The sequence below is a fragment of the Lepidothrix coronata genome, unplaced genomic scaffold, assembly GCF_001604755.1.
Source record: "Lepidothrix coronata isolate B3197 unplaced genomic scaffold, Lepidothrix_coronata-1.0 Scaffold34, whole genome shotgun sequence".
Taxonomy (NCBI): Eukaryota; Metazoa; Chordata; class Aves; order Passeriformes; family Pipridae; genus Lepidothrix; species Lepidothrix coronata.
Genome location: NW_016690214.1, coordinates 2,541,779 through 2,685,957, shown reverse-complemented (window position 1 = coordinate 2,685,957; position 144,179 = coordinate 2,541,779). Strand labels below are relative to the sequence as shown.

The following is a 144,179-nucleotide window of genomic DNA, read 5'->3' as shown; positions in this document are numbered from 1 at the left end:
GCTCTCACAGATTCACTCTGAAGCTGCTGAGCCTCTTAACATCTTCAAAACCTCTTTTCTCCTCTGGGGTCACAAAGGAGGCTGCATTTCCTGGAAGGCAGCTTTGAGAGGCTTGAGACTCCAGGGAAGTCGTGACATTAGCAAAGGTTCTGCCACAACTACTTGTAAAACCAGGAGACTGAGCTCTTTTGTAGCGCTTTCATCCTCCTTTAAGGCACTTGTCCTCATTTCTGAGCTGGCCACTGCAGCAAGGAGCCATCCCACCAGTGATGCTGAGCTCCACAGGCAGCTTTTGTGATCCCTTTTTTCCATATTGACCCTTCAGGCAAGTTCTCCAAAGGCAACATCATCTCAGGGGCCTTCTACTGACAGTGTCAAGCTGGCAGCAGCTGGACTGGGCAATGCACAGTGAGATGGGGAGCGTGGCATGTCAAGTCAAAGTTTCACCTTCCATCCAAACCCCACTCCCTGCCGGCCCTGGGAAAAGCTCCCAAGCTGGAGTGGAAAACCCTCCAACTTTAGACTAGAAGTCATTATGGCCATGAAAGCATTTCACCATCTTAAGAGTCAGTCTGGGTTTTTCTGGCAGGTAACCTATTTATTGAGGGCATTGGAAATTTGGCCAAAAGTGTGTGTGTGTGTGTGTGTGGCCTGAAAAGTCATTTTGCATCAATAAGTCACACACCAGCAAGAGCCCTTTTCCCTGCAGCTCTAATGAGTTCAGCCCCTGCACAGCCAAAGACTGTCACACACCAAAACCCAACCAGAATAACGTGGCTGGGGAGAAAATGAGACATTCTCATCACCCTCGTTATTAAACAGAGACCTGTGAAGGGTTACTTGCATATTATGGCAAACTTCAATTGAAATGGGCCATTACTTGCCTCATTAATATTTCAAGTGTGTTTGAACGCTCTATGGCAAAAATATATTACATGGAAACGAATTCAGGTAGAAGGAAAAAAACCCCACAAAACAAATTTCATTAAATAATGAACATGCATTACACTAACTCATCCTGAGATTCAGCCCAAGAGCGTCACAGATAAAAAAAATCCTGGTGTTCTACTTATAAATAAGGCAAAATTATCTATTCATTTAGGAAAAAGTAATCATGCTCAGTTAGACACACCAGACAAGCATATGAAAAAAAAAAAAAGGCTTTGAAGCTGCTCCTGATAGCAAGCCTTGACAGCTTGGCAAGAAAACTCTGCCATCCATATTTTTTATTATTTTTTAAAGTATACGTTAGAAAGTCCATTAAAGAAGTGGCATGAATTGGTAATTTTTTGTTGCATAACAGTTTTGAATCTGTGAGAGAACAGTAATGCAATACAGCTCTTTTTGCCAGCGCCCATGCATCTCATTTCAAAACAATTCCCAGCTGAAGGTGTTCCTTGTAAATTGGATATTAGCAGGGAACAGGGTAGAAGATACACCCCTACTGCTGTTCTGTTTGTCTCTAGCTGGAGCATGGCCTACTAATTTTATAAAAAGTTACAATATAGGAAATTATCTTTCATTTGACAGTTTGGAACTACCAATACTTAGTCTGATTTGGGTAGGGGAGGCTTGTTACTTAACTTGATTTGTTCATAATGTCAGTGAGTGTTATCAGTGATCAAGCATTCAAGAAATTAGGGTTTTGGTCAAAAACCTCCACCACAGATAGGATCCAGCTCTACCTGAGGCTCAAGGCTTTCATCTGAATTTGGACAAAGACTTAGATAAACAAACAAAGTATCCTGGTATGGAGAGAAAGCACAACCAGAGTTTTCCATCATCACCCGGAAGCACGAAATTCCCTGTTCTGGGAAGCGGCAGCTGAGCCAAACCCTCCTGAAAATTGCATTTACTCCAAGATGTGATTTTTCAGTGAGTGACCAAGAGTTCAATCCTGTCCCAGAGCAGAGGTGAAGCAGCAGCTCCCTCCACATGTAAAGTCTGAAGAGACTTTTGGAAGCTGGGGAATAGTTTGTTGGGACATCAATTCTTTTACTATCTGTTCTTGTTAAAGCCACTATTAATGGGTGATGAGCTTCAAGCTGCAGCCTGATGATTAGGTGAAAACTGGAAATCCCAACTGTAACACAAGCTTTGCTGCAGGGGAAGGTGGATCTGGGAATTAGCAGTGTGGTTTATCCACTCAGGAATTTACACCTGACTAGAGAATTCTCTGATTGAGAGCTGGAGGAACTCATTAATATTTGTGCTTTTTTTTAATCCAAGTATTCCTCACCAGGACCATAATTATTTTCTCTGGCCTATCTCCCCACACTTCTCCTGCTTAGGGTGCAACATCTCATCATCTTTATCCATACATGATCCTGATATAGATGCACATATATATATACATATATATATATATATACACACACATCTCAGGAGAGCTTTAAAAAAAAAAAAAGAAAAAAAAAGGACAGGAACATAAAAATATGACTTTCAAAGCCAACATGCTTAACACCAAAAAACCCTCTCCCCTCCCATCAGGCCCATGACACCCTCCAGGACAACCTGGACCTTACAGGGACTTCTACCTTCGCTCAAGTCCTTTCATTTTCCCAGGCAAGAAGCCTCTCCTGAGGCTCAAACTGCAGCCCCAGCAGGTTCTTCAGCACTGCTGGGCATAGCAGGGGACCTCTGCTGATGCCTGCAGAGGCTCCTGAGACAATCAGGTTTTAGAATGAAATGAATTTCAGCTGGAAAGCAGCAAGGCCAGAGCAGAGAGAAGGATCTTTCCTGAGCTGTTGCCCTCCTCCACCCAGCAAGGCAGGACACCCTCCACAGGTGCCTCAGTGCTCACTGCAGGGCTTTTATAGCCCCACACTTCCCACCTCTTTAGCACAAATTAAAGGGGCTAAAACCTGCTGGAGCCTGAGAGTAAACCTGCTGTGCAGGTGCATTGCAAAACCAAACCAAATCAGCAGCTTCCTTCTGCCTGTGTTGTTCCTTCCATGGGTCATGTCAGCATTAGTTCCATTGCTCTGTTCTCAGGTGTCTATTAAGTGCTGGCTACACCTCATAAGAAAACCTCAAACACTGAGAAAAATGTCATAAATTGAAAAGTTTTATTAAGTCCCTATTTGCCCTGTTCTTTACTATGTCTGTAGCTTAAACACTAAAAGCCAACAAATAACCAATATATGGTTTTTCAACAGTAATTCTTGTTGGTTGCCAAGAGGATGGTGCCAGGCTGTTTTCAGTGGTGCCCAGGGACAGGATGAGGAGCAATAGCCATGAACTAAAACACAAGAAGCTCCGCTCCAACATGAGGAAGAACTTCTTTCCATTGGGGGTGGCAGAGCCCTGGAACAGCTCCCAGGGAGGTCAGGTTTGGAGACATTCCAAACCCACCTGGATGCGTTCCTGTGTCACTCAGGTGACCCTGCCTGGGCAGGGGGGTTGGACTGGATGATCTTCCAACCCCAACAAATCAGTGAAGTTCACAGGTTTTATCAAACCCAGCCCTGTTTCCCAGGTTAGCACAGCTGTGGGTGAGGTGCTGCTTTTCCAGCAGTGCCATAACAGACCCTGCGCCAGGCACCTGTAACCCCAAGAGCTCACTGCTCACCACGAGGCTGCTGCCCTGGGCACGGGGTGCGTGTGCCACCATCACACCGGGCACCCAGGAATTAAATGCTCTTAAACTTCTGAGCGATATCGCAGCCACTTCTCCAGGCGCTCCAAGCAAACTCGTCTGCCACCTTCTGTCCCTGAAAGGGTATAACTTTCGTGGAAGAGCATATTCCCATTTTTCCGTGGGCAGGTCTGGCAGGTGGGGAGCGGTGAGAGGAGTTTTTGCAGTTCGGGGCCGATCTCCACTCCCACATCCCTCTGTGCCAGAGCCTTGGGCGCAGCCACAGCCTGGAAACTTTGTTAGCAGGAAAAGCACTGGCATTTCAAGGCTGATTTCCAAACAGAAGGAGACAGATAAATGATGGGTGCCAGGGCCATGGCTTCCAGCACGTGTACTGAGAGGCATCTCCCCCAGGTACTTTGGACGGTGATTGGAATTTCCTTCCCGAGAAAGCCCGGGCTGGCTCTGCATTCCAGCGATGCACAGTGACAGCTGCACGAGGCCATACAGCTCCAGACTCGGCTGCCTTTGGCCATATTGATGAATCACAATGTTTACTTAGTGATGGACTTGCTTAACCAGGCAGGAATAACCCCGGGTAGCCAGGGAAGCTGTGCTACCTTTGCCGATGGGATGCAGCCCAGAGAGCAGCTCGGCACAGCTCCACGTGCCTTCCCGGGAAGATGCAGGAAGGCAAAACCCAAAGTGGCATTTTGTCTGTCCCCAGACTTGTGACTGAAGGGAAAATTGAAAAAAAAAATAAAAATTAAATCAAGAACAATGAACGCTCGACAATTGTGGCAAATTGGGTTGGAAGTCTCAATGCTCCTCAATTACTGTGCACAAATGCTAATTGCAATAGTTCCTTTCTGCGGCTCCGTCAGCACAAATCCCAGAACCCGAGATAGTCTTTCTTTTTCTTCAAGCCATCTGTCATGCTAATTCTCTTATTGCTGAGAGTTGAGGCTTGTGGGGTTTTTTTGGTTTTTTTTGTTTTTTTTTCCTTTAGCACCATTACAAAGAGAGGATGCTGTTTCTCCCAAAGGCAGCTCCAGGCTCCTCCATGGATGCACAGAGAACAGCAGCTTTCCCCATGGCCTGAGATCTGTGTGCTTCCAAGTGCTGCAGGGGGTTATTGATGTTCAGGGAACCAGGTGCCCTCCTGCAGCACTGACCTGCACACCTCGAAATTGCTCTGAAGAGCAGTTGCAAATAAGATCCTCAGCTGATGCTGCTTCTTCTGGGGGATTGATTTATCCTGATACCCATGATTGCATCTCAAGGTGCATTTAATGATTCATTCCCTTTAATAATGCAAGCAGATATTGAGGAGGTCTTTGGCTTCCTCAGATGGGCTCTTTTAATAATAAAACCACTTTCATTTGTTTTCTTTTCAAAATAATAACAGATAAACCCAGGGGGATCCTTGGTCTCTGCACATCCTTAGTTTATAAGGAATTTTTTGAGCTCTCTCCTCCTGCCACCCTCTGGTCCTCAGTGAGCTGCTGTGGGATGCAGGAGGATCTGCTGTTACACATGATGGACATTTTCTGACCCATCTCCCCTCCTCCAGCCTTTGACAGGTAACTTGGCCAGGTCATTTCTTCATCCCTCTCTCTGGGCTGTTCATGGTTAACAGGAACAACCCACCTTTATCTGCAGAGCTGCAGCCTGGCTGATGCAAGGCAACTCTTATTAGAGCAGCATTTACCAAGGGGTCAATTCTGTCCATACTGAGGCATTCAATTCTTATCAGCAAAAATCCATGTGCTATGTGGAGTGGTATCCCCGAGGTAGCTGCAGAGGCCATGCAAATCAAAGCGCAGCTGCCAGAAATCACACCAAAGAGGTGTTTATTGACACAACTCTTTGCTAGAATAAAAACTGTTCCATTATTATATGATAAAGTTCTTGTCCTGGAGCTATGGACCTAGAGAAGGGCAGGATATTCCTCGTGGAAGGCTCTTTCTCCTTTGGAGCATCTGTTTCCATTCTGCTTTGCCATATCCAACAGTGTAAACACTGAGCATCCTCAACATCTAAGCAAAGGCAGGAGTGTGATACCTTTCTTTGAATGTCATAAACGCAGCACTTCCATGGAGTAGAAAGTCTGGGTACACCGAAATCTTCAATAATCCCATGTGACAACATGTGGCAACTGCAGTCAGCATGGCAGCCAGTCTTTCCTGCCACACCTGGTACCCAGAGACACCAATGAGCTGAAAACACAGAACAAAACCAATTATCCAGCTCCAAGATGCTCCCCATGGGGGCAGGAGGGGGGGAAGCCATGCCAGAGTGGGTGAGACCCCCACCAGTGGGTTCCTAGGCTTGCAGGAAAGTTCTTACCTGGATATTTGCTGCTATGGCTTTGACGTGGTTCTGCAGAAAGTTCCTGATTCCTTTTTTGTGCCACCAGCAGAGCAGGACTGGGTGCTGCCCCTCTTCCCTCCTCTGCTCCAGGCTGGCTTAAGTGGCTCCTTTGCTTCTGTGCTTTCTGCTTCCTTTTTCCAAGCCCATACTCTTGGTTGGCTTTGTCTGCTCCAAGGTGCTGCATCTCCCCCATCACAGCACTAAAGTGGCACTTCAGGGGTCCTTCATTCTGCCCTCTCATGTTGTGCTCCCTTTCACAGCCTGTGTGCTAAGAATGCATAAAGCTTTCAGCATTCTTTTTGTACCATTCCTTCCTAAGAAAACCTGTTCCATGAGATCCGTCTGCAATGCTCCGTGCCCGTAACATTCCATGACCGGTCAGTCCTGGCACAGAGACCTGTCAGTCTCTCTCTCTGCACCTTTTGAACCTCTGAGCTGTTCCAGTTTGATGGAGGATCCAAGCTGGAACAACCCAAGACTGCCACAAAGTCACTGCAAACAGATGAATGAAAGAGGATGAAGCTGCTAATGCCCTTCCTGGAGGAGGAGGATGCGGGAATGCAACTCCACCAGATATCAAAGAACACACTCAGGGGCTCATCAGAGAATCCACCCGCAGGTCCATCAGAAACCAGGTCCATCAGTCACCAGCTGAGTGACTTTACACTCCTTTGCCCACATTAATTATTCCTTTTTTCCCTTAAACAGTATTTTTTTAAATACATATGTATGTATATACTTAATATATATTAAAATATACCTCTTTTTAATCAAAGCCTACCCCAGTGTTTGTTTTCTCATTTTTTGTTGTTGTTGGGAGGTTTTTTAGTTTGTTTGTTTGTTTTTTTTTAATATTTTTGCTCTGTCAAAATCCGGACAGCCTATGGGAGTTACACCTGAGTGAAGACTCTGAGCTCTGCTTTTACTTTTTGAAATAAAAACCAAACCCCAAACTTTCCACAGGAGCAGCATCATTTCCAGAGGGCAGCCCCCGCCTCGTTGCCTCTCCAGGAAGAATTTCAGCTGCGTTTCCAGCAGACTGTGTTCCCAAAAATGAACAGTGGGGCTCAGGGTCATTGAGAAGCTTTTATAGGATCACTGGAGATGGAAAAATAAGCAATTTTTGGGAGACTCCCAGCCTTCCCGGCTGCTGTTTCGCTGTAGGAGCAGGAGAGGGTGCTGCGAAACCAGCGGCGGGGGCTGCGGTGCGGCGGCGGGGAGCGGGATCCCCCCTGTGTCCCCCAGACCCCTCCAGCCCCAGTGTCCCCCCGGCTCCAGACCCCTCCAGCCCCTAAAAAGCCATTTTCTCCTAAGTGGAAGAAAAAAAAAATAAATTAAATATTAAAAAGTCCCTCTGGAGCTCAGCGTTTCAGCATCCCAATGATGAGCAGTTCAGGGTGGAAACTGCTCCACACGCTCCTGCTGCAAGATTTGTAAGCTAAAAAAAAAAAAAGAAAAAAAGAAAAAAGAAACAGGAAAAGAACAGGAAAATGTTCACAAATCCACATTTTAAATCCTCTAGTTTCCAGCTCTTCTGTCTCAAGGATTAATGATGAACTTGTGTCTTTCATGAAGGAAGAATGGGGGGGGGATTCTCCAATGGCTATTATTTGATGTTATTCAAAGCATTTAATATTATTCAAATTATTCCTATTTATTATAATTGTCATGGTTCTTGTTGTTGTTTTGCAAGTGAAAAAACAAATGTAATGGATTTTCAGTGCTGAAAACTGGGAGGGAGCACTGGGGTCATGCTGAGATCCTGTTTCCTCCATGGAGCCCAGCTGGGCAGGCAGGAGACCCTGTGTCCTGAATCTGCAGGACAAGCAGGTTTTATCCCAGCTTTCACTGCAGCTCCTTGCACAGAACCTGCCTGGAGTAAAGTTTCTTTACACCATTAATGGCCCAGTGATGGCTGTAGAGGAGGTGCTGACCTGAGCCCACACACCCCTCTTTGGGACCTCCAGGACACCACCTTCCCACCTTCCTTCTCAAACAACAGCCAGCTGGACCCAAGTCCTTTTTTTTTTGGCTCTTATTAAAAATGAAGCACCAGAACAAATAGGAAAATAGGGTAGAAAACCCCAACCTGCTCATTTTTTTCTTCTGCCTCTGTTTCAGGCTCTAATTTTTTTTTTGGTGGTGCAGGCCCCTAAGTGGTGGTGGGCCTGACATCCCTCTTAGGGCAGTTTCTTTAAGCAGCTCCAATTTCTGTTGCAGGGTAACACACAGCCCTGCACTGGGGAGGGAGCAAAAAGGAGCTCAGTGCTCATCACCACGCACACAAAATCGACATTAAACCTCCAAAAGACCATCATTAATTATCTGTGTGCATACTAAGGGCATGCAAAGGTCCCAAAGTACCAATATGCCAATCAAGAATATGGTTTCTGTTTTATAAATAGGAATACTGAGAGAGAGGTGTGTTTTCCCACGGGCTGCAGGCCCACACGTGCCACGGGTCACAGCACGGGGTGGTACCTGTGGGGCGACCTCTCAGCCCCAGAAGCAGCTCTGATTTGCCCCCAAATATTTTCCAGGACCAGATGACAACGTGGATGTTGCAGCTGAACACACTCCAGGTGCCCACCAGGAGAGGAGCTAATGGCTTTGCTGTTGTACTTCAATGCCTTGTACTCTCCTCTCGTGCAAAGCCATTCCCAGCTTGCTCAAGAGCCTTTGGAGCACGATAATTGGCTTGGAAAAAATGCAAATATACCAGAACTGACTGGGAGGGGGGTGGGAGTGGGGAAGAAAAAGCCCCCAGGAGCGCGGAGGTGGCAAGTGTTATAATCTCAGCCTGTCATCGGTTTAACGTTATTAAACAGCCTCTTAAAATAGCAGCCATAATTATTCCTATATGGAGCTCAATCTGGAGAGCTTAAAGCGCTTTCACTCCTCTCCTGCTTCACTTTCCTGCTCCAAAACAGGTGGTTTGGGGTCCCACCCCATGGCAGAAGGCAGGAGGGATCTGCCCCATCATCAGCAAGGCTTTGCCTGAGGAAGCCCAGGCATCAGCCCTAACCCAGTTTCACCAGGCTCAGCTCTGTTGACATGAACATAGTTTTCGTTGCATTTTTAATTGTAAAAATGTATTTACATGAATAAAATACAGCTCAGCTGGGGATATGACCTACTTTTTATGGGAAGATAAAACAACTGTAGGTTTGTGTTTTTATTTCATGTATTTCAGCTGTTCCCAGTCAGACAGAGCTGCTGAAGCAGATCAATAGGAAACCCACAGCCACCAGGATGCTTTTTTCTGTAAATAATCCCATTCTGATTGAGATGAAGGGGAGCTGCTGCATTTCTGTGATGAAGCCTTTAACCTTCAGATCAGTAGAGCAGTTTTGACAGTACATAATTTATATGGAAATAAATAATTTGATGGGGATTTCAGATGTATGTGTTCTGCACTGCTGGAGAGACGTCTGTTTATCTAAATTATGAGCAATAATACTAAATAATATATAATCCTATTGTCCTGGACAAACAGGGGTCATTCTGAAGTTTGTTAAGCCCAGCAGGAACTGGGGATGCTCTGTCAAGAAACAGACCCTGTAATTTCTGCTAAAATAAAGCACAGTTTGCTTTTCAAGGATAAACAAGAGCTTTCACTCGGATGTTTGAGCTTATTTAGCATTGAAACAAGACAGCTTTAAAAGCCATATAATTTCAGTGTCAGATGTTGGCTGGGCACTATGCAGCCTCTGCAAGGGCCACGGATTCTTTTCTTATCCCTTCACTTCAGCAGCCTTTGATGAGCTGAGCTGGAGGCAGATTAAACCAGCATTAAGGCCTACAGAGCACCCAATTATGCTGAACCTGAATACCAGAGATTTACTTATTAAATATAAAGAAATGAGCAGGATCTGACCTGCACCGACATGACAGACACGGCTGCTCCTTGCACTTGTGTGTGACACCGACCGTGTCCCCTTTCCCACAGAGGTGAAACCACCACACTCCCCCCCAGAGCAGCTGAGTGACACTTTGGTATTTATTCAAATTAGCTGTTATTAATTAAATAACACCTTTCAGCTTCCTTGGCAGCTCTTCCCCTGCGGTTGCAGCGGGATGCTGGCACGTGTCAGGATGCCAGACAGATGCGAGAACCTCGGGGTTATGTTTCTGTGAACACACACCTCATTAAAGATGTTATCACTAGAGGAAAATAATAAACTTATGGTCACGTCTCTGTACTATCTCCTCTTTTGTGCCTTCCACTTCCCCTATCACTAAAACCCACTCCCAGGTGTTATTAAACAAAGACAGCTCTTGTTCAGCAGAGCTTCGCTCGGGCTTAATTTTGCTTCTGAGACGGATCCTGTGGAGTCCAAGGGATTTTGGCACGTGCCTACATACTTTGTTGATTAGCAGCAAAGCTGAATCTCGGGCCTGGGGATTTGTCCACATGCAGATTTAGAGGTGCTAGTTGGGATGAGCTGGGGTAATAGTGACTTTGTTCCAAAATGAGCTGTTCAGGCAGTACCCACTGTGCCGGCTGTCGCAGCCCTTTGGGCAGACGGAGCTGCATCAGCCTCAGTTGAAGGAACTGCAAACCTGAACGAGCCCAAACCATTGAACATCTTCTCTGCACCCCTGTCACACCTGGCTTGCCTCTAAGAAAAATGAATTCACACTGCCCTAACACTGAAGATTAAAAGCAGCTGCATGTCAGCACAGCCAGAAGATTTATCCAGAGCCCATGACAAAAACGATGGGTTACTGGGGAATAACCTTGGCTGCTGGTGCTGTGTATTTTCAAGGCATATTAATCACTATTTGTGTGTGAATACTTCTCCTTTCATTGGAAATGGAGAGAGTGGTGAGGCTTGGGGAGTTCTGCAGTGGTTTGATTAAAAATGCTGGACAGAGCCTGCAGAACACATGGTACAAACTGCTCAAGACTTGAAAACATCCAGTTAGAGTCAATGTATTCCTCAAATCCAGCCCTTGGGGTAGAATCTGGCAACACAGTCGAGTGGGGCTAATTTTTCTGGTTGAAATGGTGCTTTCCTGGGTTGCAAATTGTAATAATAATAATAATAATAAAAGCAGAATCTTTCTTCTACAAAGTTGACTAGAAGATTGATTTGACCAGAGGGTCAAAGATGAAGTGGTGTGAAAAGAAGAAGGGTTAAATCTGGGGAACTGACTTGCAATTAAAGACACACGGGGTGATCACTGCAGCCATTTCCTGCCTGTTATGACCACTGCCCACTGAGGACACTGCAACCCAAAATCTGAGGTATATAAAACCCCACATGAAGATAAAGCAAAGAGGCAGCTCTTCCCTCTCTACATTCCACTGTATCCATGGGAACAGGGTGGGATTTGACATCCACACAATCACTACAGACAGAAACCCTGTGGTGCAGGGGGGAAAGGTCAGTGGAGCACCCTGGCCGTGGTGGGGCATGTGAGGTGGCACCCATGGAGCAGCCAGGGTGCTGGGGACACCCTGCTCCCTGCCCAGGAATCACAGCTTTCCTGTGTCCAGGACAGCTGTGGTGCAGCCAGTCTGCAGAAAGAAAGTTAAAGAGCTGATGTGGTTCTTGGGGAGAGCTGGTGGAACAAGGGGTGCTGCAGTGGGGTGAAGGACACCCCACCAGGAGCCCCAAAACTGGATGAGAAAAATGCTGTTTTTTCTAGTTAGGTTTGACTGTAAATTTGGGGAAAAAATTAGGAAGGGAACAAATAAATCTCATAAGGAAGAAGAAGAAAATAAATATCTCTCAGCTACTTCTCATTAGTGGAGGAATATTTACTCAGGTGAATATTTTGCCTGTTCACACAGCATCCCCAGCACAGACACACCAGCTCTGCACAGCTAACAAGGTATCAGCAGGGAGAAATAAGACTATTTAATTTCTTAGCACACCTTGAATAGCCCATGGGGCCAGCTCACATTTGGGAAAATGAATACACAGCCTTGACAAATAGTATTAATAATGCAAAGAAGGACTCGAGAGCAGAGCACCGTGAGCTGCAGACACCATGCCCGAGTCAGCTCCTTACCCTGCCACACTGGCATGTGGCTGAAACATTAATAAACCCTGGAGCCCTAATAAAATACCTTTGGGTCCTGTCTGCTTGAAGCTAAGAGCATGGGTCTTCAACCCTGTGTCCAGATGATGCAACACTGAGGCTCATCTGGGACTTCCCCAGGTATAAGGATTTGGTCTCCCCCTGCCTACCTGACCAACAGCTCCATGCCACCCTCCTGGGCAAGAGCAGGACCAGGTTGCCCCAAAACACCTGCCCAAACCTCATGTCACCTCAGCAGAAGCTTCACCAGCAGCCAGAACAGCTCAGCAGGGCTCTCGGTCTGCACCTCTGCTCAGAGGGGTTACTGCCACACGGGGTCTTGTGCCTCACCTGAACCTTTGCAGAGACTCCTTGTGCCCACTGCCATCACAACAGCACGGGGAGCAGCACTGGAGGACAGTTCATCGATATCTGTATATAAATTTATATAAAAATCATATTTTTTCTGCTGGGCAAGAAAGAGCTCTGGAGCCTCAATCTGTTCCAGCAGCAGCTGAGGGAGAGCAAGACCCAACACAGCCTTGTTACTCCTGGCTACTTAATTACTGCTCGTGATTGGTCTCTAATGAACCTCCTGCATCCATACCTCATGATTCATTAAGGGTTTTCAGGACACTACTGAGGGGCAAATGGAGCTTGTTCCCACCAGGGCCCCATCACACCATGGGAGTGACACCGTGTGAGAGTGAACAGGCACAGTCACGGGGCGGGAGGGGGATGCTGGCAGAGAGGAAGATACACAGACCACAAAATGCCTCTCTGGGCTTACAGAAGGGGGATTTGATTTAAAAACCCCGCAGAGGGGAAGTGTGGCTCCTGGGAGTTCCCTGAGAAAATCTCAGAGCACCCATCTTCCCAACCAGCCTTCCCTGGGCCAGGGGTTGTCTCACCTCCCATGTGCCACTCCTGCAGTTCCCATTCATCCCTCCCCGTGCCATGAACTCCACACAGCACCCAGGCTGCAGGGTGGATGTGTGTGTGTGTGGGAGGCTGATGGCAGGGACAGAAAAAGCTTCAGCCCACTGCAGCCCTGAGCAGCATCTGGAGCAGGGAACTGCTCCTGGATCAGGCTTTTAACCCTTAATCCCAGTAACTCATTCTAATGCTCTAGTACAAGGAGACACAGCCACATGCACAAAGAGTCTGACACTAGTTAGTCATTCATGCAAAACAAGACTTTTTTTTGCCTCTAAGTGCAAAGCATCCTCTGTGCAGTGTCAGACAAGCAGTCACCTTCCCACGGGTCTGGGAGCAGCTTCGTTCATCCCACCGGGTGAATTTAAGGACTTCAGTCTTAAGGGTAAAACCTCTAATTTAATTGGCTGCTTATCCTCAAACTCTGCTTTTTATTTATTGCAATCAAAGCAACAGACACAGAGGGAACACAGCGAGAGGCCGTCGCTGAAATGGGTGAGACTGAAGGAGGGGACTGAGCAATGTCCCTCAGGGAGGAAGGATGTGGGGTAACAGAGATTAATGTGGGCTGAAACCATGCCAGGTGACTGGAAGAGGTAATTAAATGCTGAGTAGGTGTCCTAAGGGGGTGCTACATGTATTTACTGGTGTCACTGGGCTCACAGCTCGCCCCGCTGCCTCGCCCACACCACTGCACCAGAGGCTCTGGAGAAGTTTCTCCACAGTCCATGAAGGTGTGGTAACATTAAAAATGCTCAGAGCCATAGTGAGAGCTGCTGCCACACTTTTGGAGGGATAGAAAAGCACCTGGAGGCACAACCATTGCTGCCTGTGCTTTACTAAACACCACCTTATCCTACCAAACCCCAGCATTTACTGGACCAACAGCAAACACTTACTTTGACAGATTCCTTTTGGCAGTCCTGTCCTTTTTGTGCTCACTGGGTGAATGTGTGAACTCCCAGGCTCACAAATGCAGCCACATGATGACAATCTCTCCAATGAATGAAAATAATTACTTTTCTAATTCTCCCCTAGACTCTGCTAAACCTTCTGGGGCCTTGAGGAAGCCATGAAGTTTTTTTTTTTTAATTTCTTCTGCTTATGTAGGCAATCATTTTCATTTATAAAATGAATAATTCCCTATTTAATCAGTACCAAAGAAAATTCCACTTGGGGACGGGCACATCTCCTGATGCTGCACAGGATTAACCCACAAAATGACTCCACAGTGTGAGGGAACAGTGGGACAGCCCTTGTGCCTCTGAGCATCAGCGACTTTGGGGATCCTTTGAAGATCTCCCTTCCAAGAAGGACTGAGAATATAAGATCCATCAAGGGTGAGATGCAAAGGCAACTGCCTTTGAGCCACCAGAAAACACTGGTGTCAAGCCCAGCAAACTAGATCAGGCTCTAGGAAATGCAAAATCATTGCTTGTGAACTCCAGTGCTTTCTTGGAGCCAAATTCACACTGAACACGGGGATCCTGATGGAAAACTGGTGGTTTATCTGGCTGAGGACCAGCAAACTTTGCTGCTGGATGATGGGGCTGGATTGTGCTTCAGTGCTTGAACCAGCAGCAAAACCTGTCATGTAGCACTTCCAAACGGGTGTTTCAGTGAGAACACAGATGCTTGAGGGTAATACAAAAACTGAGGGTAAATAGAACTGTGTCTACAAAATGATACCCTGGTTTTAAAACTTAGCAAATTAGGAGTCAGAGACATTATATATACACTAGATATATGTTACTTATCTGAAGGAACTGGAGAGAAATAATCTTGTTCAAGAGCTGTCTGGAAATACAGCTGCAATGAAGTCCTGTGGAATGGGCATTGGAATCCATACAAATAGTGTTGCTGCAGCAGGACTTGGCCCCTACTTTGGAGGAGCTTATAAATAATAACTATTAAACAGCAAATAATAAAATATTAATATTAAATAATAATAACAAGGTGCAACATTCACTCCCCAGTGTGCTACAAATGAGATTAAAAGTGTGTATATTCTATTTCTTTTAATTACAGTAAGACAAAAAACAAGCTCGAATATACCAAGAGTCCTCGGACGGTTTCGTTTTGCAGAAATGAAATTTTCCCGAGAGGTTGAAGATAACAAGAACAGAAATAAAGTTTGGACAAAGCTCTTTCTCTTGCACGGAGACAGGATGGGACTCACACAGGAGAGCACGAGGGAGCACAGCCTGCTCCTTCCCTGCCCTGCTTTCCATCAGGGTGATGCTCTCCCCTGGCAGGTGGCTGAGGCCAAAATGCCAAAGCATGAGACGAAGTTTCAAAACTTAAAAATCTCAAAATAAGTTTCATACACACACACAAAAAGCAGCTAAAATACCATTTTCTTGCCAAAATGAAATATAAGCCAACTACTTTGCTGCAGTGGACTTGTGCCATAAGTTTCAGCTGCATCACTTTACACTGGTTTGGGATCTTGCCTTTCACTGCAACAACTTTTGGCCATAATTCCCCCTAAATCCTGCATCTAATGTTTCCTGTGGGAAGGGTTTAGGTTGTTTTCCACTCGATGCTGCACTGAAATTCTCCCATTTGCTCTTCAGATCTCCTGCCTATGGGATGGCAGAGGAAATTTGGGTGCTAGAGCCACCCCACCAGGGTGCCTCCAGTCTAATAGGGGATATTTAAGCAACAGTTTACAAGTGGCCATAGAGGAACAACCTGCTTGTGTCCAAGCCTGCTGAGGTATTGTCCAGAAGGATAGCTGTAATTTCCCATTACAGCCTGGTTGGAAGTGATATCCAGCACTGAGAGATATCAATCAGTAAATATTCAATCAAGACAAAATTTCTATTTTTCTAATGCTGGTTATTTCTTGGAAAGTTACACCAATCTTTTATGCCTGCTGGCACTTAGGCCAGTAAATATATAATTAAATGATACAGTCAAATGCACAAACTTTTGCAGCCTACTTACCTACACCAAAAAAATACACCTTTTTTTTTTTCTTAGTTCTACTCTATTTTCTTTTTCCTGCTCTGGAGTCCAGCCCTGGATTTATCCCCCCAGGCAGAACTGCTGTTTGCTCAGTGGGACGAGCTGAGAGAAGAGGACTTTGGAGGGATCTTTAGTTACGCGGGGAGGAATAAAACAACCCAAAAAAAAAAACCCAAAGAAAGGAAAACATCCCAATTCTCTAGGTTACACTATTGGTTATATAACCGATCTCCCTGGTTATATTTACGCTCCTATAAATAGAGAAGTGGCCTCAAAGAGTGGCCTAAAAAAACGACAGACAGGAGTCGGGACGCGGCGACCATCGGGGACGTCGGGGCTCAGCACGGGGACGAGGACATCTGGTCATAGTCGGGGCACTTGAGCAGGGCTGGGTAGTTACTGTTCATCTGCAGGGACGCCTCACTGGAGATGTCCGAGGGGCTCCGGCCCCGCGCCCACGCGTCCGGGTGCAGGAACTGCCCCGAGTAGTCGGAGCAGTTGCTCAGGCGGGGCCGGTAGAAGCCGGGGTGGGGTCGGTAGATGTCCTCGGCCGTGTAGCGCTTCATGAACAGGTACACGGACATCACCCCGGCGCTCTGTGGGAGAGAGACACGGCCTGATGCCCACCCTGCTCCTGGCTGCCTCCTCCACCATCCCCCAAATATAAATCGCCTTTTTTTCGCTCTGCTGCTGATGCACAAAGGCACCTGAGGGCTGTCACTTCACTGCCCTCTGCCTGGGATCCATGCACTAAATAATGCAGCACAACCACGTCTCCTGCTCTGCATTTCCTGCTTGGCATCAAATCGTCATCAAGTGCCCCATCAGCGCGCCAGGCTTGGGTCTGTCCCCACCCTGTCTCCCTTCACAGTATATTTTACCCCTCTGCCCTCACAGCCCTGCCTTAAACCCCACCCCGGTCCTCTTTTTTCCAACAGCCTCAATGTGCCCACCCCTGAGAACGGGACACGCTCGTTACAGGGATGTGAGAGCTGTGGGTACCTCTGTGAGAAGGAATGAGATGGCAGAGAAGGCAAAGGACCACCCGTATTTGTAATTGAAGAACGTTTCCGAGTCCTTGGTCCTGTTGAGCATCTCGTCATTAATGCTGGAGATGTAGAGGACCAGCCCCACCACCAGCGACAGACCTGCAGAAGGACAGTGGGAAACAGGGATGAAGTGCTGAAGAAACACCTTCCCTAAGACCTGACTTGTGGGGGAAAGTAAAAAACTGTGCTTGGAATTACTGGGGAAAGGAGCTGCCCTCCCTCCTGCTGTGCTAACCCAGGGCACTCCTCTCATTTCAGTCAAAGCATTACCTGCTCTGGCAAGTCTGTGTGCACTGGGGAGGAGGCAGCTGGCTCTGGTAGGAGCTGACTTCAAAGCTCAGCTGTCACAGCTATTTGTTTAACACTCACACAGCACCATGAATAAAACATTCCCTTTTCTCATGTAGAAACATCCCAACTGAGCAGTCTGAAGTTTCTGATCTCTCCTGTGACTGATGTGCCACGAGAAGCATCCTCTCCCCCAGCACCTGCTCCTGCACGTGGTGGAGACTTTTCCCCACATTTCCACAAATGAGTTTTGCACTGGATGGTTTTTCATCCCACAAAAGCAGATCAGGCTGCAGGGCTGAGCTGCAGGGGAGCCCCTGTGGGTGATGACTCCATCAAGGAGCCACCACAGCGGGTCAGGAGACCACCAGCAGCTACCAAAGCAAACGTGTCCGTGCTCAAGGGTTGTCAGGAGCAAACCTGGTAGCAAAACTCACCCGACAGGATGAAGAAAATCCCCGAGACAAAGGCGAGGATGGTCCTGTGGGGCCGAATGTGGCCGATGTTGCTCAGGATGAAGCCAATGAACATGAAGAACAGGCTGACCAGAGGGAAGGGGGTGGCAGAGCGGATCATCTCTGTCAGGAGAGGAGCAGAGGGAAGTGAGAACAGGTTAATCCTCCCCATATAGTGTGAGAAATGGGCTGGGTGAGATGGCTCCAGCCCTGCTGCTCTGACCATACTGTGTCTGGGGTTTTTCCCTCTTTGCTAATGCACTGAGTAAAAACATAGAATTACGGAATCATAGAACAATTTGGGTTGGAAGGGATCTTACGTTTCCTGCCAAGGTCAGGACACCTTCCACTATCCCAGGTTGCTCCAAGCCCCATCCAGCCTGGCCTTGAACACTCCCAGGGATGGGGCAGCCACAGCTTCTCTGGGCAACCTGTGCCGGGTCCTCACCACCATGGTGGTGACTCTGCCAATATCTGTGTTTCTGAGGGTTTCTTTGTGAAGTGTTGCATGGGAAAAAAACATCAGAACCTGCATTTTTCTCTAGCTTCACCCCATAAGTGTTTGCAGAACAATCCTATTTATTAAATCCAAAATGACTGCAGAATTCATCGTGAGAGCTTTGACACTCCATCCTTAATTCATCCCACTATATAATGTGTAAAATTGACTGCTAGGGAATAAATACAGCTGCAAATTATGGAGAGGAGACTAAAAAGCCAAACACTTCGATAAACATTAGTGTTGAATAGCCAGTGACAGGAAATTATACAGCTTAGAGCCTCTGTGAGCACCCTGCCATTAGAAAGGGATGTCCCCAGAACCTTAGGAGCACACTGGGTGATTCACATAGTCACAAAATGTAGTTGTGTTTACAACTTTGAGTTTCTTTGGCAAAGACACAAAGGGGATTTCTTGGGGGAGTCACAAGTGACCCCTTGGTGCTTTGCAGGGAGAGACCCCACAGAACCACTTACTCAGGACGTTGACTGTGGACTCAGACGTCAGCTGGATGTTCATGGGCATGACGTATTCGATGGTGAAGCACCGGCCACGCTCCTCACCTGCAGCAGACACAGACAAGTCACTCCTGCATTGTGCTTGTCTGTCTGTTTTTTTTGGGGGGGAGAGCAGCTTTAAATTGAATTTCCGTGCATGCATAAAAACAAATTTGCTTTTTAGTGCTGCTCCATCTTGAGTGTCTGTGGTTGGGGTGGAAAAAAGACACCTCTTAAATACCATTTCCTTGTATGCACAAAGGTGAACCCCAAAGCCAAAGGCTTTAAAGTCACTCCAGGGGTGGTATCAGAGCTCCTCACGCCTCCCCTGACTTTTTCCAAGCAGCAGTTGAAACTTTGTGACATTTCAGGCTGGTCACTTTGAGATTCCCATTCCCTCAGGTTTTATTCAACTCTGCTCCTGCAGCCAAGCTGCTCCATCACACTTGGCAGGGACAGAGGGAATGGTCCAGCTGACCTGAATCTAAATTCTGCAGGGACCAAATGGAAAGTTTTGAGCTGCTGCCCAAGGCCACAGCACTGGGACGGGGGGGGGCCCTGGCATGGCAGCATCAAACCCACCCAAAACCTGTGTTGAAAGGCACATTTATCCATCAGGCTGTTAAAAGTTGGGCATGGGCCAGAGTTTGGAAGCAAAGATGGACAGAGCTTCTAAAGATCCCATGTTTCCTGGCTGTTTCCCATGGGATGACACGGACAACAAACACTATAAATACATTAATATTTATCGATTTATATATGTATAAATAGACATAACATATATAGTTATATACCTGTTTATATGCTATAAGACATATAAACATATAAATATAAAACATATAAATAGCAGGGCATGTTTTTTTGGGGGGTGAGAACGTACCTGCCAGAAAGCAGACCCTCCAGAGCCCCGAGTGCAGTGACAGCTTGATCTCGGCCGTCTGGTTCTGGGGCTGGACGATGCCCTCCTCCAGGTAGAGCCAGTAGTCCGTGCTGACAGAGATGCCCAGGAGGCCGAGGCCGCAGACGGCGAACACGCTGCTGAGCAGGGTCAGCGCCCTCCTGCTGCAGGCGCTCATGCCCAACAGCATCGGGGGCTGGGGCGGGGAGAGCGGGCGGATCCGTCAGCACGAGCTGGGGGACGGAGGTGTCAAAGCTTTGCCCTGGATTGCCTTGGGGAGGATGAGCTGAAACGAGCCATTAAAACAATCACTGACAGATGGCAGAGTTTGAACCAGATGCCACCCGACTGCTGCCCCGCGCTGGCCCAGGGCTCGGGGGGTGCTGAGCGCCAGGGTGGGAGAGGCTCGGGATGGGCTGGGTGGGAGCAGCTCCTTGGCTCCTGTTTGATTTGCTGCAGGTGAATTCCTGCTTCTCCAGCCCAACCTGGCACTCATCTCCCCAGGGATGTGGCTCAACCCCAGTATCTTATCTACCCGCAGAGCCTTATCAAGTGCTCGCACGAGGGGAGGCAGCATGAGCTGTATCTCCTGGGCACAGGAGCCTGCTGAGGGTCATGGACACCGAGATAATGGATCAGCAAAGGTGCTTACAGCTGCTGGACCAACCTCCCCTCCTGAGCAGCTCCCACCACCATCACACTCCCCCCAGTAATGCCACTCTTTCTCTTCCAGGGCACATTTATCCATCGGGGAATCAGGATGCTGATTCTGCAACGACCATGCTATGCTGAATGACATCATCAAACACCTTGAAGCAGAGTGCCATGACACAATAACTTGTCTTTCTTTGTTGTTTATTGTTCTTAATGGATCAGAGCTGGGGCCAAACCCAGCTTGTGCTTTTTGGAGAGGCAGGGAAAGGAACCAGAAAGCTGCAGCCAGGCCCTGGGCGAACATTAAAGGAAAAACTTTCCTCATCCCCATGTTGCTTATGTATTGAATCTTTTTTTTCCTTTTTTTTTTTAATTTTATTGCATTCTTGCCAAGTCAGGGAATTTATTAGTTCTCATGGTGCCCTGCAGACTGATAAAATATCACCAGAAATCAGAGTTCGTCGTGCAGTGGAGGAAAAAGTGCAATTAATATGGGGGGGGAAAAGCCACAGCAATGAAAGATTAAAGGAATAAGAGCGAGAAGGAAAAAGATACACGCCAGAGATGGTCTTCTGGGGAGTGGGAAGGAGGCAGATAGTGCTATTGACTGCTTTTAGAAAGGCAGGATGAATCACACGTAAGTGCCGTGTCATGTATATTTTCCAAGGCACATTTTGCTGTTGTTCAGCACAGCAAACAATATGGAAAAAACATATAAACCCAGCTAGACAACAAAAGCTACCAGATTTAGCAGCAGGAAGCATATTCCTTGGACTGCCTTTAAAACTGCACCAGCCTTGCTTTGGCTCCATCAAGCCCATGTTTGCCATCACGGTGCACGGCAGATTTCTCTCTTTGGAGAGAAATCCTGTTCCTGTTATCGCTGTGGTGAAGGTGGTGGGTTTAGTGATTAAATCAGGAGACACAAATCCTGCCTGGACTGGGAGATGACGACTCGCTGTTCCGACACGGCCGGGTGAGCAGGCTGGAGGAGGGTGTTTTTTCCTAGTGCCTCTGATGTAAACATATTAATACTTGCTTATAGTGACTCTCAGAGATGCCAAAAGTCCTCACAGCTTGTACTTTTACACCCAAAGCCTTCCAAGATAATGTTCTGCCACAGCTCCCTCATGGTTAATACAAGCAGATGATGCTGAGAGTGGTTTCTTGCTGCTTGGGTGCTCTCAGGGAACATCCAATATTCCATATCTTATCCTCTTGCAGTGCCCTTCCCCAGCACATCTGTCTCACAAATCCAGAGCACCAAGACCCCCAACACCCCGTCCTGGGCAGGGCTTGCAGCAAATCTCATACAAGATCAACATGAAGGAAACTTTTAGTTACTGTGGAGCCCAAAGAATGGCATTTACTGAGCAGATGCAATATCCAAGGCCTGTCTGCCCCTCCAGCTCACTGCTCTGGGCAGCAATAAGAGAGAAAAGCTGCTGGAAGAATACCAAATCCTTGAGTGAAACAGAGAAAGGGAGAGAAAGACTTTAATTATTGCATCTGACCTCAAATCCAAAGCAGACAAGTACATCTTGGTAGGAAGCAGATGTACTTGCACCCTCAAGCGCTGCAACAGCCCTGACAATTCTCTTCCATATGAAATTATGGATTTGGCTCTTCCTACGTTCACACTGTGCCTCTCCCCAGAAGGTTCCAACCTACAGGAAGGGGATTGCTGTCTCCAGACAGCCCAGTTCACACTCCTGCAAGCTTTCCCTCCACCTTTGGCTTTGCTAACCAGCCTCATTTTTAATGTTCTTCTTTAATGTTTCCCTCAGCTCAAAAAAGGCAGGATGTGTTCCCAGGAGGAACATCTCCCTGCTAAGGGAGTGAGGAGCAAAGTACAGAGGAGATGATCAGACTTTCTTTTCTCTGAAGAATTAGGAGGCAGCAGCTAAAGAGGAAAGTGGTGGCTATCAGGCAGAGAAGCACATCAGAAGAACATTTCCCAGGGAATATGCCATTTCCCATCTCTATAGATTCCCATTTGGTCCTGCAATCAACTATCCAAAACTCAGATCCTCTGGCTCATCCATTCATCTCCCTAACTCAGCCAGAGCCATATTTTCTAGTTGCTGCCTCAAAATGAACAGCATTTACTACAGGGTGTCTCATCCCTCTTGGCATTTTGGTGCCAAAATGGTAAAAGGAACTGGAATCTATTCTTGGCTCGTGTATCATCAACAACCATCCTCCCTGCGCATTTCTCGTTAATAACGAGCCAAAAATCATAGTAGGGAGTATGTGAAGGTCCAGATAAAGCCACTCAGAGGGAAATAACTGAGTATTTCCTGTGATTTGTTGTCCATCAACATCAGACACTGGAAAATAGACCTGCTTGGTATCATATACTGGTCTTTGGGGTGATGTGAGCAGCAGGGAGAGGGGTTGGGCGTCAGAGTTGCGCCTCTCAATTGCCTCATTCCTTTTCTCCCTCACACTCCAATTTCCATGTAATCAGGGAAGCATTAGAGACTGATCCCTGTTCCTGCCTTGCTGGCACAGAGGATGGAACCCAATGTGATGGGGGACAGGGGGCAGGGATGGTGCAGAGCATCTGCTCAAAACAAGCCTCCCCCCGTGTCCAGCACCTGGAGAATTAGCAGGGCTCCCAGGGGAAAGATTTTTCAAGGACATGAACAGGAACTGGCTTGATTTTCAGCAAGGATTTAGTTCCCAGTGACCTTTATCAATTGTGTTATGCTTCCTACGGCTGAAAAGGTGATGCTGTTTGATTTCCAGCAGTAGCTGTATTTTAAATTAAATGAATAGAGCCCCAAAGATTTCCAAGAAATGGGACTTTAGAACTGTTCCTGCTCCTTCGATCACGCTGTGCCCTCTGGTAGTAGTCCAGGGAACAATAAAGGCAGTCTGCAATGTAATCTGCAGTCCTTGTAATGAATTTCTTCTTGTCTTGGAGCCACAGCTTCTGATGGAAACTACACATGGCCCTTGCTGGGACTGAACCCTTTGGGAAATGAAATGAATATTGGCATTGTTCCTAACACAGTTCACCCAGATCTAGGAGTTAGTCCTTACCTATTTCTCCACAGTGACAGAAAGAAAATATCCTGGGCAGGTTTCTGAGCCCACAACTCCGTGACCTCACACTGAGCACTGCTCTGGGCTATAGGGATGGGCTGAGAAAAATAAATATATCACTGGTCAACTGCCTGGACAGGATGGGATGTATCAATAAATCACTGCTCCGAGTTCAGTGGAAAACCGCAGCTCTCTCCTGCTCTGGGTAAAGGCAGAAAGAGCAGGGCCAAGCCAGGCCAAGGAGGCAGCTATTGATTTTTATGTGGTTAGAGCATCATTTCCAATTTCCTGACATTTGTGATGAGGGGAGGCACTGCCAAGGTTATTGGAGCAGACGGGAGGGAAGGTTTTGTTTGTGGAGGGTGCTGGAATCCAGGACAAGCCTGGCAACCTGCCTCTGTGCCTGGTCCATGCTGCAAACCCAGGGCTGAGGGAAATCAGAGGTTAAGCCATGGACCTGGAGTAGTGGGAGAGGCTGAACAGAACATAAAGGAGAAGGAAGGAAGCTTGTGAAAGTGGAGTAGGAAACCCACTGAGTGAGCAGTGGATGTACAAAGAACATCAGGGACCTGGGTAAGAGCCATCAAATGCAGGAGAGCGTGAGCTGTGATGGAGCTGAACTGAAAGGACCAGCTCCCACTAAGCTGCAACAAGAAAATTGGGCTGGCTAAAAATAAAGGGCCTTCAAGCAGTGTGATCCCTTCCTCAGGACACGACACAGGCCATGGATGTGGGCAAAAAAAAAAATAGGTCAAGGAGAGTGGCTCTTTCAGAACAAAACTTTTCAGAGTTGGCAGTGCTCAGGCAGGACCGTGCTGAGGCCACCACTGCATTGTCATCCTCCTTCAGACAGCACAGCTTCCTCAACTTCACCCTGGCCACCTCATGGGCAAATTCAGAAAAGCCTAATTTGGTCATTAGGTGGAATAGAATGATCCCACTGACCTCAAGGAGCACCTAAAGGGTGCAAATGCTTCGGTCCCAAAACAGTGTGTGCAGCCCAAGGCCAGGTGAGCTGATGCTCTGTTGGTTGGCAGAGTGTTGGACCTGTGTGAGGAGCACATGGTGAGCTGGCTTTAGCCACAGCTGAGGAGAGGAAGAGGAGGAGATGGTGAGGGCAGTGCCCACTGCTCCACCTGCGGATGCAGGAGAAACAGCTCTACAAACCAGACCTGCAAAAATTGTGTGACTGGGAAAGATAGTTTTGGTTTTGGAATTATAGCTTGGGAAGTGACAGTTCCTCCTGAAGCTTGGAAAAGGTGTACTGCAAGCAGGAGGGAAGCACAGGACTGCTCTGGTTCCACATAACAGCTGAAGGAGAGCAAGGATGGCTGCAGGGAAAAGCAGTGTCTCCTGCACTGGTACACTGAGAGGCAAATGGCCAAAGGGGATGTGGTTGGAGCTGGTCCATAGGGTTCCCAGGAGCCCTGCCCTGAGCTGCTGGCACCCAGCACCTCCACTGGCACAGGGGAAAACAGAAATACACTGGACAGCTTTACAGACCTGCATTAGTGTCCTATAAAAACGTCAGCTCGATTTCTGAGAGAGAAATTATGTATCGGAAAAATTAAGTGCAGAAATAAATCTCCTCCATGTGGAGGAGGTTTAGCCTGATGCTCAGAAATGAAGCAGCCCACCTCGTGGCAGTTTGAACGAGGGCTGGTAACTTGTGACCACGAGCAGCCATAAACTTCAGAAGGATCAATAGTGGGCTTGAAAGCCTCCCCTGAGCTGAGAGCAGCAGCTCCAGCGACGGCTCCGCACGCGGCACTGCCACTACCCGCGGAGAGCGCGGGATCGATGGGCACTCCGGGCTCTCCAGAGAGGGTTTGAGAGCAAATAAATGAATAAAAAGAAGGCTGGTGATGAGTTATTTGAATGTAGATTGAGCCACAGCAATCATAAACCCATTAATTTTGTGCTTGTCATCACACACACAAGGAACACCTGAGCAGCAATCAGAGGGAGCCATGTGTGACCCCACACATTGCAGTGTTCACCACTAACTGATTTTATTAATGAGATTACTTGGGATTTTTCCTCTTAAACTTGACTTCCATAATTTTTCTGAGCACTTCTCTTTTCTCTAGCGCTTCCTGTGCTTCATTTCTTGCTTGAGTTATTTTTTTACAGTTTGGCCAAGAAATCCTTCCATGGCAGTGCAAGAGTGAAGGAAATATGTACTGTATCTACTATCTACTGTATAGAAAGTACTGTCAATTTTCTGCTGAACCCACATCTTGCTTAGTGAACCCTCAAGGCCGACCCAAGGCTGCTCTTCCCTCTCTTTCTTTATCCCAACCTTTTTGCTGTGGACTGCTCAAAACCTGCCCTTTTGCCTGGGCCAGGTTTGCAGAGATAATTGTTACTGATAACTGAGCCTACCTCAGCTCCAGCACCAAATATAAGGAGATCAAATGATATTCCCAAGGGCAAAGGAACAGCAAGAGAGATTTATTTCCCACCCCAGCCCTCAAACCAGACCCTTTCCTGAACGGGCCACCTCTGCCATGCTGCTGCACTCCTGGCTCTGCTCCAGCTCTTTCACACTAATGGCTTTGGATGATGCCAGAAACTTTCAACAAATAAAATCATCGACCCAACAGCCCTGATGGTCCTGGCTCACAGGCTGCTGGCACTGTCTGTGTGTGTACAGCTGGTCTCATTTACATGGCCTTTCTGAATCCACAAATATCCCCTCCCCAAACCTCTTATACAGCCCATCCCACCCACATGTCTCCTTTCTCCTTGGTGTTTTAGGCTCTTACCTCTTTTAACCCCAGCTGAAGCAATGCTTTGGTGAGTGGAAAACCTGGGATGAGGCTGAAGGTGGGAAGTTCAGTTCTGGCGGATCGACTGCAAGGAAACGTCACAGCAAGGAGGGTCCTTGATGGAGGCTTCTGCTGCTGGATGGTCTGGGAGGAGCTGGGAGTGGGGTGGCTTTGGAAACAAGCAGAGGAGAAATCCCGGACCTCAAGAGAGGGCACAGCCTCAGCTCTCCACCTCTGACTGACTCCCACGAGGGCTGCAGGGTGCTGGCACACAGGGACAGGCAGGTGGCAGGCAGGTCTCTGCACCACTGCAGCTCCTACCCTGGGGTTTTGCAGAAAAATGTTACACAAAGTACATTTCTCAAGAGGGAAATAGGAGCTAAAACCCTGAGCTTGCAGTATTGCCCACGCACCCAGGCCCAGTTCTCCAGGTCTGAACTATATATATCTGTTCAAGGTTTCCATCCCTAACAATAGCTGAGCCCTGTCCTTTGCAGAGCCCTTCCCAATGTCCTCTCTCCCTATCAAATCTGACACAGTATTCTCCTACTCACAGTGTGTCAGAGTGCTCACAGTCAGGGACCCGACTCAAACTGCTGGTTTCAATACCCTACAAAGAGCTACAAAAGCAGAATAAAAGGGGGAAATATCTAGTGCTGCAAAGCAAAGCAGCTGGGGGCTGTGCTGCAGAAACCTCTCTGCTGTGTGCTGTGGGAGCGGGGCCTGCCCATTAACCTCTGCCTGTGGTACATTATGGCTTTGATTTAGATCCTGAATACATGAACTCCAGTAACCCAACGATCCAGTGACCCTCATCTGGCTGCAGGGTAGTGCTTCCCTCGGCTGGTGCAGCCTGAGCACACCCAGGAGCAGGGTCAAGGGACAGCAGCTGGCTCAGCTGTGGATATCCCCCTCACACCAGCACCAAGGTTGGGCTGCTCTGGTGGGATGTTAAAGCTTTAACAGTTGGTTTTTGTTCACTTCCAAGTGTCATTTATGATGGCACGAAGTCCTACAATAGTCTTGTAGATTAAAAAGGGGAGAATAAGCCTCTTCCTTGCACATGGCAGCTTTTTCAAGGTCTCTGCGTCCTTCCAGCAGCAAGGCAGGTAATGGCATGATTGAAGATCCCAGGCAAGAGATCTGTAAGGTATTGATGTTGTTTTAAACTGAAGTGGGTGTGAGCAGAACACACTCATTCAGTGTAAGCCTTGCAGGAGTCGTGTATTACGAACACCAGCACATGAAAGGTCTCCAGGCTGTAAACTTTTACTGCTGCAGAAGGTCTAAGAAAAGCCTCAGGTACAGCCCAGGTGCAGGAGCTGTGGCCGCTCAGCAGAGAGGGGCCAACACCCCCAGTTCCTTCTTTTCCCCTTAACGATCGGTGCATGACAGCTCGAGCTAAATTAAGCAAGCTGGGAGATAAAAATAGCAGCAGGAGCTAATTAAAACTCTTCCAATCCCCCGTGTCAGGGGTACCTGAGCCAGGGAGGAGAGGCAGCAGCAGCTCTTCCCCTGCTGCAGCTCTCCTCGCCAGCACTGGCAGCTGGAGGGGTTTTATGAACATTTTCAGTGTGATGAATGAGAGAAAGTGAGAAATCCCCGAAGCAAAGCTGGGCTCTCTGAATGCTGAGGGCAGCAGACAAGTGGCACGCTGGCCAAGCTGCTCATGCTGGCCATGGCTGCTGAGACCTGCGTCCCCTCAGTGTGATTAAAGATGATTGATAGCATGGAGCAGTGCCTTGTTAGCCAGGAGATTGCATTCCCCTTCCTTGCTTGGAAACCAGCTTTACCACAGAGCCTCTGAGCACGGAAACGAGGGTGTAAAGAAAGAGGAGAAGGACCGGGTCATCCACACCTCAGGCAAACAACTTCAGAATCCAAGTGCCACTCGTGACTGCCATTAAACCCAGTCACCAAACACAGCAGCTGCTCCATCCAGTCTGGGACACAGCTCCCTGGAAGCTGTCAGTGATGTCTGTGTGCACAGCTCTCCAGGTCTGACACTGAGCAGCCACTGAAGTTTGGTTCCGTCTTCACATAGGAAAGGTCTTTGCTTTGTGCAGCTTGTTAGGTGAGGAATATTCATGTACATAGCAAGTATTTATACATCACTGGAAGTATTAAACTTTCTACCACCCAGATTTTAGCAGGATTTGTCACCATCCCAGGACTTAGGGGTAAATGCCCCAGCAGACAGGGTAGGAAAAACCACGCATGACATGGAGCAGCCTGAGAACAGGCACAGGCATCATGACCCGCTCAGGAGGCCACGGGCTGCCTGTCCTGCTCAGCACAGGCAAGTGCAGCCACATCCTGGGAAAGTCTGGAGGAACAGGCAGGGAATGGACTTGCTCTCACTCTACTCCATCCTTCCCCCACGCCAGCACCTATTACCAGGTGAAACCTGCCCTGGCTGTGTGTACCCGGTGTTTACCCACACTCCTCTCCCATTCCCGCTGTCCCTTTGTACCACCAGGTTCTGGTTCCCGTGGCACACACCCAGCAGCACCTCTCCTGCCACCTACATACAACCTGAAATTCCCAGCCAGAGCTGCTGCAGAGAAAAGGAACATCTGCTGCAACCAAGCATTCCATGTCTCCTGTGAAGGAGCCAGGGCTGCCCACCTGTAGGGCTTCAAGGGTGAGCCAGGTCCTGTCCTGGCAGACCTGAGGATGCTCTCTGTGGATGGGGATGTCACCAAACAGCACTGGATGGGCACTGAGTGGGAAAACGAATTATCTCCACATTGTTCTGGGTCAGGGGATGTTGTCTGCTGTGCTGCTCCAATAACCCCCCCAGTGCAGCCCAGAGCACCACTCTAATGAGGATTTTCACTGAAGAGCAATGACACCTCCCTCATAATAGAGGAAAAGCTGCAAGTCCTTTCTTCCACAGGGACCAAAGATAAACTCCATTCATCTGTAACAGCCCATTTTCTGAGCCTAATGATGGTATATGTGTTGTCCTTTGACAAATTCCCAGTAAATATTTTACTATAAATGTCAGATACTCTACAACAATATCAGTGTGACTGACTCTAAACCATCTTTCTAGAACACACCCAGAAAAAACCCCCACCTTTAATTTCAGTGAGATTTAGACTCCCAGATAACTTTTGACATAGACTCCATCATCTAGTTTTTTTAAAAATGCCACCTTCAAGCCAGGGGTTTAAATCTTCCCAGATGACTTAGGAAACGCTCCCAGTGTTTGCTCCAGCCTTGTGCAGTTCACAGCTTACTGATACCATTGAAGCCTCTGCAGGCTTGTGCATTATTTTCTCTTTTGTATTTTATATTCCCTCCCCTCTCCATAAATAAAGCTGAAGCTGCAAATGCTGCGGTATGGATGCTGCCAGGTGGGAATTCATTCAGCTCAATGAATATATTCAACAGCTACAAGATACAGCAAGGGATCAGAGAAAGCCACACACAGAAGCATTTCTGTGCCCTGGATGCCACATGGGGCAGCCTGAGGGGAAGGTGTGATGGCACAGGGAAGGGCTGCTGGGAGCCAGTCTCCTGCCCTTTGGCTTTTTACTTGACAGACTGAAATGGTGCCCCTAAAACCCAGCAGATGAACCTCTGAAGGGAGGAGAAACACAAGGCACTTGTGAAACCAAAGGGCAGCAAGCGATGGGAACACGGGAATGCTCCTCCAGCAAAGCTGCCAGGCTGGGTCACGCCACCAGCACCTGCTGCTGCTGCACGAAACTCGGCAGGAACACTCCTTTTTAGCTGATCCGCTCCTTTGCAGTGCTCTTGCTGAAGAAGTGCTGCCTTCAGTGAGTGCAACACCCTTGCTGCCCTTTCCACAGGCTCACCTGCACCTTGCAGGCACCTAAAAGCTCTGAGGAGGCCTCCTCTCCCCCACAGAGGCTTTGGGGGATTCGAGGGACACGGTGGGGACAGCGGTGCCACAGGTCAGACCCACTCCCTGGACACCCCGAGGAGCTTCCCGCTGTTCCTGCCTGGGAGACCCAACCCTAAAAGCTGCAAAAAGCATCGTGCATCAGGGGCTGATGGAGTTTTATGGAATGCCAAGCAATTAATCAACATCCAAAGGACGTGTCAGAGCCTCCCTTCTCGCTGCTGCCGTGGCTGAGACACCACATTTCACATTTCACCACCTTCCACAGGGTATGAATAAGTGGCACATGCAGAAGTGAGGACAGGCTCCATGTCCCCATTCCCTGTTCATACGGTAACACATGATCCAGCTTTTTTTTTTTAAAATTTTTTTTTTTTTTTAATCCCTCTACTTTACTTCAGTTAACAACCAGGTCAGGTTTTTTCTCAGATAGGCTCGTTCAAATTCACACTCCCCTCTCCAAGGGGTTTGCTACACTGGAAAAACATTCATAGGCTGACTTCCAGCGGATTTTACATTCCCTGTGAAAAATATACAGGCGTTCCTCAGCAAAACGTTCCAAACTCGCCGCCGAGGAGGGGGATGCTCACAGTGCCCAAGAGATGGCCCCTGTTGGAGCAGCCCGATGGGGAAAAGCCCAGGGATGAAGAGCCAGGATTTTCCGGCTTCCTCGTGCTCAGGTCCTTCCGTCGGGAATCCGGCGAAGCCAAACCCCTCCGCCCGAGCGGTGCCGGTGCCCGGGCAGGGCACACGGGCACCTCACCCGGGTCTCTCCGTCCCTCCCTGCCGGGGCTCGCAGCGCTCCCGGTACCCGGGGCCGCGCCGGGGCTGCGGCGGATGCTGCCCGGGGCGGTGCCCCCGCCGCCTCTCCCGGCCGGTTCCCACTCCAAGGGGAATATGGAAAACACAGGCAACACCTGCCCTGAGCCCTGCGGCTCCGCACCCTGGCGGCGCCTCCCAGATCCCCCTTCCCTCGGCTTTAAACTTTCAGGGTTTTACATCGAATTCGGACCCCCCGCCTCCCCTCCAAGCTGACCCCAGGACTATTTGCCCCCGTTCCAGGGGCAGCCTGGCCCGGACACGGGAAGGAGCCCGAACCTTGCCCTCCCCATCCCAGCCTGGCACTCACCGGCCCCGCGGGACGTGCCCGGCGGCCCCGGGGATGCTCCGCTCGCTCCGCGCCGCGCCGGGAGAGCCCGGGGAGGAGAGGGCATCACATGGCGCCGGCGGGGCCAGCCCACCTCTCCCTCCCGTCTGCCCCCGTTCCCTCCCTCCTTTCATCCCTCCTTCCCTTTCTCCATCCTCCCTTCTTCCCTCCCCCTTCCCTCCCTCCCTCTTTCTCTATCCACCTCTCCTTCCTCTCCCCCCTCCCCACTTCCCTCTATTAATCCTTTCCCTTTTCCTCCCTCCTTTTTCACCCTTTCCGTTTATTCCCCCCCTTTCCCTCTATTGCCCCTTCTTTTCCTCTGGTCCTCTCCTTTCCATCCATCTGACTCCAGTCCCTCAGGCTGGTGGCTCCACTTCACCACCGGGGCAGGGGGGGGGAACCAGCTTTGCTCCTGCCCCTCCGTGCATCCTGCCTTCCGTGCAGCTCCCACCCCCCCTGCACCCCGCACCTGGAAAACGCGGCTCCCAGCACTGGGTGGGCTGCACTTCCCGGGACGTACCTCCTTTGGGAGCTTGGGTAGGGAAAACTGGCTCCAGTGTCAAATCCACAGCTAAGGACACAGAACACAACGGGGAGGATTGGAGGGCAGCAAGCCAGTGTGCTGGAGAAAGCCAGCTTGGCAAGACTGGGACCAAAGCAGGGACAGAGCCAGGGCTAAAGGAGAGAGGGACACAGGGAAAGATGCTGTGGGCTCTGGAAACCACGGCCAGACTGAGTGATTCAGCCAAAACACATAGAAAAAGAGTGGCAGAGCCAAGAACAAGGATGCAGCTCCATCAAGGTGTCCAGCAATGGGACACTTCTTTGGATACAGAGAGAAGGACAAGAGAAGGGTCACACGCCATGCGGTAACTCCGGCTACGTGAGCTGCCAGCCCTGGCAGTGGAGCCAGGGGCAGCTCACGGACACCAGCACAGCACCTGGAGCTTGGAATTGCAGGGCAATTTCTTCAGGGAGAGCTCATTCCATGCAGGGGCTTTGCACACATGCTGGGGTCGCCAGTTCCCGGTGTTCTGGCTGAAACGTGCTGCATCTTTGCAGAGGCGTCCCCAGTGTAGCACAACACGAGTGCCCTAAATAGAACAACTCAAAATAAAGTGCGAGCTGAGATGCGGAGGAGGTGTTGTTGGGTGGCTTGTTTGGAATCAATGGAGCCCCGTGCTCGGGCTTCTTGAGCTCCCTTTGAGTCGCAGAAATTATAAAAGCCCACAGAGGTGTGTAAGTTTTGATTTTTCCAATTGGAACGTGGTGTAGCCCAATTTAGGCAAGTTCCAGCGGGATCCAGGCTGGTAGAAACCTGCCTCCCAGCAGGACCCCAGCTGGCAGCCAGAGCACACTGGTTATTTGTCTTTGAGGGACTGCAGCTCACATGTATTCTTTCATGCAAAGTTACAGTGATATTTAAATTATAGTGAATTCAGCACGTTTTCCTGGGCTCTCATTCACATTTGAGGAAGAGCTGAAGGCAGCAAATCCATCAGGGTTTTGACAGCAAGGACAAAGCAGGGATTTGGTCAGCAGAATGGATTCTGCACTAAAGAAGGAAGTCAAAGGGGTGATGCTCTCCAGGACCCCCAGCCCCAGGGAGGAGGAGGCTTCCCTGGGATGGAGCTCAGGAGCAGGGAATTACCAATAAAGTCACAAAGCTACAGGAGGCAGGTTAGACCTTGATGTTCACCATGGACTGTCAGGGTACATTACTTTAACGCAGTAATTGGCTGTTCATCATTTTTCTTTATATTGTTAAAAAATTCCCACCAAACAACCCAAAGCAGGGCTTCATTTTCCTCTAGACAGTCAATGTGCTGTGTTGCTGCCTGAGCTCTGGGCAGGATTGTTTGACTGCAACATGAATAAAGCTGCAGCACATCCAGTGACATAATTAACCATTACAGTGTGAGAGGCCCCCAGCAGCCATGCATATAATCAATTAGAAATACACATTTCCAGCTTGGGTTTCTTCCCCTCCCCTTTGCTTCTATGCAAATGCACTCGGGCTAAAACACTCCGACGGATTTTCTGCTGCTGCTCATCTCAAACAGCAACTTCTGCCCTGGCAAAGCACGTGCACGATGCCAACACTCACACCAGGAGCATTTCCCACAGGCATTCTGGGGCCAGGAGGGAAGAGAGCACTGGTGATGCCTCCCAAAACCACAGCTAAGCTCTCCTACCTCGTTAGCAGCTGTCCAGAATTCCGTCCCCATAACATGTATCTCTCTGATGATGGCAAACAACGGTAAAGATGAAGTGGAAACCTCTTCTCCCAGCCAGGAGCCTGGCATGGCTGTCCCAGGCAGGACAATTAGCACTTTGCATCTTCTCAGCATCATCCAAAACTTGGGTTAGGAGTTTGCCAAACCCTGCAACATCTGTTTTGGTTTATTGTTTCACATAACACCATCTCAGAACATCACTTTGCCTTCCCTGCTTTTCACTGTTCCTGTTAAATTCTCTCCTCCCTGAGAGGGAGGATCCTCCTCCACAGCCACATGTGGGCAAATGAAGCCAGGTGGGATTTTGCCCATCTCAGGATGTCACAGAGCTGTGCTGGTCCCTGCAGGGCTGGAGCCTGACCCAGCCACAGCAGCTCTGCCAGCCCTCAGCGTGGCAGCCTGAAGCTCCACGGACACCTGAGCAGAAGCTTTTAGGCTGCACCCAAGGTCCAATCTTATTAGTGAGGAGGGATTTGAACTTCATCAGTGGCTCAGACCAGAAGTGATTTATTACAGCAGCTCTCCCTGGGCTGTCAGTGGTTGCAGTGAGGGGTGGTGGGCCTGTCTCCTTTCAGCTACAAGTGTTTGATTCCTGCAGGTGACATCTGCAGGGAATCTTTTCCCTGGTCTTTTCTCTTCCAGCAGAAGTCACCTTGAAGGAACTCAGGTTGTTATACAATAAAAGGCCTGGTCCTGTCAGCTCGGGCCATGAACTGGTGGGAAACCTCATGTTTGCCTCCCCTCCCACTCCCTCAAACTTGCTCCACATGGAATTACTCAGACAGCAAATCCACCTGAGGGCAGCCACCCCTTGAGCCCATGTGTGGCTCTGATCTGGCATCAGACAAGGGTTGTGGACCAACTCTATCTGTACATCAGGCTGTGAGAAGCATTTTGGGCACAGGAAGGGAAGGTCTGCACCAGGAATTGTTGTGTTTGCCCGAGGAAGGAGAGTGAGCAGGTAAATGCAAGGAGTTGGCGATGGGGGGGCTGGAGCTGCTGTGACTTGTGTGGGAGGTGACGGATGCTCCCTGCCAGCTGCCTCAGCACTTGCTATTTTTTGTCATTTTGTGGGCAGCAGGGCTGGGGGGAGGCTTGGGGAGACGCTGGAGCACAACAGGGATGTGCAGCAGCCCCGGCACAACCCCACTGTGCAGCTTCCAGAGGTTGGGAACCACTTGCCAGAGAGACTTTTGAGATTTCAGTTTTTCATGAGAGGGTGTTTGTGGGGTGTTTCACACTGGATGGCAAAACTGGCATCAGCAGCCTTGATTTGGGATCCACAACTGTGGCAACCACGGCTCCTGTTCAGGTGGGACGCAACCTTGGGATGGACTGCTGTGGCAGGAGTCAGCACAACCTCTGCTCCTTATCCCAGCAGCAACATTATTATCTTAGTTTTCAAACAGTGAAATCAGAAAAAAAAGGGAAAACTCACGGCACCAAAGAACACCAGCCGCTCTCCGGGAAGGGCTTTCACATCCTGCTTGCACCATGACTAAATTAAAGGAATTAACTCCGTGGGCTGTTGGAGCTGAAGCTCCATTTGCTGTTCCCCCTGCACATCCCTCTGCCTGGAGCCTCTGCTTGGGAGGAAGCGCAAGGAGAGGTGCAACATTATTTTTATCTCAGCACCCACACGCTGTGAAAAGCCTAAAAAACCCGGTGCGGAGCCTTTCGCAGCCTCCCCGAGCAGCTCTGACTCACAGAACCACAAAGGCACACGTGTGGACGGAAGTTACCCACTTTAGTGAAGAGAAAATACCCTCTGGAATCGTGTGGGTCTAAACTGAGCTAATAAAAGATGAGGATGTGCCAGTCCAGGTGCAGCCTTTAGTCCTTGTGGTGTTCCGTGGGCGCCACATCCCCAGCTGGGCTGGGTATCTCAGCATTCCCACTCTGGAAGGAAAGAGGTCTGAGAGGGCATGAAGTGCCCACATCCCAGCCCTTCAACAGGACAAGCTGGAAGAGATCCTGGCAGCACATTTGCTCTCACAACTGGTGTTTTCTGTCATCTCCAAAAGGAGTGAAGGTTCCACCACCACAGGTTCCCCCTGGCAGCTTTCTCTGGGACTGGACCCGGTCTGTGGGACTGGACCCATCCAGGTTCCCCAGAGAAGCCCCACTGGAGCCTCCCAGGCTGGCTGGAAAGCAGGTGCTTACAGGATGAGGGCTGGCTCTGGCCACAGCAATCTGATTTCAAAGATCATGTTTGGGAAAGCAGTTTAGATGGCATTAATTATTAAAGCCTCATAAGGCTTCTATTAAGGGTAATAGTTTTAAATGTGATTTATGTAGCCCTGAAATTCATTACCAGTCTTTTAATGATGTTAGCGTCAATCAGGCATGAGAATGCTAAATGACTTATCCCAAAATGACCAGGAACTGATCCGAGGAGTTTTGGGATGCTCTCACCGCTGGCCTTTCTCTCCTTCTGCCCTTGCACTCCTTGCTGGTTGCTTTTTATAACTCCTTCTGATGGATTTTTTCCTAAAATCACACCTAATCAGTGTCCCAGACATGGTTACACTTGTAGGAGAAGCAAATGAATCCTGTTCAAAGAATGTTTCTGGAGGTGTCGCTGAAAATGTTGAAGCTTTAATGAGGTTTTATATAAATTGTTGCAGAGTGTTTTATATGGATTAGGAAGTCTCCCTGTTACAGGCATTGAGTTTTAGTAAGTGTTCTGAACAGAGGAGCGAGGTAAGAGGTGATGGATCAGGTCCTCAAACAGGAAAAATAGGAAAGATAGCACAGATGTGGAGCAAACACTCTCTCACACTCACACACACGGGAAATTCATTCCCAGCACGTGAAGAGATGGGTGATTTTTGCCAGCCTTGATGGGCAAGAATAAGATCTAAAATACTTCTAAGCAAACTTTCCACTGTGGGGTTGTTGCTTTTTCCTCACCCAGGTATTGTGCATTAAATTGGTTTTGGAATTTTTCCTCTCCTTCATCAGTCTGTGCAACATCTCCTGGGGTAGGATGTCAGGCACTGACTCAGGGACCAGTAATGAGCACTAGAAGTGGCAGCTGGTGCCTGACACTGTCACCCTGGCAGCAAATGCGACAAGTCCCCTGAGAAGGAGACAGTACTGACTCATTTCCCGTGAGATCTGCCTCATTCCATGCTCCTTCTTTAGGAAAAGCAGGGAAAAAAAAGCAAAAAATAAATTTTAGCAGGTAACTCTGTGGGTCCAGCCCTGCCACTGACTGTTCTCCCAGACAGATCCCTATTTCTTTGGGTGTAGCATCACTTTGGAAAGGTGACAAGTGACAGATGCAGTTGGGGAAAACATCCTTTTGAGGACAACCCATCCACCCTTGGCAACAGCTGCCCTGATTTGGGCCCCTGATTGATTTGCCTTTGCTTTACCATGGCTCCCCAGGGAGCAGGTGGGATTATAATTACCTTGTGGTAATTAATGCAGTCATCATTTTATAGCTACCCGAGCATTTCTCACAGGAGATGGTTTTATTTGCAGCTCACGTGCCAGCTCTGTAAAAGTATTCTGAGATTTCTCAATCAAATACCCAAAGCTCTAAAGAGAATTTGGGGTTGGGGGAGGCAGCCACAGGTACTTGCTGTGATTTATTGGGTGCTGGATGCTGGAAACATTCCTGGTGGAGATACTCTCACGTATGGGATGCAACAGGCATGGCGAGATTCAACCTCTCCTGCAGCCTTTAACTCTTAATTTTTTCCCAAGCACCACCAGCCTAATCTTGCCTAGTTAGAAATAAAAATGCACAGTTGTACACATTGTCCCCTTCCTCCCCACCCAGTCAGAGTGTTGAGCCTCACACTTGAGCAGCCAAGTCCCCACGCAGCCTCTCACCGCCCCGCTGTTCCCGCTGACTCAGCCCGGTGGGAGCTGGGTTACTCTCCCTTCCCAGGGGACCACCACCGTGGGAGGGTGCAGACTGTGGCCATGGGGTGGCCAGGGGCTCTCCCACCACTGTGGGTCCATCTCCACCCACCCACGCTCTGCCAGACTTGGCTTTCCCCAAGGATAAGTCTGGAGCGTGTTTAGAGATTCACTTCTAACGAGCTCTCACCCAAAAGCCACCATCCCGATAGTGCTGGTGGCCCAGCCACAACTAGGGATGAATCCCAACCAGCCAAGGTGACAGGGATGCAGATCTGGCAGCTTGGAGAGCTCAGGACCCCCTTCCTCTTGCCCTGGAGGCACAGACTCTCCGTGTGTCACCCCAACCTCCCCCTTCTGCTGTGCAGAAATATCCCAACCCCTGAGGAGAGACGTGTTCATGGGGCTCAGAAGCTGAGGAGCACGGACCTGCTGCCTCTGGAAAAACCCCAGGAATTTCAGCCATTCCTTTGGGCAAACCCAGCCAGACTTCTGCAAATTAAACTAACCTAATTACTGAATTGGCATGAGATTCAACCCATGTGAGAGCAGGCAGAAGAAGGAGTTGCCTGTCAAGTTGTCACAATATTTGTACGTGGCTTTCAAAGTTTGAGAATAAAATGATGTCAGTCTAAACAAGGGAAGTGAGTGTGGGGTGAACGTGGCTGGTGGGACTGGGAAGTCGTGTCCTCTCCCCCAGGAGTGCCCAGATAGGTATTTCAGGACAAAGGTGGGTCCCTGAGCATCATTAATCACTGAAACAACCCCCCTTCCCCTCTGCAGCCTCCGTGGAGTCAATTTTGAAAGGGAATTCCATCAAAGGAGACCAAACTCTCACAAAAGTAATGATCAGTATTTTTATTCGTACACACTTGTTTGGAAACTACAATTAATATTTAACAAAAGCATTTCATGCAAACAAAGATTGAAGATATTGCGAATTATGAAAAGAAAAAAAAAGATGCTGTAATTTGTACATCAGTCTTGCCCACTACACTTCCTATGGTATTTTTTTTTTAATCTTTTGAAAGATCAATGGCCTCTCCAAGTTTTCTGGTATCATCTTGCAAATAAATGATATGAAAATAAATAATGTTCTCCTCTGTATAAATACAACATTAGGGTCTTAAAATAATATTAAAAATATGAATGATTTCAAGGCAGGATTACTCCTTGTTTAAAAAAAGGGAACATTAAAGTAACATACAGTCATTTGAAAAGTTTCAGGTGTTCTCTGTATTGTGCAAAACCAAAGACTGTTGGGGAATGCACATTTTAAAAAGAGCCAACGAGCTTCATTTTGTTGAAATTAATTTTTTTACATTCATTTTGATAACATGGGAGAGAATAAACGAAAGGCCTGGTGGGGAACGAGCCATTGATTAAATTTGTTACCATTGCAACAAAACTTTTTTCTGCTCCAAGGCCAACAGCAATGGACACAAACATATAATATAATTCATATTTTTGGTGATTTTGGGTTCTTGGCCCCAGCCAAGCTCTGGAAGGACAGAGACCTTGGCAGTGTTGCCTCATGGGGTTCAAATAGAAGGAAAGTAAATCCAAGTAATTCTTAGGAGAAAAGCTTATATAAATATCAGAAACATCATTTTCCTTTCTATTAAAATGTTCCTGTCAGTAATGATTATAAAATTAATGTAACATCAGCTGTGGACTGTCCAATGAGTCCTGAGTGAGAAATGAGCTCTAATGGCATCAGGCTGAGCATTATCAATGCTGTTGCTACTCATCCTGTTTAGAATCATTAATAGACTTTTAATTTATTTATTTAGGTCAAGTGACATCAGTGGGAGAAAAAAAAAACCAGCTTCTGGAGAAGTTTTCTTTTAAATTTGACCTACTGTGTCACAGACAAGGAAAAGAAAAACACAAAGACATAAATACAACACAGAAATACATTAAAATATCAACAGAAAGTATCAACCTGTCGTGGACGGACCAGGAGTCGTATAAACATTACTAGAAAACAGCTGTGCTGACCTTATTTATCCACAGGGAATCTCACCTTCCAATGATCAGTTCTGGTAAGACTTCCATTAACACGGAATTTTTAAATTGCACATAAAAATCTCAATAACTGGAAGAGAGGTGAGTGCAGCTGACCCACACAGTCAGCATCACTCCCCCTCCACACCCTGACTCCAGGTACAAAAGCTGGACTCCAGATTCGGTAAGAAATGTTATCAGATCGGATTTTATTCCTCTCCAAACGGCTTCAGCAGAGTTACTAAAGTTCTATAAAAAAGTAGAAACAGCATGGTATAGCCAGCAGTACCATGTGAATCCAAGAAGCTGATTTTAATAGTAAAAATGATAATAATACTTACACAACTCTTTTCAGGTTACAAGTGTATTAGAAAGATTGGCTAAGAAGTCCTCACACCTCCCTGTGAGGTAAGTAAGTATTATTACCCCCATTTTACAGCTGAGGTAACTGAGGCAGAGAGGTCCATAAGTGGCCTCTCCCTCTCAAGGTTTTCCTGGGACCAGGAGGGCTGTAGTGCACGGTGATTATTCATGATAAGGCTGTTTAATTACCAATTGTTACTGGCACAGTGAGGAAATCATGCACGTTTATGGAGTCGAGTCTTATTTAATCTTCAACTGAACTATTTCAGATCCCATCTATGAGTGCAGAGCTGAGAGGAAAAAGTGCTTTTTAGCTTGTCTGCTTATGGACTACTGGGCAGCTCAGTGCCTCCCCACAGGCAGAACAGAGGGGACACAGAGCCTGGAGCCCACACTCACGTCTGCAAAGAGACAAAAACCTATGTACAATAACTTATCCTAACGACTACAAGAACTGAAAATCACATTAAATATTTCCAGAAGTTCCCTGGCAGGTCCAAAAGCCCACTGTAAACTCAATACTGTAAATATGCTCTTTCTACGCATCTCAAAGCTTTATTATTGGATTGTTATTATTAATATTATTTCCAAGGATGTGTTTTGCTCAATAAGGAGGCTCTTCCCCCTCTGCTCCCTGCATGTGTCTCCTATGGCATTTTACTGGGATTGCATCCGGATGCACCGGCTGAGGAAAGACTTTGCAAGTGGTACCACTCAATCCTTGGACATGTCACCTTTCCAGCTGGAAGACAAGTTCCTCTCTCACTTGAGTTATTAATTTAATAGAAGCCCAGCACTATTCAATTGAATTCACCTCCAAAGACAGGATGGATTTCAAAGGCCAACAGTGTTCAGATATGATGGGTTTCTGTTAAACTAACAGCTCATCTCCAGAAGAACTTTCTTCAGTTTGTAAAGGGAAATTCAATTGTACTTCTGGAAAGAATGAAGGATCACAAAGCTAAGTTGCATTTCTGCTCTAAACTGCATTAAGAAGGAGTATTTTATTAAGGAGTATTTTATTATGGAGTGTGCTCTCTCCTTCTCATGGATGTGCCATCCTTGCTGAGAACACCAGGACTGGCCAGTGGGTGAAGTGGTTATCCTGGAAACCCACCACCCTGCTCAAGTGGCTCAAAGGTGCACAAAACCACCCAGATGCCTGAATAATGCAGAAATTTGCCTAGGAGCCAGTTAAGTCCCATTTGATCCCTGAAAACCCCTTGGAAGTTTTACATGGCAGACCTGTGCCTCCCTTAGCAGGAACGGGGCTGCCCTAGAACCCCTTGGGACTCAAGCTGTGGGATGGAAACACAGCTCCCAAAACTTCTACCCAAGCTTCAGTGCAGTATAATTCTCAGTTTTCCTTTTAGGAATCTTTGTGGCAACGTGGGTGTTGGGATTACAGTTGCTATCGAACACAAGTGAAAGAAAAGCAGCTCTAATGCCTCTCCCTCTGTTGATACATGTTCTCTAGAAACCCAAATCTTGTGAAAAATATTATATAAATAACATCTGTCTTTAAAAAGATACGAAAAGGCTTGCAGGATACTTAAGGTTTTCCTTGCCATTATAAATGTCTGGATTCTGAGCAGCCACTGGGAGTTCTCGGGACAGGGCCGGTCTGAGCACGAGCGCTCACGTGTGAGGGCACTGGGCAGAGCAATGAGGGGTAACAAACACTCAGTCCCTGCTTTATCCAACCCTGCCTTGCTCCTGCAGGATCCAGGAGTTCACAGGACCTTTTCCTAAGTGTTACAGACACCTACAGAAGACGGTGAGAGTTGTTGAAAACCCGGGGGCTTGAGGTAATGACGTTGAAGAGGAATTTCTGCTTCTACATCAGAAAAACTGGGGAACAAATCCAAGTGCTGAAGAGACTGGTTATGGGAAGCAGCCAGAAAATGAGCAGCTCTGTCCCAGTGTTGGACCAGCTCCGTGTCCTGGTGTGAACAGCACTGACTGTCACAGCTGTACCGGGAACAACCGCCCGCAGTGGGACTTCCCTGGACAACTCATCAGGAAAACAGACCTGTGGGAACATGTGCCCATGGGATCTCCTGCCTGCTTTCTGACTTGGTTCAGCTCTGCCCCTGTTCTGCTTTTCTTACGCCCCAAACCTGTGTGCTGGCATTTCTCCCAGTATTTTCCTTTTTCAAAAGTGTCTTTTCCACATTCTTAAAACACTCACAATGCCGCCTCACGGCAGACTGACTTAGCTGAGAGCCCCTTCTTCATTCAAATCTGAGACACTCAGTAACCTGTTATCTTAATTCAATCTATTATCTTCTACAGCATGATACTCTGATTTTCCTAAACTACATCAGGCTCATAATATTCAGAAAAAAATAAAAACTCATGAATGCTGCACTAGGCCACGTGCTTTGTGGTGAATACCATCCTTTCTGAACTATATAATACACAAAGAAGAAAATGAACTCCCAGTCTTGGCTGAGAACATGTTTGACACAGAATGGCTTAAAAACTTTGCTCCTGAAGTGCGTGAAAAATTTGGAGTCCTGTTTATTTAGGCAACAATCTGAGTTCCTGACAGTTGGCCAACACCCCTCACGAGCCGTGTGTTTTCCCACACCTTGGGATGTCACCAAAGCCTGATCGCTCCGAGATTCTCCTGGTTAGAGCCGGGGCTGCAAAAGGACTACGACTGGGCAGCAGCTGGACTTCTGGAGTGCTGGAAATCGCCCATCCCAGCACCAGAAACAGCTTCTGAAGGCCCCAGGGGTGCCCAGACAACCCACAGGTGCCGTTCACATCCAACCGTGTTTCCCTCCACAGCTGTCCCCCTCTCCACAGGTCACCCCTGCAGGGCCAACCCACCCCCCTTGGCTGCCACTTGGCAGGACTGGATCTTTCTGACAGAATCTTTGGCACAGGTTCCATGTTTTATTGTCACAAAAGATGGATTAGAAAGTAGATTCCCCCTCCCACCCTCCCCCGTTACATATTCTAGTATAAATTTAAGTCTTTTATGGCAAATATCTTACTTTTTGAATATGTTTACATGCTGGAAAAATCGTAACCAGTCTGCATGCAGCAACAGAGACATCATGCTTCTGGCATCATCATGCACATCTGACAGACAAAAAGTGCCTATGGCTGCTAAGGGGAACAAGGCAGAAGGGAAAAAAAAATAAGGGGAATGCACCAAATACTATTTTACATGCTGTAACAAAACCAAAATATGCACAAAACGTATTTACTGATATTTGAATTAATATCTTCTGGTAAAGTTGTAAGAGGAAATATCAAAATTTTTTCTCTAAGTGATAGGAGAGGAGAAGATTGCATTAATTACAGTGTTCATCATTGCAAATAAAGTCTATTTCCTTCTCTGCAAGTAATAAGCAGATGTGAAATGAAAGCCTAATTGAACCTCGTATAAAACCTGCAGGTAGCAATTATCATTTAAAAGTATATCTACTTTTAAAAAAAGAGATTATACCCTAAGCCAGTAACAATATCCAAAACCTAAAGTAAAAATCAAAACAATAGCAAGAAAACATTTAGCTAAATCTAAATGTGTCATTCAGAACAAGAACTTTCACAAATAAAGCACGAGTTGTTTTATAAAAGTTTTATAATACTCTTTATGCTTGATATGATTATGTCAATAATATAGATCTGCTTATTATTAACCCTTATTATTAAGAGTTATTACTAAACATGCAAAATTCATTGCATGAAGCATATGTAAAAGGTATTAAATTCCATTCTATCAGTAAAACAAGTTTTAGGTGCTGCTTCTTTCAGGCTTGATTATTCTACAGCCCAAAGTTTTCTGAATTAAAACTGATTATTTTAAGACTTAACTCTCACTTGATTTTCATGAGTTATTCTGAAGAAATCAGGAAGTCACTCGGGGCTGCATTTTTTTGTTAATTTAGTACACATAATCCTTTCAATTTACTGCCCTACACTGCAGACTATAAATAAACACATGTAAATAAGATTTAGGAGGAATTACAGTTTTGTTTTACATTCCAGGTTAATGAACTTCATAGTAAAATATTGGTATTAGAACCAGTTAACAGTAAACTCGAGGAGCGGTGTAAATTAAACCAACTGAACAAACAATGGCACCCTGGATCACAGAATAATCTCATGGAGATTAAAATTCACAAAAGTATTATTAAAATTATTACTATTATCAATATCATTATTATTATTATTAAAGACAAAATTTCACCCTTGAGTTTATCACATGCTACTTAGCACAAGTCCCTAGAGATGTGGCCACCACTGGAGCGCTTTTGTTTGTGATCTTACGGGATCGGCTCACGAAGCCTCAGGGTCTGATTTGATTTTATTCCCCCCTCCCACCCACCCACCCGTTCCCAGCTTTCTTTTTCTGCCATATTTTCCAAACAACCCCTTTCAGCACTGTTTTTGCAATGCCTCTCCTCCCCGGTGCTGTCGCTCCGTCCCTCGTGCTGCTCGTGTCCCCGAAGTCCCCGGGAACTGCAGGAGGAACAGTCCCACCTCCAGCATCTGCACCCAAGGACTAAACATTCCAGGTGGTTTTTTTAAATTCAGACCACGTGTTAGATTTTTTTCCCTAACACAACAGAGTGGAAAAGGGAGCAAAAGGACAGTGGGAAGTTACAAAATATATAACGTACCAAAAAATGGGTAAGTTTAGACAAGTCAGTGGTGACTTCTAGAAGAGTAAGAGGGCACCGTACACTAATTTATGTCCCATTAAGACAACAACGCCGTTGCAAAGCCCAAATCCTGACTAAGTGGCCCTTCCCTCGCCCTACACTCTCGAACCCTACAATTTCCAGGCCCAAATGGAATCAACAAGGCAAAAGCCTAAAAATTGTAGGGTTGCGGGCTGTTCCCCACGGCGGGATTTGTTCCTGCTCTGCTGTTTCATGCTACATTTTCCACCAGGGGGTGCACGAACTGGGGGTTGACGTAAGAGAACCCTTCGAAATCCGTTTGGTCTATGTTGGCAATGACCAGCTGATCCGGGGGCGTCAACACCGGCTGTCCTCGCGTGAAGAACTTATCGAAGTTTTCGGCCCCTTTGCCACACTGCAAGGAAAGAGAAAAACAGGGAAAAAGGCTCAAAAAAAACCCCCCAGCAAAACATTGGTAGTCCCAGCGTTTTGTCAGGACACGTGCGAGGCTTTCCCTCCTTTCTTATGAGCGGTTAAGGGAAAATTTTCCTTTCGGATATTTCAGCAAAAAAATCCACACAAACGGAGAAGTTTTAACGGGTGAGTTCTGATGAAAAGCAGCCAAGAAAGGTTTCCAGCCATCAGCATGAGGTGATGAGATAATGAGGTTTAAATATTCAGACTTACTGGGATACAGAAAGAAAAAGAAAATATTTTTATGGGCAGAAGGAGATACTTTCTCTGTCAAGTCATTTAATTCTTCTTAAGACCTTTATGATACATAATTAAATTTTTGTGTTAGTCTCTGTTTCCTTTACGATCTGCAAAAAGCTTAATGCAATTTATTTATATGCTTTGACTCTTCATTGTACAGCCTATAAACTCTTGTTGATCCATAAAGGACAGCACAGCCTCAGTCCTGGGGATGGTGGGAGGGAGCTGGGCAGGGAGCACATCCTGGGACGGGTCCTCATTACAAAATGTGCTATCACAGGTTTTTTTCCTTTTTTTTTTGTCTTAAGAGACAGTTGTCTCGCAAAGCCCAGCCAAAAAGGGGGGTTATATATAGCTCCAGGCTGAGCACAACTCCTTCAGAACAGAAACCAAAAGAAATTAGGTTTGCAGAGAGGACAGTTGGGAGGAATGCAGAAAACACTCGATAGGCTGGGAAGTATGAGTACAGGCGTGTTAAAAAGGATGAAGGTGGTACCAGAACAAAATTTAGCTTGTGTGCAAGAAAAAGATGCATCTTTGAGGAAAGTCAGGCATTGAATAATGTGGAGATGTCTGAAGGAAACTGCTAAATCTGCTCATCTTAAAACTACTGTAACAGATCTTTGAACAAAGTGTGGTTGTATGATGAAGGCACTGAACGTTTCTTCCTGTTGTCACTGACCTTTCCCTCCCTATCCATTCTTACAATATCCCTACAATCATGTGGATTTAGAGGGTAACACTACATTATTATCTTCAGACTCAGAGGATAAATTAGAAAGGGCAGAATAGGGCCTGTACAATAGACCAACATTAAACATTGATTTTTTTTTTCTGAATGAATGCAACATGGATTAATCTGTGCATTTAAGGGAGAAGCCAACTGGAAAGGGGCCTGGATTCAGGGGTGAGATGTTTGGCTGTCTTGGAAACTGCCCAGTCACAGTTTCCAACCTTCTTGCAGAGCACCTGGCAGGTGCTGGACCTGGACCTGCCACCTGAGCCGAGCTCAGAACTTCTGCCTGGGGCTCAAGGTGGTTTGTATTTCAGATGACAAGCACGTGCCTGGAAATCAGTGCTCACAGAGGACACTGGCTCAGCCTTGCAAAAACACAAGCACAGGAACACTGCCCCGGGTTCAAGGCTTTTTCCACATAGGGGTGGGTACCCTGGTGCCCACTGAGGCCAGTGCATTTTGGCACAGAATCCCTGGAGAACAAGAATGGAAACAGCTGAACTTTAACAAGGGGAAAACTCTGAATCACTGGCATGAAAGTTGATGTATCCCCAAATTAAGTTAAATTTATTCAGAGGCACAACACTCAGCTCAGAGCAGCCACAAAAGGGCTATTTATACAGGGAAGGCTTTTGCTAAAAAGATGATCTGCAGATAAGCATCATCCTGCCACAAAATGATGCTCTTTTTTCTTTTTTTTTTTTTTTTAAATTTTTTTTCCTCTTCTTTTTTCAGCAAGTGGAAAGTATTCAAACAACTTGCATATTGAAACCAAACTTCCTGACTCCATTAGGCCTCTCACTATTGCTTGTATTAGTAGAGGCTAAGAAATAAATCATGTGAAATATGGGTATATCTGGGGAGCAAATATAGTAATTTATCAATAAATTTGCACCTTCAATTACATTTTTGTCCTCACAATAAAGAGCAGCATTGCTATTGTGAACATTAATGCAGCATTAAAGCAGAACTGCAGAAATTCTAAAACTCCTAACCTTAAAAATACAAGTAAAATTGGTCCTTCTTGCCAAATAATCAGCCTATGCCTACAGCCTGTGAAATGTCAGTCTGGAAGTGAACACATTATTTAAAACCAACCAACTGCTGACCCAAAATCTGCAGCTCCATGTTCAACTAAGAGCCGTGCCTGGGTGAGGAGGCAGCAGGATTATTCCTGGAGAAGATGCACCTACAAAGGTTTTCTGAAAAAAACCCACGCCAAACAAAGCCTATAAATACATCCCTATCTTCAAACAGATTAAGGGCTGTGTGTTTTTTGCTTTCTAAAATGAATATCCATTCCTGGAGGCATTGAAATGTGTAGGGACATGGTTTAGTGGTGGGCTTGGCAGTGCCAACTCCAGCAGTGGGAACTGTTGGATTTGATGATCTTAAAGGTCTTTTCCAACCTAAACGATTCTATAATTCCATGACACTGATACAAATAGAATCAGCAACTGCAATAAATGAGTTTTACATAGGGTATGTAAATACCAGACTTGGATTTTAAATTATTTTTATCTGGGAGAGTAAAGGCTCCATGTGAATCTGCCTTGGTGCATTTTAAAAGCAGCCTGTATGAACAAACCAGGTCAGGATACCCACAGGGATGGAGCACAGCTGCTCCAAAGAGGAGCCAGGATCTGCCACAAAGTGTGCTGTGATGGAACCAGACCATCCTTCAAGCTTTTAGTACCTTCATGCTGGTGATACTTTTAACTTCAAGGAGAGTCTAAGCACTCATACCCTGAGCTAATAAAAGCTTGGAGCTGTGAAGGTAGATTTGCTTTATGATCAGCTTTAAGTCTGACTTGAGAAGCATGTAATCAAAATCCTCCATAAAATACCTCTAAAGAGCAGCTTCCCTTTGCACAGCCAGCTCTGGGGACCAGCTGGGCAGGACTGGCAGCACCACACATGTTCTTTTGTTCTTTACTTATTTACACCCTTCCCTGCGTGCAAAATCCACACCATATAAAAAAGGGTATTTTCCCTAGCACAAAACACCCTTCTCAGCTGCAACTCTCCTCCTGGTGATATGAAAAAGTCATTTGTATGAAGGAAGTGAAGAATAATTCTGCCACTGGGTATTGGCATCCCTCTGTTCATTAATTTGTGGTACCTCACTAGTGTGCCTGTATTAGCAAATAAATCAGTGTACAGACCCTACACCTGAAATGCCAGAGCCAGCCAGGCCTCTCAGCTGAAATAAAAAAGGGATAGAGAAGAAAGATTCAATGTTAGGACATAACAATTTACAGCTGTTCCTTAAAGCTTGTATTCTTGTGTGCTCTTTGCCTGTCAATAAACCAATACATGCTGAAAGAAATTCTGTCTCAACAAGCCCAGCTCTCCCCATTCTATTAAGCAAACAGCTCTGAGGGTAAGGACATCTTTCCACTTGCTTGGATTTCTAAAATATTGCTATGGATACACGTGTGCAAACCAGTAACAAACATGAAAAGTAAATCAGGGATTACTTTGCAAACCGAGCGGACGTTGCAGGATGGGGATACAACCCCCTGTGCTGTGCAGGCTGTGGAGGAAATTCACCCCTGCAATTCAGATCCCTTGAATCACTGGCTTCAGACGTTGTTCAGAGGAGACAGCCATGAGCCATGTTTATCACCAGCCTCACACATCAGCCACTGATGTGAATATGCCAATTTTCCCCGTTTTCGGCACCTCCCGCAGTGCGTGGCCGTCCAGGCAGGACTCAAACCACCGAGAGACATTTTTGCAAAGGAACAAATAACGCTGGGTTACACCACAAGGTGCCAAATCACGAGCAGACTTACAGACTGGCCTGCCATAATCAAATTGCCTTATTTGAGCAGTGTCCCAGATCTGCACCACCAGCCAGGCAGCATTAATGTCACCCCACGGGGAAGTCGGAGTGCAGGCGAGGGAAGGACTTGGCATCTCACTCACCACTTTAGGTTTGAAAGGTGGCTGAATCTCTCTGTTTTCCAATTTTTCCCAGTCAATCCTCCTGAAGAAAGCATGTTCCCTGATGTCTCTTTCACCTTCAAGGCCACAGCCAAGGCGTTTTGCAGGATGTTTTGTCATCAGCTGTCGGGAAGAAAACAGCAAATGATTCAATTTAACGCTGGAATGGAAGTGAGACAGACTTTCCCCTGGTTGTGATGCTCTCACTCCTCTCCCGAAGATACACATTACTAATGAAATTGTTTTGGAAAGGTAAAATTCAGTTTTTGAAGATGAATTTTCCTGTTTGTTCCCTGGAGACAGCACATCAGCAACAAAATCAGGGGCTGCGTTGGAGAACTTTTCCCCACTTGGCACTGGTTGCCACCAGAGGTGCAGGTGATGCCCAGGACATGCTGCCATCCCTGCTCACAACTCCTGAATTTCACCTTTGGTCTTTCAGTCTTATAAATCTCCAGAACAGCCTCTGCCTTATCTCAACAATCAATTAAACATAATAAATTCCAACACACTAAAGCTGTATGAAGTACAACCTCCCCACTCCCATTTCATTTCTCTGGCCTTGTTCAAGACATCTCATTACAGGGCCTCCAATTCCTTGGCACCCAGCTGCCAGTATCAAATCTGTGTTTCCTCCCTTGCATTCTTAATGACATCCTGGTCAATACTATACCCACTTGCAGAGATTAGGCAGACTTGGGGAAAAGAAACAACCCAAAACCCACCAGCACGGCGTGCTCAGAAAATGTAATGTGCTCCCTAATTAACAAGCTCCTCAGCATCTCCTCAGTTGGTGTGTACATTAGGAATTGTGCAATGTAGCCTCAACTCTCAGTTTCAGTGTTGTGGGGACGTTTTAAAGCTGTGCTACAAATTATATATGATTAATGTGCTGCTGGGAGTGATACCTCCACACATCTTTTTAAAAGCTCAGCTGTAGTGCTTTAGTCTCCTTCCAAATGTTGAGTTGATCTGATTCCAATTTTAAACCTAAAATAAAAGTGACTCCAAAGCAGATTTGGGAAGGGGCTGTGCACTGGGCTGGAATCACAGCCTTCTTCAAGCCTAACAGCAGCTTTCCCATTTTTGCTACCTTTTCCAAACCCCTTGCTTTAACAGTAAGGGGATAAAAGAAAACGTGAATATTGATTCTGGTAGTTTTAATTCTTTCCAAAGTTCCTGCATTTACCAAGCCCAACAAGCTCTACATCAGTGGAATGGATGTCAAGCAGACAAATCGATCCCAAGAGCACAGTGGGCATGTTTGTCTTGCCCACTGGTGCCCAGTCCTGGGATTGCTGAGCTCCCACTGACTGCAAGGCTCAGAAGCTTTGCTCACTGAAACCTGGGATTAATTTGTCAGTTCAATACAGATGATGAACACATCAGTGTCACAGAGATTTGACCTTAAACCTCGTGGCAACAGGGCAGTTTTAGCTTTCTGCTCTCTCTGGGTGTGAGCACCCAGAACAGCAGCAAGCAGGGGAGCTGAAAATGGGGTCATTACATCAAATTCAGGCTTTGCTGTTTGAAAATGTGATTGTCACGACAAGGCAATAATCTGCATGTACTTCACAAAAATATATGGTGTTTATTTTTTGCTACCCAGCATGTCTACACTGGGATAAGCTCCAAAATTAGCGTGGTCTTTCCTTTTACCTTGTTGCTCTAAACATCTTTCCTTTTCTGTGATGATTTTCCTTAAGGGATTGATATCCAGCTCATGTATAATACCTCCTAAATGGTTGCAAAGGATATACCAATTTAACTGATTAACTGATACTAAAGGCAGTGGTGTTTTATCAGTGTAAATCAGACCTCAAATAACGATTACAAACAGTGGGTTGGAAAAGCTGCAGACTGATGGTTCTCTGGAGAATCACATGGAGTCAAAGGAAAGTCAAACAAACTGTTTTTTCCTGAGCTAATCCCCTGAAGCAAAATGTCTTCTTTTCCTCAAAATTTACAATCTAAGGCCAATTTTAGGCCGCACAAGCCACCACTGGGTCAGGATTTCCCCATGGTTTCCTCCCATTTATGCTAAAGATTTTCACATAAGCTCATCTTTACCTACATTTAAAAATGAGTGTTAGTAACTCTTTTGCTCTGCTCCTGTCATTAGGCATCCTGGGCTGAGGACTCTCTGGAGGATCTGGGATCCAGCCAAGCTGAGAAATCTTCTCACCCTGCAAAATTGGGGCTGTGCTGCTGCGGGTCGAGAGGCAAAGTGGGTGGAGATGCTTCACACCATCATCCTGTTAATAAATTCTGCTTTGGGTTTGGCAGCTACTGATTCTGACATTTGTTCTTGCCATAAAACAAGCAGGAACAGCGGGAAGAGCCGAACCCTTATCAGTGACACCAAGTGACAAGAGAGCTGAGCACTGCCTGACAGAAGTTGTCCTCAAAAATACTACAGTGCCATGTCAAAGCCAGACAGATCCAGCTATTCACAAGGATTGCCAAAAAGGAACTTAATGGTAAAGAAGCATTTATCTCACCCCCTTGCAGATGGAGACAGCTTCTTTGGACAGTGATTTGGGATAGGACACGTTATGCTCCATTATGGACTGGAAAAGTTCATCTTCGTCTTCCCCATCAAATGGAGGCTGTTGAAAACAAATCACAGGTGAGTTCCTTACTGGGATTTGCTCTTTTTAAAAAAAAATTCTCCACTTTTTATGAAATGGCATGACAATACTGTGCCCAAAGAGATCAGTACACAGCAGTGGTCCTTGTCCAGGAGCACACACCAAACTCCCAGCCATCTGCACCCTGGGTATCTTCTGATCCAGAAGTTTAGTGTTCATCAGTCTCAGGTTGAAATCCAGGAAAAACATTCATTTTTGCCCCCACAGGTTAATGAAATGTATGCAGGACTATCTTCATGATCAGCTTTAATCAGTTTTTAAAGCTGCTCTGCACCAGGGAGGCAAAATACTTTAAAGGGTGAAGTTTGGAGATTGAACTTTCAATTACCCTGTGCTAAGGTACATCCATTCCTCACTTACTTCTGAATTCGAGTTTGTTTTATGTCATGGCTGTAGACTCTGCTTCTGCGACTATCACAAGAAAGGGCTGCATTATATTTTAAAACAGAGGTGTTAGGGAAGTGCCCATGGGTGACTCCCCAGGATATGGGCACCGTGCAAGACCCAACCAATGGTAAATCCCATTTTCTCCAAAGCATTCAGATTCCCTGTATTTGCAGTGCAGCCTGTAAAGTATTAACACCTGCAATTGCCACACATTAAAACTTTTAAAATGTCACTGGAATTTAGTAGAGAAACTATTAAAGGCATTTGTTAAAAACATCTGTATTAAGCTCAGGAAACGCCTGCTTTTAGCTTAACACTCACTGAAAGCCAATTGCAGAAATCTTTTCCAACTCAAGACTAATAGAATTCCTTGAAGTTGGTACTTATCTGCCATTTACTGCAGCACAGTGTTGCTTTCCTACCCCAGTGCCTCAGAGAGCAGCCTCTCATTAACTGTGCAGAAGGAGGGCTCTGTAACTGAGCACATTTCCAAGAGGCCAAACCCACACTTACCCCCAGGACATACAACACAAAAACTGTATTCTCGGGATTTAACTGCAATGCAGAGCCTATACACACTCTTATTATGCTTCCCCGTGGTTTCAAACTACTAAATGATATTTCTTCCACTTGACATGCGTTTTCCTGCTCAAGTGTCTCCCTTTCAATCCTGAAGATGGCTATTTATAACATTATTGCAGTACAAAGGAGCCGTATTCAAAGGCAGAGCTTGATTATGTGGGCACAATATAAAGAGCTTAAAGCCTAAATACATTCTCAGTTGAGTCAGTCAAGAGTACAAGGAGATAATAGCAGTATGAAAGGCTTCAGTCTTATCCTCTAATGGTCTAACCCTTTAGGGAGCCTTGGAACAGAGCAGCCTTGGAGATGCAGGAGGAGGTCACAGTGAGCACGGGAGGGTAAATCTTACCTGTCCAGCCAACATCTCATAGAGCAGCACACCATAAGCCCACCAATCCACGGACTTCCCATAGGGCTGGTAAGCAATAATCTGTATAATCACAAAAAAAAAAAACCAAAGGAAAAACCCCTGTGTTAACTAACCCCCAGTCCTGTAGCATATTAGATAAATAGTGACATGCAGAGAAGAACATATTTNTTTTTTCAGCAAGTGGAAAGTATTCAAACAACTTGCATATTGAAACCAAACTTCCTGACTCCATTAGGCCTCTCACTATTGCTTGTATTAGTAGAGGCTAAGAAATAAATCATGTGAAATATGGGTATATCTGGGGAGCAAATATAGTAATTTATCAATAAATTTGCACCTTCAATTACATTTTTGTCCTCACAATAAAGAGCAGCATTGCTATTGTGAACATTAATGCAGCATTAAAGCAGAACTGCAGAAATTCTAAAACTCCTAACCTTAAAAATACAAGTAAAATTGGTCCTTCTTGCCAAATAATCAGCCTATGCCTACAGCCTGTGAAATGTCAGTCTGGAAGTGAACACATTATTTAAAACCAACCAACTGCTGACCCAAAATCTGCAGCTCCATGTTCAACTAAGAGCCGTGCCTGGGTGAGGAGGCAGCAGGATTATTCCTGGAGAAGATGCACCTACAAAGGTTTTCTGAAAAAAACCCACGCCAAACAAAGCCTATAAATACATCCCTATCTTCAAACAGATTAAGGGCTGTGTGTTTTTTGCTTTCTAAAATGAATATCCATTCCTGGAGGCATTGAAATGTGTAGGGACATGGTTTAGTGGTGGGCTTGGCAGTGCCAACTCCAGCAGTGGGAACTGTTGGATTTGATGATCTTAAAGGTCTTTTCCAACCTAAACGATTCTATAATTCCATGACACTGATACAAATAGAATCAGCAACTGCAATAAATGAGTTTTACATAGGGTATGTAAATACCAGACTTGGATTTTAAATTATTTTTATCTGGGAGAGTAAAGGCTCCATGTGAATCTGCCTTGGTGCATTTTAAAAGCAGCCTGTATGAACAAACCAGGTCAGGATACCCACAGGGATGGAGCACAGCTGCTCCAAAGAGGAGCCAGGATCTGCCACAAAGTGTGCTGTGATGGAACCAGACCATCCTTCAAGCTTTTAGTACCTTCATGCTGGTGATACTTTTAACTTCAAGGAGAGTCTAAGCACTCATACCCTGAGCTAATAAAAGCTTGGAGCTGTGAAGGTAGATTTGCTTTATGATCAGCTTTAAGTCTGACTTGAGAAGCATGTAATCAAAATCCTCCATAAAATACCTCTAAAGAGCAGCTTCCCTTTGCACAGCCAGCTCTGGGGACCAGCTGGGCAGGACTGGCAGCACCACACATGTTCTTTTGTTCTTTACTTATTTACACCCTTCCCTGCGTGCAAAATCCACACCATATAAAAAAGGGTATTTTCCCTAGCACAAAACACCCTTCTCAGCTGCAACTCTCCTCCTGGTGATATGAAAAAGTCATTTGTATGAAGGAAGTGAAGAATAATTCTGCCACTGGGTATTGGCATCCCTCTGTTCATTAATTTGTGGTACCTCACTAGTGTGCCTGTATTAGCAAATAAATCAGTGTACAGACCCTACACCTGAAATGCCAGAGCCAGCCAGGCCTCTCAGCTGAAATAAAAAAGGGATAGAGAAGAAAGATTCAATGTTAGGACATAACAATTTACAGCTGTTCCTTAAAGCTTGTATTCTTGTGTGCTCTTTGCCTGTCAATAAACCAATACATGCTGAAAGAAATTCTGTCTCAACAAGCCCAGCTCTCCCCATTCTATTAAGCAAACAGCTCTGAGGGTAAGGACATCTTTCCACTTGCTTGGATTTCTAAAATATTGCTATGGATACACGTGTGCAAACCAGTAACAAACATGAAAAGTAAATCAGGGATTACTTTGCAAACCGAGCGGACGTTGCAGGATGGGGATACAACCCCCTGTGCTGTGCAGGCTGTGGAGGAAATTCACCCCTGCAATTCAGATCCCTTGAATCACTGGCTTCAGACGTTGTTCAGAGGAGACAGCCATGAGCCATGTTTATCACCAGCCTCACACATCAGCCACTGATGTGAATATGCCAATTTTCCCCGTTTTCGGCACCTCCCGCAGTGCGTGGCCGTCCAGGCAGGACTCAAACCACCGAGAGACATTTTTGCAAAGGAACAAATAACGCTGGGTTACACCACAAGGTGCCAAATCACGAGCAGACTTACAGACTGGCCTGCCATAATCAAATTGCCTTATTTGAGCAGTGTCCCAGATCTGCACCACCAGCCAGGCAGCATTAATGTCACCCCACGGGGAAGTCGGAGTGCAGGCGAGGGAAGGACTTGGCATCTCACTCACCACTTTAGGTTTGAAAGGTGGCTGAATCTCTCTGTTTTCCAATTTTTCCCAGTCAATCCTCCTGAAGAAAGCATGTTCCCTGATGTCTCTTTCACCTTCAAGGCCACAGCCAAGGCGTTTTGCAGGATGTTTTGTCATCAGCTGTCGGGAAGAAAACAGCAAATGATTCAATTTAACGCTGGAATGGAAGTGAGACAGACTTTCCCCTGGTTGTGATGCTCTCACTCCTCTCCCGAAGATACACATTACTAATGAAATTGTTTTGGAAAGGTAAAATTCAGTTTTTGAAGATGAATTTTCCTGTTTGTTCCCTGGAGACAGCACATCAGCAACAAAATCAGGGGCTGCGTTGGAGAACTTTTCCCCACTTGGCACTGGTTGCCACCAGAGGTGCAGGTGATGCCCAGGACATGCTGCCATCCCTGCTCACAACTCCTGAATTTCACCTTTGGTCTTTCAGTCTTATAAATCTCCAGAACAGCCTCTGCCTTATCTCAACAATCAATTAAACATAATAAATTCCAACACACTAAAGCTGTATGAAGTACAACCTCCCCACTCCCATTTCATTTCTCTGGCCTTGTTCAAGACATCTCATTACAGGGCCTCCAATTCCTTGGCACCCAGCTGCCAGTATCAAATCTGTGTTTCCTCCCTTGCATTCTTAATGACATCCTGGTCAATACTATACCCACTTGCAGAGATTAGGCAGACTTGGGGAAAAGAAACAACCCAAAACCCACCAGCACGGCGTGCTCAGAAAATGTAATGTGCTCCCTAATTAACAAGCTCCTCAGCATCTCCTCAGTTGGTGTGTACATTAGGAATTGTGCAATGTAGCCTCAACTCTCAGTTTCAGTGTTGTGGGGACGTTTTAAAGCTGTGCTACAAATTATATATGATTAATGTGCTGCTGGGAGTGATACCTCCACACATCTTTTTAAAAGCTCAGCTGTACTGCTTTAGTCTCCTTCCAAATGTTGAGTTGATCTGATTCCAATTTTAAACCTAAAATAAAAGTGACTCCAAAGCAGATTTGGGAAGGGGCTGTGCACTGGGCTGGAATCACAGCCTTCTTCAAGCCTAACAGCAGCTTTCCCATTTTTGCTACCTTTTCCAAACCCCTTGCTTTAACAGTAAGGGGATAAAAGAAAACGTGAATATTGATTCTGGTAGTTTTAATTCTTTCCAAAGTTCCTGCATTTACCAAGCCCAACAAGCTCTACATCAGTGGAATGGATGTCAAGCAGACAAATCGATCCCAAGAGCACAGTGGGCATGTTTGTCTTGCCCACTGGTGCCCAGTCCTGGGATTGCTGAGCTCATATTGACTTCTTAGCTCAGGAATAATGCTCACTGAAACCTGGGATTAATTTGTCAGTTCAATACAGATGATGAACACATCAGTGTCACAGAGATTTGACCTTAAACCTCGTGGCAACAGGGCAGTTTTAGCTTTCTGCTCTCTCTGGGTGTGAGCACCCAGAACAGCAGCAAGCAGGGGAGCTGAAAATGGGGTCATTACATCAAATTCAGGCTTTGCTGTTTGAAAATGTGATTGTCACGACAAGGCAATAATCTGCATGTACTTCACAAAAATATATGGTGTTTATTTTTTGCTACCCAGCATGTCTACACTGGGATAAGCTCCAAAATTAGCGTGGTCTTTCCTTTTACCTTGTTGCTCTAAACATCTTTCCTTTTCTGTGATGATTTTCCTTAAGGGATTGATATCCAGCTCATGTATAATACCTCCTAAATGGTTGCAAAGGATATACCAATTTAACTGATTAACTGATACTAAAGGCAGTGGTGTTTTATCAGTGTAAATCAGACCTCAAATAACGATTACAAACAGTGGGTTGGAAAAGCTGCAGACTGATGGTTCTCTGGAGAATCACATGGAGTCAAAGGAAAGTCAAACAAACTGTTTTTTCCTGAGCTAATCCCCTGAAGCAAAATGTCTTCTTTTCCTCAAAATTTACAATCTAAGGCCAATTTTAGGCCGCACAAGCCACCACTGGGTCAGGATTTCCCCATGGTTTCCTCCCATTTATGCTAAAGATTTTCACATAAGCTCATCTTTACCTACATTTAAAAATGAGTGTTAGTAACTCTTTTGCTCTGCTCCTGTCATTAGGCATCCTGGGCTGAGGACTCTCTGGAGGATCTGGGATCCAGCCAAGCTGAGAAATCTTCTCACCCTGCAAAATTGGGGCTGTGCTGCTGCGGGTCGAGAGGCAAAGTGGGTGGAGATGCTTCACACCATCATCCTGTTAATAAATTCTGCTTTGGGTTTGGCAGCTACTGATTCTGACATTTGTTCTTGCCATAAAACAAGCAGGAACAGCGGGAAGAGCCGAACCCTTATCAGTGACACCAAGTGACAAGAGAGCTGAGCACTGCCTGACAGAAGTTGTCCTCAAAAATACTACAGTGCCATGTCAAAGCCAGACAGATCCAGCTATTCACAAGGATTGCCAAAAAGGAACTTAATGGTAAAGAAGCATTTATCTCACCCCCTTGCAGATGGAGACAGCTTCTTTGGACAGTGATTTGGGATAGGACACGTTATGCTCCATTATGGACTGGAAAAGTTCATCTTCGTCTTCCCCATCAAATGGAGGCTGTTGAAAACAAATCACAGGTGAGTTCCTTACTGGGATTTGCTCTTTTTAAAAAAAAATTCTCCACTTTTTATGAAATGGCATGACAATACTGTGCCCAAAGAGATCAGTACACAGCAGTGGTCCTTGTCCAGGAGCACACACCAAACTCCCAGCCATCTGCACCCTGGGTATCTTCTGATCCAGAAGTTTAGTGTTCATCAGTCTCAGGTTGAAATCCAGGAAAAACATTCATTTTTGCCCCCACAGGTTAATGAAATGTATGCAGGACTATCTTCATGATCAGCTTTAATCAGTTTTTAAAGCTGCTCTGCACCAGGGAGGCAAAATACTTTAAAGGGTGAAGTTTGGAGATTGAACTTTCAATTACCCTGTGCTAAGGTACATCCATTCCTCACTTACTTCTGAATTCGAGTTTGTTTTATGTCATGGCTGTAGACTCTGCTTCTGCGACTATCACAAGAAAGGGCTGCATTATATTTTAAAACAGAGGTGTTAGGGAAGTGCCCATGGGTGACTCCCCAGGATATGGGCACCGTGCAAGACCCAACCAATGGTAAATCCCATTTTCTCCAAAGCATTCAGATTCCCTGTATTTGCAGTGCAGCCTGTAAAGTATTAACACCTGCAATTGCCACACATTAAAACTTTTAAAATGTCACTGGAATTTAGTAGAGAAACTATTAAAGGCATTTGTTAAAAACATCTGTATTAAGCTCAGGAAATGCCTGCTTTTAGCTTAACACTCACTGAAAGCCAATTGCAGAAATCTTTTCCAACTCAAGACTAATAGAATTCCTTGAAGTTGGTACTTATCTGCCATTTACTGCAGCACAGTGTTGCTTTCCTACCCCAGTGCCTCAGAGAGCAGCCTCTCATTAACTGTGCAGAAGGAGGGCTCTGTAACTGAGCACATTTCCAAGAGGCCAAACCCACACTTACCCCCAGGACATACAACACAAAAACTGTATTCTCGGGATTTAACTGCAATGCAGAGCCTATACACACTCTTATTATGCTTCCCCGTGGTTTCAAACTACTAAATGATATTTCTTCCACTTGACATGCGTTTTCCTGCTCAAGTGTCTCCCTTTCAATCCTGAAGATGGCTATTTATAACATTATTGCAGTACAAAGGAGCCGTATTCAAAGGCAGAGCTTGATTATGTGGGCACAATATAAAGAGCTTAAAGCCTAAATACATTCTCAGTTGAGTCAGTCAAGAGTACAAGGAGATAATAGCAGTATGAAAGGCTTCAGTCTTATCCTCTAATGGTCTAACCCTTTAGGGAGCCTTGGAACAGAGCAGCCTTGGAGATGCAGGAGGAGGTCACAGTGAGCACGGGAGGGTAAATCTTACCTGTCCAGCCAACATCTCATAGAGCAGCACACCATAAGCCCACCAATCCACGGACTTCCCATAGGGCTGGTAAGCAATAATCTGTATAATCACAAAAAAAAAAAAAACCAAAGGAAAAACCCCTGTGTTAACTAACCCCCAGTCCTGTAGCATATTAGATAAATAGTGACATGCAGAGAAGAACATATTTCCTTGAAAAAGGCCAGCAAGCCAATCCTGTAATCCTCACTCCAGCCAATCACTGGTTTCAGTGGGAGTTGGATTGTTTTGCAAATATTAGTCTAAACCCACCCTCACCTTTGATACCCTGATATCTTGGCAAATGTGGCTCTCAGGAGTCCTTGGGATGTGCGTTTGAGGGCAAAAGAGGAAGTACAGCAGCACGACGTACTAGACAAGGCAAAAACGTTATCCATCCATGTCTGTCATAGCTTGAAATCATGAGAATCACTTAATTTATGTACTATCAATAATTAAGCCCTTCTTTTCAATATTTCTATTTTTGTTCTGCTGTAAAAGGAGTCAAAATTTAGGAAAAGAGCAGACCCCTAAAGAGCTCAGTGATGTTTTCCCAAGCCTCATGATTGTGATTGTTAGGACGAAGCCAGGTACCAGCTACCTCAAAAAGAAAGGGGTTCCTGCTGTTCAGACTAATGGAAATGTCAAGTATTGTTCACATTTGACTCATGGAGAAGCACAAACTGAGTTCTGACACAAGGAAAGACTGTGGGTGCCAACAGCACCCAGGGCCCCTCCTGCATCATCATCTTTAATTGAGGCCTCTTCAGATGTCAGCCTTCATTTATTTAAGAGCTGGGTTTGGGAATGGGATAGAGGAGTTTGAGGGTGCAGATGTTCTCTCAAATCTCCTTCTAAGTAACTGTGAAGGGATATTGTGAATTGGGAAGGCAAGCAGGATGTCCCAACCACTGTCCATCCCTACCAGGGAAGGCAGCAGTGGAGCCTTCGACCCTCCACCACCAGAGTAAGCAGGGAACTGAGGCAGTCACTGCTCCAGAGGGGCCTGCATTTATTTTCCTGTTTGCATGTGGTTTTATTCCTTGTGAGACAAATTGCTAAGCCCAGTACACATCACATATTGTAAATTTTTTACTTATCTGAAAGAGAAGTTGAACTGGCAAGTTTTGTAGTTTCTCAGGAAAATAGTGAGTCACCAGTGCAATAAAGCAGCACTGCCTGGCTACTAAATAAAATTATAGTCTCTGTGTGAATATATGTTCTTCCCTGAGATACAGCAGCACATGAATTAAAAATTACTGCAATGTTTCTAACCAAAAGGTTTCAAAATCAATTGTATTTTGGAATGTATTAGACAATCACAGATAATACCCAGATTCTCATCTGGAAGGTCCTACATAAAGGCAAATCTATATTACTTGTCTCTTAGTGGTAATATGGACTTAAAAATATATATTTGGGACGTTCATTTCATACTGTATTAGTTGACACACTTGGTTACTCTCCCTTTCATTTCCATCACCAGTAAGTCCCAGAGGCCCACTGGAATCAGTGTTGCCTCTTGAAAGACCAAACAGTTTCAAACTTTTATCCAGGAAAAACACTGGCCTTTTACACACAGCAAATGATACACTATTTCATCTTCAATCCTTCTCTGACAATCTCTCTTTGCCTTATGGCAAAGAGCATTTTATCAAAAAAAAAAGAGGTATTTTTCAGGTCATTAATTCCTAAGGGCAGAACATTTTGTACAACAAGCGTGCTCCATGTAAGTGGTTTTGAGAGGAACAGTTTATTTCAATTAGCAAATGAGAAAAAAAAATGGATCCACAGCAGTGAGAAAGAAAATGCTGCTACACTGCCAAGATTCTGTACCTGGCAGCCAGGTCTGTCCAGGAGCCCACAGTCTACTTCTCCTCCTATTGTGGAGGAGTTTGATGAGTTTATTGAGGGGAGAAAATGGTTTAAATACAGCAAAGCAATGTCATACAATGAAAGATGAACCGAAGCACTGACTCAGTGACGCTGGTTGTTTATGCAGCAAGAGGTGAGTCAAGGCTGGGCTCTTCCCTAAATAGAATTTCCAGCAGCAAAGCAACCTGCCCCAATGAGATCTGCCTTTGGGAGAGAAGAGCTGGCAGAACCATCAAGAGAGGCAGAATTAACATGAGAAAAGCTCCTCCATTAAACCTAAGGTAGGGTCAGAATCACTGCAATTTTCCTGCTGTTTGGTGCCACATGTCAACATCTGACAACCAGAGCTGGCAATGCCTCCCTCACCTGGACCAGTGATGGAAGAGGGGCAACTGAGACATAAATACAGACACCAACACTGGAAAGGTGCCACTGCAACTACAACAAGAACAGTCCTTTCATTGAACCTACCACCAGGTAGGAAAAGGTGGCCCTGTCAAATCTGCTGCTGGACACCGGAAGATTTTTTTCCTTTAATCCTAATTAAATACACCCAGTTTGAATGACCAGCTCAATCCTTGTAAGGCTGTGGCACAAGGGAAGCACAGCAAAGCAATCTGCCACGTTCATTCACCAACCTGTGGTTATCCTCATCCTACTGGGAGCTATTCCCAGCATTAATTGGAAGTGCAAACGAGAGGAAAGAACGCTCACTTCAAGGAAGGAATGACATGTGGGAGGAAGCAGATGAGCTTTCAATGTACAGTCAAACATGCACTGGTACAAAGTCAGCAAGTTCTAAATGTTGTATTTTCAGTAGTTCCCTCCTCCTCATCCAGAATTCATCCTGTATTACCTACCAGCTGCTGCACTCAGAGCCATCCCTGCCTGCCTTGCAGCTGCTGCCAAAATAATTCTATCTGCATGGACAAATTTTGGTATCTTTTAGAGCAAATTGGGGTATATTAACATGACCTCCTGTCTCACCACAGTGTGCAGGGCAGACTCACAGAGCAGTGAGGGAGTTCCTGTGCCTAGAAATGAAGAGCTGTCCCCTCCTCCAGCTAGGATCTCTGCTTTTCACTGGCCAGGGAGGAGTGAAAAGCTGGTAGGACCCTTCCCCCCAGCTCCTTCTCCATCATTAATTTAAGTTACTGCCTTTTCCATCTCCTTTTCCATTCCAAATGTCCCATTTTAACTACCTATTGCTGCATTTTAAGAGCTCTGCCTTTCCAGGTTCTGTGGATTTGAGCGCTCAGGAAGAGCTCAGGAATTTCTCTCATCAAGCAAAATTGGCAGAAGAATGTTGCTTTTTTTTTCCTTTTTTTTTTTTTCCCCCCCATTTTGCCTCCGAGGAAGGCACAGTTAAGAGCAGGACACAGAGATTAATACCAGCAATTTGTAGGAATGTTTAGATCATTGCAGCTTGCAGCTAGTAGCCAGTTGGGATGAAAAGATTATATCCCAGAGGCAAGAGAAAATCTTTTGTGAACACATCTGATGTCTGCAGGAGAAGCTAAAACTCAGTTATTAAAAGAAATAAATATTACTAGCACAGGAAACAGTCACACACACGCTTTCCAAACCTCTGTAATACCTATTTGCCTCCCACAATCCTGGCAAATTCAAGGTTACAGCTGAAGGTTTTGAGGCTGTTGGATGGAGGAAAAGGGAAATGGAGTTTCTAATTTAAATTCTTCTGAAATTCAAAACTCATCACTCTGGCTGCTGCAGGGATGCTGATGGTGGGGTTCTGTGCTGGCAGAATCCCTTCCCACTAATCCTCTTGACATCCATCTCCTCCTGTCTCTCTTGACTGGTCAAGGCAACACAAAGTACTAATTGATTTCACAGCTATTTCCCCACTCTGACCATAAATATTTGAGTTCAGCACATCAAGAAATATTCTGTACAAGATAACCACTTTCTGCCTGACAGAAGCTGTCAGGCCTGGGATCCCACCAGTTTAACCTCTGCACATTCCTTAATGTGCATGGGATAAGAAAATGAATATTAATTCCAGTCTGTTTTCCAGCTAAGTAACAACAAATGGTAACTTTCCCAATCATAAAAAAGGGAAACGTTATTTTAGAGTACACCAAGCTGTGCAAAGTCTCTTTGCTGAACGAAGCACTTTATTTTCCATCCAGAGATGGGCCGTGTGACACCAGCTGAGACGTCCCTGTAGGGTCCTTCCAGCTGTGTAATCCCTGAACTGTGTGTGGGTAGTTCATGTAGAGGGAGTGTGGGGCTCCTTCAGACCCTGTTATTGTCACACCATTATTTCCCAAATGCTGATGGAAAGAGTTAATTCTCTGTGTTTGAGTACAACCCACTCACAGGACTCTCCTCCAGACACCTTCAACAGTTTATTTAGATTTAGCTCATTTATCTGCACCCAGCAGGGAATGGGATCGTGCAAATGCATCTTCATTAAAATCTATTATAAATTGATAAATTTTAGCCCATGGAAACATGCTGAAACACCCCTGCAAGCAAAACATGAACCTTCCTTTGAAGTTTACCACAGACCTAGTTAACAATCTGCCAGTCACAATAATGCCTTCAGAATCAAAAGAAAATCAGTCAATTCAATAAAATAAAATCAAATCTGTTTGTAAGATGATAGAAAGACTATTTTCCTCCCAATTACTGGATGTTTTGGTGAAAGGTTTATTTCTTTATATGGAATTTCCAAATAAAATAAAGTAATTCACTCCAGCACTGACTCATATTGAGCATTTTGGTGTTGACAAAATGTTCTTTGGTATCAACTGGCACAAGACAATTGCCACAGAAAGGACACTCTAATTTGGTATATTGGCTTCCTTTTCATTTTGACAGAGGAAAATGAAATATTCTGGTTGTTCTGATATCCTGCTGCAAGTAACAGCAAATGGTGAAAAAACAAGGCTCTATAATACCCAATATTTCACTCTGAAAATCATGAATTAGCAACCGGGAAAAAAACAAACTATTTTTCATTCCAATTTCACAGAGATGACAAAATTCACCTTAGACACTAATTTACTTGTCCATGTATAAATCTACCCTATTCCAACAAACACAATTACAGCCAGAAATGTTCCAGCCAGAGCTGCCTCTTGCTCAGTACCCACTGAACAACTGAGTATCTTGGATCAGGATCCAGCCTCTTGCATCAAATTTGCTGCCAAACAAATCAAGACTCCTGAAAGCTCAGTATGCACAAATACCAGATTTTAATATTCATATATTTGAATTATATCCAAATCACCACATGTGCTTGTTTTTAATGTTTTATACCTAAAGCATTGAAATACAAATCATATCCAGACTAAAAATCTCAAATCCAAACTCATATTTATCACAGGCTTCAAAGCACAACTGTGCTTCTCAGGATCAGATTTTCATTTTAGACCCACTGCAGTTGGTTCATGCTTGACTGTCGCTTTCAGTGGCTTGAACTGGTATTCCCAAATCATGGAAAACTCAAGGCAAATTATGGATTTATTATGTCAACTCCGTTCAAGCCCTGATCTTACAGCTTTGGTCAGGCCTTCAATGACTGGAGTTTTACAGAGGTCAGTGAGAAGCTTCAAGACCTCAAGAGTCCCTTCCCAAAACTCACTGAGTGGTTTGTGATTTCCTGAAAATGCCAAACAGTGCTTTAAATAAATGCATTTTGGCAGCTTTGAGAACTTATGGAGAAATACATTAAAGAAGCAAAATTTGCTCCCAGTGAAGTATTTGCTGACCTCAGCAACAACCTCAGCACCATCCAGGAAGTTTCTATGACTTTACAAATTGCAAAGTTTAGTTTAATAACATTTCCAGCCTACAAATTTAAAATCACAAGGTGCTGAGCCTGTCTTTTTTTAGTATGAACCAAAGCTGAAGCACTGATCTCATCAAAAGTTTTTCAACCAACTAGATTTTTGGAATAGCGAAGTCTTATTGACAATATTGCATCAATTAATAAAGATATTCAATATACCTGCAGAAGGATAATGGTACCATCCACAGAGAATCCAGAGTTCCAGCTATCCAAACCCATGGTGTACAATTTGTGTAGGGACAATTTCCATTTGAGAGACTAAAAGGTTCTTGAAATGGTCAATATTTACCTCTGGTGCAATGTAGTCTGGAGTGCCACAGAAGGTCCTGGTTGTTACTCCATCTAACATATGTTCTTTGCACATTCCAAAATCAGCAATTTTAATGTGTCCTTCTGAATCCAACATCACATTATCTAATTTCAGATCTCTATGAAGAATCACAGCAATTTAATGTTAATGCTTAGGATTAACAAAGTATCAGAAAGCTCAGGTAAAACCGGGGGCTTTGGTTTCCTCCTCACCAGCACCAACACAGCAAAAAGAGCCCCACACTGATGGCTTTTTATACAGTGTTTTAAAAATACACTGGAACTTTAAAGAAACTGATTCATTCAGGTTTTTAAAAATAGTTCAGAATTTCTTGTGTCAGATTATACTCACCTATAAATAATCCCTCTGTTGTGGAGAAAGAATAACCCAATGGAGATCTCGGCTGCATAGAACCTGTGTGGGAAAAAAAAAAACCACAACAGATTTCTTACTGCCTCGTGATTTCCTTCAGACAAAATCATTTGGATGTGCATCATGGTAAATAATGATAGCATTATAGCATATGAAATACATAATTTATAGCGTGTATATATGTAAAAGTATAAAAATATGTATTACGGGCAGATACTATAAAAGACATCTCACTTCGACTGGACCTTAACAGACACATTTTGAGTGTTTGACGATAAAATAATGCAGAATTTTTAAAAAAATAATATTGAAAATGTCTCCCTAGACAACAAAAAATGGTGTAGCTGGAGCACAGCATTTTTTTTTTTGGACCGATCTGACTCTGCTGCAAAGATCCTTATCTCTAATCACATATTGATGAATTCAGGATGCAGCTCAATGTACATTGCAATTCATATGGCATGAAATAATTTGCAGAAATAGTATTCCTTTACACAGGCTGTTAATGGATTAATTACATGAAGCTAATTAAAACGATTACCATATAAAATATAATTGCCGAGTGCAGTTAAAAGATATATAATATTGATGGCTGCTTGAAGCTGGTTGCTGTGGAAATTATATGCAAGAGGATTATTTAAAGATGAGATTAATTTTTAGGCTTAGCATAAGGGAGAGGAAGGCTGAGCTCTGCAACACTTGATCAGAGGTGTTGGTGAACACGTGTGCTGAAGATGCTGCACAGGCAGAAGCTGTCAGAAAGCACCACAGATTTTGTTAAGTGTTGGCAAGTTACATTAGCTGGGAGTCAAAGATGATCTGACACCATCTAGTTTTTCTTCAGGGAGTTGTTAAAATATTTTTCTGATTCTGAAATACTTATATTTAGAAGGCCTCTCATTTAAATGAGCCCTGGTTGCTTAAATCGAGATGAGAAGTTATTTTAACTGAATTCTTAAAACAGTTGGTCACCCTTGCTTTTAAAGTTTCTTTGGTAAATGATTCAAGGAACGCTAATAAGTGATGAGGAGATGTTATAAGCATGACTAACGTGGTACTGCTGGATCTATTCACACTTGAATGTGCTATAGATCATTATCAGCTGCTCAGTGATGTGCCAGATGTACAATTACCTAAAAGGGATCATGTACATAAACAACTTCTAATAATTTATTAACTCCTTACAAATATATCACAGAAATTCTTATAAGCTATAAATTGCATTTATCTTGTATAAACTTATTTATATTGCAGTGCTGAGTCTATTTGTGCTGCCTTTCCTTATAACACTAATTCAGACTGAAATGTTCCACTCACCTTTTTATTAATATTTGCTTTTAAAAACAACACCAGAATGCCAAGTAACAGCTTTAATTTCCTGCTGCCTGGCTTAAATTCTTGTCACTTTTCAAGTAGTGTGCTTTTGTTTGTGCTCTGTTTTGGAATAAAGGCACAGATACCTTTGGCCTATGTGTGCAAACATTTTTAACATGAACTTCAGCTTTTGGGCCTTAAAAGCACAATCAGAGAAGGCCAGCTTAGACTTCCTACTGAGCCTGGGAAGAGGAAGAAACCAAGTCCTCTTAGAGTATAAGATAATGAGGATGACATGATTTAAATATATGAATGTGAACACTCACACTGCTTGTGGCTCCTTAAATTTTCCTACTTGCTGGATGTGATACATGAGATCCCCACCATTCACATACTCCATGACAAAATACAGCCGGTCCTGGGACAAAGCAGTAAAGACACAGAGAAATACATTAGAGGAAATATATTAGATATTCATTGATCAGCAGAAAAAAAAAAAGTAACTGGTATGTTATTATAAAGCTTTTAGGATTATTAGGACTGGTTGTACATTCCTGCAAAATCGATAGATCGATAAATGGAAGTGGAAAGTTTTGTAAAACCTGCAGGAGTAAATGACTGAGGAGATCTGACAAGATTTGTCAATTTTAGTGGTGCACTTTTACATATTATTTGTCTACAATGGTCACATGAATTACACAAACATAGCTCTGTTTGAAAAATCAGTCTCTAATAAAAAACAAACAAACAAAATCAAAAGTAGTTGAAAATTCCTGCTCTGAGGCCATTTCTAAACCTTCTTAATAAGTTTTCCTTTGGAAGATGGGAGGTGTTAAAAAATATAGATTTTTTATTATTAAAAAGGTGATGGTTTCTTGTGATTATGTCTGCAAATTGGTTGCATTCAGGCCATTTTCTGCTCAGGGATTTGTAGACATTAAACAGAGTTTGAAAGTGCCTTTAACACCACAGACAATTGTGCTGTGAAAGCTGAGGGGATCTGGCTTTTTCACAGAATCCCAGAATCATTTAGGTTGGGAAATATCTCAAATCCTTAAAAGTATTTAGGAACCTTTGGGAAGGTGGGCTTAAGGCTCTGACTTAGAAACCACACAGGATGAAATTTAGGAATTATCACCCTGGTCGGCTGGAATGACTCAGAGGAAAAATCTTTAAACCTAATTTTTATATTTCAAATACAAGGGGTAATTACATGTGGTATTCCTTTCCTGTTTTCTACGCTATGATGTATAGGTTGGATGATAATAAATGTCATTGAAGTGCTAAAATCCACGATCATTTAGTCTGGAAAACACAGGGTGGGAAGAGAGAGCTCACGTACAACTGTCTGGAAACAGGAGTGAAGCTGTGTCAGGAACGGGGGTTTATCCTGCAGTGCCAGGACTCGTTTCTCAACCATTGTACATTCAACATCATCATCCTGGATCACCACATCTTTCTTCAGGATTTTGATTGCATACAGCTCCTCTGTCCCCTTCCTGTCTGCCAGCATCACCTGCACCGAGAGAAACAACGGGCTCAGAATCGTCCAAGCCAAGCCCCAAGATTTGTAGGGATGGCAATCCAGCTTTTCCTTTTATTGGTATGGACTAATCTGATCAAAACTCCAAAATTATGGTCACTACTCACCCGCTGCAACGAGCTGTACCATCATTTCAGGCACAGCCTGTGCCAAAACCCTCTGGTTGATCACAGGCACGTTGCTGAAGGGCTGATAAAATGTTAAGTCCCAGGGGACTTCTTCAGTAAAGGGCACTTTATCACAGAAGTGGTGTTCAAACAGACAGAAAAATAGCAGCCTGTTCCTTCAACTAATGGATTTCAAATATATACTATACACACTATTCCTGGTTTTTCCCCAATGTCCAGCCTTACCAATGTTGGTGACTTCCAGAACTGGCACAGTGACCTGGGTAGTAAAGCCAGAAAAGTAAACTTGATTTCCTTGAACCTGCCAAGAAGTGAGGATCTAAAAGTCAGCAACTGTTTCTCACATCTTGCCCAACAGTCTTTTATAATTTATTTTTACTTTTTCAAGAAAATTGCCAGTCAGGACTGAAGCCCTCTAGTCCTTAGGGAACCACCATGCTCCCTGTTAAGAGATCCTCCCTCAAAAATGCACATCCTTTTGACTCTGGCTTTTGCTTCTCAGGGAATTATTCATTCATTCCTCCTCAAGGTAAAAAGAAAAAACACAACAAAAAAAGAAAAAGGAACGGGAGTGGAATAATTATAAAGAATTCCTACCTTCCCAAAGCTCCCCTTTCCAAGAACCATGAGGAAGTTGAAATCTGTCAGCTTGACCCTGTCCAGATTGTTGGATGGCACACTTGAGCTCTTGTCTTCTGTTGAAGTAATGACTTTGTTACCAGCTGGCCCAAGTTTGGCTTTCTGAAGAACATACACACACATACACACACAGAAACAGGGAAGTAAGAAGAAGAACAGCCCAGTTTTCCTGGCGGGAGGGATCGCTGGGTGCAGGTTACAATTGGACCATGGCTGAGGTGGCATTCCCAGGAGAGAGGCTGCATAACAAAATGTGCACAGACACATCTTCAAAGACCCATCCCAACAACACTTCTGGCACTCTTGAGGGGGTTAAAGTAGGAAACTGTTCATGGATAACCAGATAAAGCAGATGTACTTATCTGGTTAAAAGAGCAAAACCAAAGCAAAGCCCAAAAACAAAGGGAAAAGAGATCACTTATTTTCATGCCAAAAGCAGCTTATCTGGTGCTTTTGTTTTGAAATACAAATAAAATAAAAAAAAAAGCTTTCCAAAAATACCATGCTATAATCTACACAGGGTATTTTAGGACTTAAACAATCTCTTCAATACATTCTCTTTTCAAATGTAATTCTTCAAGTCACTGCATAGCAAGAGTTAGGAAAATTTAGACATGCATTAAGAAAAATAACCTACATTAAAAATAACACAATGCATGAGAATTAATGCAGATGAACATGGCCACTGTCAAACCAGCAATACAATCAACTTTGATTTTCAATCAAGGGTTGATCTGGAAAAGGGAGGAAAGGGAATATTACATACAAGGGCTCTGCCTTGCTCAGACAGTCTGGTTTACAAAAGGTTGAACAATCTCAGTATTTCACATAAGACACCATGTAATTGCTCAAGTTGCATTTCAAATCTCGAAGTTAATAGAAGAGAAAAACGTAAGACTCACCAAAAGATAATGCAGGCTAAAAGATAATATCCCTTTTTTTTTTTTTTTTATCAAAATAATCCCATATACCAGCAGAAGCAAAGCCAAGAAGGTTTAATAATGCTTTGGGATATAAGTGCTTTCCCCATCTGTCTGTTGTTGGTCTGGTTAAGAACCTCTAACAGGGTTAATTTACTCTGTGCCATCGATGTGTGTTTGATATTTCAGGGTAACTACTTTTCTCACTGTGCTGCAAAAGGACAGTATTTGTATATTATCACTGGTTTACAGATAAAGAAAATTACAGAAATTAAAGTTTATTCAAAACCACACAATATATCACTCTAAAAGCCTGGCCTGGCAAACACCTTTGGCAGCCTCACTGGAAAGTGGAAGTTACAAACTTTGCCCTCCCCAGACAAGTTTAAAACCATAAGATTGAAGGGGATGACTCAATTCATGGACTGCAGCTCTCTACTCCTGCAGGCAGTAATGTCAAATGATCATCTGACAAAAAAAACATGTCACTGGAAAACCATATTCAGCTTGGATGACTCTTCCTGCAACTTTATGAGCACAGAAAATCTTATACCCTGCTACAGGAATAGGAATTTTGGAAGTTCAGATCTCTTTATTAAAAAAATTGTATTACAGCTTAGAATGTGGATTTTTTTTCCCGCCAATGTTATTATTTGTTTGCGTGAAAGCAGCACCTGGAGATGCTGATGAGCATCATGTGCTGTGCAAATGTTCAGGAAGAGCCAGTCCTGGGTGTCAGCCTAAATCCCTGAGTCTGCAAGGGATGATCCCATGGCAGATCCAGCTGCTGGGACAAATCCAGGGGCTGTGATGGAGCACTTTGGCAGGACAGAGGCCACAATACAAGATTAAGCCATAAACAAACAAGTTTAAAAAAAAAGAAAAATCCCAATATCTTTTCTTTGTACAAGATGAAGACATGGTTCAAAGCAGCAGCTTTGCTGGCCATGACTTTGTGATGCTCTGGCACGTGGGATCTCAGATAAAGATCTTGCTTTTGTGATACAAAAAGCAATTTCAATATCCGCCTTTTCACCAGGTACTGGAGATCCAAATCAGGCCTTGAATGGATAACAACCAGCTTTATGTCTCCTACTTTAAACCCACTGGGCAGGTCATTGGCAGCTTGTTCAAAAAATACAGAATTTGAAACAACAAATCACATTTTGTTCCAAGGCCATTTGCTTTCTCGGGTACAAACCTGCCGTGCAGGCAGGGAGTGCTCTCGGCAGCGCTGCAATCCCGGGCACCACGTGTTTCCAGCACACTTCCCAAAGGAAAGCATGGCAGGTTCACCAGCAGGCTCCTGTGCCTGCTGCTGGCCCCAGAGCTGGAGGCACTGAACTCACTTTTTTGGGATGGAGTTGTCAGGATCTGAAGGCAGGATCTTAAAATAATATTCAAGAACCCAGCCAAGGCCTCTCTGTATCTTTGCAAGGCAACACTTGAGATTCAACGAGCAACAGAGACATGCTCCTCTCACTTCTTTTAATCCTTTTTTAAATTAGATGTCACCCTCAATTTGACAATTTCTTTTTCCATATGGTGGATTTTTGAGGAGAACTCGGGATTCCTGCTGTTTGGTCAGGGGGGCTCTGTGCTGCCTGGTCCAGGCAGAAGGTCAGCACAGGCAGGAGCTGCTGGACTGTGCTGAGCTGTGAGTGACCCGTGGCAAGGGAAGGAGATGATCCTGTTTATCACACTGCACAAGCACTGGTGGGTGTAAAGAGAGAATCCTGCTGCAAACCTTGTGTAAGGAAGCCTGGGAACATGGAATGCCATGAAATGCTGGAGAACAACCAGGCTGACTCAATGAAAACACACGCCCCAGAGTGGGACTGCCTAATTAAATGACCTTGTTAAATGGTCACATCCTTATCAAAGGTCCTTATTCCCCTTCAGCCCGGCCACTGACCAGTTGCTTATGAGCATGCAAAATAGTTTTTCACATTTAGAATATGAATTCCTTTTACTGCTTTTTGGCTCAAGGTCCTAGTGAAAACACAGTGGGAATTTCCACACATTTCACTGAGCTCCACAATGAGCTTTGTATCTGAAACATCTTGACTATTGCAGAGGGAAAATGCCATGCAGCCAACACACTCTTCCAGATTGCCAGAGCAAAACCAGTTTTGCAGCTACAGAAGGGACATAAACTCAAATGATTCATAAAAGCTTATTGGAAAAGAGCAATGATATTTTGCCTTTCCTATCATGACTAAAATTGAAAATCGCAGAATCCTGCTTGAATCCCCCTTGAATCCCCCCCCCCTTATTTTTTATGGATATTAAAACTTGCTGAAGTTGAAGATGGCATCTCAGGCCCTGGATTAATTTTCAATTTACATTCCAACTGCTTGGCTTATTATTATCTTGGACAAACCCACAATATTGTTACAATGAAGCCAGCTTGCAGCAAACCAACCAGGAAAACAGAATGTTAAAGAGAAATTAGTCTGCACTGGGAGCAGAAAAGTTAATCTAAAAAGAAAACAAGACATGCACATCATCTTACTTCCTCTGGTTTGGACGCACCTTATCTCGGCCAGTTCTTTTACCCTGAAACCACAGGTGAGAAATAACGTATATATTCAGCCCAAATTCACTTCTCCACGGAGTGTTACAGATATTACAGTGTGTTACATTGGAGAGTCTCTTGGAATTTGGCATGTGCTTTTTGGAAAAGATATCTCAGGTTTTGCAGTAAAAATGCTTTCAATTTATATTTAATCTAAGAGTAACAATTATACACTTAATTAAATATGAAAAAAAATCTTTCCCAAACTTAATGAGAAGTGTGATGCAAAGAAGAAACAGAAGTGATTTAGGGAATAGGAATTCATCATTGCAGTGAATTTTTAATCACAATATATATTCTCATTGACTCTTTCCATAACTTTCTTTCTGATTTCTCACTGTGAAGGAACTCTAATAAACAATAAATCTGAACATTGGCTCTTCTGCCCTCCAGTTACATCTATATTAGAGAATCTTACGAATTACGAGCAAAAAGAGACCAAATTGTTAATTTTCCACATTAGCCAACAAACAATAAAACTTGTGAAGAATTTAAAAGAATATACACAATTCACTTTCCTACCCTGGGTCTCTGTGGTGTAATGAGCTACCTGACATGATGTTACTGCTTTAACACCTTGTATCACCCACCTGCACCACTTCTCCCCTGCTGCTGTTTGCAACACTCAGCTCGGTGAGATTGGATTTGTTCCCACAAGGAAAACGAACACCAGGAGCCAAACCTGCCCAAACTTGCAGCCACCCCCTGCCATCCCCCAAGCACAGCTCCAGGAGGGAGAAACCCACATCATCTCCCAGGAAGAGATAATCAAGCCAACAGGCTCTGTGTGCCGCTCACTAGGGGAGGTGTTTCTCGGTTGTCAGGGCAACTCGCTCTCAGAGAGTTCCCAGATGCCGACAGGATCATCCCTGGGACCAAATTTCCGAGAGGAGAAAGCGATAAATGAAAAGATATTTAACAGCAGTGCTGAATTCTCATCACGTGTGCAGAGGTGCAGCCACACCCAGCCCATCCCTCTGGGATTTGCTCCACTGACACCTGCCCAGGAGGGAAATCCAGAGCTTTGCTCCCCCAGCAGCAGAGTCGTCTGGAGACTCCCAGCTGTGCTCCACATGGGTACCAGCATCCCCTCCCCATCTTCAGAGCAGGTTCCACCCACCAGCCACTGCTCTGCCCCTGCAGTTGCATTCAGCTGGGAATAGTGAATGAATGATGGAGGAACAGAGCACAGAACTGCCCAGTCTCTGTTCCAAAACTCCCAGCTTTGACTGCTCGAGGGCCAGCATTCCAAGGACTGACTGCACAGGCTTTATCTTAGATGGTTTGGGTTGGAAGGGACTTTAAAGCTCATCTCATTCCACCCCCTGCCATGGGCAGGGACACCTTCCACTAGCCCAGGTTGCTCCAAGCCCCGTCCAACCTGGCCTTGGACACTTCCAGGGATGGGGCAGCCACAGCTTCTCTGGGTAAGCTATGTTACATCCCAAGAACTGAGATCTATGGAGCAGCCACGTCCCCTTGCTGTGATTTAATCCCTCTGCAAAATTTGAACAAAACCCCTGCTCCTCACACTGCAACAAGTTCTCATCAGTTCTTTGCTAGACCCCAACATGCTCTTCAAATGTCACTGGGTGATGGAAGCAGCCATCTCATTCTATCCCACCTTGAGCCAAGGTTTCTGCTCTTAATTCTTAAATGAACCCAAAGCCATTGCAGAGCAGCAGGTGACACTCTGCAAATCACTTCTAGAAATGGTAAAGTGAATAATGAGAAGCAGGGAAGGAACATTCCAGTTTCACTATTCCAGCCCAGGAAGCTGCAAGTGTGAAATTAATGCTCAGTTCTGCCTGTCACTACCTGGACACTGCACAAGAAGCATCAGAGCAGCTCAGAACTCAAACAAACCATAGAAGATGTCACTGACAGAACCAGCAAAGCTCATACCAGGGATGGAAAAACTGAAATAACAATTTATCCAAGTCCCAAGGGAGGACCCATTCAGGTTTCCAGTCATGTACAGTCAGTGGGGATTTTGATCAGTGGATTGAGGCGTTAGCAAGCCTTTAATAAAGTAAATAAATCCAATAAATCTCAAGTAAAAATCTGTAGGAAAACCCCTCCCATTCAGGGAAATTCTCTCTGTCATTGTGGCAGCTTGTTTCTTACATTATTGCATTTCCAATTCCATGTAATTATAGATGCTATGATGGACTATCAATTTCCTAGTTTATACAACTTAATTATTATCAGGATGCTGAGAATCTGAAACGAGCAGAGTCCATTTCTAAGCCCCAGCCAAGACCTAATACTTCATCAGACCGAAGTTTAATCTTAATACCATAACCTAATGCCAGCTTATAAATCATTAGCAGGGAGTTGTGTAGTCATGGAAACAACACAGAACAGAGAAAGTTAGAGCCTAAATTCCAGCTGATGGAGCAGCCCAGCAGCTCTGAGCAGAGAGGGGCTGGAACCAGCGTTATCTTGGTCCAACCCGAGCTCGTGTCCTCACTGTTCAAGCCAACAGAGGGAAGGAACTTCCTTGGCCAATTTTTTTCCTACTAAACCTGTGCTGAGCAATCTTGGGAGTTGCTTTTGCACTAAATTTTCCGTAAAACAGAACATGGACACAGTGTCTGGCTCTTGTGTTTCTCTCCCTGGCGTTACAAGTTCTCGCGAGGGCGGCGGCTTTTCCCATCACACGGTGCACTCTCATCCCTGTCACAACCAAATTAACTGATGAACTAAATCACAGAAATTAATGTATATACACATATTTATCCATATAAAAAGGAGCAGGAGGCTGGAGATGCCCACACAAGACATGGCAGTACACAAGACCCTCAGCAGGGATAGGTGATACCAGGGACACCATCAAGGATCCACGAGGTTTTCAGCCACGGATTCCTTGGTGGATTTACACTCCAGCAAGACTTCTCTGCAGCAAGGACAACACTGAGGAGATGTAAATAAGCAGAAAGCTGCTCATCTGCACTATTAGATTTTTCATGGTGGTCATGTCACTGTGGTGAGCTAAGACCTAATCAGTAAAAAGTGCAACCTATAAAAATGAAAATGCATTTTTGCTTCATTAGCTAAACTAGTTACTGAAAAAAATAGCTAGCAAAAAATTCCTATCATTCCCACTGCTAGGAAAAAGGCATGAAGGCAAAGGGGATGTTTCATAAAAATATAAATGGGGAGGGTGATAAAACTCTACCTGGGAGTTAAATATGGACTATTTTATGTCTTTAATTTACTTTTCTCCTCATTTCCTCTCCTGTTTCCCTTAAACTTGTGTCATATTTACCCTTTTGGTTAATAACAGTAAATTTATTGAAATTATTTGCCTGAAAAAATGAATGTTATCAAAACAGCTTTTAATTTACTGAGTTTATATATTTCTAAATATACACATACAAAACGTGGATGATTTCCTTCCTTTCAGGCCTTTTGCTGGAGCCAGCTCAGCTCTGGGAGCTTTTCTCTGTTCTTTGCTGACCTCTTGTGGTTTCTAGCTCTGAGGAGAAATTGTTACTTCATGACATTCAACATTGTTACTTCAGATAAAGGCAAAAAGAGAATCTGAAAGGACAAGACAACAGTTTAATACACCACTGAGCATCCCAACAGACTTTGTTTGGGGGGGTTTATAATCAATTTTCCAATTGATTCAGTATTTTTTTAAACTTTTTGGTGTCGCTGGATAGAAGTTAAAACTATATGAAATACTTGAATAGGTGATTTCAAAAAAATTCCCGAATTTGCCAAGCAAAAAATTGGGGTAAACATATCCCTTAGAAAATGTAGACAACTAATTCGAATGACTATGAAAGACAGTCACTGGAAAAAGGATATATCTATCCTAAGATAGGAATTTGAGGGGATATTGCCCTGGACAATGAATAGATCTGCCTGTGAGCCGTGAAATCTTGAGAGGGAAGAGTTTCCAGTCCCCATTTGGCACTGTCAACATGTTTAATCTGTTTAATAATCCTGTGGCCACCTGAGTCCACTCTGTTTTCTGCCTTTATTGCCAAACACGCTCTGCCCTGCAACAGAGCGGTGCCTAACGAGGAGAAATGTAATTAAAGAGGCTGCCTAGGAATAATATTCAAGAATTCTTGCAGAAGTATCCTGTGGTAGTGCTAATAAAAACCCCAAACAGCAAATAGGATGCTACAACAGCAAATCCCTAAGTGTCAAAAAAGGAATTGCTTTTATATATGCTCCTTCATTTTTTAATTATGCAAATTACTGCTAGTTTTCAATCTTGAGTGTGGAATTTGCTTTTAAGCATAAAACTCATCTCAATATGGGCAAAGAATAATAAAATTCTGTTCTATAATAATTTTTAAGGACTTTCTACCTAATCCTAGAGCAAATCCCTGCAATCAACCCCCCCCAGGCATGCAAAGCTGCAGACCAGGACTGATTTTAAAGCCTTGGGAATTGTGTATCCAGATCTTAAGGTGCTATGAAACCATTTATCACACACAAACACACACACCCAAAAAGATGAAGGTGTTTTCTGCACACGATGTTGAGAAATAATCTATTTAAATATACACTTTGCAGCGGAACAACAGCAGGATAAATGTGTGATCCTTCCCAGCATCTGATTATTCCATAACCAAGTTTTTCCGTGCTGCCTGACCTCGCTCTCAGCAGCCCCAGCTCTGCTATGACGTTATAAAATCAGTTTTGCACGTTTTACAAGTTTCTAGCTCAGAACTGCAGTGTTATCCTGGGGAACACAGCCTTCCTCCTTCAGCTGCTCCTGCTGCTTCCTTTCAATTCTGATCCTGTGCACTTGGGCACACAAGCTCCCAGCAGCCCCACATAAAGGGATTACCTCCAGCATCATTCCCAATCATTCCCAGAGCCCTGTGATGGTCCCGCAGGAGGCAGTGACGCCTCTGAACTGAGGTCAGCACTGCCAAGTCACTGCCAGCCCCAAGGAGAGGAGAGATTTGGGATGATCATAGAATCATAGAATCAGCTGGGTTGGAAGGGACCTCCAAGATCATCAAGTCCAGCCCTTGATCCAACATCACTGTGGTTCCCAGCCCATGGCACTGATGCCACATCCAGTCTGTCCTTAAAAACCTCCAGGGACAGAGAATCCACCACTTCCCTGGGCAGCCCATTCCAATGGCTGATTACTCTCTCTGTAAAGAAATTCTTCCTAATATCCAACCTAAACCTCCCCTGGCACAGCTGAAGACCCAGCCCTCTTGTCTTACTGATGGTTGCCTGGGAAAAGAGACCAAACCCTACCTGGCTCCCCCCTCCTGTCAGGGAGTTGCGGAGAGTGAGGAGGTCTCCCCTGAGCCTCCTCTTCCCCAGGCTGAACAGCCCCAGCTCCCTCAGCCTCTTCTTGTAGTGATTCAGTGAGAAAAGACACATCACAAACAAGGAAGCTTTTTTTCCTCCACCCCCTCCATGAAAAAACCTGAATTCTTGAGCGTCCCCATCAGAACAGAGAGCCAGCTTGCTCTGTTGGAATTCATGTTTATAATTCACCAGCACTAAACATGAATTTTTGGGAAGCAGCAGCTGTAGGAAACTCCTCAGCCCTTTCTTTTGGGTGCTTTCCTGTGGTGGAAACATGAATGGACAAGGACTTCTGTCAGTTTATATCAGTGCACTTCAAGGCCCGGTTTTTACAAATGAAGTGACAAAACTTCATATTTATTCCAAATGCATTTTCTCCTTTAAAAACACACTTAAACAGAGAAAATTCCAACTTCCCAGCATGAAACAAGTTTCACCAATGAAACCCCCATGCAGTTTTATTCTCAAATAAGAAAAGGTATAAAGGATTGAGGAAGGACAGTCCTCTTCTGCACAGGCCTTTCTGAGATGGAGATATCAGATAAAGAATCAAGGTTAAGAAAAAGTGTTACTGATTGCATGACAAATGATTATTGCATTAGGAAATATTTGGCAGTGACAAATGGTCTTATTTTTGGATTTTTCTGGTTCAGTATTAGAATATTTGTTAAAATCATGCATTAATAATATAAACAATTCTTCAAACATAACATTTGTTTTTTAAATTAAGTATTTTAAGCTTCGAGCTGTAACATGTAAACTGCTCTAGGTCAACTTCAGCTGTAAAAATACTATTTGAAGATGACAATGGCTTCAATAATCTTAGATTAAAACAGTTACAGCTCAGGAGCTTCAAATTTTAATTCAAATTGTAACTTAACCAATGTATAAAACTTCAAGTGTGATTTGTGTCAGTGACCTTTGTCGTAATAAAGCAAGATAATTTCTCAGAGATACATGCAAATATAAAGTCCACACATGTATGTTCTCAATGCTGAGATGTAACTTTTATGGCAATAACAGAGTGATGTGGTGATTAGTGAAAAAAGCAAAATGGGAAGTTAACAGGTGAATTGGTATCTCAGGTATCAGAGCATCTGTGCACATGATAATATAATAATCTCTTATGATATAGCATACTCCAAATAACATAGAGCAATAGATGTAGTATGTTATACCATAAACCATGCATGCTGTAGTATGCAAATTTATCTATTTAAATATACAGTGACCACGAGCATTATTTGATCTGTGAAAGTCATTTAAAGTTCCATGAATGTCTTTCAAATTAAAGATGCACCATTTTCCATTTTCCATGAGAAGGTGGCATTCATTTAACTCATTCCTTCAAAAAGAAAGGCACACTGCATCTGCTCAGGTTGGATGACTGCTTTTTGGTAGTAAAATCTTAATCTGGGGAGTATTTTGTGACAAATCCATTTTTTTTTTAAAGAAAACCTTTAGCTGGGAGAAAAACAAGTGCATCCTTAAAACATGCTGAGGATGAAACTGAACTTAATAAACTTCAAACATCAGTCAAGAGGGTTGTGTGAAGAGAAAGGTGCAGGAGAACACCAAAACTACCTTGAAGAAGTGGATATTTACATGACAGTCCTGGAAGAGACAGGAAAGGGAGAAACACTGCCTGGTTAGTAAGGGCTGGCACAGCAAAGCAACCACAATTAGTAGCAGGATAAACAAATACAGACACAGCAGCGGGAATACAAAATGGACACATCTGTTAAGCACAGAAAAACCACACAAAAAAAAATAAATCGGTGTTAATTACCCTGCCAGGGAGGAGCAGGGACAAGCACAGTGAGGGACAGGTCCTCACACAGCTGCTCCTCAGCTTTGGGCACATCCTCCCCCCTCATGCACGGGACATTCCTTGGGGAAACACTCCAGGTGTGTCCAGCTGTGGGGAGCCTGGGCTTCACCAGCTGGTGAGCTCTGACAGGGCCACAGCACTAAAGGGTTTCTTGATTTTTTTTTTTTTTGCCTTGTTCTGCAACACACATTTAACCTTTACAAAAGGGATAAGGAAATCCCTCCCACCGATATGATTTTTTACATATATTCTTCACCTGAAATCACAACACGCTGCCTGAGAAAAGCCTTAGGGAAATCAGAGGCTGATCCGAACAGAGAGCAGAGATTTATGCCATCTAGTTAAGAAATGTCAAGTTTTCTAGTTTGAGCTCTGGTGAGTGGATGGGAAACCTCCAGATAACTGCATATGGGAATTCCCCATGCCAAACTATAGTACAGAACAGATGGAGTCATCTAACAGCATCTCTATAATGCTGCAAACTATTCTCTAATGATTAAATATGCACAATTTAAAAATAGGAATGAGTGCCATGGCCAAAAAAAGCAGCTCTTCTTTTTATATCTCTATATGCATAATGAGAGTGGATTGATGTGCCAGTGATATTTTGGCTGGTCATGATTTCAGTGTAGCTTAGTGTCTGTTTCCTGAAAAGTAAATTTAATCTTGTAGTTCACAATTTGAAGTGTCAGCAACATTATTTCCCTTTTTCATGTCACCTTCCCTGACCTGCCTGAAGTTACAGTTATTGCTTCAAAATGGGAGTTATATTGGTTAGATACAGATTGGAAGAGATCATATCTTTTATTTATTAAAAAAAAAGAGCAAAGTAACTGTAGTATAAGAGCTCTGGGGCAAAAACATTGCCATCCTTCAAAAACTTCAAAGAAATGTTTCCTTCACAGCCCTTATAATACTTTACAGAGAGACCTGGAGAACTTAACCCACAAATTAACAAAATCATAAGCTCCTCTACAGTTTGGTTTATTTTGTTTTGTTGGTTTTTTTTTTTAATGAAAAATTAGTTAATTTAATTAGAAAACTCATTGGGTTCTTCAGAAGCTACTGAAACAGTTCCTGGAGTCTTCTGCTATGGCCCTGGCTGTGCAACTGCAACATTTTCACCCAGCCTCCAGCTCAGAATCAAGACAGCTCTAGGATGTTCTGGCCACTGATTAAAGGAAAGAAAGAAAATGTCCTTTTGACCTAAAGTTGCTGTGAATATCAGGAAAATGTCAGATTAATCAAGACAGTCCTGGCCTTCTCCTTTCTAATAAAGCAGCCAGAAACTGCTTTAAAAACTAAAACTAAAGGGAGTGTTGAAGATCTAAGAAATGCAGGACCTGCAGTGAAACAACTGAAATGATGTATTGGTGTTGAGAAAGGAAATGATAAATAAATGAAAGAGGTTTCTTTAGCATTAGACTATAACAGCAACAGAACTCATCAGAAAGCTTTAATTGTGCCTTGAAATCTGGGGACATTTTCAGGTTCTGTTTAACACCAGCTGTGCAGCCACAAAGAGAGGCCTGGTGGTGTAAATCCATGGGAGCTCTGTATGCACAAATCCAGACTGGGAGAGGGCACTGCTTTGCAAATTCACGTCTGCACAAGGATTAACACACAAGTTTAGTCAAACAAAGCGCTGCTCTGCATCCTGGAGGAGCTCAGCAGCAGAAATATCTGCAGTTCCTGAGTCACTGGAGAGCTCCTGGGTATTTATAACCGAGCCCGATGGCCAAGCTCCACATCCTCCCTGTTCTTATATTTCAAATGATAAGGCACTTTAAAAGACATTTTCTTTAGGATCATCCTAATAGTTATGTTTAGAAGCACTGAGATGTCACCCAAATGTCACCACTGACTGAGCACTTCCAGTGCTCAGATTCGAAATCCACCCTGTTCTGGACTCTGCTCCCTCACCTTACATTGCAGGCTGGAAAAGGACACAACAGGTCCAGCTTCTGTACAGCCTCCACCAGCATTTCCATGGGTCAAGGTAGTTGAAATCTTGAGCACAAACACCACTCAGAGGTGGCCTGGGTGGTGGATGTGCATTTGTGTCCCCAGGGAAGCACCATCAGAATGGTCCCACATGGATCCCCCCAGTGGGAACAGCAGCCTCTCTCAGAAACCAAGGGAACAATTTCGTTCCTCTGAAACCCACCCAGAGCTACACTAGAGGAAGTAATTAGAACAAAAGAAGATGTCTGATATGTGAAGATTACGCACCAGGAGGACCATTGCACGTCTTCCCCAAAGAGGCTTTAAAATGAAGATTTTAGGAGCGGCAACAACGTGCTCGGATCACTCCGATTCCCAAAGCAGTGACTCACACTGCTCCCATCACTCAAGACACCTTGTGCTCAGTAAATGTGTCCACGTGTCAGGATTACAGCTGCTCTGGCCTTTGTTTAATTTAAAAAAAATCATTTGAATGGACCATAACTGCTTTATTTTTAATAACATTTCCCGTGTTGGTGATGTGAAAAGAAAGGAACAGAGAGAATAACTCACCAGCCTACTTTTAAACCAGTATTATTCTATTATTATTCTATCAAGAAGTGCTTTACTAAGCAGGAAAAGAAAAAAAAGGCTTGACCAAACTGAAATAACTTTCTACAATAGAAGTTATACAATTCACACATTTCTTTTCCTCTAATACAAAAAAAACCCCAAGGAATGATGCTCTAAACAGCAAAAGCATCTTACTGCCCAAACCACAACCTGGTAGAAAAAAATACCATAAGGTTGCATTATTTCAATATCCTGCTTTTTTCTTTGCCTAGTAAAATACTGCAAGAAGAAAATAAGTATCTAACAAAGAGTAGATGCTGCAGTCGGAAGATTTGCTAGTTTGGGTCCATGGAGCCACCTGGGACTGTTGGGAGTTCCCATGGCAACCTCAGCACGGACAATTATGGAGCAGCTACAATTATTCTGAGGGAGTTGCATTTTGAGATGGCCACAAATAATCCCATTCCAGAGAGAAAATTCACAACCAAAGGTTAAAACCAACTGAAAAATAGTGACAGATTTTCTCCTGCCTCCACTTCCTACAGGAGTATATTTTTATCTCCAAATATTAATAATGATGTATCACGTATAAATCACTGAGGACAGATTTGATAACTGCTAAATGAGCAGATAATGGATTTGTAAGTTCTAGTGAGAGGTGAGATCCAGAAAATACGTAGATTGAATAAAATTTGTTGTGTAGAAAACACTGCACTGCATCCCTGCATAACACACCTCACTTTCTATATAATGCACAAGTTCATACAGATAACACATTGTACATAATAAGAAAAATCCTGGCAATAAAATCAAAAAGGTAAAAAAGCACTATCCTCTTCGACTCTTTCTTTTCCAAATTTGGTCCCATTTGTTGGATAGGGCAGAAGTTGGGTGTTAATTTTTCAGCTGATTCAGAGGTGGCAGAATGGGCAATGAGGAAACTTCTCATGACAAACAGGTTTCTTCTGTTCATTTACAGATGTAAGCAAAGAGAATTTTTGAATCTATTATTATTTATTTATAATCTTGCATGGCTATTTTATGGTAGATTTACACTGAATAAATGACTTAAAGAATCTGTGCCAGAAGGTCCAGCAAGCGAAGCAGCATATCCATGAGATTTGTGTGGCTAATAACCACATTTAAATAAGAAGTCTGGGTGGTTACAGTGATATGTTAAGAAGGATGTGATGGGATTGTGTAAAGAGTTTGAAACCAGTGAGAGCTTGAGGCCAAGTCTCAAGGCTGTCTGTTGAAATCTAGATGCAGGCAGATATTTTTAAAATTCTGATTTAAATGGGAGGTTGTAGCGATTGAAGCATGGACACCCTTGCTGGTCACAATCGTTTATTATTTATTTCAAGCCTCTGTTTATAGAGGAATTAGTTTCATTTCTGCTCTGTGAGCAAAGCAAAGCATCTTCAACCTATCAACAAGCAATACTCGGCCCTATAAATGCACATAAAATGCACAGTATGCACATTTCTACCCATCAACAACTAATGCCCATCTTTACACCTATCAGCTTCCAACACGCTTTCTTCTTTTCTTCAATCATCTTCATCTGGGTCACACGACCTTTGGCTCCAGGCACATTGCAGACACTTCCTCTCACCTTCTGCCACATTTTCTTCCGTTCTGGCAACGTCCTCTGCTTCGGTAACCCTTTAAGTTCTGCTCTGGTCCACGATCCTCCACATCTCACTGAATCTACATGAGTTAGTAAGGCACTTGTTGCTAAGCTGGTAGCATTAGCTTCCTTTGCAAGCCAGCAGCCAAGTTTATTTAGAGAGGTTAAAGCATGTGCCTGCTATAAGGCTAGAAAAGAATCTTTGCAGTTGGTTCCAGAACTGAACATTTGAGTCACAATTTGTGGAAAATTGGCTTATTGATCTTTTGCCTCTGCTGAGTGGAGTTCTGTTCAAGGGTAGTTTATTAGGGTGAAATAGTGTTAGTTGCCCAAAAGCACAGGGACCCCTCACCGCTTTTCCAGGATTGCTCTTCCATACTCGTTGCCCAAAAATCAAGAATAAATCAGGTAACCTTATTGGCTTATTGCCAGGGACAAACCCTGGCTAAGTGTTTCATTACACCATAAAGAAGCACTTGCATAAATCCCTATGGGAGAGATGTGAAGCTCGGGTTGATTCGCGCGAGGACCTGTGAAAAAATTAAGATAGAAACATGTTGTAGCGTGTAAAGTTCCCAAGATCCCTAATCCTTGTGGCTCAAGGAGCATGGTTGGGAAATCGTTCATTCTGTACAGTTGATTCTGGTACCACGTGAATCTCAGCCCTTTGTTGGCTTGACACCAGTGCTTTGGCTGCTTGATTTTGGGTTTGCTACAGTTACCTCGTCCCATTTGGTCGTACAGTGATTCCCAACAGGGTGTGTTGCTGTTAAAACCATTTTCAAGAGACATTTCCAATCATGAGGAACCAACACATAAGAAGTACTTAACACTTCTAAAAAGGAGTACACACGGGGTGAGGAGATACTGCTTTCTCTTACTAGCTACTGTAAATCCTTTATCATCTCATAAGACAGGTTATGATATGTAGGAGGTTGTTGTCGATATATAACAGGACAGGCAGTTACAAATTCCCAGTCACCCGCTGCTAAAGCCTTTTCTCTGCGTTCGTCCCATTTGTTTCCATAAATATTTCTGTGCCCATTCTGGGTTTTAATGAAAGGAGATAATTTTTGTTCCGGTTTGTCTAATCCCGGATCAGAAGAGTCGTCGGAGTCAATGTCAGATTCCTCTTTCGGGAGGGTGGAAAGGCACGTTTGTGGGAGTTTGGGCAGCTTGCAGCCGCTTTTCTCCTCAAAGGGTTACTCTGCACTCTTAGTTTTGTCCTCTGTCACAGGAGGAGCAGGGGGGTTAGAGTCCAGAGCTGCAACAGCTTCTGTCTCTTTTTGAGCTGCTTTTAAAGTAGCCATCAGCATACCCCATGTAGTTAGTTAAGTGTTTGCAAGCTGCAGAGTCCCCAAGTCCAGCTTGCTCACAGAGCATACATCAACTCGTTGCCAAGTTTCTATTTGGAAAGTCCCATCTCTTGGAAAATCAGGTAGGTGTAAAAAAATCCAGTCTAAAAGTGTCATTAATTTATGTCCGGACACTTCTCGGTTTTGCTTTCGCATAAGGCAATGAAAAGCATCCAAGCTTTGTTTCTGTTCCTGGGATATTTTCCCCCCATCTTTCCCAGCTGCTCACCTGCCTTGCTCTCCTGCTTGCAGTTGGGAGATCGCTATGGATGAACGTCTTCTTTCCTGAAGTTTTGCTGAAAAGTCCCTGGGACCTCCTGATGGCCCTCCTAAGAATGTGGGGAGGGGTGTTGAGTTTTTTTTTTTCTTCTCTCCTCAGAAACGGTGGCATTTATTTCACTTTTGCCTTAACTCAGGCAAGGCGTGTGTTGGAAAGGCTCCGAGGTCGTTTTGTTCTCAGCCTGGTCATCGGGCTTTTTTCTGGCCCTGGCTTGCCTGTGCCCTGTTCTGCCCCCAGCCTGGATCTGCTCGGATTTCCTCGGAGAGGCTTGACCCATCTGCAGAGGAACTGTTTGGGGACGAGGTCGCCCTTTCCCTCCTCCGCTCCCGTGTTTGGCAGCGGTTTGTGCCCATCGATGCAAAGGGGGAAATCCCGGCCACAGTCAGCCACAGACAGCGTGAGTTTTCGCGAGAAGAACCCCTTTTCCCCCTTTTCTTTTTCCCCTTCTCGTTGTGTGTGTGGGAATCTCCATTTTTCGGCTCCTCCGGTGCACCGGGGCCCTCACGCAGCGACCGCCAGAGCTCAACACACCCCCTGCCCACCGTGGTTAAAATTGTGCCAAAAAGCAGAAAGTACCAAATTGCTTCCTTTTGAAGGGGATTTTTAGGTACAGGATTATTGTTTGGTTGGGTTTTTTGTGTTCTTTTGTTGTTCTGCCAATACACATATATATCCTTTAATAAAGGGCTGTTATTTTTTTTTTCTTTCTCCAGACTTCCTCGATTGAAACCTCTTAGTTTCAGATTTACAGGTGCTTAGAGGGAGGAGTTTGGTCTTCCTCATAACTCATCCTCCTTAGCAAAACACTTCAGTCTCATTAAACTGAGACATCTATCTATAATTTTAATGTTCCTGACAAACTCACTCCCCCAGCAAAATGGCAGTCAAGATCTGCGATCCTCTTCCTGCAAGGCTTCAATGCTGATTTTAGAACAGTGGCAATATTTATTTAGATGATGTCATTAAATCCCAAATAGCAGCATATTTCTCAGTGCTATCTACTTGTTCCTTAGTACAGGGCACCTAAAATAAAATGCCTATGTAAGCCAGAATATAAATGATAACAGAAGTAAGATAAAAGATGATTGGAGTCAGCACCACTTATGTGCCACACCAGAATAGCTAATAAGTTAAATACCACCATTCAGACATCTGTGCTGCTAATTTTTAGAAGCCATCACAGTGATGCCCCTTGAAAACAAGTAAGAATTTTTCTTGGAGGGTCCTGCTTCCCTCTGCCCCTTCTCAGGGTGGTAAATTTTACAAGAGGGCAAATGGGTGAACCTGAATCCTTTTGCCATGTAACACTGCATTATCCCAGCCTCGGTCTCCTCATAATTACAGAGTTTGTTCACACTCATTTATCATCACTATGGTTTAAAACTGTTCATTGTGCACCTTGGGAAATCACATTCCTGGAGACACCATGTTCACTGAAGACCTATTCCCTTCCCTTGATTAATTCAGTCACTCAAACAGCAACAACCAGGCTACTCCCAGAACAGGGAGAGCCTCAAATACACAGTGCTGAGGCTGAACTAATTAGACTTTGAGACAGACTAATTATTTCTGAGGCAGAGCTGCCCCTATGTGAAGCTGCTGTTTCTGGGACCAGGTCCAGTAGCTTTACCCGATGCAACCTCTCAGGATTTCTCCTCCACTTCATTGCAGGACACAGATAAACCCTGACTGTTTCTCCTGCAACCAATGTATTTACTGTAGCATGAAGAAAAAAGCCTAAGAGGTTGTAAATTCAATATGCAAACACATTGCATATAATATCTGACCTTTTTAAGTGGACAATTTTAGTGACTTGTCTTCGTGCTGTCTCTGACCTGAGAAAAACCAAGTAGATTTCTATACCTGTATCACCAATATTTAAACACCAGTTCCAGGCTCTGTATAATGCACAGGGGCATGGAAGGGGTGGACAGAATTACTTTTGAAGCTATTCTTCATAGGGAGGATAAAAAATAAATATGATCTTGAACAGCAAATGACCTAGTGCAGCAAAATAAAATCACACCGGGTCAGATCACAATTGTGATCCTTTCCAGAAAGGAAAATGGAATGGAGATTGAAATACTTCTCAAATGTATAACAAAAATCATAGTTCATGCTGCAGACAGGAATATGGGAGCTGATCCAAATGCGTTCACAAGAAATTGCTGCACCTTTTCTTTTTCTTCCTTGAAAGTTGCACATGTGCTGTTTTTCCTCACTTTCTCGGGTTAACCCATCTTTTATAATAACAATGGAGAATTCTGCCTGATGGTGAACATAAAAAATTGCCATTTCAGGTTGAAAGGAGCAGGCGTGTTTGTTTATGCACAACAGGTACATTAATCACGTTCTGGATAAACAGCCTGGCTGGGGCTGGAAATGTCCAACCAGGAAAAGGGAACCAACAGTGCAGGTTGGGATATTTCAAATTCATTACTGTGTGAGCAGCTGGAAGAGCAGCCAAGGGAGATGAGCTGAATCCAGCACAGCCATCAGCAAACCCCCTCCCTCCCCAGGCTGTACCTGCCCTGTTCCTGGGGTTTGTGGTCAGCAAATACTTAGCTGAAGTCTCAGCTGTAGTTGTCACAAGAGGCTGAGTTGCTGGCTGAGTGTGATCATTAAGGAATTACTCCTTTGTATGGTACAATGAGACTGTGCTTGTGGCTACCAACCCCTCCAGTTGGCACCACAGAAGGCAGGACACTGTGGAAAGCATTGCTTTTCTCTGGATTCTCTTTTCTACACACAACCACCAATACCTCTGGTCCTTAAAAACATCCTCACCCACGCTACAGAGATCAGAATTTCACATGAAAAACTTCTGCAAAGATTATGAGACTCTAAATTATCAGCAATAATTACAAGCCTTTTGTTAAAACACAAGAACTTACAGTGTTAAACATTCTAAATATGTGGTTTCTGAGAATTTCATTTGTCAAATAACGCAGATACCAGTGATACTGGCTGGAAGATTTTGCAGCAAGTATTAGAAGATATTGAAATTATTACACACGCTTGACAAAACATATTTTAAAATACCAACTTAGAAGTGTCATAGCACAGAAGCTGAACTGTCAGAAAAATGATGCCACCACTGAATTAAACCATTTGGCCCAATCTTCAAGGAAACCAAAGTCACACAGTGCTGACACAGGAACAGAAGCAGTAGCACTCAACCATATGTATGTTTTAACGGGCTTTCTTTTTTGGAATAAAGTGAAAAATTTCGTAATAAAGTGAAAAATAAGTGCAATATACAGCTTTTAGCCCTCACCTCAAACTTCTGCCGGAGCTCTGCATTTCCATCTTCATCAGCATCTGGAATTGGAACATTGTAATATTCACCTTCTTCTTGATTCAGCAGCTTGTACCTGAGGAACATTTGAGAAAAAAAAAGTGACTTTCCAGTTTTATTCCTGTTAGATTTGAAGCCTGATTTAGTGTGATTATATGATTTTTTTTGTGTGTGTGGTTTGTATCAGTGTCACAGGCAGGTAAAGAACTGACCTCAAGGACCTAAAGCAAACTCAGAAATAAGACATATTTAACATGAAATCAAACCTTTAATCCCAAATTACGTGGCAAGGCAGTTTAATGGACAAGGAGATTCTTCCCACCCATCCTGTGATATGATGGGAGACATCAACCCTGGAGAACCTCTGTCTCCAGTGCTTCCACAGCCCTAAAGAGCTGTCTTTGAAGGAATGTCCTTTTTCAGGAGATGTGGTGAGTTCTACCCCTTGCTTGGTAGGTAATGAGACGGCATTTTATGAAATCAGTTTCCATGCACTTTGAATTTGCAGAGCTATATATAACATGATACACTTAGTAATGAATACATCGTATTTGAGATAAAAATAAAATTCCTATCACAAGACTATGTACACAGAGCTGAGTTTGCAGCAGCTCCTGGCTCCAGTAGAAGTTTCATGAACACCACAAAAGAAAAGCAATCCTTTCATTATCCTCCTTAGATAAATATATATATATAGCCTGTATTTCCTAGGTTTAGTTGCACTTTCAGTGAATTTATAGCCTGAAACTCAGTGAAAAACTCAAAAAAAAAAAAAAAAGGTAGATCGTGTTGAAGAAAAAGACTGATTTAAAACTTTTGGTGATATATTCTCTCCTTCTCCCTTGTCTGAAACTCTTACCATCCACTGGCTGGCATTTTCATAAGCTCTGACACCCCAAATGAAAGAGATCCCATGAAATCATTCCTGGTTGTTCGATCCCAGTCCCAGACCTCGACGGACAACCGGCGATCTTTGTCTGAAGGCTTTAATTTACTAAAAGGGAGAGAAATAGAGCAGTTTCCAATGCAACACTGAACAAACAATTCAAACCAGGCAAAGATCCTGCATGAAATGGTGTTAAACTCACAATGTGAAGGACTCATTCCAGTCCGGATTCAGAGTAGAACGGATGGTTTTTGTTTTTTGTTTGCTTTCATTCTTAGGGTCTGGGATGAGCTTCAGTTTAACATAAGGATCTGAGAGTCCATTTGGATCCATGGGAATGAGGTTTTTTGCTTCTCTCACTGTCAATATAAAAAAAAAAAACAGCTTGTTTGTACAGGATTAGACATCGCTCATAAAACGCAATAACATGTCAAAGCAGAGTTATTGAAAGATGCTGACAAATAAATAAGACGTGAAAGCCACTTGTCAGACTTGGCATGGAAGAAACTCCTTGCTGTAAAGTGAGGTTGTACTGGGTGATATTTGTCAGAATTGTAGAGAGCAGTGACAGGAGAGGAGTGATTCACAACCGACACGCAGCTCCCAGGCAGCCTTTTCCTGCAGTGGAACGATTAAATACCCAAATCCATCACTGTAATTTTTCTAAGCAGGTACCAATTCTTTGTGCTTTTATTTCCTCATCAGTCTCAGGTCATACAACGACAGAAATATCAGCCAAAAGCTGTAAGGGCAACAGCCAGATCACAATGGATTTCAGAGGGTCCATTATCTGATATGATCCCCCTCTGGAAGGTTTTGAACACTAAATTTCCCCTGGATTCACAGTTCGTCAGCTGTCAGAGGGAATCCTTGAGAACATTATGCCATGACAGCAACCAAAGGAAAAACACAGGGAAGACAAGCTGAACTTCAGCTTCACAAAAATCTTAATGTGGTTTCTACTTTTACAACGTCAAAAGAAGAAATAAAGTGAGTTATCTCATGATCCCCAAAGAGTGAGAGACCCCTCAGAACCCGCAGGTCAGAAGTGCAGGGGAGTGGAATATCCAATGGAAGAGCAAAGACAGCACTGCCCCCCCTCTTGTAGCCACATGAGTAACATTTCTACATCATGGAATGTTTTATTCTGCTGCACCTTGGAAGAAGAGGTGAATTTTCCTCGTGTTGGGAAACCCCATCCCACCCAAACCAGCTGGGATAAAGCTGGGGAGGGAAATTTGGAGCTCACAACTGGGCATCTCAAATCATGCTGGGAGCAGCAATCTCTGGGCTTGTTCTGGATAGAAAACAGCTTTCATTCAGGAATTCCTTTGTGACAGCCATAGTTTAAGATTGGAATTGTTTCTGGAAGGACGACTGCAAGAAGCTTTGAGGGTGACACGGTTCCCAGGGGATGAAGAAAGTCACCAGAGAGATTATCCTGGATTGAGTGTCCTCAGCTTTCATTCAGGAGGGCTTTTTCAAATTTATCTACCTAACTGCAGAAATCTAAAAGGAAATTTAGGAAACATCAACCTTTAAGCCACTTAATATTTCTCGATGGAAAATATTTCCTACAAAAATTTGAATTTTAGAGTCAGAGATAATGCAAAGAAAGAAAAGAAAAAAACTTGTTAGATCTTCAGCAACAGGTTAGTTACTGTTTGCTCAAGGCATTCTTCTCCTCTTCCCCCAGATTTAAATGGCATTTTCGTATTATAAATAAAAAAGCCTTCCCAGGATTTCAATCTGTTGTTTCCCAGCATGGAGGCTGAAAGGCATCCAAGGAACACAGATATTATTTTTATATATAGAATAAGAAGAGGACAGCTTTTGGGCAGCAGGTTTTTATTATTGTGCTTTACCAAAGGCCAGTGAAATGAAAGATGGTGGTGTTGACAACACCCCTGTTGTAAAACAGCACTGATTTATAAACCATGGGATGTTCTGCTCCATTTCCCACACACCAGGTGTATTATCAGGGTGATGGAAGCAACTCTAGGCTGACTCTGTCCTTGCAGGGGATGAAGAGAGTGTTTTAGTGCTCATTGTGTTTTTCCAAAGGACACAACTGCCAAGTGCAAACGTACTCCTGAGCCCCTGATGCAGGATGCAGAGGGAAATTTTCTTTTTGGGAGAAAACCCACCAGTGCAACAGGAAAAAAACCCCATAATTTCAAACAGTTTGACCTGCTCTGTTTATTTAATGAGAGATTATTAGGTGTGGTAGAACAAGTTGGAAGGAAGAAACACCAGACCAAACTGGTACCTTATATCCAAAATAGCTGTGGGAAGAAGGCAGTGTCCAGGGATGTGAGTTACTGATTTGGAAGACACTAGTTTATTTGTTAAGATAATTCTCATGCAGAACAGATACTCTGAGGTAAATTAATCAAGGAAATTAGATCGTGGCTGGAAATGAATCACATGAACTTGACCCAGCAGTTGATACTGATTAAGTTTCTTAAATTTGTGGTTTTAAAACTACAGACAGAAAATGCTTATGGGTTAAAATTTTAGAATAAACTGTAATTCTGTTCACTAAATTTATTGCTCAAATAATTATATCAGAAAAAAAAAATCACTGTATTTTAAAAGAACAGAACAGAAACATGCATCTTTCTTGCAAATCATTTCATTTTTAGTTTCCCACAATCCCTGTATGAAGCTGACAGGGCTTTGCAACTGTGGAAATGACAGTTTTCAGGCCAGGAAAATTGTTTCCACTCTCGTTTACTCTGAGTTTGCCCCTTGAGGGTCTTCACACCCAGTGGTCAGCTGGAAAACCATTTGTTCTCAACCCATGAAAAAAACCCAACCCACCCAATATGAAAATTTAGCATACTGAAAGCCATCTTCAAATACACTTCTGAGGAATAACACTGAGATTAAATGACTTATTTTAGCTAAGTATTTACAATCCCAAAGGGACTGAGAACCACAAAGCGAGTGCGGGATGAAGTGACAGCTTTCAGTGCAAGCTGCTCTCTCTCATCCTATATTTGGGGTTATTTTGGCTTTTTTGGTTTGGTTTTTTTTTTTCAGTCCTCTTGTGCATGGTTCTTGTGACTGCACTGCCAGGTTTGGCACATGAGCTGTTACTTCAAAATCCACATTCTCATTCTTTTTCTCTATCCTGTAGTTTGACATAAGTGAGGAGCAGAACTCTCCACATGTTCTACAGCTTCCCAAAAATACACATTGGGAAGTTTTTCACTAAAATCCCTTGAACAAAATGGCTTAATTTGAACATGGCATCTTCAGATTGAGCTTTTAGGTTTCAGTTTTACCTGGAGAGGCTCAGTGTAACAAGGAGAATTTTAAGCAACGGGCTGGGTGGATGTAGAGACATCCTTGGAAGCTCTGCCATGGAGAATTCCCTGGAGAAAGCCATCACTGACCAGCCTGGGTAAACCTGCTGAGCCTAGAAAACAACACTGGCAGCAGGAGGCCACGGCAGCATGTGTAAGATTGCTTCTTTCTTTTGCAGCACACACAGAAAATGGAAAAAAACCCCACCTCTAAATATAAGAAAGAGAAGCTCAAAGATTAATTGGGAAGGAAAGATGCAACATGTACTAAATACAGGCTGCAGACAAAGTCATTATCTCCCTCCTTGTTTTAAGATATCTGGCCCATTTGTACTTCTGTCTGCATAATTAATACCCTTAGACATCCTTTTCCAACTGACTTAGCACTTCTTTTCCTGAGGAAGCAGCGTGATGATACTTGTGCTGAATGGTGCTTATAGAGAATTAGCATCCAAGTGGTCCATCTCCAAGGGTGCCCTATTTTTAACAGGATGGGTCAGGTTTCTCTAAGAGGATTGACACGAAGAAGAGATTTCCCCTCCCCACCCAAGGCACCGTCTCTTGTGTGGGGGTGAAAAAGTGAAATGAAAAATAACCCCCTGAAAATAAATCAACTTAACTGTGGCTGAGTGGTGCCATAGCTGTAATGACAGCCAGCAACCTCTTACTGCTTGATAATTATTAGTTAATTAAACTCAATGCTGTGCTAGGAATGCTACTCTAAATGAGATGGTTGAAGTGAGGTGAAGTGGAGCATAACTTGGGCACAAACCTAAAATATAATTTGTTGCTTTTCTGTCGTAACTATTAAGGATGATAACAATTTCTGTACTGAGCAAAGCAGCTGCTACAAGTTAAATTTCCCAACATTTTGTCCAGATTGGACTCAATGAGGACTGAGAGAGCACACAGATGAACAGACAACAAAGAGAAGTATATACTGAATTTGAACAAATCCCACCTTGCCCAGGCTTTCCTTCTAAAAACAGAAATAGGGAAAAAATGTGCCATTTTCCTCCTTGTTAATGAAGGAGAGATCCTAAATGTCTATTCAGCAGAAAATGGAGACTATTTGATGACTGTCCTATGGCTCTTCTATCACGTGCTCCTTCTAAACCAGCAGTATCCATCCAGGAGCCATGCCTGGAACTGGAACACCCACTTTCCCAGGAATAGTACAAAGATATAAGCAAACACAGATCTTGTTCTTAGGTATTCATACTTTAAATAAAAATCTAAATAAAACAGAGTGGGCTGGCAGAGAACAACTGACATTTGATGCAAAGAGAAGAAATACAGGCAGAATTCTGAGGAATTCAGAGAGGGGATGACGAAGCTGAAACTTTTTCCATGAGATTGGATAGGTCAAGCCATATGCAGTTATGGATTTATAGCTGCTTGTGGCACCATCAGATAAAATTAGTCATGGGAATGAATAAATAAATGTTTCTGTCCCTAGAACAAAGCTGGATGATTAGCAGCATGAGTTTACTCAGTTCCTTTTCAAGTGAGTCACAGCTACCTTTTTCCTGAATTCCCAAATGTGGATAATAAACCAGTTTAGTGATCACAGAAACCATTTTGTGCCAATCTTTTACCCCCCAGAGGCAACTTAGATGAGCAGAAATCTCTCAACCACATGCTAATAACTGCTTTTAAAAGACAATCCCAGTCTCCAACGGTCTGGCCTGGCACAATATCCGGAGAAATGAAGGAAAAGGGAGGCTGTTGTTAGCTCCAAGAGTTAGCTCCAAGTTTCTGTCTTCACACAATAAAGCATTAGTAAATTATTCCATAATTCTCACTGCCTCCTGAAGAACATTCTAGCCTAAATCCCAGGGATTTGCCCAGTTTTCAGATGACTTAGGTGAGTGACAGAGGATCTTGTATTCTCAGTCAAGGAACTTTCTCCCCAGTTCCTCCCTGCACTCCCCTTAACCACAGTTCAAAAGATTTACCCATTACTGAAAATAATCTTTCTTCCAATTTGTGGATTTGTACTCTCTGTATGCAAAATCCAAAGCTGCCTCCAGAACTGCTCAGCTTTCATTAAAGATTTATTACGAGGTTTTAATAAAACTCACTGAGTGCTTCCTTTCTGGAGCTGGTTGTGACTCACATGTACAAGTGGCTCTGAAAACAAATCCTGCTTTTCAGACAATTTCCAGTTTCCATGCAGTTCTCATCACTAAAAGGGCTTTCAGATATGAGACTTTTCTCTATTCCATAACTACTCCCCTGCCCAGGTAACATTTCTTTTCATGTCCCTCCTGAGCCCAGTGCTCCCATTACTGGAGCCCTGAAAAATGGCAATATAACGAGCCCTTGCACTGCCCAGGAGATGTACAAGGCACAGATGATTCATTTCCTTGTCTACAACAAGACAAAAAATGAACCAATTTCGCAGGACACTTTATTTCTCTCTATTTATTAATATATCCTCTCCTACTAACAAAAAATGTACCATCGTCCCTAACGCTGCTTCCCAAGTTCTTGTGCCTGCAATAGGTTCTCTGCTTTCAATTTTAACTGGAAATCTCACAGGAGCAATTCTATTTTATTTTTAAAATAAGATTATCTTTGTAAAAGTTATCATTAAGCACCACTGGGTAGGACAGCTGCTTAATGAAACATAAATCTTAACACAAGATGGATCAAATCGTCTGAAAAAGGATTCAGACCATTACATTTCTAATTTTATCTGTATATACACTTACCTAAATATATAGGATTTAGTTAATATTTCTGTATGCATGTAGATGGTCATTTATGAAAAATTAATGTTCTTTTTAAATACCATGCATTGCCTATTTCTTCATGGTAAAGTAAATTTAATGACTGGAATGGGAAGGAAACTTTCTGTTGTTATCAGGGCTGGCATTGCTAAAGGCACAGCTTTTCCTGTAATGACTGCAGCAACCCTGCAGCTTCTGGGAATGTCACAAAAGAGATATTAGTGAAGCAAACCATGAGATCCGTGTTTTTTGAGACATTAATAATGTCTCCCACGTGCAAGGAGTTATTTGGGATCCCTTTATAGGCATTTGGTACTAAAAGCTGGTCAAATATCGAGAATATTCCCGTATGCTCCCTTTTAAAATCAGTCGCAGATATTAGGAAGTCAATGCTAACAAAGACAGACACTGACCTAGAAAATCATAACTAAAATTATTAGAGTGGTGTGTGTGTGTGGTAAGACCTTTTAAGGAAACAATTTTTATGAGACTCTAGAAACGTGCCAAAATTCTCCGAGTTTGTCTCCCCAGCTTGTCTGGGCAGAGGCTCCTGCCCCCGTTGTCCCCAGCAAGCAGCGTGACAGGCCATTAATATGCAGAGCCAGAAGGTGGCTCAGCATTCACACACTCCCAAATAATGTGGAGAATGCACAGTGGGGAGCACAGAACTCCCGGGGAGGTTATTGTTGGAGAGCCTGCTCTGTGCTCCCAACCTCTGCAGGGATCACTGCCAGCCCTCCTCTCCTTCCAAATGACAGGAGCATCACCGAGGAATGAAACCAGATTTTCTGTATTCTCGAAGCTTAGAAAAATAGATTTAACCCCCCTCCTGAAAATCCTGGGCTGTGTCTATGTGTGTTTTAACAAGGTTTATGTAGCAGGGGGGTGCACTGGCTGCCAGCAAGTCACTACCACCCTGTCCCTAAATTGGTTCTTCCCTGTCAGCTGCTGTCACATCCAACTCCCAGCCAGTCTCAGGGCACAGTTTAGGGTCCCAATAACGTGGCAGCTTTTTATAAATCAGTGCAGCAAATGGGGTTATTTTTCTCACACGGGTTATTGTTCATTCGCTATAAAAATAATCCCAAATATAAAATTGAAACAAAAAAAATCGCAACTGTGATTCAACCACCTACAAACTCGCCCTGAATTCTAAGATGGGTCAAGAGGTAAATATAAGAGTGAAAAAACTTGTAGCACACATCAGGAGGAAGAAAATTCAGTGCAAAAAGCAGAGATTAAGAATAGCAAAAACTGCTTTATTATGCCTAAGAGCAAACCCCCCACGTCAATCCAACGTATGAAAGGGTCACGAACTCAGTGATTTCAGAGATAAGCAATTCAGGAGTGTTTCTATAAAAAGAAAACTACCCCACTGATTTACTTCAAGTGCAATAAATTATTAATATTCAATGCAACTCTCAAGCAAGCAGCTCAACCATTGAAAATAAACCACTGATGTTTAAGAACTTCAACGAAATGAGCACTGAGTGGGGCAGATTGAGCAGCCCTGGCAAGATGGTGAATTTTGGCAGAGTGTGCCAATCCAAAATTCCTACTCATTTGTGAGGAAATGTTGCAGGGTCTCTACAATTCACACAGAAAAACCTGCACGTCCGTGTTCATGCACCTGGATTGAAGATCCGACCCAGTTAACTGGAATTAAGTGTGTTTATACATAGGATTGAATCATTCCCACCATTAGTTCAATTCAAAACCTGCCAACTTGGAGATTTTAGATAATCTGACTGAGCCACTGGCCAGCCCCACCTGGCAGAACCCTGCCTTGCCTCCTTCCTAGAATTCACTGGGGGGAAAAAAACTCAGTCCTATTTACAACATTCCATCAGGAAAATGTCCTGGCTGGGACTGGGAGGGTCGAGGTGCCCATGGCAGCGATTTGCAAGGTGCCAACCCCAGAGCAGCGATTTGCAAGGTGCCAACCCCAGAGCACGTCTCCATCGAGCAGCACAAATGTTTTGCATGAGATCAAGGCTGGCTGAGAAGGAACCAGCAGGAGCTAATTAACAACCAAAACAGGACGCAGGGCAGGGATATTGAGGAATTCAGCTGGAGCAGTTCAACACCTACAGAGTAATTCCTTTGAAAAAGATTCAGACAAGGGCTCAAACCAAACAGGCAATCATCGATTATTTTTCCTGCTGTTCCTAAACCTCCTGGACACTTAATTCACCTCCTTTCCCAAAGCTAAAGGCAGTGATATTGTGCCTGGCAGCTCTGGGAACTGCATATTCTAACAAAGGTTTTCTCAATAAATATTTTAGAAGCAATGACATTCTAGGAGAAAATTTTTGCATAGCAGTGTGTCCATGAACTACCTGACAACTGCTAATTTCCTTTTCAGTTAAACATGCACAAAAGGCACCTGAAATGTCATTTGGGCTTAGTCTGTATGGCATTTTTTTATTTAAAGAAACAAAAAAGCAGCTTACTTTCAGAACAACTGTCACTTTCATTTAAAGAAGTTTTCTGAAAGCTTGGAAATGTTGAGAAGCCTCAACCACAACAACAGCCCTGTAATTGTTTTACACATAACAAGGTTATAGTAAACATTTTTCTTGTTGTCCAGAAACCTACTTAATTGTAGGATGGAAATGTTTTATTTATAAACACAACAGAAACAGCATTTGCCAAGTACACTGACACCAAAAAGAGCAATGAAGAAAACCCAAGAAATGCCTGTAACAATTTGACCACGTTCATATCTCAGAGAAGACCTTTTCAAATAAAACTGTGAACTAAAAGAATCCTTGTTTGTGTAATCGTTTTACAGGGCCTCGGTACCACAGAGACTTGTGACAAATGTTTTTGTCCCTAAAAGGATTATAAACCCACTGAATCATCAGAAAATAAGCACATGTTATTTGTCAAATTATGTGTATTACAGCAGAAAGTTTGAGCCATATTTAAGAACCTTGCTGCAGAGCGGCCTAGAATAATGCAAACATTACATTTTGTCACTTGGATGATTTTCAAATTAATTCTCTCTCATGGTACAATTGCTTTTAGAAGCTGCATCACCATCTCTGAAATGCCTCACCACTTTGTGAAACCACCTTCTGTTAATGACAGTACCTTGGACAAATTTCCCCTCCCACGTCGACAGGAAAAGTTAAGCTACAATTAAGCACCACTTGGGATCTGTTCTGATCCTTTCTAACGAAATTTTATCCAACTTCTTCTTTTCAATGCGTTTTACAAGGTCTGACAGGAGAATATGGAGGCATCTGGATTCAGAGAGAACAGAGCCACAGAGAATACAGTGCCAGGAGGAATATTTGCTGGCTCAGTCAGCAGGGAAAATTCAGGGTGATGGTCTCATTTCCTTTATGCTGACCACGAGGGGATGGTCTCTACTGGACTCATTCCACAAAGAGGAACAGAGGTGGAAGAAATGTCCTTTTAGTGTCTAACAGGCTCTATCCTGTCAGCTGAGCCACACTGAAGCCACACGTGACACTCAACATCCACAGGTTGCCAACAAGCAAGAAATGTCAAGAAACATCAGGAAAACCAAGGGCAGAAGTTGAGATGGTCTAAGAAACCTCCTACTCTGCCCTGGTGTAAAACTTTGCCCTCGAATTTGATTCCATTTTACAACACCAACCAGGCAATGATAAAAGCACTGGACCCTGTTCTGGATACACAGAATTTTTTCTGCAGCTTCAGCCCCAGACTGGGTCGGTGGGGTGTGGGGGTGTGCAAGTCTGGCTGTGCACAACCAAAAGTTACTCATAAATCCCGGGAGAAACACTTCCAAGGAAAAGAACTGCCACCCTCTCTTTCCTTCCTTTCTCTGCCTCCTCCCCATCTTGGTAACCTCAAGCTCAAAGAATGTGAGAATTATGTTTTTTTTTTATTTTATAATTCACTGGGAGCAATATTTGGGACTGAATCCAAGTTGCTTTTGTTTATTCAACACTATGAAATACAGGAAACAACTCCCCAGCTGATGAAAGTTTAGTGCATCTCTCGTGTTCTGAAGATGATGGGGAACTTCCTGAACAGATAACCATCCTACTGAGCTGCTTTTTACATGAAAAAAAATGACATAAAGTGATTTTCTAATTAATATTCCAGAGTTTTTAAAGCTATTACCACAGCTTTCATTTTTCTATTTATTTTCATGAACCCCAGTTCTTGATTCCAAGACACTTTGTATGAAACCCTCACACTTCTGAAGGGAAATACTCCATCAGTGGCTTTAACACACCAAGATCTGAGCAAGGCACACGGTGGTTATAAATGCCTATAAAACCTGAAAAGTTCCAAAGTGAGCTGTTTACCTGTTACTTCCAGTTTTTCACCAATGACTTCAGCTTTCAGGTAAATCCTTCCCCTTTTCTCTGTGTGGTCCATGCCACAGAGGCTGGGCACGTTTATCACACATTGCTTATGAACGTTCATGTCACAGGCTGTGGAGACAAAAACGGTTCAGACACCCATGAGGAGCCAATAATTATGATCACACTGCAAACTCGGAGGAAAGTGAAAGTTAAGGCTAAATGCTTAATTGTTGGCCAGACTTTCAGATCACAGCTGGGTGGTTTTCCACCCAATGATGTGGCTACATCTTACAATACATTCTGCAGAGAATAAAATAATCTACTTCAGAAACCTAAACATAACCATTAATGATGTGCAAGGGAAAATAAAAGTGAAGATGGAATAAAGACTTGCTGGGAATATGACTAAGAAAACAGAGCATTCACGTCAGCATCCCCAATGAACGTGAGTTTAAATTGATTATTAGATTTTTCTAGCAGGACACTTCCAATACAAATTAAATACAAGGAAAATACTGGACCCTGGCTACAAACTGAACTGAATTTTCAGTCTTTAAGGGTGTATTCAAGAGGCTTTCTCAAAACTGCCACAGCAAAGGCTCTTCAGCCACATCAAGCTGAACGTGCTGCGTTCTCAGCAGCAGAGGTGATTTTCATTAGTAGATCATTATAGTACTGAAATATCCACTTGAAATATAACAGGACTATAAATAGCTGACATTTGAAACACTGTTTTCCACAGAAATGAAGTAAGAGGCTGTTACCCAGGGTTTCCACTTACTTTCTAAACCCCTCTTTTGGTAACACAGAGAACCTTCACTTACTGTCACACTTCATCCCTTGGTGCAGGAGCCCATAAAGGAGGGACCCACAGTGGTCACAAAAGGTGGGGCTCCCATAGGTGTGGATCTTAAATTTGTGCTTGCTTCTGGGATCCTGGAGGAAAAAAACCAGACAGACATCCTCAAGTCATAAAAAAATACCAGCGACACACCTTTAATATATCACCTCAAATACCAAAAACTTTCCAGCTCTGCAGCTTATGCTGCAGGAAAATACATTTGATTGTGTAGCTTGTTCCTGACCCTCGGAGCGGTACCTGCATTGGCACAGGCACATCTGCCTCAGTTCTTAATTTCCCTCTGCTTTGGTGTTGTAAGAGTGAGTCAGCTCAGAGAACACAGCCTTGTTCCATGATTTATCTGCACTAAAACTTCACTTACTGACTGCACAAGTACATAAAGTTTAATGACAGTGTTCAGCCCGTGGCTGAAGTGTCACAGACCGTCTGTCTGATTACAGTGTGTCCTTGTCACCACACAAAATACAGCAGGGAAATAACTGTTAATGGGCTGTTCTGAACCACAGTCAAAGGGCTGGAAAATCAGCATCTTACAGAGGGGATCATCTCGAAATGCTGCAACTTTATAATCTACACTGTAAATGGAAGGGAACAACTTCTAACTTGGCATGCAGTAAATGTTTTACAGACAATGCTGTTCCCATCTGATTATTGAACAGAGAAACTTATAGAAAGGACATTTTAGCCACCAGCAGCTTGGAAATGTTTCCTAAGTTAGAACCTGTGAAAGGGAATACGCTCAAATAAAAAATCGAAAGAATTTTGCTGTTCCTCTAGGGGTAGAGATCCTCTCTGGAAAACCAAGACACTTATATAAAAGGAATAAATCACAAATTCAGTATGTTCACCCATTACACTCACACCAGGCTGGAGATGTGCAGAGCTCAAAGGGGGCAACAGCCCTGTCCTGTGCACATCCTCTCCATCCTGATATCCCTGATGGCCATTTCCAGCCCCAAATGTATTTTAGTCACAACTACCACTGCCCAGTCTTGATCAGGAGTTGGGAAGAGCAGCAATTCTTCATTAGAAAACACACTGGGGTTTGAAATGAATCCTTGCTAACATTATTTTCAGAAAGATCACGGAAATCATGAAATGCCAGGTCTAAAACATCCTCAACGAATACACAGCTGCAAAATGAGACATGAAAATGTTTTTCTTCTGATTACATTTCGTATTAATATGCCTTTATATTAGATAAGAACTGTTAAACTGTCTTACAAATATACTGATTTTTAAACTTCACCTGCCAATCAAAAGCAAAGCCCAGCATGTAATCCAAGATGGAAAACCTGGAGGTTCTGTCTTCAAAAGGCAGAGGTTCCTCCAGTAAAAGTGTTTTCTCAAGGAATCTGAGAAATTCTAACAGTAATTAGCATAAAAATAGGACTATGAGAAGGCAAAATCTTGCCTTCATATTTTAATATTTTGCCATCTTATTCTTTGTGAAGGTTTTTTGTGTTTTGGGAGCATTCTGCATGTGAAATCATTCCGATACTGATTCCAAGTTTTACAATGAATCTATAACCATTATTTTTTCACTACACGGGAAGGAATTGTACAGCATCCAGGATAACAAGTAAAGACTTTACATTAGGAATTCAAATGGAGACTACTTCAATAGCTCTGCCTGTTACACAGCCCGAGATATGAAATACAAGCTGCTAACAACCGTATTTATTTAGTAAACACAGCTAACCCACATGGAGTGACATCCAGGGCTCCACAGAACATCTGTTTCATTATTTATTAAAGATATAGCAAAGGGCCTCGTGGCACAGGGTCATGGGAACGTTGTTTTACAAAAGGGTTCTCTGATGGCTCTGTGACTATATGATTCCAAAGAATTTAAACCACAGTTGGGAAGCGAATTCTTCCTTAAATTGTTTTGTTTAGAAGACAGGAGGGGACTTGTTGCCTTATAAATATACCCACTTAAACATTACTCTGGTAAGCACATCTGTGGCTGAGAAGGACAAAAGCTTCCAAGAATGACACTGAATAAACAGAGTTTTAAAGTTGTGTTTAACCTCTGATGTAAGTGGTATTTATGAGTATAAAGTAAATGATACAGAGGGGAAATTATTATAGTGAATGTCTATTAAATACATTGAGCCTGTATATTGTCCTGAAATGATATAACACTACCAAATAACTTCACTCCAAACAACAGGATATCCATGTAATTAAGTTAAGCAGGGGGGTGTGTGGCTAAAAAACGTTGTGACATGTAAGGACAGCTCTGCTGCTCTCACCACAAAGCAACACGAGCTCATGTGCTCCTGTGCCTAATTCAATGTGACTCCAAAATGAAACAAAAACAGTCACAGGAATAAATAAATCGAGTTGAATCAAACTTTGGAGTTGGCCCTGCACGATTCATTATATGTAATTTGAATCATCATTTGCTTTCTGTAACGAATGTCCCCTTTCTATCCCTATATGAAAGTCCCTACTGTAGGATGTTTCAAATGAAAAATTTATTATGAATTAATTTTTTTAAGGAGCAGCAAGTAAGTTCTGACTATTATTAGTTATTATTCTCTATGCATGAAGTCATTCCAGGCAGAGCATAATATAAACAGGACAGTGGAAAACAGTACCAAAACTACTCCTGAACTGGAAACTTTGTAGAATATCCCTTTCAAAATCCCTTTAATACATCTACATAGAAGAACCTAAAAAACATTTAAAACCTACAAATAAGAGAGTGCACTCTTCATCAGTATTTAATCCTATTTTCTGTTTCAGTCCTATGTTTTTTGATTTTTTTTTGGTAAATTTAAGTATAGAAGACAACTTTATTTTGCCACCAAGTCTGAGACCATCTAGAGAAAGCCAAGAGATCACTTCTACCCATCACAGATGATAAAACCTTTTTATCTTATTCTTATATTAACAGGGATTTTTCATGCACTCACAACTACCCTTGAATCTATAGTTTGCATTTTAATTACAAGCAATCATATTAATAATAATTAGTACATTGCCAGTACTAATTACTTACATTAACAGCAATTATTTTATTAGTTGTTAACACTTCCCAGTGTTAAATATGCATTAAGGGACTTATGTGAATCATAGAGGAAACAGGATCATCTTTAGTACTTTCTGGCTAAAGGAAAACTATGGAGCTAAAGGAAAGCTCCCGTAAATTTTCTTCAAATATGCCCTTTTCATCGATGTAAACTTTCAATAATTCCCAAAGCAGAGCTGGCAGTCCCGTTTCATAGTAAACACAGGGAGCCAAGCCAGGATATGACAGATGAACTGCCAAATAATGGCTGCTATTTGCAAGAGAATTGAACTTTGCACTAAACTTGGCATAGATTAATTGTGAAACTCTAAAGGGAAAACCCACTTCTGCTTCCAAAACCCGTCAAAGTTATGGAGGGGGAAAGTGGCAATGGGAAAGCAATGGGAAAGCACTTGTTAAGCAGTGATGAATGATGTGCTCTATTAAAATTCATGTTATTTTCATGCTAAAAAGTGAATTCTGGGCTATGTTAAGACAATCCCCCATTTTGGTAAGTAGAACTGAACGCAGTACAGCATAATTAAATGGGAAAGGAAACTGGGCAATCAATAGTAGTGACGTTTAAATATTTGTCTTTGAAAAACCCTTAAACTGGCAAAAATCTGGCCAGTGCTCTGCAATTCCACTACTTTAGAACAGGCTGGCTTTCAGAGCCTGTAATGACATATATGGGTGCAGCATCCCTTTAAAGATGAACAGCAACTGGGTATCTGCAGCCCACACAGCTCTCAAAAAATCAGAATATTATTCATTAATCTCAAAGCAGAGACAAGATTGCACAGAGAGGGGCAGGCCCAGAGTCCCAGTGAGCAGGAGATCTGGGCTGCACGAGGTGGAACTACCACCAAAAACGGAGCAGAAACCTTTAAAAAACATAAATCATGAGTTTGCAGAAGTGGCTCCCCCAGCCAAGCCAGCTTTGGGTCTGCTCGAAGGAGTTCCTGGAGCCGGGCAGGAATCCAGGCAGGAATCCAGGCAGGAATCCAGGCAGGAATCCTGCTGCACTCCAGCAGAGGGAAGCAGAAGAACACGGAGGCATCTCCCCAAACCACATGTTTGTCCCTCTGTCTACTGCCACCGAGCTCTGTCCTGCCCACTGCAGCAGCACTGCCACCACCCCTGCTCCTGCCTTTGTTTAGCACGAACGAATCCATTCCCTTTATTGGAGAGCCATGGAAAGCACCCCCCTGCGAGGAGCCATTCCATCATTTTTGTGGCTCAAAGGCAGGGGGGTGCAATAATTGAAAGCTCCTGGTTAACCAGCAGCACATGTCAAACTGTGCTTTAACACATCACAGACCAGCTTATGAGCACTGCATTTCGGAATTCATTCTAAGAGCTCCCTTTTGATTAGGATTTTATTCCCCTTGATAGCAACACTGAACTTGCTATCATTTTGCAGGCATTAAATCACCATCTTGCTTTTAAGTATAAAATAAGCAAAAAACCCCACTTTGGGTGCTGTTGCACCAGTGGAGATTTTACATTCCAAGCACATCATATCATCCCTTGTCTTTTCAAAATATACAACTTGATGGTGTCTCCAGCTGTGTCCCCAGGAACATGGATCCACCTTGTCCTGGGCTGATCCCACAGTGTGGGCAGCAGGGAAGGGAGGATTCTGCCCCTCAGCCCCCCTCAGGAGAGACCCCACCTGCAGAGCTGCCTCCAGCTCTAGGGTCCAACAGTAGAAGGATGTGGAGATGCTGGAACAAGCCCAGAGGAGGCCACGGAGATGCTCCGAGGGTTGGAGCCCCTCTGCTCTGGAGCCAGGCTGGGAGAGTTGGGGGTGCTCACCTGGAGAAGAAAAGGCTCCAGGGAGATCTTAGAGCCTTTTCAGTGCCTAAAGAGGCTCCAAGAGAGCTGGAGAGGGACTTTGGACAAGGGATGGAGGGACAGGACACAGGGAATGGCTTCCCACTGCCAGAGGCCAGGGTTGGATGGGATATTGGGAAGAAATTCTTCCCTGGGAGGGGGGGAGGCCCTGGCACAGGTTGCCCAGAGAAGCTGTGGCTGCCCCATCCCTGCAAGTGTTCAAAGCCAGGTTGGATGGGGCTTGGAGCAACCTGGGCTAGTGGAAGGTGTCCCTGCCCGTGGTAGGGGGTGGGACTGGATGAGCTTTTATTTAGTTCTTAGGTTAAAAGTTGTACGGGGGAAAAAACCCTTAAAATATCCAAATTACTTCACTTAGACGAAAGAAAAAAATAAAATTCCTAAGCCTCAGTAGCATGAACTGTGGTACTGCTCGTGTTTCTGTTGAAAACAAGGGTGACCATACATTCCATATATGCAAAAAAAATCCAAATTGTTACAAGAGATATGATCTCACTGTTCCTCCTCACCAGCCCCAGGAGACTGGCAGGTGTTTTCCTCACTTTAATACTCAGCCTTTAGACATTTCCTACTGTGACAGAAACACTGAATCCTACATCTTTCTCTGTCCCCCCTCCAAATGTCTTTAAAATATGGATTGTAAGGAACTCTGCTCCAGCAGATCAATGAAACCGCTGCAATTTGTACCGCACATATTTCACTTAAAATAGGTCTGACTTCCCCAAGCAAATATCAAGTTAATAAAACATATTTAAGAAGAACCAAGCGTGGTTTTCTCTCCACAGAGCCAAATCCCACATTCATCCCACGCTCTCCTTGGGCAAATTTCTGTTTCAGTTATGAAAGTCTCCAGAATCCAGCTTTTCTAAACACCTTCCAAGCAGCAACCACAATATCCAGGACCCCACTCAGACCCATGTCTGTTTGAGACACTTTCTTCTGTTTGCTGTTTATTTTCCTACTGAGATAACAAAACTATTGGTTGGTGACTTATTTGCTTGGCACCTTAATTTGAGAAAGCAGCTTCAACCTCGAGGAGCTGCAAGAGCCAAGGGGCCAAATGCTTCTACTGGAAATAACTTCCAGGGCTTAAAATATGGTTCCTGTGATCAGAGCTCAGGAGCAAGAACAGTCAAAACTCCTCGTGGAACTGGTCACCAGCTTTGTTCTTCCCTGGCTGAAGGAGACTGAAAGCAAAGGCAATCTGAGACTCTTGGGAATGATTAGGACAATATCACTTTTTAAAAACAAATTATCAATGGCTTAAAGCTTGTTTGATATTTCACCTCTCACAGCCACAGCATAGGGAAGTAGAATTAAAGATAAGACTTCTACTGGCTGAAGAATCAAAAATATCACAGGGGGGCTGAGGGTGGATGGGACCTCTGAGACCCCCGAGCCCAAACCTGGCTCAAAGCAGGGCCCACTACAGAGCAGTTGGGTTTTGCAGATGGTCATGGGGTTACTCCTCCCCAGCAAGATTCCATGGAGCTCCAAATCTACCTGCCAAGCACCCAGAAAACATCTCCTGCAGGTTGAGATATGGCTCCTAAGAGCTCCTTCCTGCAGCGGAGGAGGAGAGGAATGACATGACCAGGATGCGAAATCACACACGGACTCTTTCCAGGAATCCTACCTCCAGGCAGGATTTGGAGTGTCAGTGTTTGTTTGGAATGACTCAAAGGAATAATTTGGACAAAGAATTCATTCATTCATTCATTCAATGCACTGACATCTGCAGGATGGGAAACCTAACACAGTGGTAGGTGTTCAGAGCAGAAGTGGAGTTTATTCAGCTCCACAACAGCAGTGTAAGGGAGTGGTGGGATAAGAAAATGAAGACTAAGGAAAAATACAGGTAATAAAACCTATGTACATTAGTCTTTAAGGCTGTCCAACAAGGATGCAAGGGAGGAGAGAAGAGATGGGCTCTAATCCATGCTGGATTTCAGAGATAAGGGAGGGAAGGAGCCCTGAGCTCCTGCACACACTGCTGTGCAAACACTGCTGTGCTCCTGGCAGACCTGCAGCAGCACCTCTGGAAGCAGCTGCACTACAGCAAGGCCAAAATACAGCCCATTCCTGCCCGGGTTCAGGGGTAGGAATGACATTCAGAATTGAAGACTGACTCTGAAGTGCTGTAGAAGAAAAGCCTTTCATGATAACAAGTGACAACCCAGCTAAAAATAACAACAAAAATCTCTTTTCCCGTTGCTGTTACTAAGACCACTTCTATTCCTTATTGCTCTGAAAAGAGTTAAGAGGGTTCACAAACAGAAAAAAATTGTATTTAATTAAAACTAACAAATTTCAATCAACTCTACATTTGTATAGAAAGAGGACAACTTGAACACGGTTCAAAAATGATTCAAAGGCCAGTTTTTCAGTCCCCTCCTGGAATTCACAGTAAATTATTATTTTTAATTAAAAGAAACAGGTGGTCATTGAATAAACTGCTTTTGATTGCTGCCTTTTGTTCCTGTTCTTCTTGTATAGAATAGAACTGATTGAGTTGGCAAAGGGAGAAAGAAGATCTGCACGACTGTACTCCCAGGGATTTGTAATTTCCTAATTACTAGAAAGACAGATAAATTCGGAAGGGACTTGGTGTTTACTGGCTGTTTTTCCTTCATTCTTTTTTAATGAAGAAACTGCAGGATAATTACGCAAAGTGCATAAACAAAAGATCCTGTTAGAAAATGATTCACGAGCAGGAGAAACGGAGAAAGATTTTGTTTCAGACACAACTTAACATCACATTACCACGTGGAAATCATTTCAATAAAGACAAAGTCCAGGGATCTGGATTCAAAAGAAGTACTAGAGAGACACAGCTGCATATGGCTTGCTTAAAAACCCTAATTTATTAGTCTTATTATTTTGCCATTTGTTAATTAATTTCTTGAAGATGCACTTTTCGACACAGAGCATCCTTTACACCTTGAATGCCTATTAAAATATAGAGTTTAAACAGATCAGCTGGAAAAAGTAATTTTAACAAATTCCTGCTGTATAGGAAAGTATTGATATTGAGAGGTACAATATGGTGAATTGTTCAGGATTGCAGTTACATTGTAGTTTCTGTGCTTCCCAAAGGAGCTGCAATGTGGGTGGGTGCAGTGCATCATTAATGCAATAAAGGATTTAACACCAACAGGTAATGTTGTCTGTTGTCACTGTGTGACAGCAGGTTGCAAGAGAATTATTTTACATTAACATAACAATAGTTCCTCATCAGTTCCTAAATATTTAAATATATTTCTGTACAATACCTCCTCATGAGTTCTTAAATATTTCAAAATATTTCATTACTGGCCAACTTGCTCATGCTAGACATGATATTACTTATTTTTTCCCCCCATTACCCTCAGCTGGAGTTCATAATATCCTTTCTTTCAGTCACTGAAAGGGAAAATGGAATGAGAAAGGCTGAAAAGCAACTTCACCTGAAATGCCCCATTTCCCTGTAAGAGCAGCGACCCCAAGGGCAGAGGTATCAGGTCAAGCAATCCAACATCTGCTGTCATTTGAGCATTTGAGCTGTCTCTGTATGAACATTTGCTGTTCATACAGAGAAGTGGTACATATTTATCCAAGAATAAGGGGGAAGCAGGAATGGCTCCAGACACCCTTTCAGAAGCAATTACAGCCCGAAGTCGAGTTCACTGTTGGCACTTCAAGGCTTCAAAAAGCCTCTTGGTGACCCCAAACTTGCTGAGTGCTGACAGAAGCCAAAACCCAACGAACTCAAGCTCTTATTTGCAGAGCCAAACCTGCCCTCAGTTAGTTCTGTCTAAGGTGGTTTGAACAAAGGTCTTGACAACGTATGAAGTGATAGGTTTGAGCACAGAACCGTGAGTTGATTTGCCAAAAAAATCCCCGAGCGAAGGAGCAGCGGCGCTACGAGCGCGGAGAAGGGAGGCAGTTTGCTGAGCTGCTGCTCTTCCTCTGAGCTAATTCAATATGCAAGGCCCTGAATAATAACTGGTTTACATTTCCCACACCTCCGTTTTCCCCTCTAAAATGGTGAGGAACCCACCAATTTATAAAGGCACACCTTACTTGTTCTCACTAAACCCTTCTGCACCTATTTAGGCAGCACCTTCTCTTCTCCCCACCTCCCACAGCAGCAGCTGCACGCTCCAGCACACTTCCCAGGAAAGACACTTCTATGTCTGGATGTATTGCTACCAAACAGGAACATGCAATATCCATATATACAGCAGCATATGGTTCAAAATCTGCAGCCAACCCCACTAACTACTGTACAGATTTGTTTGTGGAAGCCGAGCCCTGCGGGAGGGTGTTCCCTCACAGCGAAAAGGAAATCCAAGGAGAGGTTGGTCTGTCCCAAGGAATTACACAGAATAATGGAATATCCTACGATACACACCCCAGAGCTCTGCTTCTCTCCTTTACCTTTAGTTCAAGTTAAAAACTGGCATGTGCATCTTTGTGTTTTTGGGCACACTTCACTGGAATCTTGCACTGATACCTGTAAATCACATCCAAGATAACAAACGCATTTAAAAATTTTCCCGTCCATTACAAAATGACTCATTTGTTTATTCTGGTATAACTGTGGCAAAATTGTGCTGAACTGAGCAGAAAATCACCGATTTTTGAAAACTCTGAGGAATTTTTGCTTCAAAATCAGTCAGAATTTCACAGCTCAGCCGCTCCCTCGCACAAGAACCTGTGGGCTGTCCTGCTGCTCCCCATTTGACAAACTTTATTAGAGACAGACAAGAATTTGCAACACCCAAGCAAATTGCCTTTAAAGTTACTCACTGAATAATTCATTATTGCCTGATATTTTATACATTGGTTAAGCACCGAGAAAAAGGCAGGAAGGAGGGTAAAATATGCATAATTTAAACCGACTGTCTCATTTCTGTTCTTCATCTCAGTTCTGTCATTTCAGAAGTACCAAATTCCAACCTATAAACCAGGCAGATATTTCACAAAACAGGCAGAAGTTTGCTCTCCAGAGACAAAAAATCCCATGGAATGATTGCACATATGAATACTATAAATGACTGCAGGATTTCCTTCAAATATATTTATCTCCAAATCCACACCTTGGTGTGAAAAACACTGCTCTCAATAAATCATAGCCAGGATCCCACCATGGAGGATACTCAGGCACAGAGTCCTTGAATGATCTTTTACATTGTATAACCACTGAAACACTATTTATTTCTGCATTGAACAGATGTTTTTTCCATATGTCTAAATAACCCTTCTTCAGAAAAGTAACTCAAGCACATTAGATTTTGCAGACCAAGGAATACAGGCATCAGACTTGTTAGTATTTATAGGACATTTGGTATCTTTTCTACAGCAAATTCAGTATCTTCTCTCTGGAAAAAGTCACTAGCCCTATTCCTCTGAGTAAAATATAAATAGGCAGCTAAGAGGGGATGTGCAAGATGCTCTGACATTAGGTTTTGTACTCAAGTCCTGACCTTACAATGGCAGAGATCCCAGACAAGCTGTCTAGTCCATAACATTTTTCCATGGCGTTGTAGCAGTTGCTATTTATTAGCTGGTTAAAAACTCAGAAAACAATACTGAAACTTGAAGAAAAAGTTAACAGCACCCAGTAAACCTCTGAGAGAATGACAGGCTTTTAGCAGAGCCTCCTGATTTGCCAGCTTTTGGCAGCTCTGTTTGTGTTTTAAACCCCAAACCCGATGCTACTATCAGGGAGAAAAGCGTTTCGCTGTTCCCACAGTTGAGAGCACACTCAGATTAAAAATAAGAACTGACACAAATCTGCTGTCCCTTGGGCAGAATGTGACCCTTTTGAGGTTTTCTAATCAAAAATGTGAACGCAATAAGGACTGTTGTAATCACACCAGGGCTGGAAGCCCTGGAAGAAGGATTTCCTCACGGCTGCCGTTGCTGTGTTGCTCCGGAGGCTGAAGGAGCCTCAGCTGCTTCACAGCATCAGGAAAGGTCCTCACAGCATTTAGCAATGAATAATAAAATCGATGAATATTTAATGTCTGGCAATTAACTGTGCACTGTTCAAAGGAGGAAAAAGGAAATACAGAAAGGCTTCACCGAACCATTTAGTGACAGTGCAACATCCTCCTCCAGCCTCGAGACCAACCCACAGACAGAAGTTCCAGTAATAAGCCTTTTTCCATCTCCTTCTTTAATGAGAGTGTTTTTCTCGAGGCTGTTGATGGCAGAGGAGCTTCCCAGATTCCACTGAAGGCTGTGGCTTTGGGAGGATGCCTGCACAGAAGCCCTTTGCTGGCAGAGTGCTTCCAACAAAGGGAAGGCGAGTTTAGACTCTGACTTTTTATTTCTCAAGAATCACTTGTGGGTGAGAACAAACCTCAGCACTGAACACCTACACCAGGGCACCATGAACCTCTACAAATAAATGGAATTGGGAACATGAACCAAGGCCAAAATTTCCAACAACTCTGATTGGAACAGTTCTTGAGTTTACAGGTCAAGGAAGACCCTTCAGGGCACATTCCTCTTCCTCCTCTCTGGCATGAGAGGTCCCAGCCAGGGGAAATAAATGGTGTCCTAAATGCTGCTGTGCATGCCGTCCATCACTGACAAAGTTCATCCTCCTGAGTGCTACCAGTTCTATTTTACATGGAAAATGTATATGCAAGAGCAACAGGTAAAAAAAGAGTGAAAAAAGAAATAAAAAGCTTTAAATTTAATAAAAAGAGTAAAAAATAAGTAGCTTCTTTTTTTTTTTTTTAACATTTTCTTCATTTTTTTAACAAAGGGGAAAAGTTGTGCCATTTTGGCTCTATCCTGGTTTTTGAGTTTTTTTTTATTTAAGATTCAGTCACCAAACACGTCCTGAGAGTCCCTGCAATGACATCTGTAATTACAGCTGTAATTAATTTGCCAACACGAGGCAAGTCAGGATGGGCACTTGTCTGCTCATTGTATCATGTACCTCTTAGAGTCAGTCTTTAGCTGGGAGCTCTGCAGGTTGATATTTCCACGGAGGAAAGAAAAAACTGGAAAGACCTTCTGTTGTATTCCTAAAAGGTATTACAGAGCAGTGTTCATCAGGATTACAGAGCAGCATTCTGGAAAATTGCTTGCATGTATAGCAGCAGAATAAGTGCATTTTTCCTCATCTGCAAGTGATGTAATTTTTTAAAAGAAGAAGAAAAGAAACTGCTCTTCCTCTCTAATCCCAATATACAGATTAACAGAGGCTTTTTCTAGCACAGCCCGCAAAGCTTTTGTAAGGCTGCATCCGAAACAATTATTAAAATTAATCCCAGGTACAAATGGAGTTGCACAATATTAATCTTGCTGAAAAAAAAAATCTGACGTGACAAACATGTAGAAGACTGACATGAGGAGCAAAGGATGGGAAAAACCCCAATCTTTGCAAATCAGTTTTGCTAGAACTGGTGATGGGGTCACATGAACATTCCTGCTGTCACTCAGATGTCCATCTTTCCTTCTGTGGTGGCCACCCTGGCAACATTTTGGACATTCACAGCCTACCAGGAAGAAACTGGAATAAAGTCAAGGTATTTCTTCAGTTGAAGGTAAATCTAAATATAAAAACCCGGGAGAAAAATCCCTCCATAATTGACTACCCCGTGTGCACAACATGGAAAAACTGAAATGCAGAGCAAACATCTATGAATTGGCAGCCAGAAATTACATTGTGTCTTCAAGAGTCCTTAAGAAGACTCACTTCATCACAGAAAAGGTCTCCTCATCATTAAATGAAACAAACCCAAGGAAACAATAACACGTGCCCTCCAGATGAACTTTCACATTTCAAAGAAAACAAACGGTCCCAGATAATACTTTTACGATGTACATAATCTGAGTTATTAGATGGCAACATAATGCAATTAGCATGACGTGGCTTAATGCTCACATAAATCCTTCTGTTACAGCTGATATTGAGAATTTCATACTGAGGAAAAAATACATTTCCCACATTGTTCCTCACTGGGCCTTTGGCTTTTGATAAAAAAATACATGAAGGGATGAATTTCAGGTTTGCACTGAAGGCTTTATCTGTTAAAAAAAAAAAATAACCATGTCCTGCATCAAGCAGGCAGAGTGTTTTTCTTCCTATTATCCCATGGATTGCATGCCTTGCACAACAGAGCTACAGTTATGGTGCAAAATGTCCTGCAGTCCCTCTGATCCAAGACTAACATTGAGTATCTCTTGATAAGAGATAAATCATTCCTTCAGGAAGTGGAGAGGACAGAACATGCCAAGATGTAGGACTGAGCCTCCTGTGACTGCCACAATCCTGATCAGATCCATGGCACGTCCATCAAATTCATGGAGGGGTTGTAACAACAGAAAAAATTTTAAAAAATTACAAAAATAAAATATCTTATTTTTCCCCCTTGCTACAGTGAACATCTTAACCTCTTTCCTATAGTCTGCACATTTCTGTTCAGTCAAGATCACACCTGAGTGCTAATGCCAGTTAGATTTTAGCTGGAACTCCCTACCTTGCCCTTTATGGGATTTATGACCAGCTCTAACGCCTTGAAACAGTCACAGGGACGATGACAAAGCACTTGTCTGCTCCAGCAGACTCAGCCCTTGCAAGTGCTGCAGGAATTTGACCATTTTTGAAGCCAAAACTGGTCGCTGACTTTGCACCTCCCACCCTTCGGATTAATTCCAGACAAATAAATAATGTGGGACAGAACCTATAGAAGGGCAAAGCTCAGTTCAGCCCTCAGGCACAAATCAGTGTTTTACATACACAGATCCTGCCTCATGAATGACACTTGCTCTGCCTGCACTGCAGTGCTGGAGCTGCTCAGGATGAACTGTTTAACCACTTCCTGCAAATCAGCTGCTGGGAAAGGAAAGGCCACACTTTGGAGATGTGATTCAAAGGAGTTACCTGGGAATGTGGAACATCCCTTCGTTACAAGAAAATGATAGAAACACAAGTCTCAGAGGAGATCAGGTCCGTGAAAGGAAAAGTTCCTTCTAATGTGCCAGGAATACCAACAACAATCGTTCCAGCTGTCACTGGGAGCAGCACCAACCCCCCTGTGTCCTGGGGACGAGGCAAAAGGCTCTGATCCACTGTAACAAGGGCTTATTCTGACAGGCAATCAAAGCAAAATCCAATTCAACTCCCAAGCCAGGAAGACTTTTCCTGCACTTTTGCCCATTCCTTTATTGCTGTGCCTTAAGACTCTCCCCCAGTGGACACAGCATTGCAACAGCGTCCCATTTAGCATTAAACAACCTGCCCTGGGTTACTGGGAGCAAGGTGACAGAATTCCAAACCACAGGAAACCCCAGAGCTGACTGTGACTCACTGAACCTGGCACAGAAATCTGTAAAAATACATTATTTAAGAAACAATGAATTGAAACCCGGAAACTACATCAGCCTGAGTTCAAACAAAAATTTAGTTTCACAATAAGTTAGAAAAGTCAAATTAAACTTGCAGTAAAATATAACACAGAGGTTACAATGTAAAAACAAATGTTTTTGTTTTTACATGACGTGCTCAATATTTAGAAAATAATATTATCTTTCCTAAACGTGTTTTTAAAAGTGGTCAAAACAAATGTGTCTCTGGGAGCCACCGATACTTTTAGCCCCAAATTCGCCCAACTGTTTTAAATTCATTCACTTGCCCACAGTTCCTGCCATTATCCGTGTGCCTGGCTCATCAATCACAGGATCAGAGATTGGCACCTCTCTACTTACATTCATCACTTCTCTATATTTTCCTTCAGCACTTTGCATCATTAATTTATCAAGTCTCATTCCATTCAACTCCCACGGCCCCTTTAAGTGTGACAGAGCATGGTCTTGTTCTACCGTTTTCATTTCTTACATATTTCACGTCAGGCAAAACAAATAAGGCTACTCTGCAACAGGAATGCAACATTCAGGGGAAAGCTCCTATCAGACATTAATAAAAGTTTAAGTACCTGAAGTATAAGTACAGCATTATTATTTATGGTTATTATTTATAATGGGGCAGCACCTGAAACCACTGCAGCATTTTCCTTATACGGGCACATTCTCATCCCTTTTTTATACGATCTGTTGGTAAAAATCTATTAAAGCTTTTAGACATGTTTTATTACCACAGGAATTTCATTTTTATCCAAAAGTTCTTTTGAAATAAGAGTAGATTTTGAGCCCTGTCAAGCAGCAAAATAATTTGTCCTACAGGAAGCAGCACAAGGGAGTTCATCACAACCCAGTTAACTTATTAGTCAGTGCCAGACACAGTGGAAACCTTTCCCAGAGTCGTCTGGGCAGTCTCAAAGGTCACAGCAAACCTGCTTTTTGACAGGCCACGTCACATTCCCAGGGCAGAACCTACACTGGCACACCCAGGGGTTTTTCTGGAAGATTTTGCAATTAATCACTGTTCTAGAAGCTCAAAAATAAATCAAAAAAGCTCAAAATAAAGGTCTCCCACCTCCTTTTTTTTTTAAATCCATAACAAAACAATTTCATTTGGAAGGCACTGAACTATTGTCCAGAGATTTTTACATTGTGGAACTGTCCCCTATCAGTGAACCAGGACCTGTCTATGACTAAGAGGAAAAGAATTACAACAGGTTGGATTAAATATGACATTTATCTGTGCAACTACCACCACTGAGCCACTTATTTCACAGACTAAATACAGATATCACGAGTCAGATTTTCTCCTCTCTCCTTATTACTTTTTGTAGGACACTGCATTATATACAAGAAAAAAATACCTGAAATCTCATCCAACCAATCCCTGCCAAAAGAACAATTCCCAAACGCTCCATAAGTAAAATTCAAGCAGTTCTTCTGATGGAGAAATATTAACTTAAAGTCCCAGAGCTGTGCATTGTTTTTTCATATTACATTTGAGGTGGTTACTCCATCTCCAGGCAGGGTTTCAGCTGGATCTCACTGTCTGTGCTCCTGATCTATGGATGGGGACAGAGGTGAACAAAGCACAGATTTAAAACTGCACATGGGACTTTAGCCAATCATTTTTCCTTTAACTACCAGCTGCTCTGTCAATATATATACTATTAAGGTATGACTTCTGCTCCAGATGCAGTTCAACCTTCTTATTGACCTGAACATTTAATATTTTTTTCAATCTGGCAGAGAGCAGGAGGTTCAACCCCAACACTCACTCAGCAGCACAGGTATGCTCCAGTGTCTCCTAAAATGTGTAACCTTGGGGGACTTTTTTTAACAGGAACACATTTGAAGGCCTAAATTAGGAAGAGTTTAAAAACAGGGGTTTTTTTTCCACTCCCCAAAAATTATATATCTTTAATTTAACACAATTAAGTAATAGTTTATTTTCAGCCTGCCTCATGTCTGTACTAAGAAACTATATTAAACCCAATAGAATAACATTCTCATGTCTGTCTAATCGGAGACACTGTGAATCAGGCAAATACTTCTTTAAATCAAAGTTTTCTCTGTTAAATAAAGAAATGTTGAACGCACAGACTGAAATAATGCCCAAAATGTGAATGCTGAATGCTTCTAAACTAAGATTACACGTTGAAAAACCTGCTCTCCAGGGAATAATGTATACAATTATAACTGACTTTACATAAACTGCAGGTTAAAAAATGAACAATGACAAAAGCTGTGGATGAAAAACACTACAGGGAAGTATTAATTAGTCTGGTGCTAATGAAAAAGAAACAGAAATCCTTACCCTAAAGCTTTCTATAAACCTTGATAAACCACGTATTTGTGTTCAAATATTACCAGTTTACCCCCCATCCCCCAGAGCATCATGAAATGGAGAGTTTAGAATAAGGAGTCAATCCAAGAAAATGGTAATTTGTTTTGGAAACTGCAGGATCAAATGGCAGCACTGATTGGAAAGGGAATTCCTCAGTTCAAAGAGGGGCAGATCTGCCTGGAGACACTGAATGTGATGGGATTGTTTGGGGAAAGATATGGCAGAGGAACAAAGAACAGAAGTAAGAGACAGGAAAATTAGGCAGAAAATCAGAGATGTCGCACCAAGGGGCACAGGAGGAGGGTTATTAAGCTCTTTACATTGTGCTACAGGGTATAGACAACACATCCAGGGAATGTGGGCCTGGATCAGGCTCCCAAAGACCAACATCACGTGAGGCAATGACCATCCTCAGTGCCCCCCAAGCCAACAGCAAATCCGACACATCCTCAGCCAGCAAACCAATGTTCCCTGGATCCATCCCCAGGCAGGGGACATCTCCTCTGCTCCCGTGGGAGAACCTCCACTCCCACCCAGCAAAGCCTGTCCTTTCCAACCCAAACCATTCCATGACCCGTCTGAGAACGCCGGATCAGGCTGGAGCAGTGAACACGTTATAAAAACCACCACCAAACCCCTGATCCCTGAAAACCAAGCTTTAACCAGAGGAAGAAGGAACTTTTCTGTCAATAAACGGGTGCCACACGAATCTGGAATCAGTGTGCTGACAATGAGACCCTCTCTTTGTTGGGACTTTATGATTCCTGAAGCAGACATCTGCTCCCAGATCCCTGGGGTTTTGAATTATTTTTAAACTCTGAACAAAGAACACTTAGTACCACATACTTCCAGTTTCACAGCTGGGTTATTTTAAGGAGGCAAAAAACTCATTGGAATATAACTTTTTTTTTTTTTATTTTGAAATATTTTAGCTTGAAGCTATTAATCTGTCCCTTGAGAATTCAGGAGTTCTTAGAACACTCATTTTAAATATTCAATATCTTTCAGAGCTACAATCTTCTCACACGGCCTTAAAATAAATGCCTGAAAAATCTCACTTTAATAACCCAAATGGAGCCCTTGTAAAGGAAGGGATTGAGTTTCTTCTTGATTAGAAAACTTGCCCTCCCAATCTCCAAATGGAAAATGTTATGCACGTAACCATTTCCTGAAGATGAGAAGCAAAGACCTTTTATTTTCACAGTGCTCTGTGAGGGCAAAGAGAGCTACAGAGAACTCTGCAGCAGGAGAGGTGTAGGATGGATTTGAGGTCAGGAGATTGGGAATTGTCTCCAGGTCACTGCAGGCCAAGGCAGGACTCATTTGAGTGCAAGCTCAACAAAACCCGGGCTAATATTAAAAGGCTGCTTTTGCATTTGCTGATGTTTCATCACTGACTTGATTGTTTCTAAGTTCTTAATGAATTCAAACTCAATTTACGCACAGTAACATCAAGCTTTAGTAAATTTTCATCTTATATATTTATATTGGAATTAAGTTTTCCTCTCTATTCCAGAATTTTGTAGCTAAGTCTCAAATTTTAAGTTGCTTAACAGATGCTCCCTCAGCCTTCACTGAATCACCCAAATAACCCAAACAAAAATTACTGATTTTCTTCTCTGTTGTTCCCTTCACAAAAAGAATTTTTCTTTTCTGCAGAATAATTCAATTTCTTTTAAAAGGTCATTAAAATAAGTTTTAAAGAAAATTGTGGAATACTGTTGTACAGTCTCAGCACCTCAGGATATAATCACAGAGGATATTCTGGATCCAGCAAGTTCATACAAGGTCAGGGCTGTGAATATCCCAAAGGAAAACTCAAAGGAAAGCAGGACAGGTCACAAAGTGCTTCAGCCTTAACCATGCTCTTAAAGAGATGTTTGCTTCAGAATGACAGTTATTTCAATCTGATGAACAGTTATTTACAACAAATCCATCTGAAGAATATAAAATTTCACTGTCTTTTCTACATTTACCTCGCTTTCCTGCATGAACTATGAATATTATTATCAGAATCTCAGGAAATTCTTTCCTGTTGACAAGACCTGTAGCACATTGCAGTTCTCACTCTTCCAAGGAGAGATAAAAAGGGACTCTGAAGGCCACTGAAAAATCTAAAAGATTTGCCAGACAAAATGATTTTATCATCTGAAGGAAAGGTGGTCAACTGCTCAAAACTTCTGGCAGCCAGTTAATGAAGACACTTTGGCAGCATGTTCTGCAGAGAGCACTTCCAGCAAGAAATGAAACACCATCTGCAGGCACAGAGAAGGGAAAAATGGTGGGTTTGTATTAAAAATGAGTTCCTGATCTGTCATTCAGGATGAGATGAGAATTAGGGCTCAGGAGGGTAAGGTGAAATGATTGTGTTAAAAACCTAATTAAAGAGAGCAAACAAACACTGAAGTGGACTTCAGGAAAATATCCATGCCCAGTCAAGGGAAATCCTTTTAATCATAGCAGAAGAATCAAAAATCCTAGTTCAACTTAGACAGAGAAGAAAAGAACTCTTACATCTCACTGTCAATGCCAGAGAAGGCAGGTCATGACTTCCAAACCTGTCGGCAGTCCCCAGGCTTCACTGGTTTTATCTTCTTCTGTCTAATCAAGAAGAGATGCCCAGAAATGTCTCCAAGAGGTCTAAAACTTAAGACACCACCTAAAGCCCAGATGTAATGGAATAATTCAACACTGTGAATTGTCATTAGGAAAGTTGCCTGGAAAATACTTAAATACTTCCTGGTTTTTCACATCATTTTAAGCATTAAAGATGGAGTATTTGGAAGTCATGATACATCTGCAACACACCTGCTGGCCAAGAAAAATATCCTGTCTTTAGGGAGAGCACCCTTGCTTATTGTTTGCAGGCAGATGGTCCTTTCACACCTGATACAAGAGACCCCCCACCTGCCCAAAGAGCTCTGAGGACAAACTTCAGCAGCAGAGAAGATGATGTCCATCACCTTTAAATTGGGTAAATCAATTTGACCAAAGTGTCACCAAAGTGACCCCCAGGGATGGGAGAAGGGTCGGGGCAGAAACTCTGGGGGAGCCCCGAGGAAAGGGAGGAAGGGAAAGCACAGCTGTGGAACAAGAACATTAACCCTACTTAGGAAAAAAAAAAAAAAAACAAACCAGGAAAACCCTAAAGCAAAGACCTAAAAGAGTAAAAGCTGAGTAGAAATTCCCCATTAAAGAAGTGTGTCCACCACTGCTCGTGCCACAGTTGGGTTGCTCCTTTCCACCTGAGGGATCTTCCCAGGGGTTCTACCATTTTCTTCAGATTGAAATTTTATTTTAAATGGAAAGATGGACATTTTTATTTCATTTCCACACATGCTGGCATTTTTTTCCCTTACTTTTTTCAAGCAGCCAGCAAGTGCTGTCTCAGGAGGTAACAAGCTATATCTTGAAGGGACTGTACAGACTAATAATGTGCTTTGAAGAGTGCTAAGGAGGTCAATCTGTCCAATTCAGTTTAATTGAACTAGACACAGATGATATATGATTTAGTTTAATTAGGCTGTAGATAAAGAACATCTCAACATAAGGCATGCCAGTCAAGGAGAAATCATTAAATAGAAGCACAGACTTGAAAATACACGAGGCCAAAACCTTTGCTGCATAACTGAGAAACTGGGGCAATATCTCTTTCTAGCAAAGGATCAAAAGATCCGTCCCATCAGGAAGAATAAGGAAAAACTTCACAAGTTGGTATATGCACGATAAGTAAATTGGGAAAATTGAAAAATACATTCTGAGAAAAATTTATTTATTACGAAAGTAATGCTGGTCCTTTCATTACAGAGGCATAATGCAATAAGGCACAGTAATCTATCACAAACTATAGTTACAATTAAATAGATTATTCTACCCATCCATTAGGGAGATCTAATTAGGGAGTATCATTAGCAAGGACATAATTCATTTTTTTCCTTTGTTTTTTGACTACTACCTATTAGTTTTCTCCCTTTATTGACAGACTTCACCTTTAAGTTATCATCTTTTAAGTCAGAACAGCATTAACAGACTTTTTAAAACTGACTGTACTCAGATGATTTTGCACTGGGTTGAGAATATTGGAGAAATCCACTTCGAGCATTTTTTTCCTACTCTACTTTTTGATATTATTATTCCAGTAAGTTTTTGGAACCAACAGTTTCCTGCCACTGGCCTTATTTACACCTGCATCTCTTAAACACAATGAATAAAATATATATAAAAGCTGCAAAGCTTATAAAAAAAAGATGGGGTGACTGTGTAACTCTGCATTTCAGGCAAAATAGATGGTGATTATGGGCACATTTCCTGCACCAAACTGCAGCAGAGATCCCAGTGGTCACCCACAGTTCTGCCACAGACATCACCTGCAGTAGAAATTTCTCCTTATCGTGGCTATTTGAGCTTCCTAAATCCCAAGGACTGCAGGAGCACACCCCAAACTGCAGCATCATCTCCTATTCCATTTCCTACTAAATGAACTATAAATTTTTTATCTGAATTTGCAGGCACCGTTCACCAGCATTTCTGCAGCAGTTCGTGCCATCACCACCACAGCCAAAGCCATTTTCTGCCTGGCAGTTTGGAGGAGATGCCCTGAGCATTTCTGTATAATCCACATTTCCCTGAGTGCTCTGCACCGAATAGGGGCAGCACAGTGTATTTTGCATCTTTCTTGTTTTTATTGCAGCTGTAAATCTTACATACTCTTTATTCTTGTGTTAAAGAAGCAGTTTAAATACCAAATTTGTAAATCAAGCACAGTTCATTAAACACTGAAGACTCCCACTGACTTAGATGCAAATTTTGTACTAATGTTGGAAATGCCTGGAAACCCACTGTTTCCAAGACCTTTTCCTGAATTTCTCTTTGCTGTCCAGATTTCCAAGGCAGTACTTTGCATTCAGCCCATTTTACAAAAACCTTCCAGCCTGTTCAGTTCAGAGCAGCTCACATTTATATTGAGCTTTCCCTTGACAAACAAGTGATTTCTCAAAATTGGGATGCTCAGCCACATAAATTGCAGTCCTGAGGATTTTTTCCACCCAGGTATTAGTGTACCTGTGATGCTTTTTAAACACATATGTACCATAAATACATTTAGATATATGGTGAAGTTTATGCCCAAATAGACATGCAACTGCATGAGAAAAAGCCTCTGTGCAAACAGCACATATCTTACATTTTAAACAGCACAGAACACCCTCCCACACTCCCACATGAGGTGTTTGTGATTTATTAACCTAATTTTCAAAAGCACCAAGTGCCTACTTGCAGCTCTTGTTGACTCTGCTGGGGAACACAAGCACTAAATGGAAAATGAACAATATCTGTGTGTGCATGTCTCTGGGTGTGTGGATGAGGAATTCCATACCCCCTTTAGAGCAGGGCAAATTTTGCCAAAAGGCCTTAATTAAAAAAAATAAATCTCATCTTCATGGGTGACAGTGACAGAAGACTAAAAAAAAATTGCTGCTCATGAGGAGGAACTTGATTTTTAGATGTGATCCTCTTGAACCCCACCTTCAGGAAATGTTTAATTTTTGGAATTCTCCATTGATTAAGACGGATTGGTCTTTTATTGCAGTGACTAATAACCCAAATTCTTGGAGTGTATCCCAACAGTATTGGCAAAACAGGCAGTAATGAACCTGAGCAAATGGACTCTGTGATAAGAGCAAAGAGACTGGAAAATAAAATGCAGTGCAATGACAGCAAAAGTGGGAAAAAAATTCAGATGGCACTGTTTTCCTCATTTATTTTAGAACTTCCTGAAAATTAACTTTTATTAGAGTAGCCATTTCTGGACTATTATGTCACTAAAGTGACTTGATTTGGATATAGAACCTCCTTAAGAAGGTGCCTGGAGTAGTTCAGGTCTATGTTCAGTCTCCTCATTTGACCCCGGGGCTTTATTGTTGCCAAATACAAAGCACTAGGAAACACTTTGATTTGATTTGAGCTTGTAAGACCAGTAAACAGCTGTAACTTCTCACAGAAGAGCAAAGGATTAGTCTGGAATGGGAGACTAGAACATTTTCTACCCCTCTATTCTCTATTTAAATGTGCTTCCAGCAACTTTAAAAAAGAAAAGCAAGGATGTGTGCTTCTATTTCTCTTAATTTTACCTCTCTGTGGCAGTTTCTAAACAAGGCATGTTAAATATAAACTCATTTGTGTTTGACCCAAGTCTTTCATATTATCCATGGCAAATCCCCTTTGTGCAGGAATATTGAACAAAGTCTGTTGATTGCAGAGTTCTTTTTACTTTCGTGAATGGTCCAATCATGCTCTTGGCACACAAAGAGACAAGTAGCAGATGTTAAACAAGACTCTGAGGGATTATACATTTCTCCTAAAAGTTACAGGACTGCTTTCATTTCTTCTGGTTTTTTGGTATTTTTTTTTTTTTTACTGTCCTTCTATATTTTATGCTTCTGCTTCTCCCAAAGCATTTTCCTTCCTCCTGCACCCTTTCAGAGCCAGAGCCATTTGGGAGCTCCTGGCAGATCAGCAGAGGATGCCAAGAGTTCACACCAGAGGATTTCAACTCCTATTCCAGCTGATAATAATAAACCAGAGCATTGCCTTCACTAAATCTCAAAATCGAGAACTAAATTTCACTCAGTAGAACAAGATTAACATGATGAGTCCTTCAGCACCAACAAGGTCTAACCTAAATAGCTACTGTAATAACCAGGTTTCAAAAAACTCCAAGTTTTGGACTTTTTCTTTCTAAAAAAAAAAAAAAGAAAGAAAAGTAGCCAAAGCTATGCAGACACTTCTTCTAACTATTTTTCCAGAGGCTTTTATCTCCTTTCGGGTCATTCTCTGCTGGTCTGATGCTCCTGTTGCCATAGGAACAGACCCGAAGGTGCTTTGTTACAGATTACAATGGTTTCCCCAACACAGACATTTCTTTCCTGCCTCAGTTCAGCAGGTACCCTTCTCATGGGGACAAAGGGGAAACGGAATAAATCAATCTTTAACTCTTCTATCTATTAAGTTCTCATTACCAGAATACATGATATGATTTTACTTTTACTTCAGAAGCTCAGTCAATGATCACTGATACTTTAAGGACTGAGCTTCATTAACTACCCAGGCCATGCTACAGTGAATTGATTTGCAAGGGAACAGCAAAAATCAAATTATGGAAGGAAACATGATTGCCATAGTGTTACTTCAACAGAAGCATCAGGATTTTGTTTTTCACCACTGGTTTAAAATCTCTTTGCACCAAGTTTCATTAGGCTGATATAAAAATCAATTATAAAAAGAGAGAATATTTTGTGCCAAGCACAGCACCTAATACGTGTTCCCTGAGACCACTGGCTACTTGAAGACAAATCCTATCTTTTCCAAAGGCTGAAGAAAAATCTGTGAACTATTTGGATCTCTTCAGACTTTCACCCCAATAATGGACAGTGAAAATTAACAAACAACGAGAGCACGGCCAAGAACGAAACTAAACTCTTCCAGGACCAGACAAATGGAGCTCAAATGGCCAAGGATGGCAGCTGCTCCCTTCCCAGTCAGGATGTGCCTCCACCTCCACTCCTTGCTTTTCCTCTCTCTCTTTCATCACTGTGTTCCAGGGTCAAAAAAACCTGGATGAAAGAAACTTGCTCTCTCCTCTAAGTACAAGTTGTTCTTTTCTCCCCACCCCCTGAGGTGTTCACTGGAGTTGTGGGATTTATATCAAAAACCTGAGGCTACACCAGTTTAACTCAGCAGCGATGGGAAAACTTGTCCCGGCACCTCAAGGACAGAGCCCCCAGGAATTCAGGGATAGGTGCATCTCTGGTGACACACCAGAATTATTTGTGGCATATGGGATCTACAGAGCTTTTCAAATTAGCCCACGCCTTTTATTCCAAATTAAGATCTCATCTAATTTTGGCCTCAGAACCGCCACCTCAACAAACAGACAGTGCTAAAAACAACCAGCATCCTGCAAGGTTCTCTCAGTGGCCTGTGACTGTTGGCATCTCTTCCAGCTAATAAGTTCAGTGTGCCATAATCACTCTTTAATTTTAAAAGCCACGTGATTGTGGGGGTGGAGCCTGATAGAAGTGTCCATGGTACATTTTGCACGTGGTATCTCATGTAATAAACCAGATTATTAGTAATTCTTAAGCATTCTCCCCCCCCAAACCTCAATATCATGTCATCACATTTACATACAGATTATAAAGATTGACACAAGGGATTTTTGCCAAGGGTAAATATAAGCTGACAAGGAAATAATTGAATTCAACTTAAACTGCCCAACTCAATATACTCTTAACAATTGGAAAGTAAAGGCTGTTGGAGCAATGTCAGCTTCAATTTGGGGAATCAGGAAGAGTTTTGGTGGTGAAATCAGCACCCAGCAGTCGCTGCAGCCATTGGAGTTACTGCCACTAAAACTGGATCCCTATGGACAAGATTTCTTTTTACTGCTGGGAATAACTTTGCTGAGAGTTCTCCTTTTATAGTACCACTGCCTAATTGTTCTGCAGTGCTAACTTATGAAAATCACGGATATTTTTAGGTTCATCATTTATATACATCTCCTAACTCTCAGCAGAACTCTGCTCAATGATTAACTCTTACCAGGATCACCTATGTTTCAATGTATATTGTAGAACAAATGCCTAGAAAATAAAAATATAAAGTCTAACTTTTATGTTATTCTGCATTTGCACCGTTCTGGATTGGGAAAATAAAAAATAGATTATTTAAAACAAAAAGATTTGAAAAGCTATGAACTTTCAAAGCTCAGAGACTACAACAAAAAAACCAGTTAAACTCCACTCCTGGTGCCTCAGGTACCAACCCCATGAACTGAAAGACTCAAGGGCTGCAGTGGAAGAGCTGAACAAGACTCCCAGGCTGTGTGTGGGCAGCCACCCCCCACAGATTTCCTACCTGTGGGTGTGCAAGGAGAGCATTCACTCAGCTCCTTTCAAGACTGCAGTGAAAATTTTTCCATGCACCTTCTGCAGATGGACAGAGAGTCCATTTGGAGATTGCATTACAGGGCAAAGGGAAAGGGTGGGAATTACAAGTACTTATAAAAGTTCATGAACCTGCTCCTCCGTAATTTAATTCTGTTTTTACTGAGGTTCATTCACCGTAGCTAAAAGCCATTTCAGCTGCAATAAAAAGGAGTCTGTGCTTTAATTTAGGAATAGAAGGTACAAACGTTCTCCCAGGAGATGATAAATGCAAACACATTCCAGTACAAGAGCTCCTTTCAAGTAACCCGTGAAGCTGCTTCCAGCTCCTTAAAAGAAGGCATTTGGGGGAGCAGTGCCATGAAGAGCCCTGTGCAGCCAGGGAGGAGCAATCCAAGCATCCCTGGAGGAACAGGGGGATCAGGAAACACGCTGGGCACGGGCTCTGAGCATCCATGGCAGGTGAGGAGCTCATTCCCAAACACTGGCGGTGCCTGGCAACCGGGCAGGAACAGAAGGTGGAGAGGGTGACATATGGTGACCATGAGCATGAAACCTTTATTTCTCTGTAAACTTGCTGCACTGACTGTGATCTCGCTGATTTTCGCAGCCTAGGACTAACTTTTGGGGAAAGGGGAGTAGTAATATAGTAAGGAATAGCATATTTTGACAAAAGCATGTTGGCATTATAGATGTTTTACAATAAGAATATTACCTCCTGCCTCCATCTAATAATGCCTATTGCAAACACAGTCAACGTGATTAATAATTTTCATAATTAGAAAACTCAGGCACACAAACACATTGAGTTGGTATCTCGATTTGTAAATAGAGGGAGTTTTATATTTTTGTTGTTTGGGGTGTACAGTGAAAACTCGAAAATTTATTGCATCAGAGCTGTTTAAGAATCACTTCCAAAAATTCATAGAAGCTTCTTTTCAAGAGAACATTTCTGTTAATCTGGCAAGCAGTGAACTGTATCTTGCCAGATCTTCCTGCCTTTATGTATCTTTTGTGATGAAGTGAGAAGGTTTTTATTTTCATTAAAAACAAAAGATTTCTGGGAAAAGATTGTCTATTATTCAAAATTCAGATTAGCAATTAAAAAAAACCCTAAGCCTTACTGGCATATGGTTGGAATTGATGATCCTTAAAGTATTTTCCAACCCAAACGATTCTGTAACATTTTACTAAATTATGTTTGTTGTTGCTCTGTCTCTCATGATGTCCAACATTGACAAGAGTTGCTTTTCATAATAAAAAAAAACCAAAGGGTTAAAAGCAAATCAGACAAGCCCTGCTGCTGCATTTCATTATCCTTGGGAAAAGACTGCAAAGCTTTCTGATTAAAATCCCTTTTTAACTAGTTCTACAGTAAGTCTTAATACTGTGCTTCCAGTTACTGCCTTTTCTTTCCATGAATTTGGTTTGGGGTTTGCTTTTTTTTTTTTCTTCTTTTTTAATTCCCTAGACCAGTAAAGCAACTCTCTTTTTTCACTCTGAAACCAGCCTCCTACATGTAAACATAATCTGGGAGCAGGATTAAAGGCAAGTGGGGAAAAAAATCAGAAAAAAAAAAAAAAGAAGAAAGATTTCAGCATTACCTGGAACTGAACAGAGAAAGAAATCTGGTCAAGGCAACTAAGCCCTCCAGGTCAGTCTAATTATATTCATTTATTCCTGCTTAGCACAGAGGTGATCCTTCAAATCATTTGTCTCCCAGCCACAGCTATAAATGACAGTGTAATACTGCACTAAATGTGGGTATCAGCACTGCTCCAAGCCTGAGGCCAAACCCAAGCCCACTGCTGTCACAATGTAGGTTATCATTTACAAATTAACATTTCCCACTGGTCCCCCAGCATCTGAAATTTGGAGGGTCAGTCTTTCTCCTCCCAACCCTAAAACCATAGAAACCATCAAATGAAAAGCGAGGTGGAGCCTCCCAGGGCTGGTGTCACATCTCCCCCCAGCCCTCAGAGAGCCCAGGCGATATCTGCAGCACTGCATGGAGAAACCCCAGCACAAAAATCCTAATTTCTTCCTTTGGTAACTCATTGCAGCAGCTCCCCATCACACAGCTAGAAATCTTCACTGTCATGGAGTTAATTCTCCCTTGCCACAAGCTGCCTGTTCAAGACCTGGTTAGAGCTTAAGAGACAAGGAAAATATTCGAAGTCATGTTTTAAAGGCCTCTAACATTTTAGTTCTTTTCCAAATTCCGAATGAGGAGCTGCAGAATTCTACATAAAACAGCCCACTGAAAAATGGAATAGTAATTTCTAACATATCCTTTCAGGAAAGTCCTAATCTTTGTATGTTTGGGGCACTGCTGGCCAGCAGTGAGTTTATGACCCCCTAAAAGACCTGCTCCAGTTTCTCCTGCACCAGAACCTTCACCATCAGTTCACATCATTTGTTTTCTTCCCCTCTGAATTGTGTTTTTTTAATTTGTTCTAATAAATTGTAGCTTAATACATGAAAAAAACCTGAAATATTGTACTCTAGAGCTGCATCATCCCAATATCCAACCCACTGATGAAAACACCCAACTCCTGCAGCATCCCACAGAACCTCACAGTTGTTCAACTTTAGACTGAGCCTTCCAATGTGCTTAAGATAATAAAGCTCCCAAATAATTTCAGTATCAAGAGGCTTACAGACTTGAAAATCTTTTCCATATCTGTCACCTCTGACATCCATGAGGTCACTTACCCTGCAAATGGGATGAGAGGGCTTTGCTGGTTCATTTTGCGTCAGCACACATCTGGAGCTTCCCAATTCATTCCCTCCCAGGTCCTTAAAATACTAAGAACTCACTAAGCACAGTCAGAGTTCATATCCTTTGACTGAACACTCGCTTGCTCTCATTAAGAATATTTTCACTTTTTAATTTCTATGTATTTTGCTCATAAACCTCCTTTGGATTCTCTATTACTATAACCTGAAAGGCAAATAGTGCTGATTCAGAGGCCACGATCTCTGAGTTCTTGGGCACACCAAGTCTTATAATCTTGTACTGAAAAGTATAATACAGTCAAACACTATTCTAAATTACTGGTGGTCTTCTGTTTTGTTTTTTAATTATATGTAGCATGGAATTAGAAACATTTTAACATATTACAAGCAATTCAAAGACACCTCCTGGTCACTGTATTCCATTAACAAATATTTAACTCTCCATTTTAAAACATCCTTTTGAAAGAAACTTGCCTAGTTATTCCTTAACACTAAACATGTCTTAAAGCTTCTTACAGCATCAGTCAACTTTTGAGGCTGCTCTTATGTTTTTTCACTAATTTACTCAAGTTCTAAAGTATTTCATCGATGACTTAAAATAGTTTTTCGGACACCAAGTGTCTTCCAAAAGCAAGCATCTGAACTGGTGGTGACGCTTCCTGTGACTTCGGAGGACACCAGCAGCAGGAGCTGTTAAATTGTCCTCAGCAGCATCACCACGAAAAAGGAGATGAATAATTTCTATTCAAACCCCAGAGAGCCATTAGATAGCAGGAAAACAACTTCCTGAGCTGCTGTTTTGCTGAGACACCGGAGCTCACGCCCTGCCAAGCATTAAGGAAATGTAACGTTTCTCGATTGTGTGAATTCCTGTTTCACTGAAACAGGATATTGTTCCCCAGACACCATCATTTCAATGCTAGTCGAGGATGACCACTTTATTCACAAGTATTATTTTCCTTTTGGCACAAACATGGACCTTTCAACCTCACATTTCGGTGAGTCTGAGGAAAGCAAAAAGAGGCTCATTTTAAGCCTCCCTCTTTTACGCTCACCTTTATTAAAGCATGCAATTTTCAGGTAATAAAAATAATTTATTCCCTCTTTTACAACAACAGAATGCTGCAGGAAGTAAAAATGTTACACAAGGGGACAGTATTTGTACACCACCATTTTTGGCATGATAGAGACCACAGGGCTTTTATACAGCTGAGGAGTCAGTGTATGAAATGCTTGGCATGTAAAAAGGGCTAGGAAGGAAGACAAGGTTTGTGGATAGCAGAGTCTGAAATCCCTCCTGTTTCCTAAATGACTGCATTTAAATATTCAGAAATTCAAAAATCATTTTTGTTGCAACTGTTAAATATATTTTAAAAATTTACTAGAACCGTCAGTGGAGCTTCCACTTCCTGCAGGGGATTGCTGCAGCCAAAAAATGTTACCAAGAGTTTTGAAACCAACTCCACGATAGAAATCTCTCTGCGCACGATTTATTTTTTTAAGCAGTTCAATTCTCTCTTTCAGAAGAGCATTATTTTAAAGATATACTTCGATCTCACCCTTCATCCACACGAGCACATTCAGCTTTCACGGAAATCAGAGGGGAGTTCCTAAAAATTACGGGGGCTTTGCCCTTTGGAGTCTGACAACTAATGAACCTCTGCCCATCCCTGAGGCACCTTGCTCAAGACAAATCCAGAGATAAATCCTTGCTCTCGTGCCCCAGATCCCTCAGGCCTCAGCAGGGATGTCTGGGAACACTCACCTGCAAGAAATGCCTCCCCTGAGGGCTGAAGGCAGTTTTGCTTCTGAGTGGGAAATGTTTTGTATATGGAAATATTTTGTGTTCTAACCTTGACTGTCACCCACGGTGGGGCACCCACATCCCTGCCAGGCTGCAGGTTCTCCTTGTTACAAATGGAGTGCCGGGACGAGGGGGAATGGTTCTGAACTGAAGGAGGGCAGGTTTAGATTGGATATTGAGAAAGAATTCTTCCCTGTGAGGGGGGGGAGGCCCTGGCACAGGTTGCCCAGAGAAGCTGTGGCTGCTCCATCCCTGGGAGTGTCCAAGGCCAGGTTGGACAGGGCTTGGAGCAACCTGGGCTAGTGGAAGGTGTCCCTGCCCATGGTAGGGGTGGAATTAGGTGATCTTTAAGGTCCCTCCCAACCCAAACCATTCTGTGATTCTATTATTATTAAATAAATTTAACTGACAATTATTCTAATGATGTATTTGTAAGTATTGCCTCATTTATATTAAAAGTACAGAGCACAATAATGTAACAATATCTTAATACACGATAAATATTATTATATAATTATTACCCTGGAAAATTAATTTTATTAATGAAACTATTACTCTCACAATAAACGGAAAGGTTACATCATGCAAAGCCAGTGGAGAATTTGAGTACACAAATTAATTGTGCACCTGCACGAAGTAATTTAGAAAAGGATGTTTTAATATTTAAAACTCTGCTAAATATTATGATAAGCTTTATAGCACACTACATTTCAGAACAAAGCTTGCAGTGATTGGGGTAGGAATAAGTTTCTGAATTTTAAAAGGGTTGACATTATAGTCAAACATTTCAGTAAATTAAAGTATAACATTCTCCAATCCTCTTTGTGTAATAGGACCCACTAATGTAGCACAATTTCAATAAAACATATTTATTTTCTGATTGCTTTTAATCTGCAAAGTGTTTTTCAGATATTGCTTCTGTGTAAATATTGAAAATTATCATTTGGTAACCCAAATACCAAAATAAGGCATTAGACTGATTTATTTAATCATCAAGGCCAAAAACCAAATCACGAAATGCACCAGCAATATTAAAGACTATTAACAACCTGTCACAGAACAGATTCTATAACCATGAAGAGATTCGTGATAAAAATTAAATGGTCTCACACACAAATGTGTGTTCTCATTTCTGAACTTTGGGTGAAAACCCTGAAGAACCCATCTTGAAAAAAAAAAAACCATCAGGAACTCTTTCAAGAGCCAAATCATTCATGAGAGACACAGCAGAGCTACCCATGAGTGTCACCACTAAAACTGTTCATCAACAGCAACTTTAATTAACAACTTAAATCACGACTGAGCACTAAGTTAAAACTAGAACAGGACAACCTGAGCAAGGTAACTACATTCCTAACTTAAGCACTTTTCTTACACACCCAAATTTAATAATGTAAAATATTTTAAAATTCAACTTCTAAAAATTCTTCTCAGTCCTTCGACATGTCCCTGGATTTAAATTTAAAAATGAGAGAACTTTTTAATATCTGAAATTTTCCGAAACCCCTTGTGGCTTCTGCCCATATATTGCTGGCTGCCCTCACGGCTGGAATATTAAACAATTCATGAGAAGCTCATTAAAACCTAACAAGACAAGTCTTCTGGTGCATCTCATCAGAGCAGATAATAGCCTACAATCTAGAGCATGAATATAAGAAACAAAACAGAGCCTTTCAGACAAAGAACACTTGGAATGCATTGTTCCCATAAGCAGATGTTAAATTACTTCACTGTAAAGTGGGATTTATAAAACCCAAAGAAATTGTTATTTTTCTGTGAACAAACAGGATGAGTTCATTATTTCAGCAGGTGACACCAAGGTCCTGCACACGTGTCTCCCTGTGTAGGCAGAGGTGTTGAAAGGAAGAACTGGTTGTTGACCAAAAATGCAACATGTACAGAAAAGTACTGACAGAGCAGGATGCAATGGGTGTATCCAGACTGCCAGACTGGCTCAAACATGACAGTAATTCTTAAAAAAAACTTAGATAAGCCAGCTGGCTCGAGATTAAACTATCATTTAATTGGAGCTGTAGATCCTTGTGTGCAGAGAGACAAGGACCAGAGACAGCTCAGAGATACACCTTGAGATAAGATGGATACAAAGAAAGCTCAGAAAATGCCTCAGAGCCTTTCCTGGGAATTGTTAACATCAAATACACCCCACAGAAAGCAAACAAAATCAAATGCTGACTTCATGCCTGGGTAAACACCTCGGGGTTGTCACGTTCCGAGGACACCGTTCCTGGTCGCACATTCATTCTTACTTTTCTTATCAAAAATAGATCTCCACAAATATTTGCCTCAGAACCGTAAAAACCCCACTCAATTACCTGCCATAAAGAACATATTGATGCTGTTTGTCATTTAGTCTCGTGGGTATAACAACATCAAACCGTGTAAAACAATGTATTAAATGCGTGTACTCACATCAGTGTCGGGCCCCTTGTCAGCCCCAGGACAAGAGAAGGTAACGAACTCATGGCACCTCTTATGAACCACAAAACAGCAAACTGGTAAAAAGAAAAAAAAAAAAAGGGAAACCAACAGTTAGAATGGCACAGGTTTGGTAGTGTTGTTTTGGGGTTTTTTTTATCTTTTCAAATAAATATAATTACTGAAGAAATAAAACTTTTAGTCAAATATTTCACCTGTAAGTCAACAAAAGAAAGCAGAGCCTCCTCTTAAGTAAGATACAAGACACCAAGTAAACACTATAATTAAAGAGGAGATAAGCATGCACATTTAAAAAACAAAAGACTGTATACAATGATACATTTTTAATGTTTAAAGCAGCCCACAGGGTTTGAATATAGTGTGGGATGACAATTCTGTGAAGCCACATTTCCTGAATCTAAATCCCTGTCACAGGGACTGTCAATGTGCACTCAGCAAGAGCAGGAGGCAGAAGCCAGGAATGTTAAGCTGGAATGAAACCCATCCTTGGGTGTGGGATTGGTTCACCTGAATGCCTTGGTGAAGGTCTCTATCCAATGTCTTTAGTTAATTATTTCTGTGAGGAACCAAAGCTCTGAGTGAAGCCTGTTGTAGAGAACGGAGTGTTCTCATATCACAGGATGGCAGGAGATAATGGGAAAAGAAAATGAGCTCCTGATTGCAATATGAATGCCATTTAATATTTATGAATGATCCCAAAGAACTTTTTCTTTCTGAGATAAGAAAAGCTTATTTTAATTCAACTATGCCATGGGACTGAGGCTATAGGTTGTCCCAGACAGGTACCTCCAAACCACATAAAAAGAACAATTTGCTTGAGTGTGCTTACTTTAAGAAGTCAGTATTTCAGCTTTTCACCCTCACTATGGGCTCTTTCTTAATGTTAAGCTTAGTTCAGGTATTTCAAAACTGGTCCACATTTGAACAAAACAGAACAATTGAGATTTGAGACTGAGGAACTCTGGTACTAAACACCGTGGCATCAAGCAGTGAGTCAGGAGAGCAGAATGAAGTGATGCAGAAGTAATTCACAATTTCTTTACAGATAATGCATTTCCTGTATACCTCGAATTTTGCATTTCCAACACATAAAAATACATTATTTCAAAGGACTCTTCTAAAGAATAAAACAGACTTGAATTAACTGACAATTGCAAACACGGAATTTCCTCAACTTCGGGGGAAACCATAATAAATCATCTCAATTGTTCTGAAGAGCTCACTTCACCAGGCAACTTTAACAGTTCTCTTTCCCACTTAAAATGTCTATGACTTGATTTCACCTAATGAAGAGCTGAGAAAGCTGCTTTCAAGTGCCCTGCCTGTCACTGCAGGGTAGAACCACAATTCCACCCTAATGCCAGGCCGGCCTCGTTCACATCCCCGAGTCGCCCGTCCAGCTTTAAAGAACTCTAATCACCCTTCTGTCTCTCTCCAGCTCTTCTCCATCAGCATCCCATGCAGCAATTGTTTCCAACTGTTCTATTTCTGACATGGCATATGTTTATTCTTTGGGCAAAGGGAATGAAGTGGGCTTTGCTCCACTGATTCCAGATAAGCTCTGCCGACTTGCCATGAGCCAGAGTTCTGGCTCAGTGTCTGCTGCCCACTCGGTCGTCTGGTTTGTTAATCAATCTAAATCCCAATGAATCCTACAATTATCATTTTGATGGTTTGTTTCTACCAACTGGAAGATCACTAAGTGGCAATTACCATTAATATTACTTGCAGCTGAAACATGTTTTACTTTCAAATGATATTTTTGGTTCCAAACCTTCCACTCTCAAAGACAAAAGACTGATTTGTGTTCGCAGGAATAAATCACATGCAGGAAAAAAAAAAATCTTGGTATATCCTTCAGAAAACAAAGGAGTTAACTAATTACTTTTGTATGCAGTGATCATACAGTTGCAAAATATAATGTGATAATTTATGCAAAAGTTCTGAGAAATACTATGGGAACATCCAGAAAACTTGTAGAATAGAGCCTGCTGTTCAAATTAGGACCTTAAAGTGGCTACTCCAACTCTGCCTTTATTCAGCAATGTATGTTATGGAAACTCTGCATATTTGGGCAATTCTTTTGGGCAGGATTTATGAAACACCATAGTCACATCTTATCTCTGAGCTGGCAACATCTCACTGCACGATAAGGAACTCATTCAACCAGAGACAATGTCGACCTTGTTTTAAATTCCATATAAGCATCAAGATAAATACGTAGGAAGAACAGTGCCACTGTTTTCCACGGCCTCATTCCGTGGCTCTGAACTTTAGCTGTTAACTTCCTTGGAAATGATGCTCATCACACTGCAGTGAAACCACAATTCAGCTGCCAAAATAAGTAAACCAGAGAGATTTGTCCTTTCGGACTTTGGGTGCACCTCAAACCCAGTCACTTCCTAAGGCTTTGATTATCAATGTTCACTACTGAGCTCTTAAAGCTGAACTTCTGTTCAGCCTAATAACAGACTGACTAATGTGGGCACCTGAACACAGGCTGTATAAACTCTTTTCCTCTTATTTCCCATTTGTAATGGCTTATTTATCTCCAAAGAACTTGGTTCCTTAGTAAGTGATCTGAATGCATCAGCCCTCTCTGATCTTCAGAGAATACTCAAATGAGAACCAAATAGTTTGACATAAAAATAAACAATGGAATAGGCAGCTCTCATGGACTCATAAATCTAAAGGGAAAAGAACAAGGGTGAACTGAAATCCCTTGTTAGCAGCTGTCATCTCCATACATAAAATTTAACATCCAAATTTTCATGTTGAAATCCAGCCATTAGAGTGTATTTTAGCACTAGTTTTTCAAGTTTTCTTTACTTCACAAAGCAACACAGATCTGGAGGTTTCATGTAAAGATTTACTTAGTTCAGATAAGTGCAAACAAAATGTCATCTGCTTAAAATAACATGTCATTTTTTTTAGCAATAGAGATGAAAAATAACCTCTCACTAGTTACTTGTTTTGAAAAGATGTTAAAGAGCTTCACATCACTTTATTGCAGCTGTTAAGAAGTCGCATTATGTTCACCACCTTCATGTAATGAAGGTTATGTTGCACTGCTTTGCAGAGGCTGCCAGGAAATGTGTTGCTTTACATTTTAACATGATCCCAGTCGAAGGGAGCTGGCACAGGCTGTGCAGAGTAGCTCGAGAGCAAAGTGGCATCTCGAGGCTGACAGCTAAAATTAAAAAGAAAATTATTGAGGTCTCTTCATGCTTTGACAGCACGATTTTAATCTGTGAATGTATATACATATATATATATAATATGGATGTGAGCTTCAGTCCTTTGGGCTTGCTGGAGACAAACCCCTCTCCCTGCAGCCCAGGGAGGGACGGAGAGAACAAAACAGGCCTTGTGTTGCAAAAACAGACCAACTGCTGGCTCTCTGCTGGCATGTGGCACCCACCAGGCTGCTCCCTGCCCTCCACTCTCCCAGCAGTGCTGCAGAGAGCACAAAATGCTAAATGGACAGCAGGAAAACAAGGAAGAATGTGGGAAGGAGCACTCAGTGCATTCTCAAAGCAAACAAGCAGAAGATGCACGACAGGACTTGTAGGATTGATGGTACATAATGGAGGGCAATTCATTCTATTCAACACTGTTCTGTCCAGGCACAATGCTGAGAAAAACAGGTTGTTATTAATAATATATATGTGTTGTCATCACTTAGAGTTACAAGGCTGCTGTAAATTTCCAGCTGTTTTCTAAATTATGTGATGTGCAAAGGTTATTGTGATATATTGTTGGGTTAGAGTCATCTGCCCAGAAATACTGTTTTGAGTTGCTTTCATGTATGACAGGGAGGGATGAGACAGAAATGAGATATTACAATGATAAATAAGAGAAATAGAAGCAATCTCCTCTATTAGATGATCCATAAAGAAGAAAAGCCATTGCTGAGCCCCAGTTACCCACACATCATTTAGCCATATGTCTGAAGAGCTCCATAACCACAAGCATTCCAAGGAAAAATATCAAGACAAAAGTCATATGCATTTGGGAATTATTAAAAATGGTCAACAGATTTTTTTTTTTTAAATCACTTGTATCGTCCTACTTTTGTAAGAAAAACAACAGGTTAGATGAGCCTTTCCAATAGACATGAATATCTCTACTACACCACAGTATTCATGTGCTCAGTAAGACAAATTAAGGTGCAAACCCAAAGGGTGGAGAGAATATATATTTCTCAGAGTCAAATTGAACAGCCAGTTACCAATACAGATAAATAAGTGAGGGTTTTTCTCAAGTCACCTTTGACTCATTTTTGCAATCATAGAATTATTAAGGTTGGAAAAGATCACCAAGAGAATCAAGTCCAACCTTTGAACAAACACCACCGTTCCCACCAAACCGTATCGTGACATGCTGGTGCTCAAGACTATTCTCCCAACTCAGATGATGAATTTATAAAGTATTAACCACTGTAAAAATTGTGTGGGCTCGATGATCTCAGAGGTCTTTTCCAGTCTACTCGATTCTGTGAGCTGTGAAGCTGTGGCTCCACTATCATGCCATTATTAGCTGCCCAACCACAACAGGTACACGGATTTTGCTACATAATTTGTTTCCAGGTTTCAAGTATTGATCCTTCCAAAGGAAGCAGCCAGAGAGGCCTCATTAGCAGCAACAGGGAAACAACTGGGTGTACACTCAATATTTGTTGTTGGGCTTCTGCTTTTGGGTTTTAAACAAGAATTGATTCAGAACCGGACTGAGGAGCTACCAAGGAAGCACGAAATCCTCTCTGTGTTACTCTCAGAGGGGACCAAAGGACTTCCAGGGCCTCCACGGGAGCTCAGAGCAGGGAGCAATTGTTGTGTTGCTGTTTCACATGCTTTGCATTTTCAGAGAGGCCACAGAATTTCCCCAAGGGGCCCATATCACTGCCTGGCTGGTGTTTCCTGCACACCACTGAGCAATGAATGAATGTGTCACATGGCACGTGTTAGTTCATGCTAAGGTTAAATATAGCAATCACAATAAACCGAAATAGGGTATTACCTCCTCAAAATAGGCTAATCGATGAAATGCCAACTCCATTTGTTATTTAAAGAAGCAGTATATTTAAATACATTTACTAGAAATAGATTAAACTCAGCAACAGGGAATATTTCCAGAACAAGAAGAGTAACAATTAAGATATAGGATGCAGCAATACTTGCCTTTCTCCTTTTCTGAACATATTATAACTTGCACAAATATAATGAAAACCCCTTTTCTATTAAATATAAACAAGGCTGTAGATTACAACCCAAACACAAGTCAGAAGCAGTGACTGTTACTGCAATCCTGAATCCGGGGGGAATTTTTAAATTCTTAAAACTTGCATTACCGTAACTTTTTCAACATGCATAATTTATAACACATCAGCTTGTTTTTCTGCCAGTGCTTCACCCCCTGCAGCAGAAAGTGCTGTCTCAGGGGAGTAGCCAGGCTGACACTCACAACTGCTCCATGCAACCCTTCCACTTGGCATTTACAACTCTTTCCTGACTAAACCAGCAAGTCTGGTCCAGGCTCGGAAGGAAACAACCTTAGGAAGGAAAACAACCCTCTCTCCTCATCACCTTAACCCGTTACTAAGCTTCCTAAAGCTCTTGTGTAACAGCAGGTCACACAGCACCTCCCCAGCACTAATCTGGGCACGTTGCTCACTTCAGAGATTGCCTTTATTTCCGCTGCAGATCCTGCAAAACTCAAACTACCTCCTCAGACCTCCCCTGGAACCAAGTTCTAGAGACTACAACAAATCAATATTGATAAATTAGGGCTGATTTCTACTTCTAAGCTCCAAGTCTACTCACCAATAACTGACCTGCATAATCTCAAGTTCATACATCTGACCTTGACGCAGATTTTTTTTTTCCTATTTGGTCGAGTTCATTTAGAATAAAAAAGTCAGGTGCAGGACAGAAATGAGACCTTTGCTGTTTATTTATTTATTTTTTTTAAAATCTAAGATAAAGTAATAGTTAAGTGCCACACTATCTTATTTGTGGGAAAGGATTATACAGATCGTCTGGACAGTCTTAACTACTCAGGTCATTAACTCCTTTACACTAAGTAGAAAACAGATGGATGTGGTTGGTAAGCTGGCTTTGCAAGCTCTACAACAGTGTGCAAATACAGCCTGTGCCTGGCAGGGAAGGAATATACATTTACATTTACCCAAACAACTCTGGCAGACCTGTGGGATAAAAGTATAAATATATACCTGCAGATATATGTAAAACATTTCAAAAAGAGTTTGGATTTAGTAAAATACCTCACATAATATATTCAGATCTGTCTGAATACTATATTCAGATATGTATTATACCAGATTTGTCATTTCTGCCTTCCATTACAGCAAAAAGAAGGTATATGATCCTGTTTATTCTGCTAAAATTGCAGCACAGAGTTTGCCAAAATGAGGAAGCACTTCAAAATATTAAAGTATTTAATGCAATATGAAGTATTCAACTCTGTTTCAATCTACTTGTTAATTATATACTTTTTAAAAGACAGAGATCACCATTTCTATGTAAAGTCATTTTTACGATTTCACAAACCCATTAATCTCCCTCCTTTGAGGTGTCCCACTTTATAAATGAATAATAACCCAGAAGTCATCTATCAAAAACGGTGCTGGAATGGCTATTTTGAGAGCTTGTACCAGCAAAAAAGGTGACCCACAATCACAGACTTTTTATATCAGTTCTGCAGGTGGAATTCACTTTACTTTAAAAACCTGCTGCTGTTAACACATTGTACTCCAGCCACAAAACCCCTCTGGGGGCTGCTCTAATCTGCTCTGGAGCTGTGTACAAGCACATCAGCAAGGAACAGCACAGCTCTAACAATTAAAGAACAATAGGAAAGCCCAGCACTGTTGTTTTTTATTTTTTTTTGTGAACAGTTCTTCAGATTTTTTCAACTAATTCAGCAGTGACCCCAATTGCAGAAATGGGATGCCTTAAATAAAGCAGCTGCCTTCAGCTTGATGTATCACCCAGCACAAAATAAAGGGCTGGGAAAGAGAGCAGTAGGAAGCAGCACAGGCTGTTCATATTTTAAGGCTGTATGAAATGACAGGCTACGAAATGAAACCCATCTCCAGAATGCAGCTGCTGGACTGTATTTTGGTTTGTAATACAGCTGGAATTCTGGACCCCAACAGAAAGCAAAGAGCTCTTGGAAAATCACAGTGAGACACAGTCTCCCACGGTCCCATCGTGCAGCACAGAAAAATGATGAGGTCCTCAATGAGTAAATCTCCTTTACACCAAGATAAATTGCACTGGCTTTGCTCTTACGAGCCAAGTCACCATCACACACCAACTCCTTCCAGCTCAGCTCCATCCACCGAGCTCAGGACCAGCTCTGGGAGCTGCCGTGGGCAGAGCTGCTCCTCGCTGCCAACCAAGCTGAAAACTTTATTGTTGGGTCAGGAGATGCCCGACACACTGAAGACAAACGTCTGAAAGGCTCGTGTGTTCTCCTAATCCTTCACCTCACGTTAAATCACCCACACGGTCAATTTAACGCAGCCTGTGCTGAGCTTCAAAGCAAAGGCTGAACCCACTCGTGGCTCCAAGCGTGGAAAAGTGATGGAATACAGAGACCACCCACTAGCACAGCTCTAAGGTTTTACCATTTCTTTAGAAACAACACAGAATATTTTATTACTGATGTTACAGCTTGTTTTTCTCAGCGCTTTATTTCGCAGTTTAATGATACCAAGCTACTGGTGGCCACAAACCAAAACATTTCCTTGGAGTATGATTTGTGAGGACACAAATACAGCGAGTGAAATGCCAGCTCTGAGTGCCAAGAGCTGAACATTAAGTATTTTGGTATATTTTGAATTTAGGTCCAGGCTTTCAGTCGTGTTTGAGAAACCTTATAACATGCTAACAAAATTAATGAACCTTACTTGCCAGCAAACACAATCCACACACTAATTCCATTATTGCCAAAAGAGGGTGTTTATTTTTCTTCAGGACGGGAAGGAGCGAGGCCAGGATGACACTGAACAAGCTGTTTGAAATATGAACAGAGCCATATCCTAAGTGCTAAACTAAAAGAAATAAACTTCCTTTAATACCTGTTTGGACACAATCCTGATTGAAGAATTATGTCAGGAGAGTTGAAAGCCTCCAAAGTTGAGATGATCACCAGGTTACTTCATCTGCACCTTCACAGTGACCCACTGGGAGATGCAAAGGGTGTAAAGGAGGGGATAGGATTATGTCAGAAGGAGGTCTCAGACAACAGCAGCTCATGTTGTTCTACAGCAATGAGCCTCTCACCTCCTCTTCTCTCCAGGTTTTTGGATGACTCCAACCTCACCAAGAGCCAGCAGCCACTTGCCATTCCTCCCCTGAGGCCTCCATTCCAAGAAAACACAGCTTATTTTGGTTTGGTTTGTCAGTAATTATTCTCTGCCTGTCTCAACCTATCAAAAGGGTGGCTTGGATGGCAAAAAGCATTTTAGAACAGGTTCAAAACATATGGCTGACATTTTTAAAGGATACAGAGGAAAGAGAGAAGGTTCAGCTCCTGTTGCACATGAGGGTTACTAATAAAATCAGCTGGGAATTCCTTTGGACATTTTTCTCAAAGGATTCAGGCTGGGTTTCAGTCATACTATTAGATCACAGAAATTGAAGAGATTTTGCTAATATAAGATTTTTTCCAGTTCCTGTTTCTCTTCACTATTTCCATGTTACCCAACAGATGCCCAATATTTGTTACAAGTCTTATCCAATTACATACATCTTATTAAAGGGTCATCTGCTAGAAACTTCAATATCACTTTCCTACTCTCATCAGTCACTGCAAATAAAGTTTCATCCCAAAATATCTGCAAGTTCTCAGGAAGAAAAACAACATACACGCAAAAATTAAACTCCACATTAGAACCAATTACAGTTAGAAATTTATTGCCAATGTAAGACAACACAGGAGACAAAATACACATAGAGAAACCAATTACAGAATGAAGAAAATTCACCCTCAGCCAATAGGTGGAAGATTCCTTTTCTACAGTTTGATGGGTACATTATTTACTCATAACAAGCAGATTAATTTCTTAGGTTTGGTAGTTATCAAAATTACATGGTTGACTGAAAGACAGAAGCTACAGTAATTCATTCCAAATAGGAAAAGTGGTATTTATAGGAAATACCTGTGGGCTCAGAGGTAGGCTGTACATACATAGCAAAATATGAAACCATGGAAACAAGTCATTTAATTATGAATGAATTATTTACATTTGTGGTAGAACGTTTTTTTAAAAAACTCAAAACAAAGAAGTAGCTGAGAGGGGAGATTTGCAGCAAGAAAACCAGGAGGGCATCTGTCAGTGAAATTTGTCCCTGTGTAGAATCACAGAATCACACAACGGTTTGGGTGGGAAGGGATCTTAAAGATCATCCGTTCCACCCCCTGCCATGGGCAGGGACACCTCCCACCAGCCCAGGCTGCTCCAAGCCCCATCCAACCTGGCCTTGGACGCTTCCAGGGTTGGGGCAGCCACAGCTGCTCTGGGCAACCTGTGCCAGGGCCTCAATTCCTTCCTAACATCCAATCTAAACCTGCCCCTCTGCCAGTTTGAAACCATTCCCTCTTGTCCTGGCACTACAAGCTCTTGCAAATATTCTCTCTACGGTTCCTGTAACTTCTAAAGGTACATTTTGAGCGTGAATTCAGCAAACCTGCACTAACTGTACCCATCAGTTCACTGATCCAGCACCAGCCTTCCCTTCTGAGCTCTGCCAGCTCAACTGTTTGCACTCTTGGGGAAGCACATCACGAGCATGCAGAGCTGGCATAGTGATGATTTCTTAAGTCATGCTTAAGTGACCACTTTAACTTGACATATGGCTCATTGCTGTCAAAACCAGAGGCCCTGCCTGCTTGGTTCTATGTCTTAACATTTCTGCAGTTCATTTTTTTTTTTTTTTTGGCAAGGTTGGGTTTTAGCTGGAGCAGTTCCCCAAGTTAGCTCAATGCACAGCACGTGAAAGCTCCCGTAGCACAAAAATACAACTGCAGGACCACCACAGTAGCCAAGATTTGTACTGAAGAAAGCATCCACGTGATAAAAACCTGCATCAGTGTTGAAACTCAATCCTTTTTGCATGATTAGGTCAAAAAACTGGGAAGATTTCTTCACTTTGTCCAGGTGGCTGACAAAGATTGCAAAATATCTTTGAAGCACAGAAAACACTCCTAGAATCTGATCTTTATCTCAAAATGCTCTCCAAAATTTAGCCTATATTTGAGTTCTTAGTTCTCAGAAACAATCATGGTTATTCTTGTTATTAAGTCATACAAGCTTCACTATGAAAATCTATGAAAATCATATATAAGCATTTTCCACTGCCTGCTCATGACATATTTGTGCAGTCCTTCCTGGCTCACTGGAGCAGCAATATAAACAGCATTTCTTAGTTTATGGCAGACAGAATGAGTATTATTCTCATGATAGGGGAAGGTAAACACTATTTCCTATCCCATATATTTACTAAAAGCAATATATTAGTGCAGGTAAAAAACGAGGCGTGACGGTCAGTGATGTATTAGCTGACATTCATCCGAGGAGATTGCTTACAATGGGCCAAGAATTTCCAAGCAGCACTAAGGGCCTGGAATTCAGTAAGCCAGGATTCAAACCAAAATAACAAAAAAAAATAACAAAAAAGAAGAGATTTCAACTCATTCCTACTCTCTACACAACAGGCATAAAGGGTCTGCAGTCCAAAAGTGAGGCATATTAATTTCTGTCATTACTGTCTCTTCAGAGTATTTTTATTTGAGTTTTCACTACATGACATTGGCCTTTTACAAGACAGAGCATAAAGGAAAGTGAAAAAAATTAAAGCAGT

The 144,179-nt window shown here is 43.0% G+C and overlaps 3 protein-coding genes across 5 annotated transcripts; all 3 read right to left on the bottom strand.

Annotated features, from left to right (window-relative positions):
* Window positions 1-16,020: 16,020 nt before the first annotated feature.
* On the bottom strand, window positions 16,021-31,701 carry CACNG5 (calcium voltage-gated channel auxiliary subunit gamma 5). 3 transcript variants are annotated; one of them, XM_017811870.1, is made up of 7 exons: window positions 31,590-31,701; window positions 26,046-26,370; window positions 19,555-19,858; window positions 18,654-18,740; window positions 17,661-17,801; window positions 16,889-17,034; window positions 16,021-16,482 (listed from the first exon to the last, which is right to left on the bottom strand). In XM_017811870.1, the coding sequence occupies exons 3-7, from the start codon at window positions 19,760-19,762 to the stop codon at window positions 16,225-16,227; spliced, it is 840 nt and encodes a 279-aa protein (XP_017667359.1). In that variant the 5' UTR covers window positions 19,763-19,858; window positions 26,046-26,370; window positions 31,590-31,701; the 3' UTR covers window positions 16,021-16,224. The 3 variants fall into 3 exon arrangements, with proteins under 3 accessions (XP_017667359.1, XP_017667357.1, XP_017667360.1); XM_017811868.1 differs by lacking the exon at window positions 31,590-31,701 and adding an exon at window positions 31,052-31,164; XM_017811871.1 differs by lacking the exons at window positions 26,046-26,370; window positions 31,590-31,701 and adding an exon at window positions 31,052-31,159.
* Window positions 31,702-38,022: 6,321 nt separating this feature from the next.
* LOC108495795 (protein kinase C alpha type-like) lies at window positions 38,023-52,655 on the bottom strand. Its single transcript, XM_017811873.1, has 4 exons — window positions 52,561-52,655; window positions 51,093-51,200; window positions 48,574-48,714; window positions 38,023-44,607 (listed from the first exon to the last, which is right to left on the bottom strand). The coding sequence occupies exons 1-4, from the start codon at window positions 52,573-52,575 to the stop codon at window positions 44,443-44,445; spliced, it is 429 nt and encodes a 142-aa protein (XP_017667362.1). The 5' UTR covers window positions 52,576-52,655; the 3' UTR covers window positions 38,023-44,442.
* A 2,002-nt stretch (window positions 52,656-54,657) lies between these two features.
* On the bottom strand, window positions 54,658-133,352 carry LOC108495770 (protein kinase C alpha type-like). The gene is made up of 15 exons (XM_017811815.1): window positions 133,264-133,352; window positions 100,728-100,839; window positions 99,904-100,032; window positions 89,753-89,909; window positions 89,524-89,658; window positions 88,644-88,740; window positions 79,338-79,367; window positions 68,916-69,059; window positions 67,990-68,163; window positions 66,974-67,065; window positions 65,313-65,375; window positions 64,941-65,079; window positions 58,942-59,022; window positions 57,474-57,581; window positions 54,658-55,095 (listed from the first exon to the last, which is right to left on the bottom strand). Exons 2-15 carry the CDS (start codon window positions 100,738-100,740, stop codon window positions 54,658-54,660), a joined length of 1,800 nt encoding a protein of 599 aa, XP_017667304.1. The 5' UTR covers window positions 100,741-100,839; window positions 133,264-133,352.
* Window positions 133,353-144,179: the final 10,827 nt, after the last annotated feature.

What these genes read in the sequence shown, in the direction of transcription:
- LOC108495770 (XM_017811815.1), bottom strand. An exon ending in TGGAATGAGTCCTTCACATT is followed by an intron (nt 89,659 to 89,752) that starts GTGAGTTTAACA and finishes TCTCCCTTTTAG; the next exon opens with TAAATTAAAGCCTTCAGACA. An exon ending in CTGTCTCCATCTGCAAGGGG is followed by an intron (nt 55,096 to 57,473) that starts GTGAGATAAATG and finishes TCTTCCCGACAG; the next exon opens with CTGATGACAAAACATCCTGC.
- CACNG5 (XM_017811870.1), bottom strand. Translation starts at nt 19,762, where the DNA reads ATGCTGTTGGGCATGAGCGCCTGCAGCAGGAGGGCGCTGACCCTGCTC. An exon ending in GAGGGTCTGCTTTCTGGCAG is followed by an intron (nt 18,741 to 19,554) that starts GTACGTTCTCAC and finishes TGTCTGCTGCAG; the next exon opens with GTGAGGAGCGTGGCCGGTGC. An exon ending in GATTTTCTTCATCCTGTCGG is followed by an intron (nt 17,035 to 17,660) that starts GTGAGTTTTGCT and finishes GTCCTTCTGCAG; the next exon opens with GTCTGTCGCTGGTGGTGGGG.
- LOC108495795 (XM_017811873.1), bottom strand. An exon ending in CTGTCTCCATCTGCAAGGGG is followed by an intron (nt 48,715 to 51,092) that starts GTGAGATAAATG and finishes TCTTCCCGACAG; the next exon opens with CTGATGACAAAACATCCTGC. An exon ending in CACCTTTCAAACCTAAAGTG is followed by an intron (nt 44,608 to 48,573) that starts GTGAGTGAGATG and finishes CTTTCCTTGCAG; the next exon opens with TGTGGCAAAGGGGCCGAAAA.